This window comes from Mytilus edulis, chromosome 10 (assembly GCF_963676685.1).
Source record: "Mytilus edulis chromosome 10, xbMytEdul2.2, whole genome shotgun sequence".
Classification (NCBI taxonomy): Eukaryota; Metazoa; Mollusca; class Bivalvia; order Mytilida; family Mytilidae; genus Mytilus; species Mytilus edulis.
In genome coordinates, this window is record NC_092353.1 from 23360501 (window position 1) to 23482322 (window position 121822).

At 31.8% G+C, this 121822-nt stretch overlaps 3 protein-coding genes across 3 annotated transcripts; 1 reads left to right on the top strand and 2 right to left on the bottom strand.

The window, feature by feature from the left end:
* The first annotated feature begins 3731 nt into the window (after window positions 1–3731).
* Window positions 3732–13015, top strand: LOC139490653 (sialate O-acetylesterase-like). The gene is made up of 9 exons (XM_071277557.1): window positions 3732–3914; window positions 6729–7051; window positions 7391–7529; window positions 7886–8072; window positions 9056–9141; window positions 9948–10078; window positions 11265–11428; window positions 11935–12136; window positions 12637–13015. The coding sequence occupies exons 1-9, from the start codon at window positions 3830–3832 to the stop codon at window positions 12934–12936; spliced, it is 1617 nt and encodes a 538-aa protein (XP_071133658.1). The 5' UTR covers window positions 3732–3829; the 3' UTR covers window positions 12937–13015.
* Window positions 13016–13374: 359 nt separating this feature from the next.
* Window positions 13375–31581, bottom strand: LOC139490652 (organic cation transporter protein-like). The gene is made up of 10 exons (XM_071277555.1): window positions 31157–31581; window positions 29041–29287; window positions 28424–28527; window positions 27482–27636; window positions 26857–27025; window positions 25306–25518; window positions 24611–24837; window positions 23393–23574; window positions 16163–16314; window positions 13375–13594 (listed from the first exon to the last, which is right to left on the bottom strand). The coding sequence occupies exons 1-10, from the start codon at window positions 31297–31299 to the stop codon at window positions 13513–13515; spliced, it is 1674 nt and encodes a 557-aa protein (XP_071133656.1). The 5' UTR covers window positions 31300–31581; the 3' UTR covers window positions 13375–13512.
* Window positions 31582–34614: 3033 nt separating this feature from the next.
* On the bottom strand, window positions 34615–119433 carry LOC139490665 (uncharacterized). Its single transcript, XM_071277578.1, has 59 exons — window positions 119250–119433; window positions 96138–96371; window positions 94330–94491; window positions 93737–93967; window positions 92845–93006; window positions 92291–92515; window positions 91633–91794; window positions 90828–91061; window positions 90180–90341; window positions 89414–89647; window positions 88759–88920; window positions 87990–88223; window positions 87341–87502; window positions 86572–86805; window positions 85927–86088; window positions 85159–85392; window positions 84510–84671; window positions 83742–83975; window positions 83097–83258; window positions 82329–82562; window positions 81680–81841; window positions 80912–81145; window positions 80267–80428; window positions 79499–79732; window positions 79073–79234; window positions 78104–78487; window positions 77546–77779; window positions 75451–75612; window positions 74857–75087; window positions 73966–74127; window positions 73410–73634; window positions 72735–72896; window positions 71930–72163; window positions 71283–71444; window positions 70514–70747; window positions 69898–70059; window positions 69129–69362; window positions 68526–68687; window positions 67655–68038; window positions 67106–67339; window positions 65994–66158; window positions 63179–63409; window positions 61783–61944; window positions 59059–60267; window positions 58240–58536; window positions 56927–57198; window positions 56115–56192; window positions 55401–55769; window positions 54950–55047; window positions 49512–49575; window positions 48051–48242; window positions 46458–46657; window positions 45245–45527; window positions 42855–43004; window positions 40724–40919; window positions 39620–39813; window positions 38958–39215; window positions 38326–38489; window positions 34615–37733 (listed from the first exon to the last, which is right to left on the bottom strand). The coding sequence occupies exons 1-59, from the start codon at window positions 119299–119301 to the stop codon at window positions 37619–37621; spliced, it is 12855 nt and encodes a 4284-aa protein (XP_071133679.1). The 5' UTR covers window positions 119302–119433; the 3' UTR covers window positions 34615–37618.
* Window positions 119434–121822: the final 2389 nt, after the last annotated feature.

Below are 121822 nucleotides of genomic sequence, written 5' to 3' on the forward strand. Positions count from 1 at the left end.
AATATATTCTATTCTCAAAGTTTGATGATTTGATCTAAGTACTAGATTGGTTGTGTATCATGCTATAATAATTTTACAATCCCTTATTGTGATATAGATCAAGTTTAGGAGGTGTTACAACAGCACATCGTTGTATAAAAGACAACGTATTACAATAAAATAAGACATTTATTTAAAAATATAATTTCCGTACTAGATAAATGGAAGTACATTTTTTATTTCGCAATTTCCTCGACGATATTTTGTATTTTCCCTGTTTAAAACATCAAAACTTTTGAGTTTTCATTTTCCTTGCATTAGGTTGGTCGTTTATTTTCCCAGGGCAGTCGAAGGAAGACAACTTTTGATCGCTGTGATTAGATACATGAGTCTGAGACATGTAATAGTAGTCTCAGCATCGGTATTATATGAATTTAACTAACTATGATTCGTATGAACAACTTCGGTGTCTTTGTTTACAATCATATATATTTTGAAACACATGGAAGTTTTTTCTGGAGAAAATTCTAGAAGTGGTTTCCTCATTTTCATAAATTTGATATAAAATGACGGACAACTACCATAAATATATTAAACAAGCTCTCTTGTAAGATAGTCATCGGCCACAATTTGACTTCAATTTCTTAAACGACGAATACAATATTTATATCACGTATCTGTAACTGCTGTAAAAAGTAAAAACAAAAATGCCAAACTTCGAGGAAAAATCAAAATGTAAAGTCACTAATCAAATGAAAAAACCAAAAGCTCAAACTCATCAAACAAATAGATAAAAGCGGTTATATTTTTTACTTGGTACAGGCATTTTCTGATGTCGATCGCTTTTTTTTCCTTTTTTTTTTTTTTTTTTATCAAACCGCGTAATTTATAATTCTTGTATCTTTGAAAAGATAATATGAAAATCTTCCTCTTTACAGGTAGAAAGCCGAATTTCTAATCAGTGAATATAGAACCAGACTATACATAGAATCATAAGAATTAATATCTAGCGGCTCAGTCATTAAAATAAATATAAATCCCCTAAAAAATAACCAATGTCAGTGTTTGGTTTTTTTTACTCTCATGATACAGTACAACCTACTCGGTCCTGGTAAGTTGACTGATAACAATTTGAAAAGGTGACATACTTGTATGTTGCTACGCTATCAGTCTAATAGTGTCTGAGTCTGACAAAAAGAAATAATTTAATACAATTATACGATATTACTGATGAGATTGTATTTCGGACTGAAGAATGTGATTGTCAATCAAAATGTCTAATAAGAAGGAAATCTATTCGAGTACTTGGCATTGGCTATTCATTTTGTTATGTATGAGCTTTTATGGTAAACTTTGATTAAGAAAAACAACTCAGAGACAGCACTTTTAAAGTTGTATGTTCTAAATGCTCGTGAGAGAGAACTATGGTTGACAAAAGCGAATATACAGTTCATGATGTCGTATAATCACATAAAGGGTTTAAGATGATTAAAAGTCACCAAAACAGAAAAGCCAACCACTGGCAATTGTGTATTACCGCACAACATATAGACAGACATAAATAATCAATTAATGAATGAAGTTGAACCACTTTCAAATATGTCAATTTAGGAACTCAACTAACATTTACATGTATAACGGTCATGTCAATGTATAGGAACTCAACTAATAACAATCTACATGTATAACGGTCATGTCAATGTATGGAACTCAACTAATAACAATCTACATGTATAACGGTCATGTCAATGTATGGAACTCAACTAATAACAATCTACATGTATAACGGTCATGTCAATGTATAGAACTCAACTAATAACAATCTACATGTATAACGGTCATGTCAATGTATAGAACTCAACTAATAACAATCTACATGCATAACGGTCATGTCAATGTATAGAACTCAACTAATAACATCTACATGTATAACGGTCATGTCAATGTATGGAACTCAACTAATAACAATCTACATGTATAACGGTCATGTCAATGTATGGAACTCAACTAATAATAATCAACATGTATAACGGTCATGTCAATGTATAGAACTCAACTAATAACAATCTACATGTATAACGGTCATGAATCTGATGTACAGTAGTTGTCGTTTGTTTATGTAATATATACGTGTTTCTCGTTTCTCGTTTTGTTAATATAGATTAGACCGTTGGTTTTCCCGTTTGAATGGTTTTACACTAGTAATTTTGGGGCCCTTTATAGCTTGTTGTTCGGTGTGAGCTAAGGCTCCGTGTTGAAGGCCGTACTTTAACCTATAATGGTTTACTTTTTAACTTGTTATTTGTATGGAGAGTTGTCTCATTGGCACTCACACCACATCTTCCTATATCTATGTCAATGTATAGAACTCAACTAATAACAAACTACATGTATAACGGTCATGTCAATGTATGGACCTCAACTAATAACAATCTACATGTATAACGGTCATGTCAATGTATGGAACTCAAATAATAACAATCTACATGTATAACGGTCATGTCAATGTATGGAACTCAACTAATAACAATCTACATGTATAACGGTCATGTCAATGTATGGAACTCAACTAATAACAATCTACATGTATAACGGTCATGTCAATGTATAGAACTCAACTAATAACAATCTACATGTATAACGGTCATGTCAATGTATAGAACTCAACCAATAACATCTAAATATATAACGGTCATGTCAATGTATGGAACTCAACTAATAACATCTACATGTATAACGGTCATGTCAATGTATGGAACTCAACTAATAACATCTACATGTATAACGGTCATGTCAATGTATGGAACTCAACTAATAACATCTACATGTATAACGGTCATGTCAATGTATGGAACTCAACTAATAACAATCTACATGTATAACGTTAAATGGAAACAAATATCACAGGGAAAAAATACTGTTTAAATGCACTGTCAAATATTACGGGAGGGTTTGTTGCCGACAATTATGTTTAACACGCCACATTCTGTATGTGTTTGTCCCTAATCAAGAGCATGAAACTCAGTGGTTTTTATATGTTGTTGTATATCATATTTGTTTACGTTTATTTTTTTTGGCACATAAATAAAGCATATGCGGTATGGGTTTTGCTCATTGTTGAAATTCAAAACCCAATTCAATTTTTGAAGATTTGATTTTTAACAGAACCAACATTCAAGTATAATCCGGATAATACAGATGCGTTCAAAAGACAGTTTCAAAAGATATGATCTAAATATGTAAACGACAAATTTTCACTAAGTTTCAGAAATCCAGAAATTAGTAACTGTTTGAATAACTATATTTATTTCTCAATATTATTAATATCCTTAACATAAAAAAAGATACTTCTGTAAGGAAAAAGAACGAAGCGATGTTCCAAATGTTAACGAAAATTTATCAAAAACAAATAATTATTGATATTGGTACTCTGCCTATTTTAGAATACACTGGCATGCATATCATATCATTCACAAGATTAAATACGAAATAAAATTATGCCTATATCTTAAAATAATGTTAAATTTGTAGATGTTGACGCTGAAAAGTTTTTTTTTATTGCATTTTAGGAACATTCTACTTCAGGACGAGCATAATTAAAAGGAAGGTGTCTACTTTGCAAATTTATTTATTTAAACTAATTTTTTTTAAATTTTACTTCACTTTCAACGGAAATTACAATAAACAACATAAACTAAAATCAGTATAGTCAATTAAAAGTGAATAGTTTTCAATTTAAAAATAGTAACATAATCACCGATACAAGGTCGATTAACCACACTTAAATATATCTAACATGATAAACAGATAAACTCAAATCTATGTGTGTAGCTGTTGTCACACGACAAAGATGCGAACTCTTCTTAAAATTTCGTTGATCATATTTTGCTGTGCAATTGTGTCCAGTTGTATGAGAAGCACAAGGAAAAAAGACGGTGAGATTTTAATTTTCACATGCAAAGCTTAAGAAGAAAACATATTGTTCTTTATATTTCACGTTAATATATTTTTTTTTAGTTACCCCCCCCCCCTTTTTTTTCTCGATACAGACAATGTTGTCACAGAGTAAATAAGTGTGACAAAATTCGTGTCCGCAATCTTTTTTTGTATCAAATCCATCATTAAAAAATCCCGTTTTTTATTGTTTGTTTATTCTATGATTTCTCAGTCAATTGTATTAATTTTATTTTTAAATTACACTCAGGTCTGTCCTTGGTGTTTTTTGTTGTTGTTGTGGAAGATGTTCTTTAGTTTCTTGCCATGTCCGGTATGCTTCTTTTGTTGTTTTTTGTTTGTTTGTCAGATGTCTTTCTTCTATGTATTAATTTGATGAGTTCAAATATCCCTTATCAGCCTATTTTTATGCCCCTATAATGGGCATTATGTTTTCTGGTCTGTATGTCTGTTTGTTCGTTCGTTAGTTCGTCCGTCTGTCCCGCTTCAGCTTAAAGTTTTTGGTCAAGGTAGTTTTTGATGAAGTTGAAGTCCAATCAACTTGAAACTTAGTAGAAATGTTCCTTATGATATGATCTTTCCAATTTTTAATGCCAAATTAGAGTTTTTACCCCATTTTTACGGTCCACTGAACATAGAAAATGATAATGCGGATGGGGCATCCGAGTACTAGGGACACATTCTTGTTATCGTTTTTTATGATGTATTGTTACACTACTGTCCAAATTTAGGGGAGGGTTGGCGCCTTCAATTTTTGTTAACCCGGCACATTTTGTATGTGCCTGTCCCAAGTCGGACCTCTGTAATTCACTCAGTTGTTGTCGTTTGTTTCATGCTGTATATCACATTTGTTTTTTGTTTATTATTTTGTACATAGATCGTTAGTGTTTTCCTCGTTTGATGATTTTTACAATTGTCATTTCGGGTCCTTTTTAGGTGACCACGCAGTATGGGTTTTCTCTTTGGAAAGGGACATGCGGTCGCTTACAATTGCTCACACCCACTTCATTTGAACTCTAATTTCCTTATTTTTATAAACATGTTTTCCCCTTGTTTTTATGAACATGACCCGCAATACAACAGCTACATATACTAGTCAACAAAAGAAACAATACACGACTTTGAAATAAAATTTATCAAAAAATATTTAATAAAAAACAAAATGCGATACTAGTTGTAAAGAACGCTGTCACAGTCAATACCACTGTTATACGGGCGGTCCATGTATCACGATAATGGATAGTTCTTCAAGAACTATTATGTTTATTTCATTGAGGAACCATGTCTTTGAAAATTATCTTTAATTTAAAATGTCCAAAACAAACTCGACTAGTTGTACGATTTCTATGGCAAAGATTGAAGACCAGCCGTAGTAATACTGCCATTCATTTTAGTGCAATTTTTCAGAATAAATACTCAATCAAGTTAACTCTCTATAATTTTATAATTTACGAAAACATATATGGTAAGCAATTCAACAACTTAAATATATTATTGAAAACAGGAAAATGTTTTATTAAAGGGACATCTCTCTAAACAGAGAAACCACGCCCCACCGGTCATTAACAGAGAAACCACGCCCCAACGGTCATTAACAGACGAAAAATCCGCCCAAACGGTCATTAACAGACGGAAACCACGCCCCACCGGTCATTATCATGTAAAAGTCCGTTAACGACCGGTTTTATGGTCCGTTTTGTTCTGTAAATGACCGATGGAATTTATTACTGAAGAATAATGAATGTCATGTGGTCCCTTTTTTATCCAATAAGAGAAGCTTATTCTTAACCGATATGAAATAAACTGTTTTAAAAAGCCTTCATTTGCAATGTATGTACATATGACGATGAAATTCAAAATCTGTCAAAAATTTATTAAATTCTGTGTAAACGATCATACATGGTGCAAACTATTTTTGCGGAAAGTTGGATAAAAAATCGACACACAATTTTCTAAGTACTAAATGAATTTTCAAATTTGTTTAAAATTATCCAATATGCTAATCAAGTTACATTTAAGTTCATGTTGTAACTAATGGGTTGAAATATTGTTGAAAAATTTTTGGTAAAAAATGTGTTTTTTTAAATCTCATAAAATGCAAAAAAAAACATTTTCATCGTCTCAAATCAATGCTTTAGAAATGGAAATAACACACTGTAAATTTGGAACCTTTCGGATAAGTTTTAAGATCGTTACCGTTTTTTTAAAATTCACTTTACACATACTGTCGATGGTAAATCAAATGATAATGTATACATTTTAACGATTTTCTGTGGGGCTGAACTTTACTTTACAAATAAACGAAGAAACTGTACGATTTAAAAAAAAGATTTGATGGCAAACGCTGTCTTTACCTTTAGATGAGAGGTTGGCATCATTAGTTGGAACTTCTGTTTACCAAATTGTCGTTTTATGTAAATTTTGTCAAAAAAGTTAAATTTCGCCAAATGACGTCATGAAAGCAAAAAAAAAAAATTTTAAACGGATTTATATTGCCATGGTCATTAAGTATTACTACTTTCAATATTGGTCCTATAAACGGAACTCTTCATCTTTAATTTGAAAAAAAGTCATGTATCGTTTCTTTTGTTGACTAGTATATATAGGTCAGGAGACACTAAATAGCTATTGACATTTTGCAGTAGTTATTGAAATCAAGATCGACATAAAAGTCATATGATGCACATCTTCTTTGAAATTTTGGTTCTTTAAATTCCTTAGAGAGACACATAAGAACTATTCAGGTTATTGGAGCCTTTAGTTATTTTTGGTGAAGATTTTTTTGTGTACTTTAGTTGGAAACTTTACATTCTCATTTGCTGCATACTATGGAGATAATATGGTTCTACAGAAAGCTCCACAGGCTGCCTTAGTATGGGGATATGGTGAACAAGTTGGTAGTGATGTAGTTGTTACTGGATTCGATCATGAAGCCGTTACCACTACTGTAACAGAACTAAATACATGGAGTGTTAAGTTACCACCTATACAGGACACTAACTCTACTTACAACATTACGGCAAAGTCACAAGATAAAACCATTATGTTAAAGAATGTCTTGTTTGGTGACATCTGGATATGTTCTGGTCAAAGCAATATGGTCTTCACACTTGATATGGTACGTACTAAACTGGAATGTGCTTAATTTGCATTTATATGTACATCAGTCTGAATTACTGGTCTTGTTTTTCTTATTTACAACCAAACATATTGTATAACAGACACCTGTCTTTAGTCATTATTTAGGATTGTGTAATGATGGAACTGATTTTTTGTTCTGTTTTGCTGTTTGGTTGCTCCTTCTCTCTTTGAAGTATATCATATATTTTTTTTATATATTTTATTATATTGTACATTCTGTACTAGTATAGGTCAATGCTATATAATTCTTTCAAAACACAAATTAAGATAGAAATTCATAAATATGATATGTACAAAATGTGTTTTAAAAATTCAGGCCAATGATGCACAAGCTGAAATGCAGGAAGCAAAAAACTACTCGCATATCAGGGTTTTTACAGCCTCTCAAGAAACATCTGATACACCACTCACAGATCTGAAAGGAGTTGCAGAGCCATGGTCGATTCCGAGCCAAGGTATGTTTTTTCGAAAATATATATAATAAACACAATTCTATGATCAGTTCAATTGTAAAATAGTGTCAATGTTAATAAAGTAAAAACGCCTTTATTTCTCAAACAGTGTGTTAATTTGCGTACAAACATTGATTTCTCTTTTAAATTGGGTTGCCAGCACTAACCCTAGTGCATTTTAACACTGATTTCACATCATCAATGAAACAGAATAAATTATATAAGACTAATGAGATAGACTTTTAGTGTTAACACTTTGTATTCCTGTAATACATTTGACGAATTACACTTCTAATTCAATAATGAACATTCAACAAATGTCCATCAAAAGTATTAAAGATTTAAACACAATACTCCAGATTCAGTAGGACATAAACCATGGACTTATTTCTCTGCCGTTTGCTGGTTGTATGGCAAGCTTCTTTACCAGAACAGAGGATATCCTATTGGTCTTATTACATCAGCATGGGGTGGTACAGCTATTGAATTGTGGTCATCGGCTAATGCCTTAGCTAAGTGCGGTATAAAGGAAGGAAAATTGGACAAGTAAGAAGTACATCAATACAACTACCGTCAAAGAAAAACAAAATCATTAGATTGTTCTACCGTTTGTGTAATAGTGTGAGATTCTTTTAAAAACTTGAAATATGCGTACCTTGACCTATGATGGTTTACTTTTATAAATTGTTATTTGGATGGGAGAGTTGTCTCATTGGCACTCATACCACATCTTCCTATACCTATTTACTGCTCCTACTGTAAAATGAAATGTAGACGTCCTTGAACTGCAAAATATTAAAAAATAATATTGAAGCTAATAGTACAAGTACATACAAAGGCTTAGAAGATGAGACTCTTGAAATGGAATATTATTTTTATGAAAGAAATGTCGTAATTTGGAAGGTATTTATAAATTGCAAATGCAAACATATTAGAACTGTTCATAATATACAATTTTATAAAAATTCAGACTGCTAGAAGTATACTACTATACATTTAAAAAAAAACGTGCACGCATGTTCACAAATGTTTTGTGAAGTAAAAGTCTGTATTATCATCATGTGTTTGCATGTTGTATTTTGAATTCAACTAGGTATTGTTATTCATATCGTAAATATCTAATATATTTCTGTTTTATTCAGTTTCGATAGATATGATGCCTATGATCCCTACAAAAATCTGTGTGTCGATTACACATTGGTTTGACTCAATATTTTGACCTACTTTTCTGTACTTAAAAATCACCCAGAAAAATGTAATCAGCCTAAAACTGGGTTTACATACTATTCATTTTTATTCATAGAAATGATATTTTTCATTTCTATAAGAGACAACTATTCAATGAACGTACATAATAACTTGTTTCTCTGACTTTCAATTCTATGCTCCATGTGCTTATCTGATTTTTACATAGTGGCTGATAAAATATCATATGGTCATTATAGATTCATTTAATATTTGCTTGGGAGGATTTGGACTGTTTTAAAATAGCTACGATTACATGTATTATAATACGTTAATAATTGTAGCCTTACCCTAACACATTCATCTCTTTGGAATGCAATGATGGCGCCATTTACAAGATTGACCATATATGGTGTTGTTTGGTATCAAGGTAAACTAAATTCTTAGATTTTACATTCTTACTTCCTCGTAGTCTTACAGCCGATTTCATAGAGTGTGTATCTAAAGATAATATCTTTGGTTAGCTTGCTTGCTAGCTGAACCGTGAAATCATTATTAGGTAAGGTATACTACCCTCCTTTCGAAGTAGCTTAGTCCTACCGACAGATAGACTGGTTATCTGTCGGACTTCTCTACTCTTAATGGAGGGTAGTTTACCTATGAAATCGGCTGTAAATTACACGATTTACTGCATTGACGTGTACTAAAGGAGAATGTGGAAAATCACCGTTAAACCGTACCATGTTATATTTTCGAAAACATGCACTTCAAAGTAAGTAATGCGATAAAAAAAAGATACATTTTAAAACTTTGATTTATAATGGGTCTTTTTTATTGTTATAATGCACCATTTCTTATGTTTTATATTTACGCATAAATATGACACACACCAATTCTTTTTTTTTTTTTATTTATATAGTATATGTTAATTGAAGGTCACCATGATTCGAAAGGCTTTTGAAAGCAAATGAAAATTATAATGTTAAAGCCGCAAACGTTTATTAAAATGAGTCCTGAAATTTGGTGTCTATAATTTCAGACAAATAATAAAATATAATTGGAGTTAAAGACATACAGTCATTTTGTCCCAAAATATCTTCATATCGATCTTTGGATTGGTCGTTGTCTCTTTGACACATTCCCCGTATCAATTTTGTTTTCTGTAGTATTTAAAAAAAAACCTTTCATACATTATTTTGAATAGGTTAAACTATTCATTTCAATCTTTTTTTACAGGAGAGGCTAACGCTGGCAGTCCAGATACATATAACTGTACTTTTCCTGAAATGATTGCAGATTGGAGGAAACAATTTACCACGAATTCTGATGGTCAAACAAATAGCCTATTTCCTTTCGGATTTGTTCAGGTATAAAATTAAAGTCAAATGTGTATCTTTGTTTCTGTTCGCAGGACAATTCGAATGTTTCCATATAAAGTGAACACTGGCAATTATGTCTGATTTTTACCTGTATAACTTTTGATGTTACATATAGGTAATACTTTTTTCAGAGACAAGTCACCTAATTCTTTTTATTCTGTAAACAAAATAGCTGATAAATTCTATGAAAAGTATTTTTTTTTATAGTTTAAAATCGTTTAACATAGCAATATGTACAATACAGTTTTACGAACGTTAATCATAATAGCTTAACAAATGTCTGCTGTTTTACGAACATACGTTATTCATAGCTTAACAAATGTCTGCTGTTTTACGAATAGATACAGTTACAGGGGAGGTAATGACGTTGCTAACGTAAAATGTTATTTTCGCGACGTCAAACTATGACATATCGGGAAAAGATGCATTTTTCGACTACTTTTTATCATTCAAACTGATTTAATTTGGAAACGAGTGCATGGACCAATATTTTTTAAAACGACATTTTGTTTCATTTTGCAGGGAGATTATGTTGGCCAAATTTTATAAAACTGTAAATAGAGGATTTTTTTTTAATTTTGATAAATATACAGCAAAAAAATACGATTTTTTCTTAATTCATGACCATTTGATAAATATGAGTTATTTCTGAATAAAAAATGCATAATTTTTTAGGATACTTATATAATGCAAAAATTACAAATTATCTAACAAAAAACAATTTGTGTATCTTTTTAAACAAAAAAGTTATGGCTTTCTTTCGAAAGGGAAAATACGGCCACAAATTTCGAATTTTGAGCAAATATACAAAATGTCGACCTCATTTAACTAAAAAAGTAGCACATGAAGGTATATTTTTATTACATATTTGATTTAAGCAGGCAAAAACTAGCCTATATGGAAATTTTCATCAAACTATGAATACAGTATCAAAACTTACATACGTCATTGATAGCTTAAACAAATGTTCGCTGTTTTAAGAATATACGTTATTCATAGCTTAACAAATGTCTGCTGTTTTACGAACATATGGCATTCATAGTTTAACAAATGTCCGCTGTTTTACGAACATAAGTCATTCATAGTTTAACAAATGTCTGCTGTTCTTATTATTTGTTATTTGCATTCGCATAGCAATAATCGCATTTATAACCTTAATATAATTACTTTTAAGCTAGCACCAAACAGAGATCGATCAAAATACGACATTTCAACTGGATTCCCCGATATAAGATGGCACCAAACAGCAGACATGGGATATGTCCCTAACTACTATATGAGTAATGTTTTTATGGCTGTTGCTATGGATCTACCAGATTTTTCATCCCCGTATGGAAGGTAATAACATTAAGATTTAACTTGGCGATTTTCTTTTTTAATCTTCATTGTTTGTCTAAAGCGCAATCTGATCATTTGTATATTATTCTTTGTTCTTTATTCTTTAAGTATGGTATACTCGACAACTAAAACGCATTTAAGGGGATAAGAGGAAATTTCAACACATCATATGTCTAGTATCTCTTAGGAACAGGAATTAATGAAAGATATTCATGTCTAACGCCTTTTATACAGGGCCTTATTGTACTAAGGGGTGTATTAAACTATCACCAGCCATCGTACATTAATTAAATAGAATCATTTTCATAACAGCGTAGACAACCGCAATATTAGAGTAAAGTACATGCAGGTGCACGAGAAGTCAAAATGTTTAAGCATTTAACATTTAAATCAACACACAAGGTTTAGTCAATTGATAACTTCAGCGCGCCAAGAAATGGTCTTGTCTACGCTGTTATGAAAATGATTCTATAAAGTTTGTTTTTCATCTCGTTTTAAATTTTCAGTATACATCCTCGATATAAACAGGACGTTGCAAGTCGTCTGCTGACTTCAGCTTTGGCTGTTGCGTACAATAAGCATACCAATATAAGATATCAAGGACCGCAGCCAGATGGGTATTCACTTCACGAAGGAGATAAAACTATACGCATTGGATACGATAATAGAAGTACACATTTGGATATAAGATCGATGGAAGGGTTTGAGGTAGAACAATTAAATCAACTTAACTGTTAGTTTAAAAAAAGATTTATATAACTTCAAACTTCATCCAGTAAAAAGCACTCCTGGCATTAAGTGCCGGAAATAATTTTTCTTGATTGTATTCCTCCTTGTATATAGTTTAAATTCAGCAAGCCGAGTTAATGACTTATAGAGTTTTTGCTGCATTGGTTATATGATATATTTATTTAGATTATATTGTTGCAATTATCTTCGTTGCAACTTTGAATCCGTCAAATCTGACGCCAACTTTTTTTTAATCAAAAGCAATGACTTATATATATATCACACGTTCTTCTATATGATAACATGAAAAAAAGAGATTCAATATTCTATAATTTCTCGTACCATGTACGCTGAATTTTTGTTGGTTAAGCATGATTCAAGATACATTTGTATATTATCTAAAACCTTTTCTGATAACAGAAGTTACTCTGACTTCTAACATTATAGTCTTTCTTACACTTTTTGCAAACGTTTTGCAGGTGTGCTGTTCAACAAACAACAGATCTGTCTGCAATAAGTTCGATAACTCTTCTCGGTGGATGCCAGCACCGATAGTTGAGTATGATGCATTCTCCGTAAGAGTTTGGTATGCTGCATGTGCTGACAACGAACACGTTGTAGGACTACGTTATGAATGGAGAGAGTCCCCGTGTGATCTGTTTAGATGTGCTATTTATAGCAAGGAAAATGGCCTACCTGCTCCTCCAATGATAACAGTCGGTACTTTTGGAAACAATAAGTATAACAGAATAAGAGCAAGGAAGCGAGTTACGTATTAAACAATACTAAATATATTGTATATTTAATATATTTTTATCTCTTGTTTATAAACAATATAAAAATAAACGTTAAAATGAACACACAGTTATTTCCTCTGAATAAAAAATGTGTTTTACGATAGATTGGCTTAAATATTCGATATATATTTTAAGTGTTACAGTTCCATGCTGAAAAACCTCACAGTATATCAATTGTCATCAGCCTTGAATGTAACCTTTGGACTACGCAAGATCTCTTAAAACTTAAAATTTAATTATCAGTATTGCAAATGTCACTTAAAAGAAGAAAAAAACCCAAACCCAGCGAATGTACTGCTATTTCCATTTTTTAGCAGTTCAAAGAACAATTCCAATTACATGTTCTTCAAAGTAAGATAAATCCAAATCTTGTTCTTTGCAATCCCTTCCTGTACATATATCAACAAGAAACACACCATCCGCTTTGAATTTAACTGTACATGTACATAGTCTTCAAATTTATATTCCATGTCGATTATGTTAAAAGTTGTCGAAACCACACGTAAAGATTATTGGAAGTACTAGTATTGTATTCTGTCTTATATTAGTTTGATTTTTTCAAAACTTTGTCATTTCGATTTTCAACAGGTCATTAGAACTGGGTTTATATTTTCTGGCTTTCTTCTCTCGGTACTGATCTCTGTAATTAGAAAAAATCAAAGTTAACTTTAGTGCGACATTTGGTTTTAAATGATATTAAATAAAAAGGGAAACACGAATTAAAAATATTGGACTGTCACAGTACAAAAGACAACACCTTCCACCAATTCCGTCTCTTTTGAAAAACTAAACGTACATAAAAAACAAACGACAACAAACAGCACAAAGTACAGATACATACATATAGCCTGACTTAGTACAGGCATAAATGCGTTCATGTTAATCAATAGAACAGTCTCTTATCTACTCTTTTAACTTTAGACCATATTTTTTTTACATTACACAAAAAAACCTGGACAACACAGAAGCGTTTATAATTGGCAGACGCATCAAGCACTATTTAGTATTTTTAAAAGCAATTATACCTGAATTACAAGACTGTTTAGTTTTACAAATTGAAAAACAGGCATAAATGCGTTCATGTTAATCAATAGAACAGTCTCTTATCTACTCTTTTAACTTTAGACCATATTTTTTTTACATTACACAAAAAAACCTGGACAACACAGAAGCGTTTATAACATGTATAATTGGCAGGCGCATCAAGCACTATTTAGTATTTTTAAAAGCAATTATACCTGAATTACAAGACTGTTTAGTTTTACAAATTGAAAAACACTTTTGTTATTAGTTTTCTTAATGGAATACTGTCTCATTGGTTAAGATCCCACATTTCCTTTATTTATAAGAAGCTAATTTAAAAACATATGTGTCCTGAGATAATAAGGCTCAGCGAGGAAAACTTTAACCCGAATAATCCAGTCGTTATATTTCCCTCACTTCAATCGCTTCTCTGGAGGACAGTGATCGCAAAGGGGCGCTGTAATTACATCCCAGCTCCTTTGTTCTAACAGGGGTGATCTGAGCCGGATCACACCTACCAGATCACCCCAGTTTGAGTTTCTTTGTTATGCATGCTTTCCTTTGTTCTGTAATATTTTGGCGGGAATGTCAAATCCACTATAAAACTTATAATTAATTGAACGGAAAAGACTATCTATCAAAATTCGCGTAGAAAAATCCAGTGTTTATGCTGGGATTCGAACTCAAGACCTTTAGCATATCAAGCCACGACACATACCACTACACCAGGACGACTTGCTACGAACTAACAGTAATTTAACATAATTAAAGGAAGCAAGATCTTTTTATAAGTGGAGCGAGTTGGCAGACCTTTATTCAGTGGGGTTTAAACCCTTTTCGTTAATAAGTTCTGTAAGACTGGTTGTTCACTTTTTCAAAAGTGGGTCGATTGGCAAGTGGGGCGAGTTGACATTGTTTGATATCTACTCATCGTGTTCGGGGGTCATAAAGGGTATACATCATTTGGTACTATATAAAGTTTATTATAATGATTGTGTGGCGTTCTAAACTAGATTTTATGAATTGTAAATGGTTTTTCGTCTAATCTAAAACAGCTGGGATGTAAAATAGTTATCCCATTCGGACTTGGTGTGTCAGTGTTAGATCACCCTCTGGCCTCCGGCCATCGGGGTGATCTTACACTGACACACCGCGTCCTTGTGGGATAACTATTAATTATCCGAGTAATGAAAGCATATACTGTCGAAATCATCTAGTACGTTGCCAATTTAATTGAAAGGATATACTACCAAATAAATGCTTATCTTAACATAATATGTATTTTTATATTTTCTCACTTTACGTACACCAATTTTGTTAGTCTCTGTGGTCTCGTTAGTTAAAAAATAAAAAACATTGGTAGATAAAAACTACCATCAGACCATCTTATATGTAAGCGTGTCCCTCTAAATTCACTTTAATTTCTCCCCTTTTGTAGCATTCGTGTCAAATTATTTTTTTTTATTTTTAGAGTTCTGTCATTATGTTTTTCAAGTAATAATGAGATATAACTTTTGTGTAATAGTTTTTGAGTTGTACTATATAAATCCTGGATACTTTCAATTAAAAAAAAAGATAACAGTAAAAAGTTATACATGTAGATACATTTTTGTACATTTCACGTCAAAAAGTTGTGATGAATTACAGGATTTATTTTTCAGTTTACTTATACATGTATTATAACGTGCCACACATAATAAACATCAATGATCAATAACATCAATAACATAATCTGACAAAGATAACATTTGCGACGATGCATTGTGTCACTAGGTAACAGCACTGAGAGTATGTTATTAAAAGTTGTTCAACTCCACTATCGAAAGACTAGTGAAGATAACATATTTGCGTCTTACATTACAAAAAAACTCAATCAAAATCAAACAAATACACAATATAGATAAAGAAGGTGTGGTATGAGAATTTAAAAGATAACACAGACCATACCAAATAGAGCATACCGTTGCAGTAATTAAAGGAATCCTGACTATTGATACAAACAAATAAATTTTGAATAACTACTCGTCATTTTGAATGTCACAAAAAGGAGCTTCATGACCTTTCAATATCTTTTGCTTATTTTGATCCTTAACTAAATGAATGCTCGTCCTGCTTATAGTATCAATTATAAAATATTGATTTATTCAATTATTACCTAAGTACATCATAAAGCTTAAAAACTTACGTTCCAAATATAACTCCATCCTCAATAGATTCCGGTAAATGTTCACCAAGAGTCTCTGGTAGCAACAGCGATAACAGTCCAGCTAACACTGAGGCTGCACCAAATACTGCTAGTGGCACGGCATGGCCAAAATCACCACCAATAATTTTTGCCTTTAAATAAAATTATCTTATTATACTCGAGTAAATTTTATGTAAATAGTATTAAAATTGAGAATGGAAATAGGGAATGTGTCAAAGTGACAACAACCCCACAATATGAGCGGGAAACAGACCGAGGACACCAATGGGTCTTCGACACAGTGAGAAAATCCCGCTGACCCCTAAACAAAAATGTTAACTTTATAGACTAGTTAAGCAAAAGTTGACGTTAACTATGTATACATATATTTCAACTTACATAAACCTAGAAATTAATGTGGCTTTAACAAATACTGCCACCAAAATCATGCAGCAAATTTTCAGTCATCCGATTCTAGAGGATGTATTGAAGTATCTGATTCAGCTTAAACAGTGTCAAAAACGACAATAAAAAGAAAATCAAATGATCAAAAATCTCAGACGATTAAGGAATATAATCATCATTCAATTAACCAAAATGTCATCAGTAAAAAAGTTCTAACTTCCAATAAAACCGGACGTATTCTATGTATGCCTGGCTCTAGATGACAAAACACCAACATTCTGACATCAGCAGAAGGTAAATAAAAAAAATGTTTTTACTATAATAGTTAAAATGAAATATATATAGTTTTTTTTCTATATGGAAGAGCTCATTTATTTTTGTACTGCCAGGATCTAGGAATGTTTTTCTCATTTTTAAGTAGAATTAAGGAGGCTACTTAAAATAAGTAGTAAAAGAAAAAAAGGGATATGTATTACAATAAATCATTGCGTGATATGACAAACCCTTAAGGTAAGGTTTTCATGAAACCTGGATTTTTTTCTTAGTGATATTATACCAATATGATACATCATTTTGTTCAGGGAGGAGTACCCAATCATTTAATGAAGAAAAATCGAACATCGCCCGTCACGTTTTTTTCAGGTGAAAAGCTCAAAATTCCGATTTTTGACGATTTTTAGAGAAAATTGTATTTGAATTTTTCTGAAATAATAATGTATGCGAGTGACTATAAAAAAATAAAACTAAATAAAACATGTATAAATAATTGTGGTCCATTCATTAATGATAAATTTTAAATAAAAATATCATAAAAAAATCCTAAAAACAAGATTTTTTTATTTTTGGGTTAAAAAAAAACCCGTTGCCATAGCAACAAAAAGCCAAAAATATCCCTTTTCCGGGTCCACCGTTTTTGTAAAAAACTGTGAACTTAAGGAATTAACTATTCGCATTATAATGAGCTAATAAAATTGGTATGTCCCCGAACTCGTTTTTACGGAAATGGCCGTTATATGTGTTCATCTTGTCATTTCTGTAAAACACAAAAATATTTTTTTGTTGATCTGCAAAGAAGAAAGTCATCTTTAATAGCATCTTTTTGCAAAGAATCATTTTTTCTTGTAACACTTTGGGATTGACCATAATCAATGAGAGAAAACAGTGATTAACTTAGGGATGACATCAAAAGATCAATGTAGGATGAAAAACTTAGTTCAAATAGTTTGGGGGTGGGGGGATAAAAGTTGCTGCAAGTTTTGTTAATTTGACATCGATTTTACATATATAGGGGGAGGGTCAGTGAACAAACTATGTGAATTAAGTTTTTTTTTATCCTACATTAAACTTTTGATGTCGTCCCTTAACTTTTATGCCCACAACTATCAGTCAGAAGGGGAGGTGTTTAACTTTGGTCATACTTGTGTATTAATACATGTACAAGACTCTGATTTTGAAGGAAACACTTATATTCTTTCAGTGCTTCAAACTGTAATATTTTAAATCTTAGAAAAGCATTCAAATTGCCATTAAATGTAATGAAAAATTGCTTCATTGTCCCATGTTTGGAAAATTGTTTGTATGCAGCAATTGGATGAAAAGACATCAGTTTTGACTATATTAAAGTCATTTACAGCAGCCGTGTTTATTCCATTCATTTAAATCTAGACATCAACAAATATTTATGACTAAGCAGGGGAAAGCCTTGCAGGAGAAAGATAGATTACTGATATGATTTGTCCAATTGTTACACATGATGTTCAGATTTGGGGTCTTTGACCAAACACACAAACTACATGCTCCAATACATGATGAAAGACGAAACAGACAATGGCCTCGGAATACAAATGACCAGCCGTATATGTATTGTTGATATTTAAAATAAGAAATGCAGTTAATATGTAGACCTGTAATATGTAAATCTTCCACATTTCAATAAATAGGATGAAATTTGAAAAAAATAGGCAGGACAGGAGTTTTGAGTTAAAAAAAAAAGGCAGGATGAGACACTTGCAAAAAAAAAAAGTCAGGACGACAATTTAGGTAAAAAAAGTCAGGATAAAAAAAAAAAAAGGCAGGACCGAATAGAGTGAAAAATAAAAAGGCAGGACAGAGATTACAGCTAAAAAAAAAGGCAGGACAAAATTTTTCATCCTAGCCCCCCCATAAAAATCAAATGGTTGATTCCAAGCGATTAGTTAGAATTCCAGTTACTAGAATAATTCGATCCCGTTACCAAGCAGACGACCATTACTGAGATAGCCATGACAGAGCAGAGTAGGTCCGTACTCTTGTTGGTTTGCTGATTCCCTTACGAATTACCTACGAAATTATTGTACCAAGTTAAACTTTATCCGTTGACAATTGAATTTAATATTACCATTTACCGATTACTAAGTGTAGTTGAAGTAATCTTTTTGGGGACATTTTCATTCCGCTATCCATTTTTACGCGTTTCCCGTTAGGTAGTTATTTAATATTTATCTGTTAAAGTTGTAATATTGTGAAGTTAATTAATATTTATCTGTATTGTGACATTTAATGCCTTTTTAAAGTAAATACAAGTTGATTTTTAATTTAACTAGTCTATTATTCTTACAAAAACCTAAACAGAACCAAACTAAGATCTATCAGAATACCACAACGTACCACAAAACCTATACAGAACCAGCTGTAGATCTACCAGAATACCACAAGTACCACGATACCAGGAACCACACTACCATAAAAGGGTCGCCAGTTATAACTTGAGTTCATTTATATTTATACAGTGTTATACAACACATTCTTATAGCAACACACTAAGATAAACAACACATTCTTATAGCAACACACTAAGGGTACACGGTTATACGTAAACAACAAAGCTTGACCGCTCGGTTTTCGTTACAGTGGTGGCAGCGGAGGCACGTACCTACATTTTTATATTCTTACAATAAGTTTAATAATAATTTAAGATAAGGCATAAATAAATATAAGTAAAATGGATAGCGCGGAAAATAAATTTGAAACACCTAGGTTAACTGCCCAGGGTAGACCAGTGCTCCCCCGATCTCGGTCCTGTGAAATTTTCCATGATCTGACGCCGACCGGAGAGATAAGCATAAGAGTGAACCAAGATCAATGGCCCTCACAAGAGAATACAGATAGATATGAAAAGGATGGTATACATCATACTGACAAAAGGCCATTGTCAGGAGGTCTATCACCATCAACGAAAGTGGCCATTGACCAAGCGAAAAATAAGGAAGTTACAAATAGGGCAACGGTTGTGCATTTGGAACCAAATGCGACGTGGCCGGTAAAACAGAATCTTGGTGAAGAGTCAAGCACTCTTTATAACCATGCTGCCAGGTCTAGGTATGGGTTTTGGAGTCAGAAAGCAGAGGGTTCTACTATAGCAGGGGGTACTGCTATAGCAGAGGGTTATGCTGAAGCAGAGGGAACTGTTGAGGCAAAGGGTTCTGCTGAGGGAGACTCCGGGAATACAAGACGAGTCATGACGTCTTGTGAATCCAGAAGGGATTCGGGAGATTTACCTAGGACTTTGGACCGGGACGTACTCCATAATATGGGGGCAACGTACCAAGCATTACCTTTGACGTCCCGCGGACGATTCAGAGTTGGAGTTAACGGGACCGACCATGAACACCGTACTGATGAAATGAACTGTAATTTAAATTATTCTGGCTTTAACAATAAATCAAATTTTGATCGTGATTATGAAATAAACTTACAAAATACAAACTGTTACAAAAAGAAACCAGCACTTTTTGATGGGGAGGGTAATTGGGAAGACTATTCAGTCCAGTTTGAATTAATTGCAGCAATTAATAAATGGTCTGACCTAGAGAAAGCTTTGGAATTAGCAACTAGTTTGAGAGGTACTGCCCAAAGTATTCTAACAGATTTAAGACCAGAGATGCGGACCAATTTTGTACGACTGACTGCCGCTTTAGCGTCACGTTTTCAACCAGAAAACCCAGCAGAAATGTACAGGGCGCAAATGAAAAGTAGAATACGCGGGCGCACGGAACAAATACCTGTATTGGGTCAAGACATAAAACGTCTTGTAAGATTAGCTTATCCATCAGCTCCAATGGAAGTTAGAGAATATTTAGCACGTGATTGTTTTATTGATTCCCTAAATGATGCTGACATGGAATGGGCTATTTTCCAGGCCAAAGCAAAAAACATTGATAACGCCGTTCACGTAGCTCTTGAATATGAAGCCTTCCAAAATGGCAGACGCAAACACAGCACTAAACCAGTCCGTGCTGTAGATGAATATGATAATTTTGATCTAAAAAGAGAAATTTACTTGTCTGAACAAGTTGACGACATTTCCGGTCGTCTTGCAAAAATGGGAGTTAGTGAAAGAAATCAGAAAACTCTTTCTTGTTACCATTGTGGGGTTTCCGGTCATTTTAAAAGGGAATGTCCCCTATTGAATAACCGATCCCAAAGATTTGAGGGTAACAGACCTAATAATTCATTTCCAAGGAAAGTGGCAGACCAAATGACTGGTCGGGGAAACTATCAGTAGCTGAAACTGAGGACCAAGTTTTAGCTGAGACTAATTATGATTTAGGAGAGTCCAAAAATTTTGAAAAATTAAGTCAGATAAAATCAACCAATTCTGATAGTTTATATGTAATCGTCAATGTTTTTGACATGAAATTAAATTGTTTAATTGATACCGGGTCCACTGTGAGTGTTCTTAACTCATCCATGTATAATACCATGTCCCAGAGTGCAAAGCCAAAGCTATCCAACCAATGTAGTGGTTTACGCATGGCTAATGGAAGTGTAGTTATGCCAATGGGGACTGCTGTATTTCCAGTACAGCTGAATAAAAAATAGTTTATCACCGTCTCATTGTAGCAGACATAGATATACCAATGATAATTGGATTTGATTTTTTAAATAAAAATAATTGTATATTAGATATGGGAAAGAGAACCATAGAAATTGACGGACAATTTATAACTTGTCAAAGGGAACATTGTTTAAATTCTATTTTTAAAATTTCGTCTGTTGAAGATGTAGAAATTCCTCCCACTAGTGAAATGATTGTCCAGGGAACAATATTACAGGGTATACCACATAAAGTGACTGGGTTAATTGAACCAGCAGGCTCTTTTCTCACCAACAATGGCTGTCTTATTGCCAAGGCAGTGGTAAATCCTAGTCGGCAATACCTACCTGTCCGCATTATTAATCTTAGTGAAAAACCAGTTCGGTTATATAGGGAAGCAATTATTGGTCAATGTGAATTAATTGACAGTGATACCATAGAAATAAATGTACTGTCTAAATAAACAACAAAGCTTGACCGCTCGGTTTTCGTTACAATACAATAGTTGTGTCTTAATGCATCCATAAAAAAATACTATTAGAACACTCCGTCAGTTCTAAAAGTGATTGATAAAATAAAATATATTTCGAATGATGTAAACGTGTGGGTTGTGTGCGTATTTGTGGACAAACCTTACAAACTATACATTTGAAAAGTTCAAGTTCAACATTCTGTTATTTGTAAAAATTATGCAATAAAAATATCTGAGAATATATATATATGCATCCTCTATAAGTAAAACACATGGCGCATTATATAAACTAAATTGACTAAAAGTGTCACAAAAATGTGCCGTTTTTCATTCAATCCTGCGTTTCTATAATTTGTATTTATACTGTATAAAAAATCGGAAACGGCGTGCATCAGACTTACAAATTCAATAAAAGAGACAGCTTAACAGTCAGTGAAAAAGTTACCGGGGTTCTTGAAGCAGAATAAACAACACTTCTATCTTGTGAAAGGACAAGAAGGGGACAAGCCATAAAAACACAAGATATTAGACCGATTTCTATTGAAATGAGCTTCCCATACATTAGTTTTTTTTAGGTTTTATGGCGGAAGACAAGAGAAAGGGGACGGGAGAATGGAGAAAGGTATCCCCTGTCCGACCCCTCATAAATCTAGAACTGTAAAAGTGACGACATCAAAATTCAAATCCATTCTGTGTTTTTGTGGCAAAACGCATTGTGCATAAGTTTTATATCAGTTGGTTGAGGAAAACTAAAGTTAGAGGGTGGAAAACAATTTTGTAAAAACGGATCTACACTATGATACGTACATTCGGATCGACGTACAGACAGACAAGGATATAACTCAATGCCCCCTTTGCTACGGCGGGGGCATAAAAATGTACATTTATGAAATTAAAATAAACTCCGCGAAACTTCATGAATGTTTTTTGCACAAAGACGTTATGGCTAAACGTGACGTCATATAAATGAAAACTAACAAACTGAAGTTCATAACGTTACTTGTACGATTCAAATTTTGATAAGATTACATCAAAACGGCGATTTTGAGGTAGGTGTTGTTTTATTTTCGATAATATTGTAGTTATCGAACATTGGTTTATCAAAGCAATTCAAAATGGCGGGTCCCTCCTTTTTTCAATTATTTGAATTCGAGTTATCTCCCTGTGTACGCAAACCTTACCACAGGAACAACGAGTTATTGCTGGTCTTAATAATAAGGTCAAACTGTGACGTTCTTCATGATCAGGACCAAAAATATAGCCACATTGCATGTCTTTACAAAGATTTGAGTGGATTATTTATGATTCCGGACTGTTTTTGATTTATTTTCGTTCTGTCAATTTTACTATATAACCTTTAAGTGATGTGTTAAACATGAATGTGCAATGATAATAATTATTTCAAATTCAAATTTGGAAAAAAAGAATAAATAAAACTATGAAAATAATTGTAAAAGGAAGCTTAATATGCAAGGTACATTTATATATCAATATTTACCGAGTCTGCAACGTATGGTGCTATCATGCCACCAACACGTGCACAACAAGAGCTTGCACCCATCCCTGTATTGCGTACAACTGTTGGATACAGCTCCGCAGAGAACACATATATTATTGCAAATGCTGCTGCAGAACCAAGCTTTCCTATCATGGCCAACGTTGTCGTCAACCATTGTAACTCTGTAATATTTGTTTTATTCATGATTACATGTAGGTTCAAAATTCATTATTGAATTATTAGTTACAGCCAATTGCATTGAGTGTGTATGTAAAGCTAATATCTTTGGTTAGCTTGCTTTCTAGCTAAACCGTGAAGTCATTATTAGGTAAGGTATACTACCATACTCTCCTTTCAAACTAGTCTAGTCCTACAGACAGATTGGTTATCTTTCGGACTATTCTACTTTTAAAAGGAGGGTAGTTTACCTAATATAATAGTGACTTCGCGGTTCTGCTAGCAAGCAAGCCAACCAAATATATCACCTTTACCAACTAGCTCATACTCATTGCAATCGGCTTTAAGTTTTTTATTAGGTTTATAGTTTAAGGTTATTACATGTAATTTGGGAAATAATGTGTTCTCATGCTTTATCCAGACTTGAGTAAAATTCCTAAAGACCTCCTTCCCATTTCCAATTATTGAAAGCTTTCATTTAACTATTTAGATGTACGTAGGGTTTAAGTTAGATAAACTAAATCAGGCTAACACCATAGATAGATTGAATACATGTCGATTTATCTTATGTTATCCTTCGTAAACTTAGTATGTTAATATGTTGAACGAGAAATAAACGTGCATGTAGTACTTGAAGTACATGTATGCCATTTAATGATTTATCAACCGATTTTTCTCGAACGACCTGAAATATATATTATCGAATAACACTTTTACACACTTAAAATGAACTTCAAAGGTTTATTGAGAATGTTGTTGATCTATACTGGTAATAAAAAAAAAATCCTACGAATTATTTTAATCAAACCTACAAGGTCACTATTGAAATATTTATGGATATGAAATGGTTTTGTTACATAATCAAGTCAACAAATCTTATATATTCCTGCATTTTGAGTTGAATTTATCAAGCCAGTCAAAACTATGGGCTCATTTGCCTTTTTGGGGATAGAACTGTAGATGCATGATTAAGCAAACCAGTAGATCTATTAGACTTGTCAACGCAACAACAACGAAAAACAATTATAATCTATTACTTGCCTTCTCCGCCATATACAATGGTGAAAATTGTTGCTAAGCAACATCCACCTCCAATCACCATAGCTAATAGATGACAAATTTTTCGTCCTATTCGGTCTAAAAATAATATTGATAATGTGTATGCTGGAAACTCAACTAAACCAGATATGAAGAAATTCATATAGAAATCTCCTCCTAAATTTCCCGTGTTAAGAGACAAGCCGTAATACGTCATACTAACAACCATCCTAAAAGTATAAAAGTATAAAACCCTCATTTTAATATATAAAAAGTACAAGATTTGTTTACAGCTGAAGTCACCAACCTTCAACGATGGCAACATGTCGTATAGTAAGTCTTGAAAGGACCTGTTATAACAAAATATTAAAAAAAATAATAAGCAAAATAAACGGACTGATTTAAGAGAATAACATGAATCAATTATATGGAAGACAGTAACTAACAACAACCACAGGATTGCAGTCATTTCGGGGCCTTTTATATCTATGTTTGCGCTATGGGTTTTACTCATTGTTGAAGGCCATACGGTGACCTACAGTTGAAAATGTCTGAGTGTGTTATTTGGTCTCTTTTTGAGAGTTGTGTCATTAACAATCACCCCACAGATTCTTGTTGTTATATATAATGCTCTTTTTAGTACACGATCAAACCTATAGTATGACTCTATATTTAGAGATCATGTTATGTAACATTACCAGTTAAAGAATATAACAAGCGTTCGAACAAGAAGTACTCGACTGGTAAACAAGTGCAGCAGGTGTCCAGTCGGGGGTTCTTCTTCGTCTTCCTCCATGAACAGTTTATCAGGTAAGGTCACTTTGTTGACCTTCGCTGCCTTTCGAAGTATAACTTCTGCTTCCTCTTTTCGACCTTGATTGATCAACCATCTCGGTGACTCTGGTATGACCCTAAGCATAAAAAAAAGTTGCATAAAAAATATATATGCAAGCTACATTTATGTAATTATTTAACCAATTTCATTTTTGAATAAAAATAAGTCAAGTAAAATTAACTTTCACAAATTGCTGTATTTTCTAACAAGCTATTGATTTTGCAATTCATTACACATCTTCCTACAAGATTATCAAGTCAATGTGTTCACTCACAGTTCGATTGTGTTCTCATTTCGTATTATTGATTACTTTTCGGTTTTGACTATAATTCCTTTTGGGGTAATAAATTTTGATGAAAAATATCACCATAAATGAAATAACTGTAATCTACGGAAGCCGATAAGGGCCATTCAAAAAAAAATGTATGTCATCGTTATTACGACATGTTATGTCGAAATTACGACATAGCGATGTCGTTATGGGTGCTATAAACAGTTTCGTATAAAAAACTAGGGGTTATTCCCCGACTAAAAATAACCATGAAGGGAAACCCTTGTTTATTTACTCTATTGGTGAAAAAGTATCATGTTTTTTGTATTTGGTTGTAAAAATTAGTTAATTAGCTTTCAATTAAAACAGGTTGAATGATTGAAATAATTTTAAAAATTATATTAACTTTACATGTTTTGAGGGGAGACAACACTGTAAACATCCTGTTTTTTTGGCAGTGAAAATTGAAAACTTATTTGCAGCCACTGTAGCTCTTTTCGGAGCAGGAAACCGTACCGGCCTGAAACAAGATTTTTTTGAAAGGCCAGGTAAAAACCTACAAATTTCATACAGTTTTGATTATGTAAAATGTGCATGAATCATAGCTACATGGGTGTGCACATGACCTGGTTTCAAGTTTTTTATGTTCAAATTATACCTTTTTTTCCCCATGTTCATTGGATGGAATATTTTTAATATATTAAAAGTACACATTATTTTTATTTCATTATAAACTAGAGAACATTCTGATTCCAGTGATATCTAGTTTTATACAAGTATCTTTATTAATCAGTCCACCACTAAGGGTCACTTATGCATGGTCCCTCAAAATGTGACGTCATAGAAAAAAACTGTTGATTGCACCCTATAACGACATGTTATGTCAAAATTACGACATAGCGATGTCGTTATAACGACATGTTTTGTCGCAATTACGACATATTTTTTTTTTTTTGGAATGGCCCTTATCGGCTTCCGTAGTAATCTATGTCATGCTTTCAGTGCATGGCAATTGAGGATAGATGAATTCTTTATTTTGAAATATCATATTGAAAATCTCTTTGACATTCATAATCTGTAAAATAACGGATCTTTATCAAACATGAAATATATTTTAACAGTTCGATGATTAAATCCTCTTACCACCACATAAGCAAAAACAGGACCATCGGTGCACCAAATGCTAGTTCTATATAAAACCAATCCCTCAACAGATATGCCACACCGGCTAAAAGAACTAATCCTAGTGCAAAGAAATATTCTATAACTATTCCCGCCAAATTTCTTTTAGTAGGACCAACAAGTTCCAATCCTGCAAAATAGACAATTAGAAAAAAAACATTATTTCAAATATATATAGTTTGCTGTTCGGTGTGAGCCAAGGCTCCGTGTTAAAGACCGTACTTTGACCTATACTGATTTACTTTTACAAGATGGAGAGTTATTTTATTGCACTCATACTGCATCACTGCATTTTCTTATATCTATATACTAATAGATTAAATAAGCAATGTAAAGATATGCCATAAGCTTGTTCCTTGTGCAAGATGATATGATGCACAGTCTTTAACAATTGTGTCTGTACAATGAATATTTATAAGAAGGAACATATTTAAAAGTACGTATATGGACGGTAATTTTAATGTTGTTCACAAATTGTATTCATAATTGTGGCATTAGTATTAATAGTAATCTGGAAAGGATATTTGACTGCTATTTACAAAGTTAGTATTTATAGACGTTTGCTTAAGTAAATAAAATCACATACCAATTACAAAAGCTGTCATGAAAATACCAGCCATAGAAAATCCTACAAAGAAACGTAATGTAACGAATACTGGGTATGATGGTGAGAACGCCAAGCCAACTGTTGTTGCTAAAGCCAAGAAGAAGGAGAGAAACAATGTCTTCTTTCTTCCAATCCTGAAATAAGAATATAATGGTTTCTAACGGCCATAGTGAAAAGCAATGCTACTTAAACAGACACTACAACACTTGAGAAATGTTGATATCCTAAGCTAAAATATCTGAAAATCAATGTTTTGACAAGTTTTGATATAATGCTATAAAAGTTTCATAACTTTGCCTTGCACTAAAATTCAACAGATTTTTTAATTCCGAAGAAGACGATTTAAATTTAGCTTCCATGACAAAGAGACCCTTCCTGCTTCAAATGTTTTCGTGTAGTTTTGTTTATTTTTTCGTAATAAGTATTGTTTACTTGCTGTCTCGTTAATGTGTACCATTTAGATGCATCTCACATCTCACACTTACAGCCTGTGCTAAATAAAACGAGTAAATTGTTTTAAATTATTTAAAAAATGTAACTTGAACATCTTTTCTTTAAAATTCTCCTTCAAATAGCATATATCAAGTAGGATGAATATTCATGTAGTAATTTATAGTTCTGCGAATGACAAACGTGCATTTAGAAGTTGAAACATTAAATTCAACTGTCCGACAGAGGAGCAGTTCTATTACCTCACAAGTACAAATGTAGAATCCATTCATTAATATGCACTTATTCAATAGAAGGTCCTGTACAACATATACTAGTATAACGCCACGTCAGTGGTTAGTGTAGTATTGTATCACGGTATGCAAATATTATTTTTTATAAGTCCCAAATATGCATACCTTCAACTCTCCTGAAAGTATTTGAATCAACCTAATTGCTGGAATGACAGCTTGACACATACAATTAACTCACTTGTCTGATAGCATGCCTGTAATAAATGCCCCCACAAGAACTCCACCAAAAAACAAGGTTTTTGCTTGGGTCGTTTTAGGAAAGTCATCACAAACTAAGTTCATCTAAAATATAATAACAATATTTTTTTTTATTTTTTAAATTTAAACAACAATTCTGAGTTAAATGAACTAACGCATCTAGTATAACAAACGTTCAAATATTTACACATTACCAAGCTGTACACTGTGAAGTCTAATGACAGTCATTCCATAAACACTTTCAGTGTGCAGGGAACCTACATTTTGTAAGTGTCACACGTTTTTATACACTGAGATAGTCGATTCAGTATTTAGTATTTTATCACTGGCATTATTTAAATTTCATGAGCTATTTTTGGAATTCAGGCAAAGTTGTCCCTGATCAGTTTTACGGTTTTGTTGAGGTCCCATTGGTTTTTATAAAAAAAGAAGATGTGGTATAATTGCAAACAAGACAACTCTCCACAACTTTTAAATGTTGTTTCTTATTCTTTTGTTGTACTGTAATAATTGAAAGTCCTAATAGAGCGTAGTGATACTTTTTTTTCTAAGTATTTAGTCTAAATTAAGCATAAGATGTTTATTTAGATATTTTACCTCTGAGGAAAATGTAGACGCGAAAATTGCATCATCATATACCCATTTGGTACATTTGACTTTAGTGAAGTTGAGTGGACGACTTTCATTATCAAATAAGACTGTACTACTGTTAAAAGCTAAGTAGGAACACTCGTCATATTTCTTTTTTTCTTCTGTTGGCTTTGGTATATAATGGTGGACTAGAACCTGGTGGAAATCATTCTGTATAGCATAAGTATCATTCTCATATCCGGGGATCACACACCTTATCAGAGGATAAAAGTTAAAATAGTAGTTTCATAATATTATATATTACAATATGTAAATGTTGTAAAACTCCATAGTGGTTGGTTTAAATGGGTTTTGTTTTGTATTAAGCACAGTTTCTGAATAAAATTTAATTATATTGTACCTTATAAAGTTATGTTGCAAGCTAAATGTATACTTGTAGGACTTGTAGAAATGTAGATTGTTCTATGACTTACTTGCTTATTTGTTTAAAATTTATATTTTTTGCTAACCCCTTCTGAAAAAATTTTAAAATCAAAAGAGCAATATATGCTGATTTAGATCAGGATCTGATTCCAGATAAATACTTAGATTAGAAGATTTGATATAAATGCAAGTCGGAAGTCTGTAATTCAGTGGTTGTCGTTTGTTGTTGTGTTACATATTTGTTTTTCATTCATTTTTTTGTACATAAATTAGGACTTTAGTTTTCTCGTTTAAATTGTTTTACACTAAAAAATCTCATTTCGGGACCTTTAATAGATTAATATGTGATATGGGCTTTGCTCATTGTTGAAGACCGCGTACATTGACATTTATAGTTGTTAATTCCTGTGTCATTTGGTCTCTAATGAAGAGTTGTCTCATTGGCAATCATACCACATCTTCTTTTTGATATTAAATGATATTAATTTCCACTGCAGAACAAATGAAGTAAAAGAGAAAACTAAGGTAAGAAACGAAAGATTTTTGTGCGACTTTCAACAATGAGCACAATTCAATTTGGAACAAATAACAAAACACAAATATAATACACAGCAAAAAACGACAACCACTGAATTAGAGGCTTCTAACTTGGCACATGGACATACATTCTATGTTGGGGTTAAACATATTTGCGGGCGCCACAATCTTTTTTTGGACTGCTGTCGAATATTTTTTGCCATGATATTGTTGTTTTTTTTCTTCCATTTACGAGTTTTTGTTATTCCTTTAGTAATTTCAGCATATTTTCTACTTTTATCCATACATCTCCCACTTGACATTAAGTAAACAATATCAATCAATCTATATATCTGCCTCTACGATTAACATCATTCAAGTCTACCCATGTATTTGATTAAATTAAAACAAATATAAACATGCTTTTATCGCATATCTTAATACAACATCATAATAGATAAAGAAGTTTTTAAACAAACAAATTTTAAAATTTAAGATTACAGGTCATTGGTTTATTACATTCAGTGTGATATTCTTAGATTTATATTTTATGTATAGCTGTGTAATATAAAGCAAAGTTGTGCGTTCATTTTAACCATTCTTTCTGTTAAAATCTTTTTATCAGCACATATTTGTACCGTTTTTTTTTATATATCGTGCTAAACTTTTTATAATTGTATACGGAATAGAAATGAAAAAAAAAAGGCATATATATCCTTTTTTTTCTCTTTTTTTCCGTAGTTATCCACTTTAAATTCATTTTGCGTATTTCATGTTTTTTGTAAATTAAAAAAAAAAAAGAAAGAAAAAAATGATTAACCTAGGGAAATGAGAGAATTATCTAAAGCTCAAATTGACCGAATTTTAGTACATTAAGTGCAAATGATCCTTGTCTGCAGCAGGTTAATTCAACATTTTTTTAATCATATAAAATATTCAAATTTCTTAACATAATTGTCGAATAAGTAAACCCAGGTATCAATTTGGTGACCTATAGACATAAATTAGTATAGCATTGGAAATGTATCAACAAAAAAACCGAGAAGTAATTTTTACGCATTAAAAACCCAAATTACGAACAGGCATTGTGTATAATTGTCAAATTATAGAAGAACATTATGGGTAAAACTATTTTCCATATGTTACTATTTATATATTATATATTTAAAAAAACAATACGAACCTGTGATCTGGTATGCCAAGAAGAAAAACAGAAATCACCATGAAGACACCCGCACTGATTCCAGGAATACATAATAAAGTATAGAGAAATTTTTGGTACAATCCAAATTCGCCTATTTTCTCTAGTATTTCGTCGAAATGCATTTTGATGAAATGAGTGACAAAATCAACGTAACTATACAGGAGAATGAATGGAGGCACAATCCATGCAACCTAGGTATGAGGTTCATTTAAGACTTTTTTTTATCTTAGTTTTAATTCACTTATCTATATATTATTGACTTTTGTAAATATACATGTATCTGTTCACTGACAAAATGTTGTTGGTATATGTAAATATCTTGCCCTAAATTCCAATTATTTCTTTCGGTTGTTTTGACATTTAAAAATTGCCCCGTCGCAAAAAGGCAGAACTACAGTGGGTGAACTGCATTCTTTTGGAGTCAATAACATGCTATTAGATTTAGGAGATAACTGTGTTGTATTTTAAGCTCCGACCGCATCAATTGGGGATTTGATGGTCGCAAATTCAGTTTGCTGGCGACGCGTTAGCATTAGAATGTGATCTTTAATGATCGTGTCACAACAAACTGCATATGATTAGGTTATTAGTGCAGTAATATACACTCGTCTTTTATCAACACAAAAGTCTACTTGTTATACATGTTATATCGACCTCAATAACTAAATTGCACTATCAAAAAAAAGGTTTGTAAAGTCACAATCAACACTTTTTATCGGTTTCTCTGATATGAAAGTTAAAGATCGTCTATAGGAAAGTATGTAGAAGTTTTTTCCAGAGATTTTTTCAGATGTTTAATTGCACTATCATGGTTAAAATCATATCAAAGCAAAGATAGTAAATCACATAACATTGAAAATATCTAAAGATGGCGACAATTCGAATATTTATCAAAAATCTAGAAAGTAGATTTTGCTAATGAAAAAATGGAAAACTAACGTAATATTGTGTTTTTGTGCCATATTTGTTTTTTACCTTTGTTTTCCAGTGTTACATTCCGTTTGTGCCTTCCCAAGCCAGGAAACTATTATCCAGTGGTTATCGTTTGTTACTGTATATCTTATATAAAAGTAATATGTTTTTTTCGTTCATTATTATTTTGGTAAATATTTTTATCAGATCATTATTTTTCTCATTTGCATTGTTTTACATTTGTCATTTATGTGCCTTTTATAGCTGACTTTGCGGTACGGGTTTTACTCATTGTTGAAGGTCATACGTTGACATATAGTTTTGTTTTTATTTCTGTGTCATTTAGTCTCTTGTGTAGAGTTATCTCATCAGCAATCACTCCTCATCTTAATGTTATATCTTAAAAGTGTTACATTTGTTGTATCTTGCTATTTCTGTTGATCAAATGTAGGATTCTTTGAAGGATTCCTTTGGCCTTTTATAATGCAAATTATTTTCACAGAGTATGATAAACTGGTTCGTGTTTCATAAGATTTGGTTATCTACAGCATACATCCTTCTTTATGTCAGCTAGAGAAATAATAGTTAATCCTACATCCAACATTTTTTTTAATTCTATATCATTGGTTTTGTTTTAAAAGTTTAGTTTAAACTTTTAATACTCAGCTTTGAATACAGAGCACAAAAAAGAAGGAAAGAAAGAAAAACAATATAAAATAAAATACTTTAGGAAAAGGAAACAAACACCTTTGGTCAATTTTCAAAAATGTGTTCCACAAATCGCTCAGGTACAATGAACTAAATCTGAGTAAAAGAAAATTGTGAAACATTTAGAATCTATGGCTATAATATAAAAACAAAGGATATGGGGTGTCCATACATGACACAAAATCAATACATGCACAGCAGCAACAAACAAAGCTCAGCGCTTTTTTCTTCTGTTATTCATCTTAAAATCACAATGAGGTAAACAACTCTCACCTCACTACTCTTTTTCCTGCCAACCGATTTATTGTGTTTGCTCTGTAAATTGACATTGATGATCAACCTTAGGACAATATGGAAAACAAAGGCTATGTTGTATTCATCCAATTATTACACTTTGTCTGTAAGTCAATGTTTTACATCAATCTTGTATCAATTTTAGTCTCTTTTAGATCAGAATGTGTTTAACTACTTTCTACAAAATAATTGAAACCTAATCAAAATACCAAATTTAACATTATACCTGTGTGTATGATTTTTGTTTGTAAAATATGAACTGTAAGTTTTATATATGTGTGATAGAGAGAGGAAAAAACTAAAGTGATTATAAACTGATAAGTAAAAAACGAACTGACAATACCATATCATTAACGACAAAAAAGACGAACAACATGGTGATCTCAGGTGCTTCGGAAGGGAAAGCAGATCCTGCTTCATTAGTGACACCCGTCCTGTTGCTCATGTAAGTACAGTCTTATATTAAATCTAATTCGGTAGGTCATATCCAAGGAAAAGGGAAGGAATTGTTAGTTGCGACAATTGGAACATATTCGTCGTCATCTGTGAAACACAAACTCAGATCAACCAACTCGTGTTGGCGTTCGTAAAATGTTCGAAGGGTTGATATCACCTTCACCACTTGGAAACCTTATTTCGATAGCTTCCTTGTACGTAACAACCGTCTTATCAAGGATTTCATGATAGGAACTGGGAGAAATGTATTTCATATGCATGTATTGGCGCTTTTGGATGTTAATATAAATGGAAAGTTTACAATTGCAAAGCTGATGTCAAGTTTGATTGTCGTAAACTTTTGTTCTAAACTGATTCTCATTGTAAAATTATAGATATAAGTCAATATGAGGCGGACTTGACTGTGTCTGGCTCATCTTTTATCTGATATCTTTGATGAGTTTTCAGAAATCATGTCATGCTGGATTCCTTGTTTAATGAATTACCACGAATCATATTAAAGTTGCTTACGTTTCGACAGTCAAATTTCAGTAACTTTAGGATTGGCCAGTATTAAACTCCACTTTTAGCACTATTGTGCCATTTCGTGGCGGTAAGTTTATATTGATGATCGCCCGGAGAGAAACAATGACCGTCGGTTTGAAAACTGATAATCCTTGTCAGGTAATATTGTAGTCAGCTGGCCCCTAAACAAATAGTCCAACGTGAATCACCAAACTATTGACCATGAGAGTCAGTTTAAATGTGTTTGGCCTGGACATCGAATTGCTGGTTTATAGATTAATATCAAGTTTTTATAACACCCATTTTGCTTAAGTTGATGTCCTCTTAATAAAAAATGCCATACATTTGTAGTACTGTGACTGCTATGAAAGGAAGCATCTATATCTATTGAAATGAAACTAAGGATATCAAAGTTGCAGTCAAGTTAGAATACCCTTACGCTTCAGTAATCTATTAATATGCAATCCTGATCTCGATGATATTCTAACTAGTTTTGTATCGTCATTTTAACAGATGATACATTTTAGTATGTCTACTTTTGATTTAAACAAAGCAATACAAAATTGTACTAAACTTCTTTAATAAAGATAGAAATTCTAACACTTAATAATGAGCTTAAATACAACTATCTTTTAAAAATACCTAATGCAGTATGGATGTAAACATAATGAAAAAGAACAAAACTAAACTAAACGCACATGTAATGAAGTACCCAATATCAGATATTTGCTGAGAACAGATTTTACATAGCACTAAACTAAAAAGTATATATATTCTTTGACAAATTAATATTTCCTTTTTTGCTTCGTTTTTCTCTAATGTTAAAAATAATTTTGCTATTTTTCATAAATGTTGTGTTCTCTGCACGATTTTCTCACTTTTTACACACTCATATCGTATAATCGCAAAAATAAATTATATTTCACTCAGTCTGCTTTGAAGTGAAAATATGGCAGCTAATTAATTGTCGTTTTGAAGCCGAAGTTTAGCGATTGTCACCTTAGTAAACAATAAAAAAATATAAGAAACACAGATATTGGGGAAAACACGACGTGTATGACATGTACAATAATCATAGTTTTATCTATAACCGAGCGAAGCGTATTGCGATCAAGGATTTTTACAAGATATATCACGCCGAGGTCACTGCAAACGGAAAACATGTCTGCGAATTATTGTATGGGAAGCTAATAATTAAAAAAAGTAAATTTGTTCTAAATATTGGACAAATTAAAGAATTTTTTTGTGAAAAAGTATTTGTATTGAGTCTATTTCCTCTAAATCTAGATATTGGGAAAGCCTTTGTGTAACAAACTGTTCCCTAAATTATACCACTGTAATGAGAAAGATGCAGGACGGATACTATAAATATAAAATATGGGGAAAGACGCCTAAAACACACACAAGACGAACAAAACATACACATAAAGACAATTAAACACTATTTTAAAGATAAACAAAACACACATTTGTTTAAATGAATAATCTAAAATTTAAAAAAAAAAAAAAAAAAAAAAAAAAAAAAAAAGGAGAGAATATCACCGGGACTAGAAAGACACAATGCATATTGAAAATCTTTCATACTAAAACCAGAGTTAATCACAGGGCTAAAGGGACAAACAATGTCAAATATATAAAATGTTTAAAATATGTAAAATTTATACACATTGCAATTGCTTATTAAAACAAATGAGGACAAACATGTAACGCATGTTACGGCAATCAATGTACATGGATGCATCTTTATTTACATTCATAAAAAACAGTTTGTTTAACATGCACATATGTAAAAAAAAACCATATGAAATAATAGAATATCAATACGAAATTAAAAACATTTGGACGGATAAAAAGATAAGTAAAATATTGTATAAAAGGACAAATATATTTCAAATTAAATAGATGATAACAAAAAAATTCAAAATACTGAAACTATCACAAAGACTGTAAGGAGGTAAAATGGATCGTGCCGGTGAAAAAGCACAGCTGTAGAACAATTTAAGTCTTGTATTAAAAAGATACGATTTAAAATTTAATCTAATTAGTTATCATTGGGAATATACAGCTGTACTGTGTTATAAAATATAAGACAGATGAAGTCTTGTATAAAAGCCAGGACAAACTAAGTACTATTTAAAATGCAGAGGCATAACACACTGTAAAACTCAAAATATAAAATTAACAAATTACAAATAGATATGAAAGCATCAATTGAGGACACGAATTTATCTAGCATTTGTATCTTGACTTCTTTACAGACAGGTTTGACAAACATGAAAAACAATTATAGAACAATATATGTAATAAATTAATAATGGTCAAATTATCATTTTGAAAAAAACAAAATAATGTCCATGAATAAAAATACAAAATAATCAAAAACAAAATTGCATCCGATTGTCAAATAGAAAAGGCGAACACGGTAATCTCTAGATATATATAACCGTCATCGTTTTATCAAAATAGAGCAACTGTGTATGAATAGTTAAAAATATAATATTATGAAAAACAGAATAGAATATACATTCATATGTCGAGAGTACAATGATTCTATCTTAGTTGTTGAAGTAAATTAAGTTTCTTTGAAATAAATGTTGTTATGAGCGCGTGCATTTGCAATAAGTTACAAACTATAGAAAAAACTTTGACACTTATAAATTTATAATCACAAGGTCTAGTGAATATGAAACTTTCCATTTCAAATAAGGACCATTTCGTCGCCGGACATCTGTTGAAAGAGTTTATGTACTAGTATCTCCAGTACAGATTTGATATTATGAGCTTTAGTTTCAACAAATAGTCCAACGTGAATCACCAAACTATTGACCATGAGAGTCAGTTTAAATGTGTTTGACCTGGACATCGAAGTGCTGGTTTATAAAATGTTAGTGATATTTGGTTTCTGCTCAAAAGGAAGACACTGAATAAAAGGTAAAGTTTATGGGATCTTTTTCAAGTTACAACGGATACCATCAGGATTTAGATAACCACTGAATTCAAATTACGGTATATATGATAAATATATCAAACGAATTCCGCAAAAAAGATCTGTCAGATATCAATAATTTTGAAATTAAAATTGTATTAAAATAATTAATGTATGCCTCCGAATTCCATGCATAAAAAAACACACTAACATTAAAAGTTGGCTATCCTTCGAATGTTCTCCCTTTAAATTAATCAAATGTTTGAAATGGCCTTAGCAAAATGAATTCCTCAAAATTATCAAAACGTCATCATTGACACCAAACACTTTCGTACTAACGGGACTTAAATACATCTTTTTATTGAAACATTTTATACAGGTTGAAAGAGCTGTAATATTGTAGCAGTTTGTAAGACTAAATAACTATCACTAAACCTTCTACTTTAATTCTCATGAAATAAATTTATCATAATAAATCTCGTTAAATATTGATAAAACTTGTACTGTGCCCAAAATTATTGGTTCTGTGTTTATCAAGAACTGAACACTTTATGTCTCATCTTAAAACACATTTTCAGAAACAAATAAAGGTCTATAAATTAATGAGATTGCAAAACCGGAATTTGATGAAACTGCCTTGTCTATAAGTTGACTCTTGTCATTGGTTCTGGTGTATTACCACGTGATACTGCCTCATAGAGTTCACCACTTGAAGGTTTGTCAGCATTGTCTTCTCCACATAAAGGAAACACACGCCTACAATCATACACGCATTCATTTTTAAACAGTAGAACTTCTATCTATATATTACGGAAAGTTAAGGATAATATAGTGTATGTAGCTCTAAGATGTTATTAATTAGAATACATAATTGGTGTCAATGATGATAACACGAAAAAGATCAACAACGCCATTCAAAAGGGATATACGCCGCTCTTTTATCCATCAGACTATACATAAAAAGAAACATAACTTCTTAAATTCAATGCGTCCGACGTGTTAAAGACTTTAGTAGCAAATTGACAAACACAAAATATGATTAAAAAGGACATTCAAGCTCAATTTCTCAAAGGTGAACTCATACAAGGGTAGTTGAGGAAAGTTTATGATTGGAAAATTTTAACAGTTATATGAAGCATCTCATGTCATGGCGACACACGGATAACTAAACTGGAGGTAAAACAATATTATATACATGTGGAGCGTACGAACACACTTTCATGAAGACAACCAAAACATAATGAAAATCAAGAATATATAAATATTTGAGGTACCTAATGACCAAATGGGGCATACACATATCATAATGTAACACTCACGACTCGTATCGAAGACGAGTTAAACTTACCTTGGACTTTTGCACCATTTTACTAACAATATGACAATGATTACGACCAGCAACACACTGATCACTATACCAATTATCCATAGTTTACTCTCGGTGGATTCATCAGACGAACACTGTGAACTGGATGAACTATAGCATATACCATCAACAACACAAATATCAGACTGAAAAAGATAAAAAATATCCAAATCTAAAATCCTAAATATACTCATAAGAAAATAAGTACCGTTCAAATTGTACCATGTTTGTTTTTAGTCCTTTCTTGAACCATCATTTCGTCAACTCTAGATAGTTGAGTTTAAAATTGTCAAACATTCGGAACGTTCCGCAATTAATACTCATATTATTATGCATGTGATAAAAGAGTAGAATCGACATATGAACTGTATAAGTTAGAAATACTTGAAATACAAACAAATTTACAATGATTCAAATTAGGTTTGATAGACGATGAACCCGGAAACCTATACATCTATATGTTAACTTCAAATCATATAAAACATAAGGTCTCAACTAAATTCATTTCTGCAGTATCTTTTCATTTACTTCCTAATGGTAATATTTTGTTTGTACAAATCTATACCAAACAATCAAAACATTTTTCAACTAATCAAATCTGTATAACTACATACCCGTAATTGACAATTGACATTGGAATCTGTTGTAGTGCACGTGTAACAAGAGGTATCATACAATATCAGAGGGACAGAGTCACTATAAGTGACGCCATCGTTGGTCACTGACACAAGGTAGTACTGTATAGTTTCATTTGTGGTAGATCTCTTCCTTCGTCGATTTACGCTGACTAGACATTTAACCTCTCCTATGTTTTCCATTTGGCCCGTCGTGGTACTACTTGTTCCATTTGCCGTTAATACGTTGTTTATGATCTGAATAGTTGGTAAAAACTCAATCAACAATTTAAATCATCCAAAAGTATTGATGATGCTATTACGTATATATATATATATGGGTTCATTTTTAGTTCTTATTATCATGGCATGGAAATGCATATGCTTCATAGAAACCAGTTACTCTATTGTTAATTTTAATTTTATTAATCTAATTATATCTAATTATATACAGAATTTATTTTTTTGAAATGTCATCCGTTGGCATTGATTGCAAGTCCTAAAGACGAATACAATTTTACTTGTCTAATTTGACATGTATAACTGTTCGTCAAGGAATACATATGATTTCTTCCAGTATAAAAAGTGGAGAACCTTGCAATTTTAAGAAATGTATGTATTTAATTAATACACTTTTCCGAACTTAACGTATGTACACGTACCTCAGCCTTTTGAAGCAAGCATCCCAGATTACTTGATTCGTAGAAGTTTTCTCCAAATACAGAGATATGAGAACATGATCGTTTAGATGTATCACAGAATGATTCATCTGTAATATTTGTCAATATTTGTGGTGATGCAGACATGTTAACACGACAATCACCACCTGTTAAGTCTTGATAACAGGAGCATAACCCTGTAAGATAGGATAATATAAAATACAGACATTTTTACTGAACCAGATACTTCGCGCCAAGTCAGTTAGAGCATATAAGACAGAAATATTTAAATAATTTTACTAAACCTGATGGTCATTTCGAATGAAAAACATCAGCAATATTTTTACAATTTCGTTGATTGTACCATATTATCCATGATGGCAAACAACGCTATTCTGCCTTAAATAGACCCTTTTGTTTTAAATTCAAATATAGAACCACTACTTCGTGTCAAGTCAATAAGAACATATCAGTTAGAAGTATAATATATTTACACAATACAGTTCCAACGTTTACCTGTCAACTTCAAAATGTGTTAATATATTTGTTTTTTCTTCTATGAAATACAACTTAAAAGTGTAGTCACTGATGCATCCTTAATAATTTTTCAATTATAATAAAAACAAATAGAGAGAGGAAATAAAATGGGTTATTAAGCATTTTTTCATAGATCGAAAGTACTTGTTTTTTTAATTTCTGAACCTCTGATCATGCTTGTATACGCAAATAAAAATATATAGGACATTTTTAGCACACTTGCGATAAAGGTATTGCTTTGGAATGAAATAAATGTCATTTTATTTAAACTTAAAATAAACTGGCTTTGCATGCATTAACTTGCTAAATGTAATATAGAAAACAATGAACAAGTAATGTTATACCGTAACTAGAATATGCTTGTATCATTACACACTTCTTATATAAAGGATCGAGGAATTACTAATTTTCTTCAAATTTTTGTATGCCGTGTAAATAAAAGATGTAATGCTTAAAGCAAAATGTAATAGCAAAGAGTGTTTTAACATGTAAGTCATTAAAACATTATGTTTATAGTATATTTTTTTTGGCATACAAAGTCATTCGAGCTTTTAAAAATGTTTAAATTACCTTGCACGCAGTCACCAAGTTGTATTCCTTTATATTTGCAGTCAAATGGACATAATTTCCCAACAACCACTTGAGCTACAATATTTCCAGCATCATTTGTTTCGTTCCACAGTGAATTATTTGTCCTTATTTCATTTGAACATTCTGTTTTGAACATTTCAAATGCATCTGCCATATACTCATCAGTTCCGGATACCTCAAAGGAAACAGAAAATCTAGCAATTTCAGGCGTTTAAAGCTCTTTGTTTTCAATTTTACAAACTACCCTCCAACCAAAACATTCAGAGCCATTAATTTATGAAATAAATATTCTCAAAACATAAAAAGTCATGTGTGAATATCAAAATGGAAACAGCAATGAATTGCAAAATCCATCTAAGATGAACTTTGCCTGGGGGAGTCCGAACATTAGTTATAATCTAATTTATTCATATTATAACGCTGCCTCCCTGGTGTTAGAGTCGGACACCAGAGATAACAGGTTACAAATAAAAGGGATTTCTTTAAAGGTATGGTTTATATTACTATAAGATGTATGGCCCGACGTCTAATTGGAATACCGTCGAACCAACACACTTTACAGCTTCGTTAACCTAGACTCTAGAGTCTATCAAATGTTATCTAATTATTATTTATAAATAAAAGACAAAGCATATCAAAGTTGTGATCATTTATTTAACAATCTTAAAATGGCAGAGAGAATGGCTGTGAAGGCTCTAGCTGTTACTGGTTTGGTTGGGATCCTGGTATGGTTGGTCTAACTAATTAAATATATATATACACACATATATATAACAATCCAGAGTATAACCACTCTATAGATTCAGTCGACTAGTTTAACATGTTTAAAAAACTACCATTAGCATATAGCTCATTCAGGCTTACAAAGGGTCTCAATAAAAGAACACCTATAAATTTATGTAGCCGGCTTAATTCAACAACATCTATTTAAAATAACCATCTGTATATAAATACTAAAGGTTATTATTGTCACCAAGACATATATTTCTTTGATAATTAAAACTATAGGTATAATTTACCCTCTACATATATTGTCACCAACTATTACCACCCAAACTGAGTCACCGAGACTTACTCCCAGCTTCTCCCAAATTCGTCTCCTTAATTTCCTCCAAAAGTCTCCCAATTGTCTCCTTAATTTCCTCCTAAAGTCTCCCAAATTAATCTCCTTAATTTACTCCCACAATCTCCCTAATGTATCTCCTTAATTTCCTCCTAAAGTCTCCCCAATTCGTCTCCTAATTTCCTCCTAAATTCTCCGAGATTTCAAGTTTGGTGTTTCATAACATTCAATTCCAAACCACAACAATTACTGCTTTCCGTAGTTGATCATTTTAGTTTTATAAGAATGTCAGCCAATCACAGACTCTCTTACATAAGTCGGACCAATCAGCAACCATCTCTCTAATTAGGGAAATTCCCGAAATGGCAATTAAAAATGTAAACACTGGACATTTTATGTAAATAAAGATGTTTTCCAGCTTAAAATCATTAACAACTAACATATGTATTCATCATGAAGGTTATTACACCAACAGGATAACTTAGGAACACATGAAAAAGGTTAATATCTCAAATATAAAACAGAACTAAAGGTACCAGCACTCCGGGAACAAACTTGGTCACCGCGAGTAAATTCCACTCATAACATCACTTGAAACACAATAGAATTAAATCAATTTTAGTGTAATCAGCGTATCGAATACACTCATATGCAAAGCATATCATCTCACAGACATCTCCGTATTATTATTTGTACTTAATAACACAGCATATTCAAAAAGGGGGTTTGACGGCATTACAATATATCAACAGGAATTTAAAACTACTGTTTGCTAATATGATACATTTCAATGCCAAAGCAATAAGTTATAAGATGATAACTATTCCAGCATGTGATCGAAAAGAATAGATAGCTGTAATTGCTATTTTATTTTTCTATTAGGGGCTAAAATGAGAGAAACAATAGTTTTGTTATATTTTCATGCTTTTCAACTACCTATTTGAGTTTACAATCCAACTGTTTTAATTTTAGTGGCACAAAATGTTTTTTACCCCACGAAGTTTTTTTTCACTTTTGAAAACAACTTAGTCTATTAAATATCATTACCTTTATATTTAGTACACAGTTCGTAATTGCAGATGATACATTTACATTGGACAGCGATGAACAATCATCGTATGAACCCGAATTCTTGAAATAACTGTTGCATGCATCGTCTGCACTCGATTCGTTCCATCCATTTATCCATTCAGAGGTCTGAAAAAATTACAATTATAGAATATCAATTTATTTTTAGTTAATTACATTCATTTCGACTAAATAGATTGATTTTACCCGACTTTTGCAATCATCACTTCAAGGGGAACAATCATTTAAACATTATAACCTTCACACATACACAATGTTTAAACACTTTCATTTGTGTAACTGTTTTTATAATTTACAAAGTGTAGCTTTCATGTTTAGTTTCCATGTACTTAAAGATTATTTTGCAGTTTAGATTTTCAATATCATTAATATTGTGTGCAAGAACGAGCGTGAAATTTCAATTCGATTTCATAAAAAAAATTACTGAATATTTCAAAACAATATACAAATTTCGTAGAGTACAAACTGACCTAAGCTCAAATTAAGAGGTATTGCACTTAACTACCATCCGATTGATTTTTTAAGGAGAATTATTGATTTCAAGAAATCGTGCAGGGATATTGAAAGGACAAGCACGTAGGAAATATTTGCGAATATCTCCATTTTATACTATACAATTATAGCCTTTGTATGAGGTCTATACAAGGATATATTATTAATTCGTATATTTCAACAAATTTGATTCGTTTAGGGATAGTCACATGTTAAACTGTATTTTCGAAGGTAGAGAGAAAACAGCGGATAGCAAAAAGCATATTGACCTGCAAAAAGCATATTGCACGGTTATTTTTAGAATATCTAAAAACCAATCATACTTTGTGACGTCATGTAATGAATTTCAGGATAGTGTTTAGCGTTTTGAAACACATGATATCTGTGATCGATTATTTGACGAAAGAAATCTTCAAATACATAAGAAAAAATGTAAGATGTCCAAAAAAAAAGGTAAATGAAATAACAACTTATATGTTGTTATTATCAAGGAGACAATGTAATATCTATAAAATTCCAACAAACCTAAATGACGATGTTGATACAAATATGGTCAGAAATTAATAATATAACAAATATAGCCTTTGTATGAGGTCAATACAGGATATATCGACCCAAAGAAGTATATCGACCTCGGACTTCGTCCTCAGTCAATATACTTCTTTCAGGTCAATATATCCTTGTATCGACCTCATAAAAAGGCTATATTTGTATAATATTGACATGAAAGAAGTATATCGACTGACCAAGTCCGAGGTCGATATACTTCTTGGGTCGATATATCCTGTATTGACCTCATAAATGGGCTATAATTGTTATATTATTTATTCCCGACCATATTTGTATCAAAATCGTCATTTGATTTTTTTGAATTTTATATATATCATATTGTCTCTAAGACAATGACAACATTTAGTTTATTTATTTATTTTTTTATTTCATTTATTTTTTTTTGTGTTATTTTTTTACATCTGTATTTGAAGATTTTTTAGATATAGATTTTTTTTAATAAAACTTTTAACAATATCATGAAATTCATTACATGAAGTCAAAAAGTATATCGGTTTTTAGATTTTCTAAAAATAACCGTGCAATATGGTTTCAGCTGTGCAATATGATGCAGTTTGCTATCCGCCGTTTTCTCTCAACATTCTAAAATATAGTTTAACATGTGAGTATTCCTAAACGAATCAAATTAGTTAAAATATATGAAATAATAATATTATCTTATATTCTTTATATGATATGATAGATATATTCTTATCTTGAAAATAAAAGGAATGACAAAAGGGGAGAATATACAAGAGAAAAATGTATTTAATGGAAATAATTACCATCATGAGAATAGCAAACCTTGATATGAGTTGACACCCTTACCTTTGTTTAGCAAAACCAAGGGGACCTGCATTTAGTGATCATTATGAATAACTTGCCCCAGACGACTTGAAAATTTCTCAATTGTCACTTTAAAATAGATTCATACCCCGATGCTGAAATTATGATCCTATCGAAGGAATTGTCTGGAAAGCATTTGGTCAATAAAGAGAGGAAATAAAATATATAACAGGGGACCTCCTGCGATGAATTTTTTCTGGGAACTATACTGTAACAAACTGGCATTTGAGTTATCAGAATTTACTGGAAACTTGGTAGATTGACAAATCAGAACTGGGAAAGGAGAGCGACACTGACTACGTCGATGATGAAAACCTCTCCTGATATTCACACATCTTCTTCGTGTACATGGACAGCCCGTCAACATGTCACAATCTGAAAAAGGACACAACTGGTGGAAATTTTCAAACAGACGAATTTTATAGAATCTAAAGATTTTTTTTATAGAATATCAAACTTACACGTTCTGCATGTTCCTTCTTAGTAAGAATATCCGGTGATATATCAATCGTTAGATCGTCATCATCTTCATCTGTTGAACGCTTAGAGCGAATTGAGCATGATTGTTTGCCAAAGTTTAACGGTGGACAGACTGGTAAACTTTCCTTCCATGAGCAATCTACATTTGCCGACAGTCCATTTAATATACCACCGCTATCACCAAGACACGTACAGTACATAAACGACTGGCTTAACTTTTCCGTTCTAGTTTTTGCAATGAATAAACTGTCACTTGCTGGAACACTGTAAGTAATGATTTAAGTAAACTAGACAAGAAACAATGATATACTTATATAAAGGAAAAAGTACAGTTTAATAAAAATTTCACAAAACAAACTGGCAAGCAGAAAGCATTAAACGTCCTCTCTCTTATGATGAAAGAGATATTTTGAAAAAAAAAAATACGTTCACGGTCTCGTTCGGTTGAGTTGAGTTATGTTTTCTTTTCTTATTAACTTTTGTTTGTTGAGCTTCTTTATTTTCATTACAAAGATTATTCCACTTTAAAATAGCTAGTACAATGAAATATGCCTTGAAAGCAATATATATAAGTTCTAAAAAGGTAATAAAACATAAAATTAATTTGAACTCGACAATGCCAATTAACGATTCAAAGAATTAAAATGTTTATCTATTGCAACCAAGGAAAAAAGGCAGTTATAATGTAACAGTTATGCAATTTATAATTATGACCAATCAATATCATCTGTACATTAATATGAGAATTAACTTCAGATATAATCACAATGTATTTTGATATCGAGTAAACAGTTTAAAGAAATAACCGCTTCTCTACCATCGATGTCAAATGTTCTACGTAACAGGATCTCATTTTACTCAAAATGTTTAACATATGTATTCATTAATCAATAGTTTTCATTATCTATGGATGTAGTAGACCAACCAAAAGGCAAGCTGTACTAGCTTCTGTAGGTTTCGTTTTTTCAAATGATTTTAAGATTCGTTGTCTTCAATAAAAGTCACAAATGAAGGATTTTTGTATAAAGTATATTAATCTTAAAGTTGTTACCATAATTAATGACTAAGTCAAAATGTTCTACGTAACAGGATCTCATTTTACTCAAAATGTTTAACATATGTATTCATTAATCAATAGTTTGATTAAGGATTTTTTTAGGGATTGAAAAGTTTAGATGGCATATGTTTATATACCTCCAAGTTCGAGCAAAAGGATATGCTCTGTCATAAACTATTCCGTCCCTTCCAGTAAAATCATCGTTCCGATTGTTATTCCATGTACCACACAATCCTTCTGTTTGGTACCGATCCTTACGTGAAAAAGTAATGTATACATTCAATCTTCTATTCATTGCTATCCATACATATACTCTTGTACCAGTCGGCAGAACAATCTGAAAAAAATAGTTAAATCACAAAAATAATTAGGAAAATTCAAACCAGAAAGCCCCTAATCCTATGACAAAATCAAAAGCTCAAACACATCAAACGAATGGATAACAACTGTCATATTCCTGACCTGGTACAGGCGTCTTCTTATGTAGAAAATGGTGGATTGAACCTGGTTTACAGGGCTAAACCATTCACTTGTATGACAGTCGCATAACAAGACATAAAGGAAACAAAATAATCCTTAAGAAATGTTTAAACTAAAATAAATATCAATTTGTAATTCATCACTCCTTGTTTGTATAGCAGAAAGTTTCAAATCTAAAATGATGATAATTTTATCTTTTGAAAACAAAGTCATTGAAATAAAATTGAGAATGGAAATGGGGAATGTGTCAAAGAGACAACAACCCGACCAAATAAAAAACAACAACAGCAGAGGGTCACCAACAGGTCTTCAATGTAGCGAGAAATTCCCGCACCCGGAGGCGTCCTTCAGCTGGCCCCTAAACAAATATATACTAGTCCAGTGATAATGAACGCCATACTAATTTCCAAATTGTACACAAGAAACTAAAATTAAAATAATACAAGACTAACAAAGGCCAGAGGCTCCTGACTTGGGACAGGCGCAAAAATGCGGCGGGGTTAAACATGTTTGTGAGATCTCAACCCTCCCCCTATACCTCTAACCAATGTAGTAAAGTAAACGCATAACAATACGCACATTAAAATTCAGTTCAAGAGAAATCCGAGTCTGATGTCAGAAGATGTAACCAAAGAAAATAAACAAAATGACAATAATACATAAATAACAACAGACTACTAGCAGTTAACTGACATGCCAGCTCCAGACTTCAATTAAACTGACTGAAAGATTATGATTTCATCATATGAACATCAGGCACAATCCTTCCCGTTAGGGGTTTAGTATCATACCATCATAACATATATGAGAAGAACATAACCCGTGTCATGCCAACAACTATACTTTTAAAGTTCGAATGAAAGTTTGAAATTGACTTCTTTCATATCATTCTATCACTAGATTTTGTCGTTCAAATTTCACCAGGCAAGCTGTACTAGCTTCTGTAGGTTTCGTTTTGTCAAATAATTTTAAGATTCGTTGTCTTCAATAAAAGTCACAAATGAAGGATTTTTGTATAAAGTATATTAATCTAAAAGTTGTTACCATAATTAATGACTAATTAGTATCAGTTGGTATTATCGCCAAAGTAAAATTTCACAAATCAGTGGATACTAGTTTAGTTGAATCAATATCAAGTCAGGATTGATTGCTTTTATTCATAAGTTATACATAAATTACATACAGTATTTGTTTCGTACACCTTCCTACCAATATGATTAATATGAGTATATGCTTTAAATAAACAATACCTCATATGTTCCCCATCGATGATAAACTTCTAAATATTCGGAACCAGTTTGACAACCAAGTCTTCGAACAATCCATTTGGTTGGTCTACTACATCCATAGATAATGAAAACGTCTGATGCTGCTCGAACGGCAATCGCACAATGCTCAGTCCATGAATGATGACTTTCGAATCTTCGTTGAATTGTATTCACCTGACATAAAGTAATCATGAGCTTTAATAGTAAATTGATTATCTTAGTTTAAATATATACTGATCTTAAATATCCTTGTATAAACGTAACAAATAATTCGCTAAATCAAGTTTAGCATACCTCAAAGATGTGTGTAATAGTTAGCCCATGAGGACGCGGTGTGTCAGTGTAAGATCACCCCGATGACTGGAGGCCAGAGGGTGATCTATCACTGACACACCAAGTCCGAATGGGATAACTATTTTAGATCCCAGCTGTTTTAGATTAGATGAAACCATTTACAATTCATAAAATCTAGTTTAGAACGCCACACAACCATTGTAATATACTTTATATATTACTATATAATGTATACCCTTTATGACCCCCCGAACACAATTATTCAATATTAAACCATTTAAACTCGCCCGACTGGTCAATCGGCCCACACTAGATCGCCACTTTATAAAAAATTGCTCACTCTTGTTTCCCGACTCGCCCCACTTTGAAAAAGTGTAAAATCAAATTGAACAATCAGTCTGACAACTCACTTATTTACAAAAAGGGTTAAAGCACCACTGAATAAAAGTCTGCCAACTCGTCCCTCTTATGAAAATATCTTGCTTCCTTTAAGTATGTCAAATAACTTATAGTTAGTATCCAGTTGTCCTGGTGTAGTGGTATGTGTCGTGGGTTGATATGCTAAAGGTCTTGAGTTCGGTTCCAGCATAGACACTGGATTCGTTCAACATAAATTATGATAGATAGTCTTTTTTGTATAATTAATTCTATGCTTTATAGTGGATTTGACATTCCCGCCAAAATGTTGCAGAACGAAGGAAAGCATGCAAAACAAAAGAAACTCTAGCTGGGGTAATCTGAGCCGGATCACCCCTGGTAAAACAAAGGAGCTGGGATGTAATGATTAGATTCAGGCATTTTCCAACCTTAATTCACCTGAAAATAATGATAATCATTTAAATCATGGCAGTGTCAATTTGTTTTATGAATAATATGAAGCAAAACGGGGTTTTTCACTGTTTTTTTTTGAATGAATAACATTGTAATTTGTCAGTTTTTATGGACTTCCCCTCCTGTGTTTTATTTACCTTAAGTTCGGTTTTATTGTTTTACATTTTCTTGGAAATATAAAACTTTATAACCATGGATGGATATAGACATATTTAACAAAATAAATTGATACTTTTGATCATAATGCTTCGATTTTCTATTAAATTTAGTATTCATGTAAACCCAGATATAATCATAATTACGAATTTGTAAACTTACTTCGATTGGTTTCGTTTTATGTCTAAAGAGTGAGAATTCTCCTTCATCGTGGAAATCGTACCATCTGCAGAAAAAATAAAAATGTGTAGTCACGACTTTCCCCTCTTAAACACAATCTGTTTTCGACTGATAAATTTCACCGTCCAGCGTAAAAATATTATAAGGACGAGCGATTTTGTTCATTCTTTAACCTGCTTGTCGACGGATCAGCACATACATGTACATGATCTATCAGCTGTCAATACAAAATGCATAGAAAATCGTGGTGAAAAATCAGATGAAAACTCAGTAAACCAACGATATATTAAATGTTCCCAAAAGTCATTAATGCATGTGTCTTATCAATCTCCGGTGCAGAGATCACATATCCGTTCCGTTCAATACTTTGTAACACTACACTCAATATGATAGCATATGATTTTTTTAGGATAATAGCTTCTTTAATAATAATTGGAAAAATAACTTGTATATTTTCCTATAGACCTTTGTTTTTTTTATTTAAAATAAATAAAGACACACAATTCAATTAATTGGCAAAAAAAAAAAATTGAAAATGATATATCATACATGTATACATCTTCGCTAGCCAAGGGTTACGATCCACTCCCGTTCTCTTCACCCTTGGCGGATTGAGCTAACATTTGTGATATCAATGTTGCGCCATCTATCAAAGGATTAAAGTCACGCCCATTCCGAATACATTATTCTTGACCAATGGTAGCACTTGAACTCTTCAATTTGGAGGTAATCACGGTAGCGTCTAGATTCTACACACTTGGTAAAGCCGTAATCGAAAATATACGTCGACATTCATGCATGAAACATACACAGGAACTGCTATTAGTTGATTAAAAATATTCGAGTTGTCACTAAATATAGTCTTATGTTTAGTGCGGTAAAGACTTGTTGCACAATAAACATGTGGCAATTGTTTACAAACCATTTCTACATTTACACGTGATCATGTTATAGGCGCTTTTTGATTGGATGCAGCGAGCTTCTACTGCAACCAATAAAAATCCTTACCTTGTTTCTCCGAAATGTTAGCTCAATCCGCCAAGGGTGAAGAGAACGGGAGAGGATCGTAACCCTTGGCTAGCGAAGATGACATGTATATTGATCAGCTTGATATTAAAGAATGATTTCACAAAATGCTGTTTACCTCTTATAGGGTTGAATTCACTTTGATTTTCTAAATATTGGTGTTGGTGTTCAAACCAACAGTAAAATATACGAAAATGGAATTATTTGTATACTGTAAAAGTTACTGTCCATCTACATGAGATAGTAGTACAGACTTATTTGTAAATTTATGTAAGTGATTGAAAAAGCAATATCATGTACCATACATGTAGCATAAATTAAAATGCACAGACACTGCAAAGTCATATTAATTGACAGTTTGGTTAACAAATTTTCTAAAAAGGCTGTTTTAGAGCAAGCAGCTAGTAACTTATTTGTTTTCAATAAACAATTACTGTAGTGGTAGACATAATTTGCCACCTGATGAGTACCCTTGGCAGGAACGAAACAGTCTTACGTTATAGAAATTTTTTTACTTGTTTATATATTGATATTTTCAGTAGGTGTTGATTTTTTTATAAATTGTTGTGTTGTTTGCTAAAATGAATTATCTGATGCACACCTGCATAATGCATTTTAATCAAAATATCTAAAATCTATCTTTTTTTCTTTCAAATATTACAACTTTAACTATTTGATTTGGACCCCAATTGTTGTTTCAACACATTGTTTACAAGTATGGGTAGACTAATATTGCAATCTTATAGTCAACAGGGAAGACTATCAACTGCAGAAACTGAAACATTGTTCATGTAGTTCATATGCATACTATAGACAGTTCCTATTAGTTCTAACATTCCAAAAGACCAATATTTTTAAATTTGTATGAAGTGGCTTCACATGTTAAATAATTGTGTAATTTTAATGCTTAATAATCATAACTATAAAAAATGAAAACCAAGTTTGATGAGGAGCCATATTTAATCCAGGCTATTTACATTGACAAATCTTTATTTATGCTTTTAGTTACAAATGTATGGGACTATTATACACTGAATATTGTTCTTTCATTATGATAACAAAATAGTACAGATTGTTACGTGTAAAATAATTATAAAACGGTTGCATTCAATTTTTCTTTGTCAATTACACTCCCTCCTATTTTTTAAGCTTTTATTGATAAATATGTCAACTAATTCAGGTCCTTGCTTTTTCACACAAATTCAGACTTTGTTTTTAAAGTTTAATATACTTAGTTTATTATTTTAGCTCCTTAGTCTAGTTTGGTCAAATTTTAAAATGGTTAAGGTTATTGTTGACTTTTAAATTTGCAGTAATATGAATTTGGGTCAAATAAGGGCCTTGTATGCCCCTACTCCTTTGAGAAATTGAATAAAGTGTTGACATTTAAATGGCTAGTTTGACGAACTATGGCATACCATGTATATCCCTCATCTGCATAAATACCAGAAATTACATGATAAAAAAAATGTCATTATATTTTCAGATCACAATTATGTTAACCTGACCATAGGACATGTATGGGTTTTATCTAGAAACATAAGAAACATTGCAAGCCAGCATAGATTATCATACACACAAATAAAATAGACTCTCACTATAAAAGAACTTACAAACAAGACTTAAGCACTTATAAAAAAATGATTCAGGTTTCAATGAGTGAATTGGAGTGATTATAATTGCACATGAAAATTTGTGTGCATTATTTAATACATGTATGAGGTCTGCTCTATGGTCAGGTTACTGTCGCTTTGACACATTCCCCATTTCCTTTCAGAACTTTATTAATTACAATTTTATTAATTGTTGTTTTGAAAATTTTGTATGTCTTCTTAATTTTATCATGAACATATTGTTGTTAATAATTAAAATAGAAATAAAGAATACATTTTATCAGATTTAGCCAAGTAGCATGGAAATATAAATGTCCCTCACATCGTTTACATTTTAATACTTTAAAAAAAGCCTTCTGGTTTATACTACTCATAACTTCAGTAATGTTCAGATAAAACTGATTTAACTTTTCCCCTAAGATTTAAATATATGAATGCAAGGAAATATTGGGTATAAGTCCAATGGACAGCAAAAACACAAAAATCAAAATAAAAGACTTCAGTTACAAATAAATATCTGCCATCATCAAAAAGACAACAGTAATAACAGTTGTCTTGCAAAAGAATTATAATTAAACTGGATGCATGTACATCATGTCTGTGTTTGATTAAATGGTTGTATTAATGCATAAGAAAGTTCAGTATTATTACCTCTTAATTACAATGACAATTATTTCATGACCCCACACTATGAAGTTGCAGAGGGGATAATGTTTTTGACCTGTGAATTAGTCTGACTTCTTTTTCTAGAAGTTAAAGAGGAACATTTTTATCAGTTGACTTTTTGAAGACTTTAGTTATGAGTGAACTTAGGAATCTGGTGAGATTTTATCTCTCCAGTGAGTCAGTGACAATGTTGGGACGTGGGTATGTGAATATACTAACAATGGTTATTCAATTTATTCTGAATTCATTATGGCATGTATTACCGGATGAGAAATTCATGCTTCCATGAACCTTCTAGGTTTTGTTGACTTACTAATTATAAAATATGAGATGTGTTTGTTGCCAGTGAGACAACAATTTAGCAGTGACAAATGGGTCATTGAACCAAATTTTTTTTTCATCTTGAAATAATAGCAATTGATTAACAGTACATACATTCATCACTGGTTTAATGCACACAACTTCAATATCAATTAGTGTTAATGCCAAGAGTATCAGGACATAATTTGGGTGTAACAGCTACTAAAGTATCTGTAAGCTTAAAACCCAGTCCCCAATCATGTATATTAAATAATAGATATTGATTAATGTGCAGTAAAAGTCAAGATTGTATGAAAGAGAGTAGGGATCAAGATAATTTTTTTTGATGTGCACGAATAAAAGTAGAGTAATAAAACTTTGTCATGTATAATGCTGCAAGATTCAGAATTTGAAAGAATATTTCATATAGGTGTCTATGTAGAATGCTTGAACAAGAATAGGCTTTATGATTTTTTAGAACAATATGTACTATGACATCTATCCCAGAACAGGAAAGGCTCAATAACAACCTAATGAACTGTGAAGTAGAATATCAAAAGAAATAGGTATGAAAGGTGGTATGATAATAAGCACAATATATGTCAACAAAGCTTAAAGTAAAACTAGTAATATTTGTTGTGTATATCTCAATGAGCTTTACATGCTTTCAAGGAATAACCATAAAAAGCAAAGCAATATATTTTTCTCATTTGGTAGCAGAAACTTGTATTAGGATATTTACGGGTTAGGAATAATAAGACTTTTACTTACTTTGTTCCCACTGGATAATTTCCTGCTCTCAGTGGCGGATCCAGAACTTTTCATAAGAGGGTTTCTCACTGACCTAAGGGGAGCCCGCTCCAGTCATGCTTCAGTGATTCCCTATATTATCAACCAATTCATCCCCAATAAAAGGGTGGGGGCAGGGCCCCCATGATCCGCCTATGCTTCTATGTCTACATGGCATCGAAGGTTTCGTATGTATACTATATAAATATATAGTAAACCCGGCAAATTGTAACAAACCCCTTTTGAATTTACACAGAGCTGCTGAGGGGACAACTACCATCGAGGATCAGGATCAAAGGTGTTAACCGAGTGATAAAAAAAGACTTGCCGTAGGGCTTATACATGTAGCCTGTGGGCAAAAATCATAGAATTTCTTCTTTTTGCCCTTCAAATATACTCCTCATAGTTACCAGAATCGAAATTTTGTGTTTGCGTCAGATGCACGTCTCGTCAAAGTAATTTCAAAACTTTAGTTTGGCGAGAATCCTAGTTGAAGAAAATGAGGTGAGGAGATGATTCTCATAATTTCCGCCATCGCCTCTTTACCGGATTACTCCAAACCTTCCGCATAAAAATATTGACAGTCCTCTGTAGGTTGTGTATCACGCAACGGACTTTTCAGAGAATACCGAATACTTTTCGGCCATGAGGAAATTTCTTGAAATTTCCTGAAATTTCCTCATGAGGTCGGACAATGTATGGCAGAGGTCATATTAAGTGCAGTATTGGAAAGCATGTATGGAACGGATATTAACTCTGCGCCGGAGATTGGTGTCTTATGTAAAAAAGTAAAAATTAGCGTATAATACAACTTTAGAAAAGTAAACTAAAATGATAACATTGCAAAAAAACGACCCTTTAGTGATTATTCTATTACATAACAATGTTAAGATATTTTGTCAAAAAATTTCATTCAAGCACATACAAAACATGGCAGGGTTATGCATGTTTTGGTATATTTTTTCATTGTATTATCTAGGACCTTTGAATGATATATACTTATATTTACTTGTTTTAAATACTTACCGCCAGTCAGTAGTAAAAAACCATGGATCAGTCCCAGTGAAACAAAACCCATACCAATTCCAATAACTTTCTGTCACATTTGTGTTGATAACACTGATCTGTTAAATAATAAACAAAATTTAAAAATATAAATTGTCAAAAACATTATTTTTAACATTTTTTTCAAAAATTAAACAAACGGTGATGTGAATGTATTTTTCATGCAGATTATCATATACTTTACATTTTGTTGTCAGAACAATGTTTACGCTCGTCTCTCATTTCATTATTTCATTGAATTATGTAATGTTTGATTTTTTTAATGTTTATAAATATAAACTAAAAGTAACCGCGTAATCAGGTTTTGTATGGTTGATAACAGCTGATTAAAAATTTGATTTTCGTTTACCTTCACACAATGATATTAAACATTCAAATAAATGGGGAAACAAAATTCTGAAAAAAATCTTACTGTAATTTCTGGAAGAACGTAATTGACCCAGAAGTTGTCATATATTGAAAAAGCCACACGTAGTTGTAGTTTTGCTGTGTATTCTTGGTCTTGATTAGTGTTTTCGGGAAGTTTTATATCTAGTATTTGCCAGCTGCTGGTTTTCCATCCATCCAGAACCAATCCACATACAGAAGGTTTTGTCAACTCTGTAATTGATTGATTACAGGACATTGGTGCACCGGATGTAAACTCTTCATTGAAATTATTCATTTCTAAGGTCAAGTCGCAAGCACTGCTACTATCATACATACATGCCACAGGAACTGTTGTCCATACGTAAATTTTTGCGGATTCTCCACTAGATAATGACATATGTTTGGGCCACACCTGAAAAAAAGTATTTTTCAAATTCGCACAACCATTCTGTTTTTAATATATTTTGAATATTTAAAGACAGATAAAGAACAGTTGCTCCAATATAAGACAATACCAAATACAAAGAGTCTATTGAAAATGTTGATAATGACTATCCGAACATCATGAAGAAAACCACAACCTCCACCCCAAAACAAAATATAATATAATACAAAATTGATAAAATTGATTGTTTTTTGAAGGAATCAATTGTCGATTTCAGTTATGTTGACTGATTTGTAAATCTGCATAGAGAAGAAAATTTACAATGTTCGTAGTTGCCGAAACATATTCATGCTATTTTATTTGAATACAAACCTCCATTCCAGCATAGCGAGGATAACTTTCGAGGTAGGTGCTGTTACTAGAGGCGCTTAAACGCATACCACATTTTACCTGCAAAATTATAGATAATTGTATTAATTCTTTCAAACAATGAGGCAAAACAACATTAAAAACATGGTCAAGATATTTTTTTTAATTTTGCAGTACCTAGAAAAACAATCATTCTTATACTTCGGTTTCATAACCACTGATGAAATATACACAATAAATATATCAAGATTTTAATTTCTTTCCAATAAAAAAATTACTTTTTTATCGGAGGCAAACTGTGCGGAGACAAAAGGTAAATTTATGAATTGACACGTAGTAAAAATTTTCTTCTCACATTTGTTGCAATCTATTCGTGATATAATGATCCTTTCAAGTTTAACAAGCTTTCGCACGTCAGAGTCATAATTAGTTCAGCTAACTTATTCAAATATGACATTTTGACATCGTCTTAAAAAGGTTATAAAATACAAAACTGTTTCAGGTTAAATTTTTAATCAGTATGAAATAGTTTAAGTTGTATGTGCGTTCATGTATCTGTGTTTTTTCTGTTATCGGTAATCTCGTTTAACTATTGTTCTCTTACATTTCTAAGATTTTTATAATTGAGATTATCTAATTCGTGAAGCTGAATGTAAAATACATAAGCTGCTATTAAGAAATCGTTTCCATGTATGTTTTCCACTATTTATCTATATATTGTAAATCATTGAATCATCTGACAATGAAAAATACATTTTTTTTCGCCTGTGTTGCTTTGTCGAAATTATAAGCTGGTGTATTATTTGAAATCTTACATTGAATCCCATTGTTATTCCTGCATTTTTAAGATCTGTTTTTGTAATCCTTCCTTCTGTCTGCATTTGCGAGAGAGTAAGATTGTATTTTTCAACAAATAATACGTCGTTGACTTCCCATTTAACGTCCAAAAGTAAATCATTCAGAATCGGGCTTCCATACTGATAGTATTTGCATTTAAACATAAGTTGTCGATCTGTTGATGTAGGATTGAATGTTGGTACGCTTGAATCAACAGACAGACTTAAAAAGTCGCTGAGTACAATTTCATCTAATAATGAAAAAGAAAAAACATAATTTCATTGTTATATAAATTTAAAAACGTAAATAATTCGCACCCTGTATGAATTTTTGTAAATACTGTCACAGAAAACGTTTTACTGATATATTAAGACAGCTTTAGATAGAATAAGGAATGTGTTATGATTGCCTTTGAGACAAATAAATGACATGGATGTCGCAGTACGGCCCTCGACAATGAGGAACACCAATACCGCACCGTAAGCTATAAGAAAGGCTCTGATACTACAACGTTTGTTTGAATTTCTCATTGTAACAAGATTAGGGTTCACATCACCAATTGAATGTCTTCGGATATCAGATGACGAATAAATATAAAACTTGAAATAGTACCTAGTTTTTCAAAGTGAACAAACGGGAAACAAACTTATACAATATTAATACATTACATTTGTGATCTATCAAGTACTTCAACTAATTCTAAAGCATAAGACGACAAGAATTAATATCATTTCCAAAAGAAGAAGAAAAAACCACAAATACTGACCTCAAAGGAATATTCAAATAAAAAAGTCCCTTATTTAATGACAAAATCCAACACTCGAACATATCAAACGAATGGAAAACAACTTTCTTATTCCTGACTCTTTACTGGCATCTTTTTATGTAGAAAATGGTGGATTAAACCTGGTTTTGAAGTTAGCCAAACCGATCACTTGTATGCTAGTCGCATGGAATTCACATTGTGTGAGCAAACACAACAGACATAATAGGTAAAAATGTTAAAAGTAGTGATAAAGCAGTCAACATCGGTTATAATGTAAATCATTATAAAACAAACAAATATGTCAACCATGCGTTGCCATTTCTGAAACAATATATATTAATTGTTATATTTATTTGTCCTTGTGTTTTTGGTCTCAAGTATACCATTATTCAAGAAACAAGTTTTGTTCTTGTTTTTATTTTGTACTTTTGTTAATCAATATATCGATCATTGAACGGAGAGATTTCAATAACAGAAAAAGTCAATCCACGACTTATATTACACCCCAAAAAACCATACAAGTACCTGCTTGAGTTGTTGATTCGACTGCTAGAGAAGTAGTAGACATCATTTCATTTAAAGCAGATGTTGGTTGAATGTTCCAGGATTCAGTGGTCGATTGGTAATGAGATTCTGGTTCTGAATACAGTGTTTCAGAAGATGCTGTTTGATGTAAAGTGTCTGTGCTTGACAACCGATTCGGTTCTGTATGAGACGCAACTGAACTATTTGGTGACATTGATGAATTATGCACGAATACATCAGAGGGGGAAGTAGTGGAACTTGAAGGATATATCGTCTCACTGAACGAATAATTATCTTCTGAAATATATTATATTATTTGAAGATACACGATTCCTCGTTCAGTTGAATAATTCTCAGAGAAATTCTATAATATTTTATTGATTGTTTTTTGTTAATGTTTCGTTGAGCAATCTTTCACATATAGTTGTGATCGATGTTTTTCTAAAAATATAGCCAAAATGCCTGGAAAGAACCACCATCCTTTGGCAAGCACAGTTTTAACTACAGTCTATTATGATAGGTGTCATACGTATCTTGCCACGAACAGAGTTCGAACTTACAAACTCAGTGTTAATAGTCGTTTGAACCAAAGTACGTTGACCAGTCAACCAATTATACTTTTGAGATATAAAAGACTTTATTTTGTGTAAAGTAAATACATGTTATATTTTAAACAGATGTATAAAATACTTGTTTTCCCCCAAAAATACAAAATATCAATCTGACTTAAAAATCATCTTGCCATATGAAACCGAAACGCATAGCATTATATGACATGGAATAAAGATACATGGAAATGTTTGAAAAAATTAAACATACCTAACGGTGTGGTTGAATCAGTTGAAAGATAGCTGGTAGACATTGTTTCTTCTTGAACAGAAGTTGGATTAATATTCCAAGATTCAGTGCTCGATAATTGGTAAAAAGAATGATGTTCTGAATATGTTTCCTCGGAAGATGCTGGTTCATACAAATAGTTTGTGTTTGATTGTGGATATCCAGAGTTTGTTGCTGAATACATTGTATCTTGGGACCATTTGTCAGATATGACTGGTGTGGCGTGTGGTTGATATCCAGAATTTTGTGCTGAATACATTGTATCTTGAGTCGATGTGTCGGACATAGCTTGTGTGGCGTGTGGTTGATATCCAGAATTTGGTGCTGAATACATTGTATCTTGGGACGATTTATCAGATGTAACAGGTGTGGCGTGTGGTTGATATCCAGAATTTGGTGCTGAAAACATTGTATCTTGGGACCATGTGTCAGACATGACTGGTGTGGCGTGCGGTTGATATCCTGAATTTGGTGCTGTTAACATTGTATCTTGGGACCATGTGTCAGACATTACTGGTGTGGCGTGTGGTGGATATTCAGAATTTGGTGATGAATGCATTGTATCTTGGGACCATTTATTAGACATGACTGGTGTGGCGTGCGGTTGATATCCAGAATTGGGTGCTGAAAACATTGTTTCTTGAGACAATTTGTCAGACATGACTGGTGTGGCGTGTGGTTGATATCCAGAACTTGGTGCTGAATTCATTGTATCTTGGGACCATTTGGCAGACATGACTGGTGTAGCATGTGGTTGATATCCAGAACTTGGTGCTGAATACATTGTATTTTGGGACCATTTTTCAGACATGACTGGTGTGGGGTTTGGTTGATATCCAGAACTTGATGCTGAATATATCGTATCATGTGACCATTTGTCAGACATTACTGGTGTGGCGTATGGTGGATATCCAGAATTGGGTGTTGAATAAATTGCATCTTGGGACCATTTATCAGACATGACTGGTGTGGCATGCGGTTGATATCCAGAACTTGGTGCTGAATTCATTGTATCTTTGGACCATGTGTCAGACATAGCTGATGTGGCGTGTGGTTGATATCCAGAATGAGGTAATGTGTACGAGTCGTTTAAATTCTCTAGTGAAACTGTTGGTTCATACGATTGTGATTGAGAAAAGTGAATCGTGGAACTTGATTGATTTATCGACTGATTGTAGGAATCGTTGCTCACTGAAAAAAACATCTTTGAATCAGTCAAAATAAAAATAATAAAATAAAATTTAGCATTGTTAAACATTCAATACTTTCTTAAATTGTTTTAAATGAAACATTAAAGAATTGTCAACGTGCCAACCTGAAATATGTGTTAAATGTGATATAAGTCCTTAGAACATTTATTTCTATACATGAAGGATAGTAGTTAAACATTACACACATGAATTGGCTTAGTGTCATACGCAGGAGATTTAAGACAAACCATGCTTTTGCATGGTCAATTTTAACCAACAATTCAACATATATCATTTGTAATGTTTTTGAATAAACCTCTGTTGATATGCACCCCTTTAAATATATCAAGTCTTTGTACACACTGAGGGCAAACACATGGTTATTCCTTGATACTTGTAAGACAAGCAGAAAAAATGCGTTATTACACCTTAATTGGGTTAACACAAAGTTCAACAGCTTGTCATTTGTGAAAAATCTACAGAAAAAACAACTTTCACAAGCACACATGAATTAAATGTACATACAATTTGCAGAATTGTAAAATAAACGCGGGGAAAACTAAATATACTCTCCAACATCTTGAGATGGAGGCATACAATGATATTTAAATTGAGCAGCAACAATTGTCTGTCTGAATGAGTTACAACACTTCAGGCTTGCTATATACGTTGCCAATCTAATTTTTCGACTGTAGTTCAAGGAAAATTACATTCCATAAAAAAGTGTACGAATAAAAAAGTATTACAAAAACCCTGAACGCCAAGCAAAATTGAAAAATGAGAAGTCCAAAAAAGAGGCTCACAACGTTAAAATTTTTTTTTTTCAATCTGATCTTAACACACATTTGTAAATTATTAAGTTTTGTTTTATAAATGACTGTGTTTAGTTTGTGGCATCAACTCATGTATATTCAAGAGGATGATATATTCTTCGTTCGATGTAGAGAGCTTATGATGTGATCACACAATAAAATCACATTCAAACCAGTCTTGGTCTTACTGATGCAGCAGGTTGGAAACAACAAATATTCATATTTGCCTTAGATGAATTGGCTATTTTAAGAACCTTTTCGGTGTATTGCTCTTCACAGTTTTCGACCCTTATACATTATTGGCTATCAAATATTCTGCTATGAACGTTCATAATGTGGGTAAAGCGCTTTGGACGCATAAAATTAATCTAGTCGGAATTCACGAGTATCCACAGAGAGACGTCATCAAATTTGCAGACGCAATTTTCACAATTTTCCAATTCCTCGAATATTCTAGTATTCCATAAAAATTGTTAATAATGTCTAACTAATTGGCAATAATGATAAATTATATAAATAATTCAGTGTAAGCCATGAATGACAGTCTTATGGAATTGGTTTCAATAAATGTAGTTTTAATTTCTTCTTTTTTGGATTATTAGCTGTTGATATCCGCCTTAAAACAAGATTTTTTTTCAGTTATATAATTGAGTTAAAAACAACATTAAATTTATTGATCAACTTAAACATAAGTGTATACTCACCCATACAGTATCTTGAACAATTTCCATTTGGTTCTAGATATGCAACATTGTAGTTATAGCAATTCAACATTGTGACAGGCCAACTTTCCTGACAAGTTGAAGATTCACTTACAGCACATGCTGTCATCGTTGTGCTTTCGCCTGGTAAACTTGGACTTGAACCTTAAAAAACAAGTGTTGTCAAAGGTTGTCATTATTTTATTGTTATTGTAATCTATATTCTGCTTTATGAATAGTAGTGTTATTTTCTGTATACTCCTTTTTGATGGACTCCTGATCAGCATTGAGTGGAGACACTTACCATGTCGAGGAAACAAGTCTAGCTCTTTTGTTTTTGCTTGTTAAATTCTTCCAAAATGATTTTCATAAAAATACAGTTGTCTCTCATTTTGCATGAATAATGGATGTGTGTTGGTTTTTTTTAATGTAAAGACTATCCAAAAGTTGCTACAAAAAAAAGTTTATAAAAATCCACCAATTGAAGAACAGAGAACAAAGAACATCACGGTCCACAGAAAGTATACAAAAAAACACCAATACATGTTTCTAAAATGTTAAAAAAAACCCCATAAAATGATAAAACATCACAAACCCCACAGTAAACATTTGTTCTAGATGGTCGACTAATATCTGCTCTATTAGTGGCTCCGGTAGTATTACTGAAGATTCAGAAATTATTGCGTTCATTTATCATTGCGATTTTGTCATTTTAGACTTAAATGCGATTTTAATTTTTACGATATTGAGAAAAGTCCTGTTTAGTTTACGTAGAATATTTCAAAATGCGAGTTTAAAGTTATTGCATTTACAACTCTGTCGCATTTTTCGCAATAATAAAAACTTCGCAATAATTTCTGAATAGCATGAACAATTCCTATTATATTTCTCTCAGTAATAGTAATAATCGCCAAAAAAGACATGGTTGTCAATCTATTGTTTGCAAGCATGTACATAAGCATTATTTTCTTAGATGTAACAATTTGAAGAATTTAGAATTTCAGCATCACCTTTTTTAAAAAGTGCTTGTGTGTATTTTCATTTGCATATCCCAAATCAGCCAATTGTTTCTGCACAGCAATTTATTGTTTAAATAAACCGTTGACCAACTCAGTGTAACAGAAGTTTATTCAAATATAACTTATACTTCCGACAAATATTTCTGATAAAATTCAAAAAATAAATTCAAATAATTGATACGGTGTATAAAACTACTAAGTTTGTCTGCATTACAACAATTTACTGAAAACATTTCGATTTCGTGTTGATTATGGTTGCAAATGTACATATTTAGATTGATATTTGTCCTTTTCATTGTTTTCAATAACCTATGACTTTACGGTAAAGTTCCAGATATTATCATACTTTACTGAATAAAAACATATACAAATTTTAATACCATTTAGCCAAATAGGAGATGATGATCCACATTGTCCTGGGCGTGGTGGTGTATTTGGTATATTTTGAAATCCATCATATCTGTACCATCCAGCTGTAAGGTTTGAAGATTCACAGTCTTCAGACATTCCTTCTGACAAAACATAATCTATTGTTCTTGTATAATCACCAGTTATAATGGTATGGTCATAGAAACAAGGCCCGTACCATGATGGATTAGTCCATTCAGGTTCTGAAAAAGTAGTGTTTTATTGAAAATTATTCTAAGATATATTCACAACAATTCGTGTAGAAATTATATTTTATTGATAAATATAAAGACATGAGCATAAACCCCCATAGACAACAAACTGCTAATAACATTTTGCCAACTTATATTTAAACGATAATCGAAATCACAACAACCGATTGAAAACAAAACAGATATAAAGTAATATTTGTTTTTTTTCATTTGTTATAGATATTTTTTCATTTATAATTTTCAGTCCCATCGTTTTTTACATCTAACTTGTCTTTCATCGATTGATTGTTGGTGTTTTATAGCCACTTATTAGCGCCTATTTTATGCTATTTGTGGCGGCCAGTTTTTATTGGAAGGAAGCCGGAGTGCCCGGAGAAAAACCCCGACCTTCGTTAGGAAAACTGACAATCCTAGTCAATTAAGATTGGAGTCGAGTGCACCCGCACGAGCGGGTTTGGAACATACAACCTCAGTGTTGACTTGCCTTTGATTAAAGTAGTAGAACTACTTTGACCACTTGGACACAGAGGTCCGTAACTTGCCTTTCAATATACTTGCAAATGTTAATGACATTTAATGTAATCGATTACGGTTATTGACGTAGTGTGCAGTATGATTTTTACTCAAGTCATACAATCAATTTAACGGGTCAGCCAGTTTGCATTTAGGCCATAAACTAATTATGACACCCGATCGACAATGTTGGGTGACATATTGCTTTTCCTCTATATATTCGTTATTATTGTAAAAGAACATGTCATTATGTTATTGTTCTATTATAAATTAGAAAATACTTTAACGGCAAACGACAAAATTATTTACTCGCGTAGTGAGATTAAGCATATTTGGATTCTTGAAAATGTTTAAAGAACTTCTGGCAAATTTTGAATCTCGGTCTATTCCTGAAAATATTTCTAACATAACTTTTGATTTTTTTTAACCCTGTATACCACCATTTTCCATGTCAAATTATAATTGTTTAGAATAAACATTGAACGACAAAATTTCTTCCTATGTGACGTTTACATTATTATGACGTCAGACACGCGAAGCACTGAATGTGTTTTTTAATTTGATAGATGTTTTTGTGTGGTTCTTTTTTCTAAATGATTGTTTGTTTCGAGATAGTAACAGAGTAATGACTGCTGTACCCATATAATGACTGTTTTATTTGTTATGTCTGTTTTTTTTCACGCATCGTTGTAAATATAACAGAATTTGATGCGACTGTCATACAAGTGAGAGGTTTAGCGCTATAAAACCAGGTTCAATCTACCATTTTCTAAATTTGAAAATGCCTGTACAAAGTCAGGAATATGACAGTTGTTGTCCAATCGTTTGATTTGTTTTGTCATTTGATGTTGCCATTTGATTAGGGACTTTCCGATTGAATTTTCCTCGGAGTTCAGTATTTTTGTGATTTTACTTTTTTTAAATGATAGTTCACTATAATGAGGAACACAAAATTTCGGGTTGCAGTAAGTCTTAAGAACATGAAAAATGGATGCCGTTGCCATGGAAACGGAACAAATGTGAAAATATCAAGTTTTGGGTTTTGGTCAACTATTTGGATATGCTTAAACTTAGAATCTTTATATTTTATGACAATGTAGGTGCCCACTATATATTGGTGTTGGATGATTTTGGCAATCATTGGAACTACTATGTTGCCATGGAAACTACATCAAAAATTTCAAAAATATTAAAATGCTTCAAACCTAATGAAATTTTACCGTAACAATCAGCAACATTGAAAGATGTGGCATTTGGAGTTAGTATTTCCATAATTACTGCTGTTACCATGGAAACAATGCAAAAAGGTCAAATTTCTCCCAAAACATCAGGTTTTGGTATGCTTTAACTTAACATCATCAAATTTTTATACAATAAAGATGTTCATTATATACAGGTTTTGAATGATTTTGACAATCATTGGAACTACGATGTTACCATGGATACAGGAGCAAAAATTTCAAATATTTCAAAATGCTTTAATCTTAATGAACCTTCACCATAAGGTTGACTGTCATGTGTGGAAGTGGGAATTGGCGTTGTTATTTTCAAAATGGCTGCCGTTACCATGGAAACAAGGCAAACAAGAAAAAATATGCGTAAAATTTGTAAATCCACTAAATGTTCTAAAAAATTACATAAAGATGTATAGCCAGCAGTATCTATGTACATTCATTGTTTTTTAAAACTTTAAAACTGGCTGCAATCTAGTGGCGATGTGGGAAGGGTGAAATCCGCCATTGCTTGCAATCTAGTTAGATTATTATGTTTGGTAAAGATCAATAATAGGAGAAACAAAAAATAATGTGATTATGAATAAAAAGACCAACAAAGAATGTACAAAAAAACGAAAAGCATCCCAATGTCCCCATGTTTGCACGAATTTGATCTGTAAAAGAGTGCAAACTAAAAAAAATAATAAAACAGAATAGTTGTTTTGGGATTGATTGTAAAGAATCTTTAAAACTATTTTTTCAATGCAGCATGACAAATGCAACTCCTACTTAATAATATGTAGACATTTGTAATACATGAACACATAATACTGAGTAAAGTTACTCACCCATACAATATCTTCCACAGCTAGAGACGACGGGTTCTAAATAGACAACATTAAATGTCATACAGCTAAGCACAGTCACATTCCAACTTTTCTCACAGATTGATGAATTTCCCACTTGACATGCCGACATTGATCTGTACTCGCCAAAGTTCGTTGAATACGTACCTAAAAAGAGAAACCAAAGGTACCAACGTGACATTCAAACTCGTTATACGGAAGTAAACTGATAACACCATGGGTATTAAAAAAAAACAAAAACCTACATACAACAGTACTAAAACATAACATAGAAAACTAAAGATTGAGCAACATAAATCCCTCTAAAATCTAGGGGTGATCTCAGGTATTCTGGAAGAGTTAACAGATCCTACTCCACATGTGGCGCCCGTCGTGTTACTAAGAAAAGTTAAATATCACATACAATCAAGAAATCAGTTTTGCAAAATTGCAATTTATTGGTATTTCTTCCTTTTGATGCATTTTCTTTTTTACGAATGCTGAAAAAGAAGAACAAAAACACGGCATTCACGAAACAAAAAATGGTTTTTAATTCATATAAAGTCATCTTCATCTTTAGTTAGAAAACATTGCATTTCTCACGCTATTTTATTAATTTAAACGAGAGAAAACATGAATGGATTGTTTTCTCATTAACTGTAAGATAAATTCGAGTTCACTAGTAGTGAAGTTGAAAAAAATCGTAGTTAATAAGATGTGATTGACGCTCATAATGTTGACATAATCATTATTATTCAAATTACATAATGTTATTTAAAATTTATTTTTCTGTATATTTTCTTTCATTTTAGAAAACGATACTTCTTTTTAATAACTGCATCAAATAACCCTTTGTTACACTAGTCATCAATTCAAGTCTATCGTATATTAACTGCAACTGAAAGATTAAGCGTTTACATATTTCGTAAATCTTAAATCGTTCATTGTTGATTCATATTTGTCAAAAACAAATATGCTTGAAAGTCATATTGATGAATCAAAACAGTTTCATCACTTTTTAAATTAACTTCGAAAATAAATTATCATATTGTCTTATTATCGTGGCAATTCGTCTAGTTTATATTTTTGTAGGAAAAAATGTTATTTGTAAATACCGTTAAGCCATATTGGAGATGACGACCCACATTGTCCTGGTAACGGTGCCTTTGTTGGTATATTTTGTAACATCTCATACCTGTACCATCCAGCTGTCAGGTAAGATGACTCACAGTCATCATGTTCACCATTCTGCAAGGTGTAATTAATGGTTCTGTTGGAGTAACTTGTGATCAGAGAGTGATTGAGACAAGGATGATAATTTCCATTCCCTGGTGGAGTTGTCTGTGGATCTGAACAGTAAAACGTACATAGTCGTTACTTGAAAATGGATTAATTGCATATATACATTGTCCTGGCTTGTATATGTTTATTACAATACTTGTTTTAATAATTGATAAATATTTTAAACATGTCATGAATGCGTATTTTATCATATAAATATTTATAATAAGATTATGGATCTCCGAATCAGCTGCCAAGGTAAGTTTAAAACAAACCACGTTAAATAAAAATTCACTTATATTGTTGTTGTTCTTTTTAAAACATCTTGATGTACAACATGGGAATAAATAACTACTAAATGTATGAAATAATTTTAAACCTACACATGTTAAATGGTGTAGTTGATTCGGTTGATGGAAAGCTTGTGGGTTGAGATACGTCTGAAACAGTTGTTGGTTGAATATTCCTACTAGATACAGTACTCGATAATTGGTCGAAAGATTGATATTCTGAATATGTTTTATCATACGATGCTGTTTCATAAAAGTGGTTCGTTTCTGATGGCAGGTATTCAGAATAAGGTGCTGGTTCTCCAGAGAATGTATCCGACATAACTGTGGTAGCGTGGGGTTGAAAACTAGAATAGGGTGATGTGTAAGAGGCTTCTAAATTCTCTTGTGAAACTGATGCGTTATGTATAAATGATTGAGAGGGATGAACAGTTGAACTGTGTTCATTTGTCGTCTCATTGAACGCTTCATTACTCTCTGAAATAAAAAATGAATTCAGTCAAAACCAGAATTATAAGTCTAAACCAACACTTACTTATACATCATTCAATGAAAACATAATCCCAAAAAATGATCGAAAAATTCTGGAATCAACTGTCTTTTCTGTATTTGAATTATTTTTTTTCAAACTCGCGATAGGTACAACTTTAAATCTTCAATAAATCTAATAATTCTGTGACGTATCATGGACCTGGCTTTATACTGCATAGAAGTACATGACTATCATACATAACTGATATCGTGTCTAAGTCAGGAAAAAAGACATTCAAATAAAAGCAGATTTTACATAAACATGTCAGAATTCGTCTAGTGAAGTTATGGAACTTCAGAGCAATATCTAATATAATATATTCTACAAATGTGAACAATTTGGTTTATGTTTTAATGATTCCATATACACGTTTGTCTTATTGTTAAAACTCGTTTTGTTCAATCAACGTTTTATAGTAAGTTTGATACCTACCCATACAGACTCTTCCACAATCATTTAGTTCCTTCATGTAAGCAACATTATATCCATAACAATGCATAACTGTAACATTCCAACTATCTTCACAGTTTGTGAAATTACTGACCATACATGCTTTTATTGTTGTTGTTTCTTCAAATGATGTAGGATATGTTCCTGATAAAACAGATAAGTTAACAGGTATCATTAGTTCAAAATAACAAAATATTTACAGTATTATCAAAATGTCTCATTTTTTCAAATAAATCCATTACATGAGTATAAAATAGCTATTCAGTCAAATCCAGTGAACAATAAAATTGAGAATGGAAATGGGGAATGTGTCAAAGAGACAACAACACGACCAAATAAAAAACAACAGCAGAGGGTCACCAACAGGTCTTCAATGTAGCGAGAAATTCCCGCACCCGGAGGCGTCCTTCAGCTGGCCCCTAAACAAATATATACTAGTCCAGTGATAATGAACGCCATATGTTTGATGAAAACTTTTAAGTCAAATAATTATAGGAATAAAATCAATTCATCAGTTGTCATAGTGGTCAAAAAGAATACCACGTACATATTTATTAATGGAACAAGACATGTAAATAATATTACCACTAAACCATACAGGAGACCTTGACCCACATTGCCCGGGTACTGGTGGCGTAGTGGGTACATTCTGTTGACTTGCAAATGTGTACCATCCTTCTGTTATATTGTCACAATCCTCAACTTCTCCAGGTTGTAATATATAATTAAAGGTTCTGTCGTAGGTACCTTCTATGACAGAAGTACTATAACATGGATGATTCATTGTTGGTGGCGTTGTTCCAGAACTATTCATTTGTTCTACAAAAACACAACAATAATGTATGGAAAAACAACTTCACAAAAAGCAAAAGGTATTATTCTGTCGTTACACCATTTAGCAACTCTCAAACGGATAATGCTGTCCATATCAATTTTTACAAGGAACCGTAGACTCAAACGGTCAGGTTGACAAGACTGTTTCTTTAACAATCAAGATATTGAATTGCAGAACGTTAACATATGTTTTATGAACTCGCTATAGGCGCAAATTTTAATCTTTAACAAATATAAACACGCTGTTTAGTTTCATGATCATATCTCACATATTGGTACATTATTAATATATATGACTGATATTGCTCCTAAACATGGAATAATTATGTTCAAATAAAGCAGATTTAAACATATAGGTTTGAACTCGTTTTGTTTAAGAAAATAAATTGTTGTTATTCAGTACAAACACTGTTATGATACATTTTATAAATGTAAACATTTTATGCTCATTTTGAGATAGTGTCATCAGCAATTTTGTCTTATTGTTAAAAACATATTTTACAGAAAGTATGCTACATACCCATACAGACTCTTCCACAATCATTAACTTCCTTCATATAAGCAACATTATATCCATAACAGTGCATAACTGTAACATTCCAACTATCTTCACAGTTACTGAAATTACTGACCATACATGCTTTCATTGTTGTCGTTTCTTCAAATGAAGTAGGATATGTTCCTTAAAAAACAGATAAAAGAACAGTTACACCGTTTTATTTCAAATAACATCAAGTTTGAAAGTAAATTCACTATTTCTTCTGTTTTCGAATTAAACTTGTTTCGATGCAAATTGGTGGTGCTTCAAATACAGTAAAATAACTGTGTTTAAAGAAATCATCGAAGTCAATTAATTGTAGGAATAAAAGTCACACATCATTTGTTACAGTGTTAAAATGCCACATACATGTAAATAAACTCATCATAGAAACCAGGATTAAAATTTTATATTTTCGCCAGACGCGCGTTTCGTCTACAAAAGACGCGTCAGTGACGCTCGAATAAAAAAATGTTAAAAAGGCCAAATAGAATACGAAGTTGCAGAGCATTCAGGACCAAATATTCCTAAAAGTTTTGCCAAAACAGCTAAGATAATCTATTCCTGAGGTAGAAAAGCCTTAGTAAAATATTATTACCACTAAACCATATAGGAGACCTTGACCCACATTGGCCTGGTACTGGTGACGTAGTGGGTACGCTCTGTCCACTTGCAAATGTATACCATCCTTCTGTTATGTTGTCACAATCCTCAACTTCTCCAGGTTGTAATATATAATTAAAGGTTCTGTCGTAGGTACCTTCTATGACAGAAGTACTATAACATGGATGATTCATTGTTGGTGGCGTTGTTCCAGAACTATTCATTTGTTCTACAAAAACACAACAATAATGTATGGAAAAACCACCACACAAAAAGCAAAAGGTATTATTCTGTCGTTACACCATTTAGCAACTCTCAAACGGATAATGCTGTCCATATCAATTTTTACAAGGAACTGTAGACTCAAACGGTCAGGTTGACAATACTGTTTCTTTAACAATCAAGATATTGAATTGCAGAACGTTAACATATGTTTTATGAACTCGCTATAGGCGCAAATTTTAATCTTTAACAAATATAAACACGCTGTTTAGTTTCATGATCATATCTCACATATTTGTACATTATTATTATACATGACTGATATTGCTCCTAAACATGGAATAATAATGTTTAAATAAAGCAGATTTTAACATATAGGATTGAACTCGTTTTGTTTAAGAAAATAAATTGTTGTAATTCAGTACAAACACTGTTATGATACATTTTATAAATGTAAACATTTTATGCTCATTTTGAGATAGTGTCATCAGCAATTTTGTCTTATTGTTAAAAACATATTTTACAGAAAGTATGCTACATACCCATACAGACTCTTCCACAATCATTAGTTTCCTTCATATAAGCAACATTATATCCATAACAGTGCATAACTGTAACATTCCAACTATCTTCACAGTTACTGAAATTACTGACCATACATGCTTTCATTGTTGTCGTTTCTTCAAATGAAGTAGGATATGTTCCTTATAAAACAGATAAAAGAACAGTTACACCGTTTTATTTCAAATAACATCAAGTTTGAAAGTATATTCACTATTTCTTCTGTTTTCGAATTAAACTTGTTTCGATGCAAATTGGTGGTGTATCACATACAGTAAAATAACTGTGTTTAAAGAAATCATCGAAGTCAAATAATTGTAGGAATAAAAGCAACACATCATTTGTTACAGTGTTAAAATACCACATACATGTAAATAAACTCATCATAGAAACCAGGATTAAAATTTTATATTTACGCCAGACGCGCGTTTCGTCTACAAAAGACTCTTCAGTGACGCTCGAATAAAACAATGTTAAAAAGGTCAAATGAAATACTAAGTTGAAGAGAATTCAGGACCAAATATTCCTAAAAGTTTTGCCAAAAACAGCTAAGATAATCTATTCCTGAAGTAGAAAAGCCTTAGTATTTAAAAAAATTCAATGGGAGAAAACATAAAAATATTATTACCACTAAACCATATAGGAGACCTTGATCCACATTGGCCTGGTACTGGTGACGTAGTGGGTACGCTCTGTCCACTTGCAAATGTGTACCATCCTTCTGTTATATTGTCACAATCCTCAACTTCTCCAGGTTGTAATATATAATTAAAGGTTCTGTCGTAGGTACCTTCTATGACAGAAGTACTATAACATGGATGATTCATTGTTGGTGGCGTTGTTCCAGAACTATTCTGTTGTTCTAAAATAGAACCCGATTAATGTATTTGAAATTTTTTTGAAAAATTAGAAGGTAATTTACTGCCATTTCAACAATTAACAACTTTCTAACGGATAAGTTTTTCAATAAAAAGTATTCAAAACACTACATAGAAAATAAAAATAAGTAACACAAACCCCATTTAAAATGTGGGGTGATATCAGGTGCTCTGAAAGAGCAGACAGATCCTGATCCACGTCACACAGTAATTTGTTCATGAAACCAATATCAGTGTGCACAACATGTATGACTATAATTTAGTACGTAAGAGAAAGAAAAAAATAATATGACAGACATGAACAAACATCAATTATGAAAATTCCTTTATCTCAAATCGTTAACAACGCTGTGTCTTTTTTATATTTAAACTTATTGTTCTTATTGTTCAGAAAATCATGCCAAAGATTGATATAGATGGTACAAACTATTAGTTCTAAGTATGTTAAGTCATACAACTCGTCATGCGTTTCGATTCATATAAATCTTCTTAAATTTACCCTTAATATGTACAAAAATAGGTTACTATATATGTTGTATAAAAATTGCTACCTACCCATACAGATTCTTCCACAATCATTAAGTGATGTCAGGTAAGCAACATTGTATGAATAACAGTTCATGACTGTTACATTTCCTTTGTTCTCACAGTTTGTGTTATTACTAACCATACATGCTTTCATAGTTTTTGTTTCTCCATATGTAGTAGGGTATTTCCCTGTTTTATATAATACAAATAATCAATCACAACAATTCGTTAGAAAATATAAAACTATTCTTTATTATTGGTTTCGAATTCGAAAAAAAATAACACATTTAGATTTATTCAGTTTTCATTGTATGGACATCAAATGGTTCAATCAAACAACGGTATGATTCATCAATAAAAAAATCCTTAGTCGTGAGAGAATTTTTTTTCAGTCCAATTTGATTAAAATGCAGATCTGTTTCTAAGCTTACAAGGATATGACAACACTCCATTTTACTTTCTGTTCTGATAGTTATAACATTAGCGAATGAAGTTTCAGCTTTCAAATTTTTGAAGACATGTATATATCCAACAAAACAAACGAATGCCGAAATGTCTTTAAAACAGCATGTAAAAAAGCAGCGTTTTCAGATCTGTGTAACCAAAGCTTGGACGCATGCTCGGTATTTTAATCTGATTGATTCCATTGAAAAGACAATAATCCACACTAATGAAAACATGATAATAGTAAAATATTCGTACCTTCTAACCATATAGGAGCCCTCGAACTACACTGTCCTATAGATGGTGGATAATTTAGTATATTTTGATTTTCTTGAAATCTATACCATCCCTCTGTTATATTATCACATTTTTCAATTTCGTTCATCATCAAGTCATATTCTACGGTTCTGTCGTCAGTACTTTCTATCACGGCTGCAGTGTAACAATTTTCTGAACCTGTTGGCATTTGGTAAGTCTGTGAGTCTAAATTTTAACAGAAAAAAAAGAAAAATTTAATAATGTAGAAAAGAAACAGAAAGAATGTATCATAAAAAAATAGATTTTATCATATTTGTAATTAAACCTAACGACACAAATCAAATTTCAACTATTTAAAAAGAATACACATTTTTTTACGGATATTTTTTTGGGTGTTGATTTTATTTTTTTCTAGCGAAGAGATTTGTGAATAATCCTGTTTTGATATTTCGTTACAAAACCATAATTTCATGCAGCGCAATGACAGCTTAATTTAGTAAAATTGCCTTTAAAGTTCATACTCTTCTACACGAAAAGAACTAAATTGTATACTCACTCATACAGTATTTTGAACAATTTCCATTTGGTTGAAGGTAAACAACATTGTAGGAATAACAATTTAACGCTTTGACAGGCCAACTTTCCTGACACGATGAGGAATAGCTAACAGCACATGCTGTCATAGGTGTAATCATCCCTGGCATATCTGGATAAGTTCCTGAAATGACAACAAGTGTTTTATATGCGTTCAGTCACTATCAAATTATTTTAAATACAGTTTTTATATTATTTACATCAAACACCCTTAGAGAAAACTTGACCGTAAACAGTTTAGGCTATTCCATTTATGTCCCTTCTTATCTAGTAGTGCCAAAATCGCAGATGATCAAATTACATGAAATGCACGTGTTCACAAATGGATTTACAGTTAAAAGAAAGAAATATCAATTATCGGCAACTATCTTCCACAGGGATAATGAAAGACGGCACATGTGGATGCTCATTTAAGAAATTGGCCAAACTAACAGTTGGAAAATTAGAATAAGCTTCCTCTTGGCTATGCAAGAGCAAATACAGCTTAGCTCAGAGTGCGATAATGAGTCCGGGTTGTGTGACTTGTCTACTTCCTTACACAATGTGAACTAGCGTGTTTAGAAATGTGTCTCAAATGACACATACTAGAAAAAAAGGTTTCATATTCATATTGATTAAGAAGATATGGTATAATTGCCAATCAATGAGACAACACACCAAAAGAGACCCACATAATTAAAAAATCAAACTATATCGAGACTTTGGGAACCTATAGAAAGGCGTATATAAGGATGAGACGTTATAACACAAAGACTAATACAATATAATTGGTCATGTCTCCTCTACAGGACAAATTGATACGAAGATGAGATGTATACCAACACATCTATGAAAATAAATAAAAAATATATACCATTTAGCCAAATAGGAGATGATGATCCACATTGTCCTGGGCTTGGTGGTGTAGTTGGTATATTTTGGAATCCATCATATCGGTACCATCCAGCTGTAAGGTTTGAAGATTCACAATCTTCAGACATTCCTTCTGACAAAACATAATCTAGGGTTCTAGTATAGTCACCAGTTACGATGGTATTGTTATAGAAGCATGCGTCAATCCATGATGGATAATTCCATTCAGGTTCTGTAAAAAATTATGTTTTGTTTTTAGGAACTCTTATATTTTGTTATCTAAATACAAAAACAACGTGTAATAATTTGTTTTCTATCGAAATTGTTTTCGATAACAAGATTAACTAGTATAGTTTCAGTAAAATGTTTTTTCATCGTACTAATCGTTTTAAGTCGTTGATAACGGGTTCGATGGATAACAGGTTCTTCTATATTATCTTAACGTACAGAATGATCTGAATCTTCATTTTTTTTTATTTTTTGAAGATAGAATACTCCCACAATAATGGATCAGGAACAGTTTAGGTATACAATGTATTGATGTCACTTATACGTTGAGTTTACTGTATCCTTCAAGATAGAAAAAAAAACTTACCCATACAATATCTACCACAACTCGGGAATGGTTCTAAGTAGATAACATTAAATGTTAAACAGTTTTGTACAGTTATATTCCAGCTGTCCTCACAGTTTGACGAACTTCCAACTTTACAAGCCAACATTGAATGGTTCTTATTAGGAATTACCGGATACGTACCTACAAAAAGAATCAGAATGCCACTGCAACCAAAACATTATTACAATTCTCCTCATGCATGATATTTTCTGTATAGAACTTGCATTTTTTAATAAATTTTCTTACAGAAAACCTTTAGAAAATTATTGTTAATTTTTTTTTTAATACGTATCCATACGGGGATCAGTATAAAATAAAACAATATTTCAAATTAATTGCCCTTGCACGTCTTGTCAACTAGGAGGTATGGTACTTGCAACTGGAGTTTTGATTATTAAATATTCAACAGTGAAAACGCACGAAATTAATAAAAAGAAAAAGCACAAAAATACTGAGCTCAGTAATCCAATCGGAAAGTCCATACTCACATGGCAAAATCAAATGACAAAACACATAAAAAAACCAATGGACAAGACCTGTCATATTCCTGACTTGGTACAGACATTTTCAAATGTAGGAAATGGTGGATTAAACCTGGTTTTATAGCGCTTAACCTCTCCCCTTGATGACATTGTCATCAAATTCCGTTATATTTAAAAAGCGTCATTTTCATTTACCAGCACATGGTCGATACCACTGCTCTTTGACTGGTTTTTTTCCCTGGAAGTAGTAGCCAATGTTTCGGAACTGGTATTATTTTTTTAACGAATGGTTCTTCTATTCTTTGATCAAAAAATTTGAAATTTTGAGAAACGAAGATTTAAAATTTAATTTAAGCAACCATAACTTAATTCGAATTTGGCTACGAATATGTTATAAAGAAGCTTCCTTTTTGTCTTATAGCTCTAATCTGTTTAGTCCATATGAATCTTTGGCTTTCCGATGTTTGCAGGTCAGTCTAGAAAAGTGCTTCCGGTGATTAAAATTTTATCAAGATTTTTTTATTATTTACACCATATGTATTCAGCTTTTATGGCCAAGTATACATGCACCATAATGTAAAACACGGTGACTGCCAATTGGAAAGCTTGCCAATCAATACCATTAAGTTCCAACGTAATATGACCAATAGATAGATGTAAGTTCATATCCATCAAAGATGGTATTGTTATGAAAGCACACCGAACAGGTGATCTTTGATTGAATTAATGTGTTATTCTGCGTTGTGGTTGGAATTTTATGCGACGGTCATTTAAGTGAAAGGTTTACTTAGCTTTAAAACCAGGTTTAATCCACCATTTTCTACTTAAGAAAATGCTTGTACCAAGTCAGGAATATGACACTTGTTATTCATTTGTCTGATGTGTTTGAGCTTTCATTTTTGCTGTTTGATTTTGGACATTACTTTATGGATTTTCATCGGAGTTCAAGATTTTTCTGATTTTGCTTTTGTGACGATCATTATCAAACAATTGTATTACTTTATAACTGAATGCGTTTTTAAAAGTTTTTACTCAATAATAAAACGACAGAGAGACACAAATCGTTTATGTTCACTTAAGATTCGTTGTAAAAAGTAAAATCACAAAAATACTGAACTTAGAGGAAGATCAATTGGGAAAGTCCATAATCACATGGCAAAATCAAATAACAAAACGCATCAAAAACGAATGGACAAGAACTGTCATATTCCTGACTTGGTACAGGCATTTTCAAATGTAGAAAATGGTGGATTAAACCTGGTTCTATAGCGCTAACCCTCTCACTTTTGTAATGACAGTCTCATCAATTTCCGATATTTTTACATTGATGCGTTAAATAAACAGACACAATAAATATAATAGTCAAAATATGGGAACATCATGTTAGCTATGTATGAATATCATCGGCACGTCATACTGATACATCGCTGATGCTCTTACATCGTTCATTCAGAATAATCCAGACACGATAATAATCTTTGAAGATTTTGTTGATAATCCAAAACAGTTTCATTTCATTTAAAACAACATTTCTCATTAAAGATCGTTAATTTATATTTAAATGAATATATTCAAATGCTCATCGTACATACCGTTCAGCCATATTGGAAATGACGATCCACATTGTCCTGCTAACGGTGGCTTTGTTGGTATATTCTGCAACATCTCATACCTATACCAACCAGCTGTTATGTAAGACGACTCACAATCATCATGTTCACCATTCTGCAGGGTGTAATTAATGGTTCTGTTGGAGTTACTTATGATCACGGAATGGTTGACACAAGGGTGATAAATTCCAAACCCTGGCGGTGTTGTCTGTGCGTCTGAATAAGATATTTATAGCATATGCAGTTGGCTTAAGAAGTGTTTATTGTTGTTTTCTAGTATACTTTTAAAGTATAATTTTAAAATAGTTATAAAAAATATGACAATTTTTTACTGGAAAGTTGGGGATTTTTAATTCTAGTACTGAACTGTTAGACTATGAATGTGTGGCGAAATTTTTAACATGACAAAAAATCTTGCAACAAAATCATATAAATTTGTCATTTAAGGAACACAATTATTAAAAAAAATATTTAAATAAGTCAATGAATACAACAAACTTTAAAATAACTACTAAATGTATGAAATAATTTTAAACCTACACATGTTAAATGGTGTAGTTGATTCGGTGGATGGAAAGCTTGTGGATTGAAATACGTCTGAAACAGTTGTTGGTTGAATATTCCTACTAGATACAGTACTCGACAATTGGTCGAAGGATTGATAATCTGAATATGTTTTATCATACGATGTTGTTTCATAAAAGTGGTTCGTTTCTGATGGCAGATATCCAGAATAAGGTGCTGGTTCTCCAGAGAATGTATCCGACATAACTGTGGTAGCGTGGGGTTGAAAACTAGAATAGGGTGATGTGTAAGAGGCTTCTAAATTCTCTTGTGAAACTGATGCGTTATGTATAAATGATTGAGAGGGATGAACAGTTGAACTATGTTGATTTGTCGTCTCATTGAACGCTTCATTACTCTCTGAAATAAAAAATTACTTCAGTCAAAACCAGAATTATAAGTCTAAACCAACACTTACTTCAATGAAAACATAATCCAAAAAATTGATCGAAAAATTCTGGAATCAACTGTCTTTTCTGTATTTGAATGTTTACCATTAAAGATTGATAACATATTTACTTTAATGTTTGTCATGACGTAAACCTGTTGGACAGATTGTTTCCTTAACAACCCAAAGTATTAAAGTAAACAGCGTAATTTTTTTTTTCAAACTCGCGATAGGTACAAATTTAAATCTTCAATAAATCTAATAATTCTGTGACGTATCATGTACCTGGCTTTATACTGCATAGAAGTACATGATTATCATTCATAACTGATATCGTGTCTAAGTCAGGAAAAAGACATTCAAATAAAAGCAGATTTTACATAAACTTGTCAGAATTCGTGTAGTGAAGTTATGGAACTTCAGAGCAATATCTAATATAATATATTCTACAAATGTGAACAATTTGGTTAATATTTTAATGATTCCATATACACGTTTGCCTTATTGTTAAAACTCGTTTTGTTCAATCAACGTTTTATAGTAAGTATGATACCTACCCATACAGACTCTTCCACAATCATTTAGTTTCTTCATGTAAGCAACATTATATCCATAACAATGCATAACTGTAACATTCCAACTATCTTCACAGTTTGTGAAATTACTGACCATACAGGCTTTTATTGTTGTTGTTTCTTCAAATGATGTAGGATATATTCCTGATAAAACAGATAAGTTAACAGGTATCATTTGTTCCAAATAACAAAATATTTACAGTATTTTCAAAATGTCTCATTTATTCAAATAAAAATATTTTGAGTATAAAATAGGTGTTCAGTCAAATCCAGTGAACAAATATGTTTGATGAAAACTTTTAAGTCAAATAATTATAGGAATAAAATCAATTCATCAGTTGTCATAATGGTCAAAAAGAATACCACGTACATATTTATTAATGGAACAAGACATGTAAATAATATTACCACTAAACCATACAGGAGACCTTGACCCACATTGCCCAGGTACTGGTGGTGTAGTGGGTACATTCTGTTGACTTGCAAATGTGTACCATCCTTCTGTTATATTGTCACAATCCTCAACTTCTCCAGGTTGTAATATATAATTAAAGGTTCTGTCGTAGGTACCTTCTATGACAGAAGTACTATAACATGGATGATTCATTGTTGGTGGCGTTGTTCCAGAACTATTCATTTGTTCTACAAAAACACAACAATAATGTATGGAAAAACAACTACACAAAAAGCAAAAGGTATTATTCTGTCGTTACACAATTTAGCAACTCTCAAACGGATAATGCTGTTCATATCAATTTTTACAAGGAACTGTAGACTCAAACGGTCATGTTGACAAGACTGTTTCTTTAACAATCAAGATATTGAATTGCAGAACGTTTACATATGTTTTATGAACTCGCTATAGGCACAAATTTTAATCTTTAACAAATATAAACACGCTGTTTAGTTTCATGGTCATATCTCACATATTGGTACATTATTAATATATATGACTGATATTGCTCCTAAACATGGAATAATTATGTTCAAATAAAGTAGATTTTAACATATAGGTTTGAACTCGTTTTGTTTAAAAAAATAAATTGTTGTAATTCAGTACAAACGCTGTTATGATACATTTTATAAATGTAAACATTTTATGCTCATTTTGAGATAGTGTCAACAGCCATTCTGTCTTATTGTTAAAACATATTTTACAGAAAGTATGCTACATACCCATACAAACTCTTCCACAATCATTAACTTCCTTCATATAAGCAACATTATATCCATAACAGTGCATAACTGTAACATTCCAACTATCTTCACAGTTACTGAAATTACTGACCATACATGCTTTCATTGTTGTCGTTTCTTCAAATGAAGTAGGATATGTTCCTTAAAAAACAGATAAAAGAACAGTTACACCGTTTTATTTCAAATAACATCAAGTTTGAAAGTATATTCACTATTTCTTCTGTTTTCGAATTAAACTTGTTTCGATGCAAATTGGTGGTGTATCAAATACAGTAAAATAACTGTGTTTAAAAAAATCATCGAAGTCAAATAATTGTAGGAATAAAAGCAACACATCATTTGTTATAGTGTTGAAATACCACATACATGTAAATAAACTCATCATAGAAACCAGGATTAAAATTTTATATTTACGCCAGACGCGTGTTCGTCTACAAAAGACTCGTCAGTGACGCTCGAATCAAAAAATGTTAAAAAGGCCAAATAGAATACGAAGTTGCAGAGCATTCATGACCAAATATTCCTAAAAGTTTTGCCAAAAACAGTTAAGATAATCTATTCCTGAGGTAGAAAAGCCTTAGTATTTAAAAAATTCAATGGAAGAAAACATAAAAATATTATTACCACTAAACCATATAGGAGACCTTGATCCACATTGGCCTGGTACTGGTGACGTAGTGGGTACGCTCTGTCCACTTGCAAATGTGTACCATCCTTCTGTTATATTGTCACAATCCTCAACTTCTCCAGGTTGTAATATATAATTAAAGGTTCTGTCGTAGGTACCTTCTATGACAGAAGTACTATAACATGGATGATTCATTGTTGGTGGCGTAGTTCCAGAACTATTCATTTGTTCTACAAAAACACAACAATAATGTATGGCAAAACAACTACACAGAAAGCAAAAGGTATTATTCTGTCGTTACACCATTTAGCAGCTCTCAACCGGATAATGCTGTCCATATCAATTTTTACAAGGAACTGTAGACTCAAACGGTCAGGTTGACAAGACGATTACTTTAACAATCAAGATATTGAATTGCAGAACGTTAACATATGTTTTATGAACTCGCTATAGGCGCAAATTTTAATCTTTAACAAATATAAACACTCTGTTTAGTTTCATGGTCATATCTCACATATTGGTACATTATTAATATATATGACTGATATTGCTCCTAAACATGGAATAATTATGTTCAAATAAAGCAGATTTTAACATATAGGTTTGAACTCGTTTTGTTTAAAAAATAAATTGTTGTAATTCAGTACAAACACTGTTATGATACATTTTATAAATGTAAACATTTTATGCTCATTTTGAGATAGTGTCATCAGCAATTTTGTCTTATTGGTAAAAACATAGTTTACAGAAAGTATGCTACATACCCATACAGACTCTTCCACAATCATTAACTTCCTTCATATAAGCAACATTATATCCATAACAGTGCATAACTGTAACATTCCAACTATCTTCACAGTTACTGAAATTACTGACCATACATGCTTTCATTGTTGTCGTTTCTTCAAATGAAGTAGGATATGTTCCTTAAAAAACAGATAAAAGAACAGTTACACCGTTTTATTTCAAATAACATCAAGTTTGAAAGTATATTCACTATTTCTTCTGTTTTCGAATTAAACTTGTTTCGATGCAAATTGGTGGTGTATCAAATACAGTAAAATAACTGTGTTAAAAGAAATCATCGAAGTAAAATAATTGTAGGAATGAAAGCAACATATCATTTGTTAAAGTGCTGAAATACCACATACATGTAAATAAACTCATCATAGAAACCATGATTAAAATTTAATATTAACGCCAGACGCGCGTTTCGTCTACAAATTAAAGACTCGTCAGTGACGCTCGAATCAAAAATGTTAAAAAGGCCAAATAGAATACGAAGTTGAAGAGCATTCAGGACCAAATATTCCTAAAACTTTTGCCAAAAACAGCTAAGATAATCTATTCCTGAGGTAGAAAAGCCTTAGTATTTAAAAAATTCAAGGGAAGAAAATATAAAAATATTATTACCACTAAACCATACAGGAGACCTTGACCCACATTGCCCGGGTACTGGTGGCGTAGTGGGTACATTCTGTTGACTTGCAAATGTGTACCATCCTTCTGTTATATTGTCACAATCCTCAACTTCTCCAGGTTGCAATATATAATTAAAGGTTCTGTCGTAGGTACCTTCTATGACAGAAGTACTATAACATGGATGATTCATTGTTGGTGGCGTTGTTCCAGAACTATTCATTTGTTCTACAAAAACACAACAATAACGTATGGAAAAACAACAACACAAAAAGCAAAAGGTATTATTCTGTCGTTACACCATTTAGCAACTCTCAAACGGATAATGCTGTCCATATCAATTTTAACAGGAACTGTAGACTCAAACGGTCAGGTTGACAAGACTGTTTCTTTAACAATCAAGATATTGAATTGCAGAACGTTAACATATGTTTTATGAACTCGCTATAGGCGCAAATTTTAATCTTTAACAAATATAAACACGCTGTTTAGTTTCATGGTCATATCTCACATATTGGTACATTATTATTATACATGAGTTATATTGCTCCTAAACATAGAATTATTATGTTCAAATAAAGCAGATTTGAACATATAGGTTTGAACTCGTTTTGTTTAAAAAAATAAATTGTTGTAATTCAGTACAAACACTGTTATGATACATTTTATAAATGTAAACATTTTATGCTCATTTTGAGATAGTGTCATCAGCAATTTTGTCTTATTGTTAAAAACATAGTTTACAGAAAGTATGCTACATACCCATACAGACTCTTCCACAATCATTAACTTCCTTCATATAAGCAACATTATATCCATAACAGTGCATAACTGTAACATTCCAACTATCTTCACAGTTACTGAAATTACTGACCATACATGCTTTCATTGTTGTCGTTTCTTCAAATGAAGTAGGATATGTTCCTTAAAAAACAGATAAAAGAACAGTTACACCGTTTTATTTCAAATAACATCAAGTTTGAAAGTATATTCACTATTTCTTCTGTTTTCGAATTAAACTTGTTTCGATGCAAATAGGTGGTGCTTTAAATACAGTAAAATAACTGTGTTTAAAGAAATCATCGAAGTCAAATAATTGTAGGAATAAAAGCAACACATCATTTGTTATAGTGTTGAAATACCACATACATGTAAATAAACTCATCATAGAAACCAGGATTAAAATTTTATATTTACGCCAGACGCGTGTTCGTCTACAAAAGACTCGTCAGTGACGCTCGAATCAAAAAATGTTAAAAAGGCCAAATAGAATACGAAGTTGCAGAGCATTCATGACCAAATATTCCTAAAAGTTTTGCCAAAAACAGTTAAGATAATCTATTCCTGAGGTAGAAAAGCCTTAGTATTTAAAAAATTCAATGGAAGAAAACATAAAAATATTATTACCACTAAACCATATAGGAGACCTTGATCCACATTGGCCTGGTACTGGTGACGTAGTGGGTACGCTCTGTCCACTTGCAAATGTGTACCATCCTTCTGTTATATTGTCACAATCCTCAACTTCTCCAGGTTGTAATATATAATTAAAGGTTCTGTCGTAGGTACCTTCTATGACAGAAGTACTATAACATGGATTATTCATTGTTGGTGGCGTAGTTCCAGAACTATTCATTTGTTCTACAAAAACACAACAATAATGTATGGCAAAACAACTACACAGAAAGCAAAAGGTATTATTCTGTCGTTACACCATTTAGCAGCTCTCAACCGGATAATGCTGTCCATATCAATTTTTACAAGGAACTGTAGACTCAAACGGTCAGGTTGACAAGACGATTACTTTAACAATCAAGATATTGAATTGCAGAACGTTAACATATGTTTTATGAACTCGCTATAGGCGCAAATTTTAATCTTTAACAAATATAAACACTCTGTTTAGTTTCATGGTCATATCTCACATATTGGTACATTATTAATATATATGACTGATATTGCTCCTAAACATGGAATAATTATGTTCAAATAAAGCAGATTTTAACATATAGGTTTGAACTCGTTTTGTTTAAAAAATAAATTGTTGTAATTCAGTACAAACACTGTTATGATACATTTTATAAATGTAAACATTTTATGCTCATTTTGAGATAGTGTCATCAGCAATTTTGTCTTATTGGTAAAAACATAGTTTACAGAAAGTATGCTACATACCCATACAGACTCTTCCACAATCATTAACTTCCTTCATATAAGCAACATTATATCCATAACAGTGCATAACTGTAACATTCCAACTATCTTCACAGTTACTGAAATTACTGACCATACATGCTTTCATTGTTGTCGTTTCTTCAAATGAAGTAGGATATGTTCCTTAAAAAACAGATAAAAGAACAGTTACACCGTTTTATTTCAAATAACATCAAGTTTGAAAGTATATTCACTATTTCTTCTGTTTTCGAATTAAACTTGTTTCGATGCAAATTGGTGGTGTATCAAATACAGTAAAATAACTGTGTTAAAAGAAATCATCGAAGTAAAATAATTGTAGGAATGAAAGCAACATATCATTTGTTAAAGTGCTGAAATACCACATACAGGTAAATAAACTCATCATAGAAACCATGATTAAAATTTAATATTAACGCCAGACGCGCGTTTCGTCTACAAATTAAAGACTCGTCAGTGACGCTCGAATCAAAAATGTTAAAAAGGCCAAATAGAATACGAAGTTGAAGAGCATTCAGGACCAAATATTCCTAAAACTTTTGCCAAAAACAGCTAAGATAATCTATTCCTGAGGTAGAAAAGCCTTAGTATTTAAAAAATTCAAGGGAAGAAAATATAAAAATATTATTACCACTAAACCATACAGGAGACCTTGACCCACATTGCCCGGGTACTGGTGGCGTAGTGGGTACATTCTGTTGACTTGCAAATGTGTACCATCCTTCTGTTATATTGTCACAATCCTCAACTTCTCCAGGTTGCAATATATAATTAAAGGTTCTGTCGTAGGTACCTTCTATGACAGAAGTACTATAACATGGATGATTCATTGTTGGTGGCGTTGTTCCAGAACTATTCATTTGTTCTACAAAAACACAACAATAACGTATGGAAAAACAACAACACAAAAAGCAAAAGGTATTATTCTGTCGTTACACCATTTAGCAACTCTCAAACGGATAATGCTGTCCATATCAATTTTAACAGGAACTGTAGACTCAAACGGTCAGGTTGACAAGACTGTTTCTTTAACAATCAAGATATTGAATTGCAGAACGTTAACATATGTTTTATGAACTCGCTATAGGCGCAAATTTTAATCTTTAACAAATATAAACACGCTGTTTAGTTTCATGGTCATATCTCACATATTGGTACATTATTATTATACATGAGTTATATTGCTCCTAAACATAGAATTATTATGTTCAAATAAAGCAGATTTGAACATATAGGTTTGAACTCGTTTTGTTTAAAAAAATAAATTGTTGTAATTCAGTACAAACACTGTTATGATACATTTTATAAATGTAAACATTTTATGCTCATTTTGAGATAGTGTCATCAGCAATTTTGTCTTATTGTTAAAAACATAGTTTACAGAAAGTATGCTACATACCCATACAGACTCTTCCACAATCATTAACTTCCTTCATATAAGCAACATTATATCCATAACAGTGCATAACTGTAACATTCCAACTATCTTCACAGTTACTGAAATTACTGACCATACATGCTTTCATTGTTGTCGTTTCTTCAAATGAAGTAGGATATGTTCCTTAAAAAACAGATAAAAGAACAGTTACACCGTTTTATTTCAAATAACATCAAGTTTGAAAGTATATTCACTATTTCTTCTGTTTTCGAATTAAACTTGTTTCGATGCAAATAGGTGGTGCTTTAAATACAGTAAAATAACTGTGTTTAAAGAAATCATCGAAGTCAAATAATTGTAGGAATAAAAGCAACACATCATTTGTTATAGTGTTGAAATACCACATACATGTAAATAAACTCATCATAGAAACCAGGATTAAAATTTTATATTTACGCCAGACGCGTGTTCGTCTACAAAAGACTCGTCAGTGACGCTCGAATCAAAAAATGTTAAAAAGGCCAAATAGAATACGAAGTTGCAGAGCATTCATGACCAAATATTCCTAAAAGTTTTGCCAAAAACAGTTAAGATAATCTATTCCTGAGGTAGAAAAGCCTTAATATTTAAAAAATTCAATGGAAGAAAACATAAAAATATTATTACCACTAAACCATATAGGAGACCTTGATCCACATTGGCCTGGTACTGGTGACGTAGTGGGTACGTTCTGTCCACTTGCAAATGTATACCATCCTTCTGTTATATTGTCACAATCCTCAACTTCTCCAGGTTGTAATATATAATTAAAGGTTCTGTCGTAGGTACCTTCTATGACAGAAGTACTATAACATGGATTATTCATTGTTGATGGCGTATTTCCAGGACTATTCATTTGTTCTACAAAAACACAACAATAATGTATGGCAAAACAACTTCACAGAAAGCAAAAGGTATTATTCTGTCGTTACACCATTTAGCAGCTCTCAACCGGATAATGCTGTCCATATCAATTTTTACAAGGAACTGTAGACTCAAACGGTCAGGTTGACAAGACGGTTACTTTAACAATCAAGATATTGAATTGCAGAACGTTAACATATGTTTTATGAACTCGCTATAGGCGCAAATTTTAATCTTTAACAAATATAAACACTCTGTTTAGTTTCATGGTCATATCTCACATATTGGTACATTATTAATATATATGACTGATATTGCTCCTAAACATCGAATAATTATGTTCAAATAAAGCAGATTTTAACATATAGGTTTGAACTCGTTTTGTTTAAAAAATAAATTGTTGTAATTCAGTACAAACACTGTTATGATACATTTTATAAATGTAAACAATTGATGCTCATTTTGAGATAGTGTCATCAGCAATTTTGTCTTATTGTTAAAAAACATATTTTACAGAAAGTATGCTACATACCCATACAGACTCTTCCACAATCATTAACTTCCTTCATATAAGCAACATTATATCCATAACAGTGCATAACTGTAACATTCCAACTATCTTCACAGTTACTGAAATTACTGACCATACATGCTTTCATTGTTGTCGTTTCTTCAAATGAAGTAGGATATGTTCCTTAAAAAACAGATAAAAGAACAGTTACACCGTTTTATTTCAAATAACATCAAGTTTGAAAGTATATTCACTATTTCTTCTGTTTTCGAATTAAACTTGTTTCGATGCAAATTGGTGGTGCTTCAAATACAGTAAAATAACTGTGTTTAAAGAAATCATCGAAGTAAAATAATTGTAGGAATGAAAGCAACATATCATTTGTTAAAGTGCTGAAATACCACATACAGGTAAATAAACTCATCATAGAAACCATGATTAAAATTTAATATTAACGCCAGACGCGCGTTTCGTCTACAAATTAAAGACTCGTCAGTGACGCTCGAATCAAAAATGTTAAAAAGGCCAAATAGAATACGAAGTTGAAGAGCATTCAGGACCAAATATTCCTAAAACTTTTGCCAAAAACAGCTAAGATAATCTATTCCTGAGGTAGAAAAGCCTTAGTATTTAAAAAATTCAAGGGAAGAAAATATAAAAATATTATTACCACTAAACCATACAGGAGACCTTGACCCACATTGCCCGGGTACTGGTGGCGTAGTGGGTACATTCTGTTGACTTGCAAATGTGTACCATCCTTCTGTTATATTGTCACAATCCTCAACTTCTCCAGGTTGCAATATATAATTAAAGGTTCTGTCGTAGGTACCTTCTATGACAGAAGTACTATAACATGGATGATTCATTGTTGGTGGCGTTGTTCCAGAACTATTCATTTGTTCTACAAAAACACAACAATAACGTATGGAAAAACAACAACACAAAAAGCAAAAGGTATGATTCTGTCGTTACACCATTTAGCAACTCTCAAACGGATAATGCTGTCCATATCAATTTTTACAAGGAACTGTAGACTCAAACGGTCAGGTTGACAAGACTGTTTCTTTAACAATCAAGATATTGAATTGCAGAACGTTAACATATGTTTTATGAACTCGCTATAGGCGCAAATTTTAATCTTTAACAAATATAAACACGCTGTTTAGTTTCATGGTCATGTCTCACATATTGGTACATTATTATTATACATGAGTGATATTGCTCCTAAACATGGAATAATTATGTTCAAATAAAGCAGATTTTAACATATAGGTTTGAACTCGTTTTGTTTAAAAAAATAAATTGTTGTAATTCAGTACAAACACTGTTATGATACATTTTATAAATGTAAACATTTTATGCTCATTTTGAGATAGTGTCATCAGCAATTTTGTCTTATTGTTAAAAACATAGTTTACAGAAAGTATGCTACATACCCATACAGACTCTTCCACAATCATTAACTTCCTTCATATAAGCAACATTATATCCATAACAGTGCATAACTGTAACATTCCAACTATCTTCACAGTTACTGAAATTACTGACCATACATGCTTTCATTGTTGTCGTTTCTTCAAATGAAGTAGGATATGTTCCTTAAAAAACAGATAAAAGAACAGTTACACCGTTTTATTTCAAATAACATCAAGTTTGAAAGTAAATTCACTATTTCTTCTGTTTTCGAATTAAACTTGTTTCGATGCAAATTGGTGGTGCTTCAAATACAGTAAAATAACTGTGTTTAAAGAAATCATCGAAGTCAAATAATTGTAGGAATAAAAGCAACACATCATTTGTTAAAGTGTTGAAATACCACATACATGTAAATAAACTCATCATAGAAACCAGGATTAAAATTTTATATTTACGCCAGACGCGCGTTTCTTCTACAAAAGACTCGTCAGTGACGCTCGAATAAAAAAATGTTAAAAAGGCCAAATAGAATACGAAGTTGAAGAGCATTCAGGACCAAATATTCCTAAATGGTTTTTTTTTTTTACCAAAAACAGCTAAGATAATCTATTCCTGAGGTAGAAAAGCCTTAGTATTTAAAAAATTAAATGGAAGAAAACATAAAAATATTATTACCACTAAACCATATAGGAGACCTTGACCCACATTGCCCAGGTACTGGTGACGTAGTGGGTACGTTCTGTCCACTTGCAAATGTGTACCATCCTTCTGTTATATTGTCACAATCCTCAACATCTCCAGGTTGTAATATATAATTAAAGGTTCTGTCGTAGGTACCTTCTATGACAGAAGTACTATAACATGGATGATTCATTGTTGGTGGCGTTGTTCCAGAACTATTCATTTGTTCTACAAAAACACAACAATAATGTATGGAAAAACAACTACAAAAAAAGCAAAAGGTATTATTCTGTCGTTACATCATTTAGCAACTCTCAAACGGATAATGCTGTCCATATCAATTTTTACAAGGAACTGTAGACTCAAACGGTCAGGTTGACAAGACTGTTTCTTTAACAATCAAGATATTGAATTGCAGAACGTTAACATATGTTTTATGAACTCGCTATAGGCGCAAATTTTAATCTTTAACAAATATAAACACGCTGTTTAGTTTTATTGTCATATCTCACATATTGGTACTTTATTATTATACATGACTGATATTGCTCCTAAACATGAAATAATTATGTTCAAACAAAGCAGATTTTAACATATAGGTTTGAAATCGTTTTGTTTAAAAAAAAATTGTTGTAATTCAGTACAAACACTGTTATGATACATTTTATAAATGTAAACATTTTAACTCATTTTGAGATAGTGTCATCAGCAATTTTGTCTTATTGTTAAAAACATAGTTTACAGAAAGTATGCTACATACCCATACAGACTCTTCCACAATCATTAACTTCCTTTATATAAGCAACATTATATCCATAACAGTGCATAACTGTAACATTCCAACTATCTTCACAGTTACTGAAATTACTGACCATACATGCTTTCATTGTTGTCGTTTCTTCAAATGAAGTAGGATATGTTCCTTAAAAAACAGATTAAAGAACAGTTACACCGTTTTATTTCAAATAACATCAAGTTTGAAAGTAAATTCACTATTTCTTCTGTTTTCGAATTAAACTTGTTTCGATGCAAATTGGTGGTGCTTCAAATACAGTAAAATAACTGTGTTTAAAGAAATCATCGAAGTCAAATAATTGTAGGAATGAAAGCAACATATCATTTGTTAAAGTGTTGAAAGACCACATACAGGTAAATAAACTCATCATAGAAACCAGGATTAAAATTTTATATTTACGCCAGACGCGCGTTTCGTCTACAAAAGACTCGTCAGTGACGCTCGAATAAAAAAATGTTAAAAAGGCCAAATAGAATACGAAGTTGAAGAGCATTTAGAACCAAATATTCCTAAAAGTTTTGCCAAATACAGCTAAGATAATCTATTCCTGAAGTAGAAAAGCCTTAGTATTTAAAAAAATTCAATGGGAGAAAACATAAAAAATATTATTACCACTAAACCATATAGGAGACCTTGATCCACATTGCCCAGGTACTGGTGACGTAGTGGGTACGTTCTGTCCACTTGCAAATGTGTACCATCCTTCTGTTATATTGTCACAATCCTCAACTTCTCCAGGTTGTAATATATAATTAAAGGTTCTGTCGTAGGTACCTTCTATGACAGAAGTACTATAACATGGATGATTCATTGTTGGTGGCGTTGTTCCAGAACTATTCTGTTGTTCTAAAATAGAACCCGATTAATGTATTTGAAAATTTTTAGAAAAATTAGAAGGTAATTTACTGCCATTTCAACAATTAACAACTTTCTAACGGATAAGTTTTTCAATAAAAAGTATTCAAAACACTACATAGAAAATAAAAATAAGTAACACAAACCCCATTTAAAATGTGGGGTGATATCAGGTGCTCTGAAAGAGCAGACAGATCCTGATCCACGTCACACAGTAATTTGTTCATGAAACCAATATCAGTGTGCACAACATGTATGACTATAATTTAGTACGTATGAGAAAGAAAAAAATAACATGACAGACATGAACAAACATCAATTATGAAAATTCCTTTATCTCAAATCGTTAACAACGCTGTGTCTTTTTTATATTTAAACTTATTGTTCTTATTGTTCAGAAAATCATGCCAAAGATTGATATAGATGGTACAAACTATTAGTTCTAAGTATGTTAAGTCATACAACTCGTCATGCGTTTCGATTCATATAAATCTTCTTAAATTTACCCTTAATATGTACAAAAATAGGTTACTATATATGTTGTATAAAAATTGCTACCTACCCATACAGATTCTTCCACAACCATTAAGTGATGTCAGGTAAGCAACATTGTATGAATAACAGTTCATGACTGTTACATTTCCTTTGTTCTCACAGTTTGTGTTATTACTAACCATACATGCTTTCATAGTTTTTGTTTCTCCATATGTAGTAGGGTATTTCCCTGTTTTATATAATACAAATAATCAATCACAACAATTCGTTAGAAAATATAAAACTATTCTTTATTATTGGTTTCGAATTCGAAAAAAAATAACACATTTAGATTTATTAAGTTTTCATTGTATGGACATCAAATGGTTCAATCAAACAACGGTATGATTCATCAATAAAAAAATATTTTTTTCAGTCCAATTTGATTAAAATGCAGATCTGTTTCTAAGCTTACAAGGATATGACAACACTCCATTTTACTTTCTGTTCTGATAGTTATAACATTAGCGAATGAAGTTTCAGCTTTCAAATTTTTGAAGACATGTATATATCCGACAAAACAAACGAATGCCGAAATGTCTTTAAAACAGCATGTAAAAAAGCAGCGTTTTCAGATCTGTGTAACCAAAGCTTGGACGCATGCTCGGTATTTTAATCTGATTGATTCCATTGAAAAGACAATAATTCACACTAATGAAAACATGGTAATAGTAAAATATTCGTACCTTCTAACCATATAGGAGCCCTCGAACTACACTGTCCTATAGATGGTGGATAATTTAGTATATTTTGATTTTCTTGAAATCTATACCATCCCTCTGTTATATTATCACATTTTTCAATTTCGTTCATCATCAAGTCATATTCTACGGTTCTGTCGTCAGTACTTTCTATCACGGCTGCAGTGTAACAATTTTCTGAACCTGTTGGCATTTGGTAAGTCTGTGAGTCTAAATTTTCACAGAAAAAAAAGAAAAATTTAATAATGTAGAAAAGAAACAGAAAGAATGTATCATAAAAAATAGATTTTATCATATTTGTAATTAAACCTAACGACACAAATCAAATTTCAACCATTAAAAAAGAATACACATTTTTTTACGGATATTTTTTGGGTGTTGATTTTATTTTTTTCTAGCGAAGAGATTTGTAAATAATCCTGTTTTGATATTTCGTTACAAAACCATAATTTTATGCAGCGCATTGACAGCTTAATTTAGTAAAATTGCCTTTAAAGTTCATACTCTTCTGCACGAAAAGAACTAAATTGTATACTCACTCATACAGTATTTTGAACAATTTCCATTTGGTTGAAGGTAAACAACATTGTAGGAATAGCAATTTAACGCTTTGACAGGCCAACTTTCCTGACACGATGAGGAATAGCTAACAGCACATGCTGTCATAGGTGTAATCACCCCTGGCATATCTGGATAAGTTCCTGAAATGACAACAAGTGTTTTATATGCGTTCAGTCACTATCAAATTATTTTAAATACAGTTTTTATATTATTTACATCAAACACCCTTAGAGAAAACTTGACCGTAAACAGTTTAGGCTATTCCATTTATGTCCCTTCTTATCTAGAAGTGCCAAAATCGCAGATGATCAAATTATATGAAATGCACGTGTTCACAAATGGATTTACAGTTAAAAGAAAGAAATATCAATTATCGGCAACTATCTTCCACAGGGATAATGAAAGACGGCACATGTGGATGCTCATTTAAGAAATTGGCCAAACTAACAGTTGGAAAATTAGAATAAGCTTCCTCTTGGCTATGCAAGAGCAAATACAGCTTAGCTCGGAGTGCGATAATGAGTCCGGGTTGTGTGACTTGTCTACTTCCTTACACAATGTGAACTAGCGTGTTTAGAAATGTGTCTCAAATGACACAGACTAGAAAAAAAGGTTTCATATTCATATTGATTAAGAAGATATGGTATAATTGCCAATCAATGAGACAACACACCAAAAGAGACCCACATAATAAAAAAATCAAACTATATCGAGACTTTGGGAACCTAAAGAAAGGTGTATATAAGGATGAGACGTTATAACACAAAGACTAATACAATATAATTGGTCATGTCTCCTCTACAGGACAAATTGATACGAAGATGAGATGTATACCAACACATCTATGAAAATAAATAAAAAAATATATACCATTTAGCCAAATAGGAGATGATGAACCACATTGTCCTGGGCTTGGTGGTGTAGTTGGTATATTTTGGAATCCATCATATCGGTACCATCCAGCTGTAAGGTTTGAAGATTCACAATCTTCAGACATTCCTTCTGACAAAACATAATCTAGGGTTCTGGTATAGTCACCAGTTACGATGGTATTGTTATAGAAGCATGCGTCAATCCATGATGGATAATTCCATTCAGGTTCTGTAAAACATTATGTTTTGTTTTTAGGAACTCTTATATTTTGTTATCTAAATACAAAAACAACGTGTAATAATTTGTTTTCTATCGAAATTGTTTTCGATAACAAGATTAACTAGTATAGTTTCAGTAAAATGTTTTTTCATCGTACTAATCGTTTTAAGTCGTTGATAACGGGTTCGATGGATAACAGGTTCTTCTATATTATCTTAACGTACAGAATGATCTGAATCTTCATTTTTTTTTATTTTTTGAAGATAGAATACTCCCACAATAATGGATCAGGAACAGTTTAGGTATACAATGTATTTATGTCACTTATACGTTGAGTTTACTGTATCCTTCAAGATAGAAAAAAAACTTACCCATACAATATCTACCACAACTCGGGAATGGTTCTAAGTAGATAACATTAAATGTTAAACAGTTTTGTACAGTTATATTCCAGCTGTCCTCACAGTTTGACGAACTTCCAACTTTACAAGCCAACATTGAATGGTTCTTATAAGGAATTACCGGATACGTACCTACAAAAAGAATCAGAATGCCACTGCAACCAAAACATTATTACAATTCTCCTCATGCATGATATTTTCTGTATAGAACTTGCATTTTTTAATAAATTTTCTTACCGAAAACCTTTAGAAAATTATTGTTAATTTTTTTTTAACACGTATCCATACGGGGATCAGTATAAAATAAACCAATATTTCAAATTAATTGCCCTTGCACGTCTTGTCAACTAGGAGGTATGGTACTTGCAACTGGAGTTTTGATTATTAAATATTCAACGGTGAAAACGCACGAAATTAATAAAAAGAAAAAGCACAAAAATACTGAGCTCAGTAATCCAATCGGAAAGTCCATACTCACATGGCAAAATCAAATGACAAAACACATAAAAAAACCAATGGACAAGACCTGTCATATTCCTGACTTGGTACAGACATTTTCAAATGTAGAAAATGGTGGATTAAACCTGGTTTTATAGCGCTTAACCTCTCCCCTTGATGACATTGTCATCAAATTCCGTTATATTTAAAAAGAGTCATTTTCATTTACCAGCACTTGGTCGATACCACTGCTCTTTGACTGTTTTTTTCTCCCTGGGAGTAGTAGCCAAGGTTTCGGAACTGGCATTATTTTTTTAACGAATGGTTCTTCTATTCTTTGTTCAAAAATTTTGAAATTTTGAGAAACGAAGATTTAAAATTTAATTTAAGCAACCATAACTTAATTCGAATTTGGCTACGAATATGTTATAAAGAAGCTTCCTTTTTGTCTTATAGCTCTAATCTGTTTAGTCCATATGAATCTTTGGCTTTCCGATGTTTGCAGGTCAGTCTAGAAAAGTGCTTCCGGTGATTAAAATTTTATCAAGATTTTTTTATTATTTACACCATATGTATTCAGCTTTTATGGCCAAGTATACATGCACCATAATGTAAAACACGGTGACTGCCAATTGGAAAGCTTGCCAAACAATACCATTAAGTTCCAACGTAATATGACCAATAGGTAGATGTTACTTTCATATCCATCAAAGATGGTATTGTTATGAAAGCACACCGAACAGGTGATCTTTGATTGAATTAATGTGTTATTCTGCGTTGTGGTTGGAATTTTATGCGACGGTCATTTAAGTGAAAGGTTTACCTAGCTTTAAAACCAGGTTTAATCCACCATTTTCTACTTAAGAAAATGCTTGTACCAAGTCAGGAATATGACACTTGTTATTCATTTGTCTGATGTGTTTGAGCTTTCATTTTTGCTGTTTTATTTTGGACATTACTTTATGGATTTTCATCGGAGTTCAAGATTTTTCTGATTTTGCTTTTGTGACGATCATTATCAAACAATTGTATTACTTTATAACTGAATGCGTTTTTAAAAGTTTCTACTCAATAATAAAACGACAGAGAGACACAGTTCGTTTATGTTCACTTAAGATTCGTTGTAACATCATGTTAGCTATGTGTAAATATCATCGGCACGTCATACTGATACATCGCTGATGCTCTTACATCGTTCATTTAGAATAATCCAAACACGATAATAATCTTTGAAGATTTTGTTGATAATTCAAAACAGTTTCATTTCATTTAAAACAACATTTCTCATTTAAGATCGTTAATTTATCTATTGAATATATTCAAATGCTCATCGTACATACCGTTCAGCCATATTGGAGATGACGATCCACATTGTCCTGCTAACGGTGGCTTTGTTGGTATATTCTGCAACATCTCATACCTATACCAACCAGCTGTTATGTAAGACGACTCACAATCATCATGTTCACCATTCTGCAGGGTGTAATTAATGGTTCTGTTGGAGTTACTTATGATCACGGAATGGTTGACACAAGGGTGATAAATTCCAAACCCTGGCGGTGTTGTCTGTGCGTCTGAATAAGATATTTATAGCATAAGCAGTTGGCTTAAGAAGTTTTTATTGTTGTTTTCTATATAGCTAGTATACTTTTAAAGTATAATTTAAAAATAGTTATAAAAAATATGATAATTTTTTACTGGAAAGTTGGGGATTTTTAATTCTAGTACTGAACTGTTAGACTATGAATGTGTGGCGAAATTTTTGACATGACAAAAAATCTTGCAACAAAATCATATAAAGTCATTTAAATAACACAATCATTAAAACAATAATTTGAATAAGTCATTGAATACAACAAACATTAAAATGAAGAAAAAATATTTTAAATAAGAAAATAAAAGTTATAAGTGTATAATGCAATATCTTATTTCACATTTGTACAGTATTTTCAAATCAACCATTAGAACTGTATTAAAATTGTAATGCTTCGTTTATTGGGGTGTAAAAAATGTTGACGAAAGCACATATACCGTATAAAAAAATGTCAAAAACTCTATAATTGTTCAATGCTACAACCATGAAACCACGAGTCAAAGCAATTCTTTTGTTTATTTATCTATTCATTATTTTAACGATGTTTAATTAAAAAGGAACTTAAAATAAAAATGTTAAATGCCTTGGTCAATTAGATTTACAGACTGGTAAGAAACAGTACTTCCTAATGAAATTAATCGGGTAAAAATGGATTGACATACATTAATTTTGTATGAACATTGAAGTGATTCATACAAATTATGCGTGCACGGTCAACGCTTGCATAACACTATAAAACTACAAAAAGAAGTATCAAATAATTGTTGATTACATTTTAATGCTAAAAAAAATGAAAATCAAGCATTTATTTATTTCGCTTTATTTTTGTCTTATTGAAAACCTTCAAAACCAGAAGAAGAACAAATCACTTTGTATACTTTTGACAACAACAAAATATATATATTTTGAATATTTCTAGCATTCTATTATTAAACCAGTTTGACAATGGCTGGTTTGTTGTGAGGATAAACTTTTTACGTTAAAGCACAGACTTTAACGCTTATTGATTTTTATTTCTTCAAAACCAAATTCCATGCTTTCAATGCAATTATTTTCGCCCTCTTGATATATATTTTTTCAGATCTTTAGTCTACTTTACTATGCTAGGTCTATTTACGTCATTTATTCGAGCGTCACTGATGAAACTTTTTTAAACGAAAGGCGTACATAAATTTAAGCCTACTTTATTTATATCATGAGTTTGTGTTTTACTATTGTAACTTAGTGTATAAATCAGTTTTGTTATCAATAAGAAATTAAAGTTCTTTTGAATAAAATATAATGCTTTTTCCTATACTAATTGGAGAAACACATTTTTTTACAAGCTGTATGTATACAAACGTATCTAATGCACCTTAGCAACTTACAATTGCAGTTTATAATAAGTATTGCTATTAACATCCCATTCACGATTGAAATTTTCCCAATCTTCATAGTATGCATATTAGTCAATGATATATTGAATAAATAAATAAGAATGCAAGGAATGTTTAAGCATTTAAACAACAATTTGTTGATCTTCAATACACATGACTAGTGTTTCAATTTATTTGTTCCCGACACTTTATCAAGTATTAAATCCATAAGAAACCGTTTGTATTGCAAATTAAAATGACGTAATTTAAATTATTGTAACTCATCTGCCTCTGATTTCAAACCTTTTTAAAATTTAAATATAGTTATACGTATGTGTTTATAAAAACAAAACCAAAATGTTTTAAATCGTTGATAAAAATAACCAAGCCACAGAAGGTATATCCAGAAAAGTGCTTGGACGCATGAAATTATTAAACGTGTTGTTTTCAATTTTCCACATCACTGGGTCGATACCTCTGCTGGTGGACTATAACTACGCTGTATGGACTTTGCTCATTGTTAAAGGCCGTACGTTGACCTATAGTTGTTAAACTCTGTGCCATTTTGGTCTCTTGTTGATGGTTGTGTCATTGGCAATCATACCACATCTTCTTTTTTAATTCAAGCCCCGAGGGTATCATCAGCTCAGTACTCAGTACTTCGGTACTGACATGATTTAACAAACCTTTCTAAAATTGTTCGTTTATAGATTTTGAAATTATTAAGAAACTAAGGTTTCAACGCCCTCAGGCAAAGTTGAATTTAGATGAATTTGGCTGTTTATTTGAGGTCTTTTTGACATATAGCTCTTCAACGGTTTCGGTACTTATACATCCTCGGACTTCAAATGTTTGACTTTGAGCTTCCCTGATGAAGGTAAATCCAGAAAAGCGTTTCGGACGCAAAAAATTATTAAACGTGTTGTTTTCAATTTTTTACATCACTGGGTCGATACCTCTGCTGGTGGACTATCATCAGTCCCGGAGGGTATCATCAGCTCAGTAGTCAGTACTTCGGTACTGCCATGATTTAACAAACCTTTCTAGAATTGTTCGATTATAAATTTTGAAATTATTAAGAAACTAAGCTTTCAACTCCCTCAGGCAAAGTTGAATTTAGATGAATTTGGCTGTTTATTTTAGGTATTTTTGACATATAGCTCTTCAACGGTTTCGGTACTTATACATCCTCGGATTTCCAATGTTTGGCTTTGAGTGTTCCTGATGAAGGTAAATCAAGAAAAGCGCTTCGGACGTATGAAATTATTAAACGTGTTGTTTTCAATTTTACACGTTGCTAAAGTTCGATTGTAGTTGAGACTCGAGATATATAAAATGTGAAAATAAGCATACATAAGGTTTATAATGTCTATGTCATTAAGTCTTTTAAAATTTGCGTAGAGTGTTACATTTGCAATCAGACAATTAACATTTTCAGATGTTTATTATATATACATGCATTAAGTCAGTGCAAACCATGTCAATTTTGCTTTTAAATTTCGAAATGAAATTTTTCCTGAATTTCTTTTTTCGTTTGTTTACTGTCAAAAGGCTACAAATCAATGTTAACAACCAAACTGTCAAAGGAAAGGAATCATTTGAATATACGAGAAGACACATGAAAGACTAGAAAACCCATCAAATAGACTAGATAAACAACAACAGTGAGACATACTTAAAAATATGCAGCCCTCGATGGGAAGACTTTAAGTTAAGAAATTTATTTGCACATTTCATAATTTGCGTCTGTACATGTATAAAGAGTATTTTTATACATTCAATATCAAATCGGTTGTACAATATGCGTTTTTGGTTATAGTTCACATATAAGCTGCACAATTTCATATTTTATTAATAAAACGAATGAATCGTTTTTGATAAGTACTTGTAGAATAATATACCAAAAATGCACTATTATCACGTAATCAGTTATATAACCAAGTATTTCAATATGACAACATGTTCAGATTTATTTGTAACATAGGGATTGCATAACCTTCTTAGTATATATCGCCTTGTACATGAGCACCATAAAACAAACTATTTTTAAAACCGCTTGTTAGTGCAATCGTTGAAGGTCGATGTTTAATTCGCTCACTAAACAAATTATATTGTGACATGTTGATCTTAACTGTGTAGAGTCATATCAAGTAATGTTGCTTTTGTGATCTAACAACAATAGTTTATATTTCAAAAAGGAGTATTGATGACGATAACTTAATGAAAAAATAAACATTTAGATAAGACGATGAATGAACATGGTGGTCACGAAGAACGATAACAATTATCCATTTGGTATTTGACTCAAAAGAAATGACTACCTATAGTTATGACTATGCCATTAATAAAAAAATGACTCTGGATTTCAAAACTGAAATTAAGCTAACTATTTGAATTATCCGAAACGAAAACCGTGAAATGTTCATCCAGAATTTGAAACGAATAACAAGAACAGCATGCACAATATGCCCTACTCTAAATGTTAATATATATCATTATATGATTTAATAATATAATAACGTTTTTTTTAAATCTCTTTTCTTTCATAAAATTCTCCTTACTTTTTTTTCTTTCTTTCATATAAAATATACTTTTATCTAACTTTATTACCTTATTAGAAATCCTTGAACAGTCAGCTAGTTTGATACTTTCGGAAAATCATTTATATTGACTTCCAAGAAAGACTTCTCCCCTAAACGGTTTAAATACCTTCGGTCAAGGTCAGAGTTATATATTTAGTATCACGCTATCAAAACAATAATTGGCTCTTTGTGCATATATAGCACATTTAACAACGGTAACGATAAACAAACAAATGTCTTTCCACCTTTTATGCAAAATTTATAATCAAATGTTTTCCTGTATCATTTTTTTCATGAAACATAAAGTTCATTTTTTGTTGAAACTTTAGATAATCACATATTAAATTTTGTTATTATGACATTAACTCATCGATCATATTGTCAATCAACTTTCTACGGAGCTAAATGCTTTACTGTTTCTCTTTAAAGATTGGCATTGTGAAGTTTATCTTATATTATGGAAAATAGTTTGAACAACATTTGCATAGTATTATAGTTTTAAAGTACTGAATGAATGGCCCTTGAGAAGGTACTAGGATTCACAATTTCAAATTTCAAATTTCACTTCGTTCTCAAGGGCGGAAAGAAATTATGTTTATAAATGTAGGCCAAATTATTTTAGTATGCAAGTTTGGAAACGTTTTTGTTGAATGAGAGCTTTCAAATTCTCAAATTTGTCATACGGAGTTATTTCTATTAATTAAATTCCTTAAAAAAAAGCATAATATATTTCACATAACATGTTTTCATTGTACACTTCTTCGCTTTGATAGGCAATTTTCTATGTAGTTTATTAATAAATCTCTCATCAGATTTGACGAATAAATAAACGACTAAATAATAATAGTGAATAAATCTTGTAGACCAAAATAATTTACCTAGGGATATTTTACATATTTATTACAATATTGATGATGTTATCGGTTTTTACATATCAATTTTCGGTAAATGAATTTGATAATTTCATTAAAACATTACGTGGAAATAATTTAATATTGTAAAATTGTGAACTCGTAATCAAAATTGTGTAATTCGGTGCGGGTCTCAACGTTCTTAAACACATTAAGTTGTGTGAGCAGGGATGCATTTTCAACAACGAACCGATACACATAATCTTTCTTTTTTTCAACCTTCTTTTTTTTTTGAAAATCCCTATACGAAAGTATTGAGATCGAGCACAAGTAAATGACTGAGGAGAAATTCATGTTCGGTTTAAAAAAATATTTGTACGTCAAATAAATTAAGACCATTATACCATAATTTACAACTACTGTGTCTTTGTCAAATGTATGCAAATCTTCCAATTTTTGAGGTCCACAAGTTTTTGGATATCACAAACTCTGTAACCAGTGCTTTTGAAATGAAATGTTACAAATTTGATATGTTTTGTTTGTTTGTTCAAGTGATTTTGTGTGTATTACTATTCAACTGCTAATTTTTGTCTTTCGTATTTTCGTAGTCAGGAAGCTCTTCAGTATTTTTACTTTATCATTTATTTATTTAATATTATATTATATTATCTATAGAACTTGGTAAAAATGGCAAATGTTTGCATTTCTCTATTTATACACCACTTTTATAGTCTGTACTTTGTAGTAAGACCTTAACAGATTGAACATTTGTGTAATTCCGAATCGAGATGTTACGAGAACAGTCCATTTACATTTCGACTTAGCTGGAATGCTGTCTTTATGACACATACCCACATCTCCTTTAATTTCCATATATACTGCTAGTAAAAAAATAACAAGAACTATCTTTAAAAAATATATCCGATGTATTTGAATTTGAGTATATGTTTAAAACTGTCATTTCGATAACCTTCAGAAGCACAAAGATACAATTTAACGTTTTCTCTGTTTGTGTTCAGTATTCTCGGTCCTCGTATCTTTCTGTTTACATTCACCAAAACCCCGCGGAAATCTCACATGCGTAAGTGCGTTCTAAAAGTCATGTACGTGCGTACAACAAAGTTTACATTAACAATTATATAATTGTCCCAAATAAATAGCTGTCACGGATGCAAAGAGCTATTGGAGAAACAATTATTTTAATAAAAATATAAATCTTTGTAAGATCTAGTTCAAATATTTATAGTTTTTCACTTGCTTTCCATCATGATATAATTAACGAGACGTTTTTTCAAACACAACCAAATCACCAACCATGACAGCATTTTGTCCAATCACAGAAAGGATTTTCGAGCATGCGTATTCTGCTGCCATAGTTAAGCGTCCTTAAGTTCAAAGGGCACAAACCGAAACATACCGATTACGTCGAAAAAAAATCCATTGAAGTTGCACGCTTCATAGAATATGCGTTGAAACTAAACTTAATGACGTCACTGAATCAAGTCCAGAAAAATAATAAACGAATGCTCATTGATAGCTACGTCCCTTAATAGATGCACGATACTTGCAAAGGTATTTTCTTTTCAATTTATTATAGATGATTTGTTTAAAATATTTTAGTATCCGATATACATTATAAATGTTATAACCAGAACTAAAAGACAGCTATTTTGTTAACTTTGTTAAAAACACACCTGAATATATTATACGAATAAATGAAATTAAAGAAAACATGTCCTAAAGTTTAGGTTAAGCAGCAAATCTCAAAAATTAAACCGAAAAGTATTCCTTTATTAAGAGAACATGTTTATACCCTTAGTGAGGTGGAATTCAGAAACAGAATCTTGAGGTATATGCAATTGGCAATTTAGAATATCACAGAGAACTGTACAATTACATTTGTTTGCATACAACTTTTAAGTTAATTCTCATAAGATAAATTAATGAAACATTTTAAATTAAGGAAGGCAAAATTAGGCACATGTAGCCCTTTGTTATTTATATAGAGTCGGATAGAAACAACGTTTTACGACTAAAGAGTTGATTGCAGCTTACCAATTACGAACTTTCCATTTCTATGCAGCAACATTCCAGCGGCGCCTGCATACGGAATATATATATCTCCTAATTTATACGATATTCCCGGGCTTGTATAGCCTATCATGATTTCCTCGATAGAGGGTTGCTGCTCACAAGAAAGCTATTAAACGAAGAGTTCGAAATGGTGAAATTGAAATCATCGCTTCGTAAATTTTTCGGACGCTTTCACGATATGACCGTTGAACTGTTTCACAGATGATATCGGATATCTTCCTTATGTCGTAACTACAATCCACAACCCTTTCCACCACGAATGTACCTACTACCGAATTAGACTATTTACCGGGTTGGTAATAATATGAGCAACACGATGGGTGATACATGTGGAGCAGGATCTGCTTACCCTTCCGGAGCACCTAGGATCACACCCAGTTTTAGTGGGGTCGTGTTGCTTAGTCTCTAGTTTTTTATATTGTGTCTTTTGTACTATCATTTGTAGCCATGAAGTTGTCAGTTTATTTTCGATCTATTGGTTTGACTGTCCCTCTGGTATCTTTCTCCCTCCTTTTATTTGTGTCGTATACTTGTTCGACTTTATAATAATTAATATATAACGTGTCTAAACCTGAGAAAAATATGTTCTGACTTTTATTATAACGCTATATTTAACAAGTTTATTTTGTCTTTGTTTCATGAATACTTTTATGAACGTATTTCATTTCTGCAGATCAAATGAAATGTGTTAGTATTTATAATTCATGATTAATTATACAACAAGGTTCTAAATACATATCAATTTAACAAAAGTTCAGTCATTATAATAACCATTTTTGTATCTTTTGTATCTATAAATTTTAACCAATATGACATTTAATAATATTTGAATGGCCAGGATAATGAGCCAAATACGTGGTAGATGCATTTTCATATCTAACTATTTTACCCTCTTTTACACTAAAAATATGACCTTCATGACACATGTGACACTTCACTAAATTTTCTACTTTCTATTTCTATTTTCTGAAAATCATTGAATGCTGGGTTTCCCAGGTGTTCACAGGTAACTTAACATGATTAGATTTGATGGCTGTTCAATACCGATTATATTAAAAAATGTTTTATGATTTGTTGAAAAGATTTATATGTCTATCAATACTAAATGAACGTCAATGCATGATTTCGTTCAACGTTATGATTCTTAACCCCAACAATTTATGTGTTGGACTTTTCATTTTTTTTTCAAGGGACAAAATCTTTTGTAAATGCATTCAGACTTTTGTCTCGACTTGTGTGCAAATTATTTATGTATGCATGAATATTGATGTCCTTATAAAGCAATTTTAGAAATGCTGTTTGGTTACATTTAAAATTAAAAGTAAAATAATATCATTTCCTCTTGAGCATTGTTTTCATTGATAATCTAAAAACCATTATTGAATTTGCTTCAAAGTTAATTTTCAAAAAAGTTATATTAACTAGAAAAATCATGGGTCATTAGTTCGTATTAGTCTATTTGGACTAATGTTCTGCATTAATGTAAACACTGCAATGAAGTCAGTCATAGTGGAGTATTGATTTCCGTGTTTATAGGTTATCATAGTTTAGAAGAAAAAAAATATTCCGAAATTGTCTTTGGAATCGTATTGTCTTGTTAAAGGTTGCTAAATACTCACTGTCGATCAAACCTTCAAAATAATACCAAATAAAAAAAGGTCATTTGGTTCTGAAAATCCTTTTCAAAATAATCTTACCCGTCCGTACTATTTCTTCTCTATTTTTAAAGGATTCATTTTTGTAATTTGACTAGTTTTGGCTTTGCAGGAATTATATGTAACATTTGCTCAAATTTAAATTTAGACAAACAACTATTGCACCTACCGTTACCAAATAAATGTAAATTTCTGGTTATCGTTTCATATTTTAATTTTATATAAACACGTTATATTACTGATTTTATGAGCCATGTTCTAATATTAAAGACATTAAATTTTGTTTTAATTTCTATAGTCCAACATGAAAGAAGTAATACTTCCTTGTGTCAGAAATATAACCGACCATATTGAAGCTTATAGTACTATTGAAAAGTTTAATGAGACAAACTAACGCGGGTCTTTATTATCTTATCTGATGGGTTATTTGGAGAAGTTTAAAAAAAAGTTTACCTTCTCAATAATTATTCTACATATTAAGTACAAATTATCTATCATTTACATCTTAATTTTCAAATTCATCGTTCATAGATAAATTCTAAAAATAGAGTATGCCCTTACATTACATTGTGTGATTCGAATTTTTATTATGGTATTATAAAACATAATCAATTTTCACCCAAATTAAATATTAACCATTCCATCTTCTGGTATCTCTATATCATAATTATATCATGTACCACATCAGAACAGTTTAATCAATTGTTATATCAATTATTGTAATTGTTATTTAAAAAAAACTGTGTTTGAATTTGAAGGAATTCAAATTAATAAAGAATCTATATTATGCACTTCATTTCTATCGGAATATATTAATTGGTTTAATATTCAAATCAATATAAAACAAATCAAGTGGCAACAATGACAGAAATTGACATGTGTCTCTAACTGTTGAGTACATAACATAAACCTCTCTATGTCTTCAATTGTTGAGAACAGCATGTTGACCTTCTGTGTCTGTAACTCTTTAGAACAGCATGTTGAGCTTTTAATGTCTTAAACTGTTGAGGGCAGCATGTTGTCCTTTACATGTCTTAAACTGTTGAAAAAAGCATGTTGTCCTTTATATGTCTTAAACTGTTGAGAACAGCATGTTGACCTTTATATGTCTTAAACTGTTGAGAACAGCATGTTGACCTTTTTCATGTCTTAAACTGTTGAGAACAGTATGTTGACCTTTACATGTCTTTAACTGTTTAGAACAGCATGTTATCCTTTCTATGTCTTAAACTGTTGAGAACAGCATGTTGACCTTTACATGTCTTAAACTGTTGAGAATAGCATGTTGACCTTTATATGTCTTAAACTGTTGAGAACAGCATGTTCTCCTTTATATGTCTTAAACTGTTGAGAGCAGCATGTTGTCCTTTACATGTCTTAAACTGTTGAGAACAGCATGTTGACCTTTATATGTCTTAAACTGTTGAGAACAGCATGTTGTCCTTTATATGTCTTAAACTGTTGAGAACAGCATGTTGACCTTTACATGTCTTAAACTGTTGAGAATAGCATGTTGACCTTTATATGTCTTAAACTGTTGAGAACAGCATGTTGTCCTTTATATGTCTTAAACTGTTGAGAGCAGCATGTTGTCCTTTACATGTCTTAAACTGTTGAGAACAGCCTGTTTTCCTTTATATGTCTTAAACTGTTGAGAACAGCATGTTGTCCTTTACATGTCTTAAACTGTTGAGAACACTAGTTGACCTTTATATGTCTTAAACTGTTGAGAGCAGCATGTTGTCCTTTACATGTCTTAAACTGTTGAGAGCAGCATGTTGTCCTTTATATGTCTTAAACTGTTGAGAACAGCATGTTGACCTTTATATGTCTTAAACTGTTGAGAACAGCATGTTGACCTTTATATGTCTTAAACTGTTGAGAACAGCATTTTAACCTTTATATGTCTTAAACTGTTGAGAACAGTATGTTAACCTCAAAATGATTTAATGATTTCAAAGCATGTTTAAGGCATACCAACTACTAATGTTTGACGTTAAGGTATAGAGTGGGTGTTTGATCATCATTAAGGGCCGAGTAGCAACATCTCTTATTTATATGTTCTGACTTACGTTTTACGGTAGCGCATCATTGAATATAATACCTTTTTAAATAAAAGTTTACATCTCTGCATATCGAATGGCCTGTTTGCTTATTTGAGGAAATCCTAACTTATTATAAAACAATTTTCTGAATTTCAGTTCATTATTTATAAGGCCATTTAAATAAGCATTATATTTGAATTATTGTAAATATACGTTTGTAAACATTCTGCCAAAAGTGCATTTTTGTAATCAATGAAGAGGAAAAAGAGTCAAGAATTTGAAATGTTCATTTGCATAACTATTAGTTTTACCTTATTTAGGTAGGATTATTAATACATCAAATATCTGCACATCAGTATTTTTTTTTATACTTTCAATTTCAATTTTCTGAAAATCATTGTACGTTTTTCTATATGCGTTCACAGGTCATTAAACATTATTGGATTATATGACTGTTCAATACCAACTATATTACGAAATGTCTTTAGTATTAATATGTTTAAAAGATTTTTATGTCTATCACTACTAAAAGCTCTTCCAAATATATATTATGATTTCATTCAAAGTTATGATTCCTCACCTCAACAAGTTATGTGTTGTAACTTGTCAATTGTTTTTTTTCCAGGAACTAATTCGGTTGTAAATGCATTAAGACTGTTGCCTTCAATTAAACTGCAAATGCATGATAAATCATTTTCTCTATAAAGCATTCCTAGAAATGTAGTTTGCTTTCATATAAATTAATAAGCCAATTAATGAAATTTCCTCTTGAGCATTGTTTAATTGATAATTTTAGAATGATAATTGATTTTGCTTCAAAATTAAAATTTCGAAAATATCACAACAATTTAAGTAGAAACATGGGTCGGTACTAGTTCGTTTTTAAAGGGTGAAACCAATGTTCTGACATAAGGGGAAAACTGCAATTAAGACATTCCTGGTGGAATAAAAAATTGATAGGCAGTTAAGCAAAAAAAAATCAAAAATCTTCTGAATTAGTTCTAATTTTGTTAATCCCTCAATGTTGATGAATTACGTCACAATAATTAATTACTGATTTGCACGTTGCAAAAAGTAGTATACGCCTATTATTTATTTATTTTGCAATTTTGCCTAGCGTAGCTATGCGGGATGTAAATGTAAACTTATTTTAAATTTAAACGTATATCTTTTGGATCTACTGTTACTTAATAAACTTTAATTTCGTTTGTTATTAAATGATTCAGATTACCGTTTTACATTTAAATTTTGTATATACAAGTTTAACTACTAATTTTATGACCCATATCCTAATATTAAAGTCATTAAGTTTTGTTTTAATTTATTTAGGCAAACATGACAGATTTAATGCATCCTTATGGGACCATACGAGTATTAAAGTTAGGAAAACATTCATTCATCTTGTCTTTCATCACAGATGCACATGGGTTCAAACATATCTATTTTCAGTGGATAGGGAAACATGTTATTGCAACTTATAGTAATCCCTTTCCACTTTGCTGGTGCGACTTTTGCTAGTCACATCCTGCTCACATGGAATATAATCTCGTTACCTTTTCTTTACATTTTATAAAAAGTAAAACCAAAAAAACACTGAACTCCGAGGGAAATTCAAAACAGAAAGTCGCTAATCAAATTGCAAAATGGAAAGCACATACACATTTTTTTTTTTTTTTTTTTTTTTTTAACGATAACAAATATTTTATTCAATCATTTCCTGCTATATAAATACCTAAGTAGCCCAGGTCGCATACTTAGGGGCCCCTGTATTTTAACAGCCTCACTTGACCAGGGAAAATATCAAATGAGTTTATACAATAGTTTTACATACATAATTATATTTAAATAACCAATACAATTGATTTTCACACCTGATAAGCATCACTGTATAAAATCACTATCGTATATCCGGTTCACTGAACAAACATGTGTTGATTTAAACTGGAAAAACTTTAAAATTTGATTGCGAAAATAAGTTATAGTTTGACTTGAAGAATTTTGATGTGACTGAACAGAATTTGAAAGTATTCTTTAATATATATTTATGGATTATAAAAAAAAGGATAAAGCACATGTGGTGAGTACAAATGTATTACGAAGCATAATATATGTGGTAATTTACTAATGTAACTAATATGCACAGACATAGATTTAAATAATAATTACAATACAAAATATTGTTTTTTCTTTCTGTTATAATAACATATTGTTCACTACTTTATACACAAGATACAATAAGATAAGTATATATATATATATGGAATCGAACACACCTTTCGTTTAGAGCAGTAGAACTAAGTACATCTTCCTAAATTTTTTCGATAAAGAGTTTAATTTTCGTTTTGCATATATACTTTATATCCGAGCGTAGCAGAAGAAATTTTAATTCGTTTTTCATGTGCAGTTTTAGCAAAGCCTGTATAGACTGTACATTCAGTTTAATTTTATCGAATTTGCATTTATTACGTATTTTCCAAATAGCCCATTTGAAATAAAGTATTATTGCATTAACAATGGAATTATTCGAATTCTCTGTACAAGTTCCTAATAAAATATCTTTTTCAACGAGAACCTCGTCGCTTATAAGGTTACAAAGTTGTAAATTTCTAACAACCGTTTCTATCAATGGTTTAACATTGATACATTGATAAAATAAATGCTCAAGAGTTTCAATATTATTAATTTCATCACATAAGTGACATTTTCCATTTGACAAGTGCATTATTTTCAGCCTGTTTTCAGTATATATAATCCTGTGTATACATTTCCATTGAAATTCTTTAACTTTTCTATTAATATTCATTTTACTTAGATTTAGCCAAATTTTTTCCCAATTTATATACTCGCTATACAAATTTTCCCATTTTGTTTGACACTTAGGGGTCTCAGTTATGTTAATGTTTAATTGAACATATTTTAATGTCAAATCCTTGATTTTAATAATTTTATTGTCTGGATTTAAAAATTCAAGGTTTTCAGACATTTTTATTTTGTTGCTTTTTAAAGCAGGTTGATCATCGTTATTTTTTAAAATCTGCATGAATGTTTGTGGTATGGAACTTTTAATTCGTGAATATTCCGAAATACAATTACGTTTATCTATTAATTGTCTATATATTTCATTGCACGATTTAAAATCTTTGGTATTATCGTCCCATATATCACCAATAGTTTTGATATGACTTTTTGAAAAGGAAGAATAAAATAAAGATTTGCCCTGAAATAAAATATTTGAGTTTCCAAATAATCGCTGTTTCTTTACTTCCATTTCGTTAAATATACCCTGTGTGATCTTTGTCAATTTTGACCACGATTGTAGAGCGCTTTTGTAATAATATGGTAGGTTTTTTATCTCAAGACCTGAAAGGTCAGAACATTTACACAGAAAAAGTTCATCCTCAAATTTCTTATCACATTTTTTTAACCAAAATTTACCAATTGCATTCCAACTAGATAATGGCTTATGTAATATCGAATATAAAGATTTGATATATTTACTTTCTATCCAACTATCTAAATTTACCATCCCCATTCCCCCCTTTTTAACATCTAAACAACAAACCTTCCGGTCTACTTGATTCACTTTCCCATCCCAAATAAAATTCCATATTATCTTATTCAATTCTTTTTTGTATTTTTCGGGTATACCTCTTATTTCTAACTCATATCCACACACTGATATAATTAAATTTTTAATAATAAGGACTTTTCCAGAGTAAGTCAATTTTCGACTTTTCCAGACGTGTACACAATTTTGTACTTTTTCTAATATTAATTTCCAAATTTTGTCATTGTCAATGTTATAACCATGGTGAATACCTAGTGTTTTTATGTTATCTGTTGTCCAGCTTATCTTTTTAAAAGTAGGTCGTCTGCGTTTATTTGCGCCAATATTTATTCCCTTAGTCTTTTCGTAATTAATTTTAGAGCCCGATGCCTTTTCATATTTGTCTAATATTTCAAAAGATTTTTTGACAGAACTTTCATTTTTATTAAATAATTGCGTGTCGTCTGCAAACATATTTAATTTGGTTTCTATTCGCTCCCCATTTTCTTCCCCAGGCAATATAATGCCTTGAATTTCCTTTTCTGCCCTTATTGCACAGGCCAAGGGCTCTGCCTGTAATATATATAAAAAGGGGGCTATAGGACACCCCTGCCTGGCTGATCTAGAAATTGAAAAATATTTTGAGACGTAGCCATTTGTTTTAATACACGTCTTTGCACTTTTTAATAGCATTTGAACCCAACCACGAAAATTGTCCCCAAAATTGAATTCCTTCATAACGAAATCTAGCCATCCCCATTCCATCCTATCAAAGGCCTTTTGTTGGTCTAAAAAAACAATTATACCCTCTTCATCTTCATCATCAATATATTTTATGATATCCTGTATCATTCTATTCGCTTCCGTTATATGTCTGCCTTTTACAAACCCTTTTTGGTCGGGATGTATAAGCTTAGGAAGGACTATTTTTAATCTTTCTGCTAGTATTTTAGCTATAATTTTATAATCGCAATTCAGTAGAGTAAGAGGGCGCCAGTTTCGTATATTTTCCCGTTCCCCGCCCTTAAATAATAATGTTAAAACTCCTTTATATTGCGAGTCCGACAATGTTTTGTCATTAAATATTTCTTGCAATAACGTACAAAATTCTTCTTGTATGATATTCCAAAATAATACATAAAATTCAGATATGATCCCGTCCTCCCCTGGGGATTTATTTGTTTTTAAAATTTTTAGAACTTTCATTATTTCCTCCGCTGTAATATCACGGTCAAGTAATTTTTTGTCGTCATCGTTTAGTTTATTTTCGATGTGACTTGTTAAATCTTTAGCACTTTCCAAATTCCATCCCTCGGAGCTAAATAAGTTTGAGTAGAATTTAACTTGTTCATTTAGTATTTCGTCTATATTGTATTTAAAATGTCCATTATCTGTTTTAATTCGACTCCATAATTTATTTTTTCCGTTTTGCTTTTCGAGGTTGAAGAAGTAGCTCGACGATTTTTCCCCTTCTTCCGCCCATTTTACACGCGCCCTTATTTTAGACGCCTCGGATTTGTTCTCATAGTAATTTTTAATTAGTAATTCTATTTCTGATATCTTATTTTCAATCTCCCCAGAAGTAGTACTATTTAATTTGAGCTTTTCTAATTTCTTTTCAAGGTTGATAATATAACTTTTTTGAGAATTTTTGTTTAATATTTTACTTACTTCCATTGTTAACTTTTTTATTTGTGATTTTGTTACATCCCACCAATCTTGAATTTTTTCGAACCTACTTTTTTCAATTTTCCAGGTTTCCCACCAAATTTTAAATGCATTATTAAATTCTTCACTTTTTATAGTATTTATATTCATTATCCATATACCCGGACCTCTTTGTATTTCATCAAGTTTTAATTTGAATGACACAAGATCATGATCGCTAAAAGGACAATGCGCGATACCAACATTGTAAACTTTATTTGACAGACTTTTATCACAAAAGATAAAGTCTATTCTAGACTTTGAATTTCCTCTCTGAAACGTATACCGTTTATCTTTTGGATATCTGTCCCTCCAAATATCTGTTAGATCATATTGTGACAATAAAAAAAGTAATTCCTTTGTACCAATGTCATCACGATTATGAGAGGGATTTCTATCAATTGTTTTGTCAAGAGTACAGTTAAAATCCCCTACCAAAATATTGTAATGGTCTACACTATCGTCTGTAAAATTACCAAAAAAATTATGAAATGATTCAAAAAGCCGTTTCCTCTCGACGCCACTATTGTTGGCATATATATTTGAAATATGATAAATCGCACTTTCCGTTTTGATGCTACATTTTAATATTCGACCGTTTTGCGGGTTACTATTATCAAAAACGATTTCGCCAGGACAATTTTTTGTTTGTAAAATAGAGACACCACGAGAATCACTGGTTCCGCAATTCCAAACACTTTTATTGCCCCCATTTAACTTCCATTCATTTTGCCATTGGGCTATATCATTCACTGTGCAATGTGTTTCTTGTAGACAAATTAAATCATATTTTTTGTTGGCTAACCAATTGAAAACTAAATTACGTTTCTTTTTATCACGTAAGCCGTTTACATTCAAAGTTATGATTTGGATCGACATTCTTTAGTAGTTTTTTTTTTTAAGTTCACGATTTGATTTACATTTTAACACCGCTATGCCTCGTTGATTTAATTGAAAGTTCACGGTCAAAGCCACCGTTTTAAGTTTACTTGCAATTTTACGAGTCATTGACCATGTTGACCAATTATAACAATACACATTTGGTGAACACATTTCAAATTGTCCACCTAAAATAATAACAATACAGATACATCGATACAGTTTGAAGTACAATAGATAGAAAAATAATCTAAAATAATAATTCAAAAGCTGCAAATCAATAGAATAAAACATATGTACATATAACATTTTGGATTGATTTGTTTTTATTGTTTTACATAAAAAGAAGCAAATAGCAAATTTCGGTTTGTGTATTATTACTCAAAATCATCTGGGGAACCTGATTTACTTTGTTTACTGTCTTTCTCTGCAGACATTGGCGTCAGCGATATGTCACTCAGTTTGCGCTTGGTGTCACAAGGACGAGGAGTGTTCTGGATTGGTGACATCTTAGGGTGAAGAAATTCACGAAGTTTGACACGAATTGTTTGGGCTCCTTCAATTGTGATGTGAACTCCACTAGCATCTGTTTTTTCGTAAAACGCCTTAACCACGTTACCATTTTTTATAAAGATATTGTCTACATCAATATAGGTCAGCACTTCATCTTTGAGACACAATTTTTCCAAGAATTTATTAACATGTGTAGCTGTTTCATTTACTGTGTGAATGTGGTTACTGTTACCTTTTCTCGGAATAATGCCACACACACCAATATCTGCATTCGGAAATGCTTGTTTAACTTTGACAATAGCCTGTGTTGCGTACACATTCACCTGATCGCTGTCGTGCTTGTTTTTACTTAAGTCATTAGTACCTAAGCTTATGATGACCTTGCCTACATTTGAGCCATTGCTTTTCACACGATGATTTTCAAAAGCCGCACCCAAACACTGATCTATTTTTTCTAGAGTGGCACCATTTATAGAGGCATTGATTAGATTGTCCTCAAATTTACCAACTCTCAAACAATTTGAAGCTCCTAACATTACATTTGTTCCCTTTGATTTGGTGTGGTATGTGTTAGGTGTTTGTAGATGGTTTGTTGCCACTAATGGGTTGATGGACTGACTTTCATTTTTGTCGTTTTCTTGAGCTTCTCTACCTTCGAGAATTTCGCTAGCATAATTACCATAAGACTTTATCATAGTATGGTGTTTAAAGTCAGCGCAATCATTACGGACATGACCGCTTTTTTTGCAGAAGGAACATTTGGATTCGTTAAGACAGTCTCGTGCAAAATGCCCAATTTCTGAACAGTTATAGCAGCGCTTACTATGATCTGGTTTGTCTTTACAAGCATAGGACGGGTGGTTTCTTTGTTTACAATGAATACATTCTGTTCGACCATTGTCGGCAAACATTCGGACATCATATCTACCAAATGTTGTTTTGTTTGGAATTGTCGGAGCACAATTAATGATTTGAATGTATCTTGAACCATTTTCTATATTTTTTCCTCGAATATATCCCCGCTTTACTGAACCCGGGACTACTTTGCCATACTGAAGCATTTGTGTTGCTAGATAGCAGTCATTTAGTTCATAAGGAAGGTCTTTGATTGTTATGTTTGTTATTGTGTTGTCTACCTCAATAAATTTGACGGTTCTGTTTTTTATTGTTAGATCACACTGTACTAACCTTTCTTTGGCATCTATGTCACTTAAAGTTACAACACAGCTTTTTTCGGTCAATTGGATGGATTTAACACTCTCTAGTTCTATTTGTTTTTCAAGTTCTTTTATTATTTCATCGTGTGTTATCCCCTTAAAGCCACGAGTATAGAAATGAACCGATAGTGTTCTTTGTATATTGGCCATTTTGAAAAACTGGTGAGTTGAGATCAGATGTCGCACAGATAAAATGTCAATAGAATTTCACTATCTCCTGACTAAAAAAGTCTATAAACACAGGAAACACATAGCAAAATCCTCTATGCATACGAAAATCCAAAAACAATTTGGCTCCAAGAATGTTTTACAACAGAAAATCGAAGATTTATCGGAGCTCAAAAATACACTCACTCTACAAACAAGGGACATAACACATACACATTTAACCATTATAAGATAATTATTATTATCTAAATTGAAGAAATTCCATGTCTGTCTTCATGTATAGTTGGCAAAAAATTAAAAAATGTATCAGCAACACAACAACAACAATAAAAACTTTGTATAATACGTTCTCCTGTTTGTCTGTATTGTGGTTTTGTAATATTATGTTGTCATTTCAATGTTATATTTAACATTGCCATTAAAGTGCGAGGTTTGGCATGCCACAAAACCAGGTTCAACCCACTATTTTTATAAAAATGTCCTGTACCAAGTCAGGAAAATGGCCATTGTTATATTATATACTGAGTGCCAATGAAAACGCAACACTTAGTTTTTCAAAAATAAAATTTATATTAGAAATGATAATCTTTCAAAATAAATTGTTCTTGAAAATTAACAATTTTAACAATAGATCGATGTCAAACAAAAATGTTTTATTGTCATCTTTCGGGCAAAATTGGTAAACGAAACATCCAATGTCGAATCATCAACTCACAGTCATAACAAAAAATGTTACAACCCCGTGGTACAGCGCAAAGTCGACAGCGCCGTGGAAATGATCATCCCGGACGTTTAATGTGATCCCGAGGAATGTTATTCCACTTGTCCCGCAAAGCAAACTCAAGCTGACTTTATGATATTGGTGGTGGTTTTCATCGTCTCAACCATGTCAAATCTGATGCAAAATTTGCTCGATCGGGCCAATATCCGGCGAAAAGCATGACTATTGGCCAAGGCGGGTGCCAAATGTCTATGTTACCACCACTGACGGTTTTTTGTACATAATGAATGATTTTTGGTCTACAGAATTCGATGTTTACGCCAGACGGCCGTTTAGATGTCACTACGGGAAGACTGTGGTGCGCTTTAACAATTTCTGCCCAAATGGTGCTTTACTGAAATTGCTCCAAAGGTTCTACCGTGACCACCATTGAACTCTCGTGACCTTTGGACAGCCATCAGAGTCGATATCGGATATGTTAAAGACCAAATGTATCGGTCTTGCTGAGCGTTTCTTGCTTTTTGTACCCCGGGATGTGGCTTATCATTAAATGATCAATTTTGGTTGAATTTGTGGATGATTTGGGTTATTGTAGAGGCTACAACTTTAGTCTTCTCGTTATTGTATGCTGTGAAGGGCTTCATTGGATCATGCCCAAAACTGCATGTCGCTGGTTCTCAGAAAGTCCTGGCATTTACTCAGATGTTTATTGCAGTTTCTTTACAATGAGGGCGGGAAAATTCATGACATTAGCCAAGCTTTAAATGACAAAATCGTGAAAAAAGTGCGTATGTTGAAAAGCGGTGAACTCGGTTTATGTCCATTCAAAATAACCCTTACTTCGCATTTGTTCCAAAAATCACTCAACCGTAAAGTTGTCGATAATTGTCTTAAAAGTCATTTTCAACCAACTATACAAAGTTCTAATATAAATAAAATAAAAATTATAAGATTTTTTTGAAAAACAAAAGTGTTGCGTTTTCATTGGCACTCAGTATAGTTCGTTTCTGTGTGTGTAACATTTTGGCGTTGTGTTTCCGTTGTGTCGTTTGTTTTCTCTTATATTTGAGTGTGAATTCACATTACTATAAGATGTGTCACGGTACTTTTCAATCCCAAATTCATGTATTTGGTTTTGATGTTATATTTGTTATTCTCATCGGATTTTGTCTAGTGCTTAGTCCGTTTCTGTGTATGTTACATTTTAATGTTTTGTCGTTGTTCTCCTCTTGTATTTAATGCGTTTCCCTCAGTTTTAGTTTGTTACCCCAATTTTTTTTTTTTTTAGATTTACGACTTTCGAACAGCGGTATCCTACTGTTGCCTTTTTTTGCGATATGAATAATTTTTAAGCATTTAATTTTTCAAGAAAAAAAAAAGAGAGAGAGAGAGGGCGTTATTGATGTATAATTTCTAATCTCTTACATTTCAGTGTTTTACTTATATGTATGCATTTAGAAGATGCTGTCTAATTATATTTACCGGAATGAATCCTTTAGTACCAAAAGTTAAGGGGACGATAGAGAGGCTTCGTTATGAATCTGATCTTAGATAAGAAACATTTGTTTTAAGGCTTAATCTTTTTTTATATCTGATTCAGTTACTTCTGTTTGATAACTGAGATATTTGGTTTTAATAAACAAGCAAACAAGCAACTTTAAATACTTGAAACAATAAATCTTTTACCAGTTATTGTGGTTTATTTGAAAAAGTAAACCACCTCAATAACTTTTCAACTGAAGTAAAAATCATCTATTATTTGTATTTTATATCTTTAAATCTATCATTTAGTATTGAACTATAAAATTAATTTGTTTTGTTGCAATATGTACTGTATAATGAATTTTTTTATTTGTTGAATATAATCACTTTTCAAAGAAATTAAATATTCACCATTTTCGTTGTAGGATTTTGTTACAGGTAATCCTATATAATAATTGTATTTTGTACCATTAAGTTACAGTTTTATCGATTCTGATATCAATTATTTATTTATAGCAGCCGTTTAATAAAACAAATGCTAAAAAGCCAATTCAGAAGATAAATTCAAATTAATAGAGGATCTTTATAATGGACTTCATTTCAGTAAGAATATATTATATGTTTAATATTCGAATAAAAAATTAGACAAATCAAGGTGCAACAATGACAGACAAAGACATGTGTCTTGAACTGTTGGTGAAATATGTTGGACTGTATTTTAACCTGTATATTTCTCTACTGTTAATTACAGTAGCTTGACCTCTATATTTCTCTATCGTTGAGTACATGTAGTTTTCAATTTTTATGAAACCTATCTGTATTTGCACATAATTCTTATATATAATTTGCATATCTACAAATGTTGGAATGTGATTGGTCAGTTAGAATAGTCCCCTAAGTTAATAGTCTGAAAACGAAGATGCCGAAACTAGTAATTTCGTAGCCTATGTAACTCTTTCAATTTCACTCTAGTTTTTAATATTTATTCATGAGCAGTGGCCATACACTTGAATGGAATTGTCAGTTTCCAGGTAAGTCGAAAATGAAAGAAAAGGAACGTGAATGTTTGGATTTGATCACCAGGTGTAAACAAAATAGTTTATGTTATCAATGTGTAAACTGAACTACTGACAAACTAGTAGCCCCTCAAAAACTGCGCGTAATAATTCAGTGAACATTATTTTACCAAAAAATAAAATAAATAAACGGCAAAAGAATAACTATGCACCAAGGTGGTAACTGCACTTCTTTTGGCAAATGTTTGCTCTCTCTCTCTCTCCCTCTCTCTTTCGTTGACTGTTTAAGGAAAATACGTCAATCAATAGTTAAGACATTGCACCAAAAATAGATTATAGAACAACATGTACTAAAAAAAAATGGCCGACATATTGGCAGTTAGACAAACAGAATGGCTGACACACCAAATACAAAATTTAATGTCCACAACTGTTTCAACCAATTTGGATAACAATACTAGGTAGAACAAACCAAAGACTAACTATGAGAACAAACAAATTAAGAGAACAATACCTAAACGATACAAACTAAAAGGAACTCGACATGTGCCATAACAAACAAGTAGATGCAAGAAAAGGGAAAGGAAAATAGAAATTGTTGCATTAGAAAATTATTTTCACACGTTATTTCATGTGCCTCTTGTATGGTTTTACCAAAGCTTTTTTACATAATTTCTTGAGGACCGTTTTAATGTATTTATGCAGTTTTCAGTGATAAAGCCAGTGCAATTTTCATTTCATAGATTTTGATGAAATTCAAAAATTATATACTATCGTTAATTAAACCTGACTCTTATTTTTGCAGATTTAATTTATTCTAGTCAAACACCTAATTTGAGCAATGTCGCAATGACTTTATTGATGCAGAATATGCTTTCTTAAAACAAATGATATGATACGAACACGTGCTAATTAATATTTCTTATTGAGAAATGAATAATTCGCATGTTCATCATATATGTGCATGTACCTTACAGGTCTGTAAAATAAATAATATGTTAACAAATATATTTATGCAAAACTTACGTATATAAATGAGAAAAGTCCAGCTAATTATTATACATTTGTCCAAATACATAATTATAACCTTCGTTGATGAGTTCTAATTTAAAGTGCATTTGTATATTTCATCACAAAAACTATATATATAGAGACTTTTAAATGTTCAAATGCATGATTGATCCAGAATGGCAGAACTTTTTTGTAAATTTGTAAAATGTTTGTAATTAACCACTAAGGTAACAGAATACAACCTTTTGTGAACAAACCATCCCTGGATGTTTAAATATAAAGATTACGTTTTTTAATGTTTACTCTTTTTTAGGTTAATAGATTTTGCAAATCCATTTAATAAAGTCAATAATCAAGTTTTGAATGATTATTGAATATAACCAGGAAGTCGAATTAGTTTATACCTTTGATAACTATTATTATCGCTATTTTGTGCATTTTTCCTTTGATCTTTTTTTTGTGATAATTTTTCATATCATGCTACTCGCTTGAGATGGAAAATTCGCGCTAGAAACTAAGGAGGTACGTGGGGTTGCTAATGAAATTGACAGAAAATTGACAACGTCGTTATTGGTAAAAATGCGATAAACAGATTATCATTGGTCATCTCAACCCGTACCGGCTCAAGCGAGAAAATCTATCTCGTTGAGATGATCAACGATAATCTATAAATACTTTATAGTGAAATTGAGTATCTATATGATATCACTCTTCTCGCCATCTTCGATATTGTTTTCGATTTTGTAATACGATCTTTTAACAGTATTAGCCTAATCGTTTTTATGAAGAGACATTGCATGTCCAGCACACATCAATATGAGTTTGATTAAATGACATGCATATATGTATGAAGCACTACTGTTACAAAAGTTACGCATATTCATTATATAGTAGAAACTCAATAACCAATCTTTGAACAAAAACAAATACAAAACGTGTGATAGAAAATTTGCATCGTCTTTCATTTAAAAACTGAAATTGATAATGTTATTTATTCTATCACCATTTTAAACTATTATGGATTCTACCACTGCTTCTGGTGTGATACGATATTTTTATATTCGAGTGATATCTCAAACTGAATTGTAATATCGTATCGCACGATATTGTAACTTTATTATGCCGGTCGTTTTTTTCGAGACATGACAATAGGCAAGAATATTTCACGTCATGATTGAATTTTAACCAATGAAAAACTCGGATCAAACAAACTACACGTTAATTGAATAAAAATAAAGAACATGCCGGGAAATAGAAGAATCGGTTAAGAATTAGAGAAGTGCACTAAGACATTCCTATATTTTTATAAACCTCATATATGATCGAAGATTGTTACTTTAGTTCATCAATATAAAATATGAATTATAAAAGTCATAGACTAAATATATAAGCAATAATATCTTTTACCGTTGTGCTATGTATGCAACATCTACATATTTTGACCTAACTGGGATGTAAAAATCAACGCTTTAGAATAAAAATATGACAAAAATAGTTTAATATAACTTTCCAACATGTCTTTAAATCAACTTTAAACATTTTTCATCTTGTAACATTGAACTTTATAATCGGGGCTAAATATGGCCCTTACCGAACCTACTCCTTTATCTAACCATTGATCTAATTTCTTTACTGTTTATAGTGAACCTTATTTATTACTTAGAATCAAAATGATCATCCGGATAAAATGAGTAGGTCTATGGGTTGAATAGTTTTCGTTAGTCAAATAGCAGACCTTGTATGTAGCCCAACTTTAGGACATCTCAATATTCTCCAAGTAGAAAATTTCTATAGAATATCAAGTCTTTGTGAAGTAGTGAATGTTGGTAAGAAATTTTGCAATTTTCTCTTTAATATCCAAATACATTTTGAATTGAATAGACTTTTTGACATATTATCTTTTGAAAAAGATAATGTCAATATGCTTTAACTTAAAAACATCGCACGGGTTGTATAACGTAACTACTTGCATGCAATAAAAACTATTGATTTACGGCGTCACACATTTAATTTGTATTAAATGAAAAAAACTTAAAACTCAGAATACAATATATTACGTAGTAAGTGATGTGCAAAATAGATCTATAGAAGGACAAAGCAGCGTCTAACGTGCCTTAAATTTGTTCTGGTATTGGAATGTTGCTGCTCCAATAGAGCGAGGTAAAAAGCATACAAGGTTTTGAACCTCTGTCTTTTATTATTAAACTGACATACAAAATATGAAATGTTTGTCAAATTTCCCCAGGTACTTAAGTCGTAGAATGTTTAAAGACTACGTCAAACGGCAATTAATTGTGCCAAACGTATTTATTTCCATCTATTGTCAGTTTACTGGAATCTAGTATGGACATACCAGTAATGGCTCCAATTCATCTGCACCTGATTCGCATTTTTGCAATAAATGTCTCTCCAGTGATGCTCAAGGACAAAATATTTGAAACTCCGTTATTATTATAAAATGAAGAGCTTCAAAAAAAAAAAAGACAAAAAGTATATCCAAGCATAGTCAATGAATTAGAGCTTTGTAGGGAGCAGATATATTATTCAATTCAAACAACTGTCAAAATTTTGTAACGGCAAATTTTTAT

What these genes read in the sequence shown, in the direction of transcription:
- LOC139490653 (XM_071277557.1), top strand. Translation starts at nt 3,830, where the DNA reads ATGCGAACTCTTCTTAAAATTTCGTTGATCATATTTTGCTGTGCAATT. An exon ending in AAGCACAAGGAAAAAAGACG is followed by an intron (nt 3,915 to 6,728) that starts GTGAGATTTTAA and finishes TGTGTACTTTAG; the next exon opens with TTGGAAACTTTACATTCTCA. An exon ending in TTTTCATCCCCGTATGGAAG is followed by an intron (nt 11,429 to 11,934) that starts GTAATAACATTA and finishes TTAAATTTTCAG; the next exon opens with TATACATCCTCGATATAAAC.
- LOC139490652 (XM_071277555.1), bottom strand. Translation starts at nt 31,299, where the DNA reads ATGCATTTCGACGAAATACTAGAGAAAATAGGCGAATTTGGATTGTAC. An exon ending in CATGACAGCTTTTGTAATTG is followed by an intron (nt 27,026 to 27,481) that starts GTATGTGATTTT and finishes TCTATTTTGCAG; the next exon opens with GATTGGAACTTGTTGGTCCT. An exon ending in CATTGTATATGGCGGAGAAG is followed by an intron (nt 23,575 to 24,610) that starts GCAAGTAATAGA and finishes CAAATATTACAG; the next exon opens with AGTTACAATGGTTGACGACA.
- LOC139490665 (XM_071277578.1), bottom strand. Translation starts at nt 119,301, where the DNA reads ATGTATTTGGACAAATGTATAATAATTAGCTGGACTTTTCTCATTTAT. An exon ending in TTGTGGAAGAGTCTGTATGG is followed by an intron (nt 89,648 to 90,179) that starts GTATGTAGCATA and finishes GTGTTTTTGTAG; the next exon opens with AACAAATGAATAGTTCTGGA. An exon ending in GTCTCCTGTATGGTTTAGTG is followed by an intron (nt 81,842 to 82,328) that starts GTAATAATATTT and finishes CTGTTTTTTAAG; the next exon opens with GAACATATCCTACTTCATTT.